The 106,041-nt window shown below is 43.3% G+C and overlaps 1 protein-coding gene across 1 annotated transcript; it reads left to right on the forward strand.

Moving 5' to 3' along the window:
• The first annotated feature begins 39,066 nt into the window (after positions 1–39,066).
• Positions 39,067–98,681, forward strand: LOC110493946 (integrin alpha-5). Its single transcript, XM_021568566.2, has 30 exons — positions 39,067–39,423; positions 64,236–64,366; positions 69,105–69,205; positions 69,580–69,703; positions 69,887–69,948; positions 70,414–70,459; positions 71,099–71,224; positions 73,120–73,164; positions 73,712–73,755; positions 76,501–76,557; positions 79,529–79,581; positions 80,126–80,337; positions 80,600–80,791; positions 80,916–80,961; positions 81,200–81,313; positions 83,045–83,100; positions 83,478–83,638; positions 84,167–84,304; positions 86,421–86,488; positions 90,255–90,405; positions 90,686–90,778; positions 91,058–91,137; positions 91,318–91,398; positions 91,670–91,775; positions 91,945–92,103; positions 92,439–92,549; positions 94,214–94,327; positions 96,627–96,728; positions 96,904–97,026; positions 97,679–98,681. The coding sequence occupies exons 1-30, from the start codon at positions 39,215–39,217 to the stop codon at positions 97,760–97,762; spliced, it is 3,189 nt and encodes a 1,062-aa protein (XP_021424241.2). The 5' UTR covers positions 39,067–39,214; the 3' UTR covers positions 97,763–98,681.
• The last annotated feature ends 7,360 nt before the right edge of the window (positions 98,682–106,041 follow it).

Consider the following 106,041-nt stretch of genomic DNA (forward strand, 5'->3'; position numbering starts at 1 on the left):
AAAAATGCTAAATTTAGCTAGCTAGTTTCTTTACATCCACTGCTTCACAAGACAACTGCCTGGTTTGCTGGTTTTCTCAGGAGTCCCTAAAACAAACACAAATTACAATTTCATACTCATGTAATAACGTTGGCTAATGTTATTAGCAAGCTAACTTGCTAAATAGAGATTTTCGGAAAGTAACTTTATGACAAAAAAATATGCACAGTCTCTACATTAACATATTCGTGTCAATTGTAAAAACATTTGACTTGTTATATAACTTACATTTTCTTCTGTAATGTTTTGTCAGCCATCTTTGCTGAAGAAAGTCACCAACGGCAGATGGCTTGCGTCAAATTCGTCATTGGAATCACTCAATATGATTGGTCATATGAAAACCTTGGGACCCAAATGCATAATGAGTGCTCTAACTCCCCCTTGCGGTGGTCTGGAGCAATGAAGCCGGATACCTCTAAGTCCCGCAGTGTAAGCCCGCAACTTTTAAAGGAGAAACCACTGTACCTTCAAACATGGATAACCCTTTATCATTTTGGACCTGACACAACCTCAATGATGATACACCGTCAATCAGTTGGGATAATTCCCATAAAAGAATCGGGCAAAATAGTTCCTCTAAAAACATAACTAAATTTCTTGGAAATTCTGTAACAAAAGGGCAAAATAAGGACAATCGGCTGCTGAGTGGGTGTAGGCCTTCTTTCAAAATGCTTTTGAAAAGCAAAAGTTGAGGCAGAGCCTGGGGCCTTCTCAGTTCCAAATGAGGACAAAAAACACATGGCTCTGTTGAAATCCCTGTTGGTGTCGTAAACCTCATTCTGCATGCTACAGGCCAAAGATATTCACATGAAGTCACCACAATGACACAGTCAGGGACCTTGAGTAATATTTAGGATTGACTTGGAACTGGAATTATATTTTGCCCTGGCTTTCCTGGAAGGAGACTAGGTTGTCTTGATCAATAGCAAAGGAAATCCCCATGTGACAGCTGTTCCAAGATGATGTCGGAATATGTTCAGCAGTGTTTTTGTGATGTAATGACTGACGTGGTAATGACAGTCTATAAATTAGAGGTGATATGTGGTTTGACCTATGGCTTTGACTGCTGGAATGCTTTAGAAGCAGAGAACAGGATTTGGCAACAATCTCTTCCTCAATGGTAAGTACAATTACCATCAATAAATCAGCTATTCCAAACTCCAGGAAGCCATTGGAGGACAGGATGCATGTTGATAACCGCGATAGACACCTTATCAATTTCCTTGCCAATTTTGCCCTGTGATTTAAAGGTGCAATACGCAAAAATCGCTCAGCTATTTCCTGTTTTCCAAAATTCTAAAAGTTAGCCTAATGTCAGTTTATGACCAAACAAGCAAGTTTTATTCATTTATCATTTATGAACCCTTATTTTATGGGGTAATTTGACTCAGAACACGTTCTCATGTACAGCAACAACCTGGGGAATAGTTACAGGGGAGAGGATGTGCAGGACAAAATTGAGGCTATGATTAAGAAGTTGGAGCTCTTCTCTGTCTGAATTAACAAGGACAACACACAGGTCTTTACATTATTTTATGTTTTTTTGTGTGCAAATGAAATCAAGCTTACGGACAATGTCAAATGTGATATAGTGAAGCACCTGAGTGAGTTGGGTGCGCAATTACGCAAGTAATTTCCCGAAATGGATGAGACAAACAACTGGATTCGTTATCCCTTTCATGCCCTGCCTCCAGTCCACTTACTGATATCTGAACAAGAGAGCCTCATCGAAATTGCAACAAGCGGTTCTGTGAAAATGTTATTTAATCAGAAGCCACTGGCAGATTTCTGGATTGGGCTGCGCTCAGAGTATTCTGCCTTGGCAAATCGTGCTGTTAAGACACTGATGCCCTTTGCAACCACTTACCTATGTGAGAGTGGATTCTCGGCCCTCACTAGCATGAAAACTAAATACAGGCACATACCGTGTGTGGAAAATAATTTATGACTGAGACTCTCTCCAATACAACCCAACATTGCAGAGTTATGCCATTTTTTCAAGCACACCCTTTTCATTACCTGTGGTGAGTTATTCACAATTTTCAAGTAACAAATAAGGTTTTAAATGCAAGATGGTTTAATAAAGAGCAAAATGATTGATTATTATTATATTATTATTTGTGTACTGGTCCTAATAATAGCTCTTTGTCACTTCCCATGAGCTGGGCTGTGACGGAAACTTACACTCATTCTTATGTTTAATAAATGTATTGTATACTGTGTGTGTGGCAGGCTTACAATGATGGCAAAAAACAACATTTGAGAGTGCGCTGACCCTGGTGTCACACCCTGGTCGAAGTATTTTGTGTTTATCTTTATTTATTTGGTCAGGCCAGGGTGTGGCATGGGTTTTTGTAGGTGGTATGTATGGGGATTGTAGCTAGTGGGGTGTTCTAGCTAAGTCTATGGCTGTCTGAAGTGGTTCTCAATCAGAGGCAGGTGTTTATCGTTGTCTCTGATTGGGAACCATATTTAGGCAGCCATATTCTTTGAGTTTGTCGTGGGTGATTGTCCTTAGTGTCATTGTTCTGTGTTAGGTTACACAAGTATAGGCTGTTTCGGTTTTCGTTAAGTTTATTGTTTTGGTAGTGTTTGTGTTTAGTGTGTTACTTCATTAAACATGGATTGCAATAGACACGCCGCATTTTGGTCCGACTCTCCTTCTCATACAGAAAACCGTTACAGAATCACCCACCACAAAAGGACCAAGCAGCGTGTCAACAGGCAGGAGCAGCGCGAGGAGATGCGCAATAAGGATTTCTGGACATGGGAGGAAATCCTCGACGGGAGAGGACCCTGGGCTAAACCAGGCGAGTGTAGCCGCCCAAAGGTGCAGCGGGAGAAGAAACAACAGGAGCAGCCCAAAGAGGAGTACAGTATGGAGTATACGACTTGGGAGGAGATCGACAGGTGGGCGGCCGACCCAGGGAGAGTGCCGGAGCCCGCCTGGGATTCGATGGAGCAGTGCGCGGAAGGATATAGGAGAATGGAGTTTGCGAAGCAAGCAAGGCGGCGCGGACGGAGGCCCCATAGTCAGCCCCAAAAATTTCTTGGGGGGAGGCTCAGGGAGAGTGTGGCAGAGTCAGGAGCCAGACCTGAGCCAACTCTCCCTGTTTATCGTGAGGAGCCAAGGAGGAGACCAGAACCAGAGCCGGTGTTGGAGGTGAGTGAAACAGAGACTGTGAAGGAGTTAATGGGGAAATTGGAGGAGAGAGAAATGAGGGAGTTGCTGTGTTGGTGCATTTTGCATAGAATTCGCCTGACGGAACGTGTCAGGGATTTGATGGCACCTGGGTTAGCGCTCCATACTCGTCCTGAGGTCCGTTTTAGTCGGCTGGTGAAGTTGGTTCCAGTCTCACGCATCAGGCCTCCTGTGCCCATCCCTAGCCTTGCACGTCCTGTGCCAGCACTACGCATCAGGCCTACAGTGCGCCTCGCCTGTTCAGCGCAGCCAGAGCCTCTCTCATCTCATGCGCTATCGGAGTCTTCCGCCTGTTCAGCGCAGCTAGAGCCTCTCTTCTCTCCTGCGCTATCGGAGTCTCCTGCCTGTTCAGCGCAGCCAGAGCTTTTCTCCTCTCCTGCGCTGCCGGAGTCTCCCGCCTGTTCAGCGCAGCCAGAGCCTCTCTTCTCTACTGCGCTATCGGAGTCTCCCGACTGTTCAGCGCAGCCAGAGCCTTTCTACTCTCCTGCGCTGCCGGAGTCTCCCGCCTGTTCAGCGCAGCCAGAGCCTTTCTGCTCTCCTGCGCTGTCGGAATCTCCCGCCTGTTCAGCGCAGCCGGAGCCTCTCTCCTCTCCTGCGCTGTCGGAGTCTCCCGCCTGTTCAGCGCAGCCAGAACTGCCAGTCTGCATGAAGCAGCCCGAGCTGCCAGTCTGCAATGAGCTGCCAGTCTGCAAGGAGATGCCAGCCTGCAAGGAGCTGCCAGCCTGCAAGGAGCTGCCAGCCTGCAAGGAGCTGTCAGTCTGCATGGAGCAGCCTGAGCTGTCAGTCTGCATGGAGCAGCCTGAGCTGTCCGTCTGCATGAAGCAGCCCGAGCTGTCAGTTTGCAAGGAGCAGCCAGAACTGTCAGTCTACATGAAGCAGCCAGAGCTGCCAGTCTGCAAGGAGCTGCCAGTCTGCAAGGAGCTGCCAGTCTGCAAGGAGCTGCCAGTCTGCAAAGAGCTGCCAGCCTGCAAGGAGCTGCCAGCCTGCAAGGAGCTGTCAGTCTGCATGGAGCTGCCAGTCTGCAAGGAGCCGCCAGAGCTGCCTGTCTGCAGGATGCCGCTGGAGCTGCCAGTCTGCAAGGAGCTGCCAGCCTGCAAGGAGCTGCCTGCCTGCAAGGAGCGGCCAGCCTGCAAGGAGCTGTCAGTCTGCATGGAGCAGCCTGAGCTGTCAGTCTGCATGGAGCAGCCTGAGCTGTCCGTCTGCATGAAGCAGCCCGAGCTGTCAGTTTGCAAGGAGCAGCCAGAACTGTCAGTCTACATGAAGCAGCCAGAGCTGCCAGTCTGCAAGGAGCTGCCAGTCTGCAAGGAGCTGCCAGTCTGCAAGGAGCTGCCAGTCTGCAAGGAGCTGCCAGTCTGCAAGGAGCTGCCAGTCTGCAAGGAGCTGCCAGCCTGCAAGGAGCTGTCAGTCTGCATGGAGCTGCCAGTCTGCAAGGAGCCGCCAGAGCTGCCTGTCTGCAGGATGCCGCTAAAGCTGCCAGTCTGCAAGGAGCCGCCAGAGCTGCCAGTCTGCAAGGAGCCGCCAGAGCTGCCAGTTAGCATGGAGCAGCCAGGGCCGCCAGTCAGCATGGAGCAGCCAGTCAGCATGGAGCAGCCAGAGCTGCCAGTCGGCATGGAGCTGCCAGTCAGTATGGAGCAGCCAGAGCCGCCAGTCAGCATGGAGCCGCCAGTCAGCATGGAGCAGCCAGAGCTGCCAGTCGGCATGGAGCTGCCAGTCAGCATGGAGCAGCCAGAGCTGCCAGTCGACCAGACTCTCCCAGATCTGCCAGTCGACCAGACTCTCCCAGATCTGCCAGTCGACCAGACTCTCCCAGATCTGCCAGTCGACCAGACTCTCCCAGATCTGCCAGTCGACCAGACTCTCCCAGATCTGCCAGTCGACCAGACTCTCCCAGATCTGCCAGTCGACCAGACTCTCCCAGATCTGCCAGTCGACCAGACTCTCCCAGATCTGCCAGTCGACCAGACTCTCCCAGATCTGCCAGTCGACCAGACTCTCCCAGATCTGCCAGTCGACCAGACTCTTCCAGATCTGCCAGTCGACCAGACTCTTCCAGATCTGCCAGTCGGCCAGGATCTGCCAGCCGGCCAGGATCTGGTAGATTCATCAACCTGCCTGAGCTTCCCCTCAGTCCCGAGCTGCCTCAGTCCCGAGCTGCCCCTCAGTCCCGAGCTGCTCCTCAGTCCAGTGGAGACATTGATTGAGTGGGGTCCACATCCCGCGCCGGAGCCGCCACCATGGACAGACGCCCACCCGGACCCTCCCTATTGTTTTGAGGTGCGTTCGGGAGTCCGCACCTTAGGGGGGGGGTTCTGTCACACCCTGGTCGAAGTATTTTGTGTTTATCTTTATTTATTTGGTCAGGCCAGGGTGTGGCATGGGTTTTTGTAGGTGGTATGTATGGGGATTGTAGCTAGTGGGGTGTTCTAGCTAAGTCTATGGCTGTCTGAAGTGGTTCTCAATCAGAGGCAGGTGTTTATCGTTGTCTCTGATTGGGAACCATATTTAGGCAGCCATATTCTTTGAGTTTGTCGTGGGTGATTGTCCTTAGTGTCATTGTTCTGTGTTAGGTTACACAAGTATAGGCTGTTTCGGTTTTCGTTAAGTTTATTGTTTTGGTAGTGTTTGTGTTTAGTGTGTTACTTCATTAAACATGGATTGCAATAGACACGCCGCATTTTGGTCCGACTCTCCTTCTCATACAGAAAACCGTTACAGAATCACCCACCACAAAAGGACCAAGCAGCGTGTCAACAGGCAGGAGCAGCGCGAGGAGATGCGCAATAAGGATTTCTGGACATGGGAGGAAATCCTCGACGGGAGAGGACCCTGGGCTAAACCAGGCGAGTGTAGCCGCCCAAAGGTGCAGCGGGAGAAGAAACAACAGGAGCAGCCCAAAGAGGAGTACAGTATGGAGTATACGACTTGGGAGGAGATCGACAGGTGGGCGGCCGACCCAGGGAGAGTGCCGGAGCCCGCCTGGGATTCGATGGAGCAGTGCGCGGAAGGATATAGGAGAATGGAGTTTGCGAAGCAAGCAAGGCGGCGCGGACGGAGGCCCCATAGTCAGCCCCAAACATTTCTTGGGGGGAGGCTCAGGGAGAGTGTGGCAGAGTCAGGAGCCAGACCTGAGCCAACTCTCCCTGTTTATCGTGAGGAGCCAAGGAGGAGACCAGAACCAGAGCCGGTGTTGGAGGTGAGTGAAACAGAGACTGTGAAGGAGTTAATGGGGAAATTGGAGGAGAGAGAAATGAGGGAGTTGCTGTGTTGGTGCATTTTGCATAGAATTCGCCTGACGGAACGTGTCAGGGATTTGATGGCACCTGGGTTAGCGCTCCATACTCGTCCTGAGGTCCGTTTTAGTCGGCTGGTGAAGTTGGTTCCAGTCTCACGCATCAGGCCTCCTGTGCCCATCCCTAGCCTTGCACGTCCTGTGCCAGCACTACGCATCAGGCCTACAGTGCGCCTCGCCTGTTCAGCGCAGCCAGAGCCTCTCTCATCTCATGCGCTATCGGAGTCTTCCGCCTGTTCAGCGCAGCTAGAGCCTCTCTTCTCTCCTGCGCTATCGGAGTCTCCTGCCTGTTCAGCGCAGCCAGAGCTTTTCTCCTCTCCTGCGCTGCCGGAGTCTCCCGCCTGTTCAGCGCAGCCAGAGCCTCTCTTCTCTACTGCGCTATCGGAGTCTCCCGACTGTTCAGCGCAGCCAGAGCCTTTCTACTCTCCTGCGCTGCCGGAGTCTCCCGCCTGTTCAGCGCAGCCAGAGCCTTTCTGCTCTCCTGCGCTGCCGGAATCTCCCGCCTGTTCAGCGCAGCCGGAGCCTCTCTCCTCTCCTGCGCTGTCGGAGTCTCCCGCCTGTTCAGCGCAGCCAGAACTGCCAGTCTGCATGAAGCAGCCCGAGCTGCCAGTCTGCAATGAGCTGCCAGTCTGCAAGGAGATGCCAGCCTGCAAGGAGCTGCCAGCCTGCAAGGAGCTGCCAGCCTGCAAGGAGCTGTCAGTCTGCATGGAGCAGCCTGAGCTGTCAGTCTGCATGGAGCAGCCTGAGCTGTCCGTCTGCATGAAGCAGCCCGAGCTGTCAGTTTGCAAGGAGCAGCCAGAACTGTCAGTCTACATGAAGCAGCCAGAGCTGCCAGTCTGCAAGGAGCTGCCAGTCTGCAAGGAGCTGCCAGTCTGCAAGGAGCTGCCAGTCTGCAAAGAGCTGCCAGCCTGCAAGGAGCTGCCAGCCTGCAAGGAGCTGTCAGTCTGCATGGAGCTGCCAGTCTGCAAGGAGCCGCCAGAGCTGCCTGTCTGCAGGATGCCGCTGGAGCTGCCAGTCTGCAAGGAGCTGCCAGCCTGCAAGGAGCTGCCTGCCTGCAAGGAGCTGCCAGCCTGCAAGGAGCTGTCAGTCTGCATGGAGCAGCCTGAGCTGTCAGTCTGCATGGAGCAGCCTGAGCTGTCCGTCTGCATGAAGCAGCCCGAGCTGTCAGTTTGCAAGGAGCAGCCAGAACTGTCAGTCTACATGAAGCAGCCAGAGCTGCCAGTCTGCAAGGAGCTGCCAGTCTGCAAGGAGCTGCCAGTCTGCAAGGAGCTGCCAGTCTGCAAGGAGCTGCCAGTCTGCAAGGAGCTGCCAGCCTGCAAGGAGCTGTCAGTCTGCATGGAGCTGCCAGTCTGCAAGGAGCCGCCAGAGCTGCCTGTCTGCAGGATGCCGCTAAAGCTGCCAGTCTGCAAGGAGCCGCCAGAGCTGCCAGTCTGCAAGGAGCCGCCAGAGCTGCCAGTTAGCATGGAGCAGCCAGGGCCGCCAGTCAGCATGGAGCAGCCAGTCAGCATGGAGCAGCCAGAGCTGCCAGTCGGCATGGAGCTGCCAGTCAGTATGGAGCAGCCAGAGCCGCCAGTCAGCATGGAGCCGCCAGTCAGCATGGAGCAGCCAGAGCTGCCAGTCGGCATGGAGCTGCCAGTCAGCATGGAGCAGCCAGAGCTGCCAGTCGACCAGACTCTCCCAGATCTGCCAGTCGACCAGACTCTCCCAGATCTGCCAGTCGACCAGACTCTCCCAGATCTGCCAGTCGACCAGACTCTCCCAGATCTGCCAGTCGACCAGACTCTCCCAGATCTGCCAGTCGACCAGACTCTCCCAGATCTGCCAGTCGACCAGACTCTCCCAGATCTGCCAGTCGACCAGACTCTCCCAGATCTGCCAGTCGACCAGACTCTCCCAGATCTGCCAGTCGACCAGACTCTCCCAGATCTGCCAGTCGACCAGACTCTTCCAGATCTGCCAGTCGACCAGACTCTTCCAGATCTGCCAGTCGGCCAGGATCTGCCAGCCGGCCAGGATCTGGTAGATTCATCAACCTGCCTGAGCTTCCCCTCAGTCCCGAGCTGCCTCAGTCCCGAGCTGCCCCTCAGTCCCGAGCTGCTCCTCAGTCCAGTGGAGACATTGATTGAGTGGGGTCCACATCCCGCGCCGGAGCCGCCACCATGGACAGACGCCCACCCGGACCCTCCCTATTGTTTTGAGGTGCGTTCGGGAGTCCGCACCTTAGGGGGGGGGTTCTGTCACACCCTGGTCGAAGTATTTTGTGTTTATCTTTATTTATTTGGTCAGGCCAGGGTGTGGCATGGGTTTTTGTAGGTGGTATGTATGGGGATTGTAGCTAGTGGGGTGTTCTAGCTAAGTCTATGGCTGTCTGAAGTGGTTCTCAATCAGAGGCAGGTGTTTATCGTTGTCTCTGATTGGGAACCATATTTAGGCAGCCATATTCTTTGAGTTTGTCGTGGGTGATTGTCCTTAGTGTCATTGTTCTGTGTTAGGTTACACAAGTATAGGCTGTTTCGGTTTTCGTTAAGTTTATTGTTTTGGTAGTGTTTGTGTTTAGTGTGTTACTTCATTAAACATGGATTGCAATAGACACGCCGCATTTTGGTCCGACTCTCCTTCTCACCAAGAAAACCGTTACACCTGGTGCTAGAGGGGGTACATAGCTGGAGGTTGAATGTTTGAAGGGATACGGGACTATAAAAAGTTTGAGAACCACTGCCTTGGGGAATTTAGCCCAGAGGAAAGGGTGCATCCTACTGGCCCTCCAACACCAGTTGGTCTCCCATCCTGGGACAACCCTGCTTAGCATCAGAAACAAGCCAGCAGTGGGTGGTATGCTGCTGTCAAGTATAGTGTAGAGAATCATTGTACCATCTAAACCGGTGTGAAATAGAATTTCTATAACAAAAAATATTGTATTTTCATCTGTTTAAGTTGTTGTTCACAACTGAAAGTAAAACACGGCAAAAATGAAACATGGGAGCAGGAAGCATAGAAATAGTGCACATAGAACAGATCTACCGCTTCTTAGACTTGCTTTCAATGAGTGACAGATCTATAACACACATTTTTATGTGAACTTGGTCAGGTCGCCCAAAAAGTTACATTTTGCTGCTTTAAGTGCAGTTCCTCAAGTTAATAAGCAACAAGGTAATCTAGTGTCACAAAATCAAACAAGCATTTTGTTCAACTACAATCTGCTCCATTCACTGTTTCCCTGTTGCGCAGGTTGTCCAATGGCTGACAATCTTGTTTCCTCTTTTTTTCATACAGTATGTTAAAGGAATAGGTCAGGATTTTGGCAATGAGACCCTGTATCTACTTCCCTGGAATCAGATGAACTCGTGGACACCATGTTTATGTCTCTGTATCCCTTTAAACTGGAAATATGGAATCATGAGTATGACTTCTTTGGGTTGTTATTAGTGCAGGGGAGGGTAAAACCATGTAGTAGGGGAGAGCTTTTCTTTTCGATGCTGTGTTAATTTGTTAGAGGGAGCAGAGTGCAACAGGGAGTATTTGAAGCAATGCCATCAACAACAACACTTCCTTTGTGTGTCTCTTCCAACTGCATTACGGACTGCTTTATTTTTCTCTTGGCTATGCAGGTCACATATGGACGCACAGAATGAAGTTCATGAATATTAGTCCTCTCCCCTGGCCCTTATAGCGCCAGATTTTCGACAGGGCTATTTCTCAGTTGGCCATTGGGAATACACACACACAAACATGCATACTCCATTCTAACAACAGGTGCCAAAAGGGGGTCACACACTATAACAACCCCCTCAGAAGAATAGACTGAAAGCCTGTTATTAATAGTACTCTCGCAAAGGTCTGAGAGGTTAAGAGGCAAAGGTGATATTCTCCTGAAAGGATCGACATTCCGTTCCTTGTCTTTTCTCAATGAGGGGTCTTACTTTCCCCACTTACTCATACTTGGTTTTGCTTGCTTGTTTTGTGAGTTTTTCTTCCCAATCCTCTTGGGAAAGGGTGTATGGAGGTTGCGCAAGCAGAACTGTGTTTTATTAGTGTTTGGTCCCATTAAGAAATGTCACTTTGTCGACAAGGCATATGATAGATGGTCAGAAGTTTTTATACAGTCCCCTAGAGACCTCTGGAGTTTGAACCGATGCTGACATTGCATGCATGCCCAAGGTATTCGAGATGGGATATTAAACTAAGGACTGGATTCAATCTAACCTACATGGCTGTAGCCGTGTCTATGCAGTTGTTTATACAACTACTCCCCTCACAGACAATTGTCTCCTTTGGAAAAATTGAGGTCTTTATAAAAATTGGAAGCATCTTCCTGTGAACATTGTCTCCCGAAAGGTGGTGTCATTCATACATGATGTTAGTGGTGGCGAACAGTTCATTTAGCCTTTAGGGTGCATTCCAAATACACATTTTACGTGCAGGTCTGCTCAGATTATAGGATTGTTCATTGTAAAAATATGATGACCTGCACAGAAAATGTGCAAAAGTTTGTTGAGGGAACCTACCTAATGTCTCCTCAACTGGAAAATCAGTCAAGATGTGTGATTGAAAAAGTAAAACATGAGGTAAACATTAAACATGGATTCTCACTCTAGAGAAGTGAGGGCTGAGATGTTGTACCCTTGAGCTACAGTATATTTCCATGTGTGGGGTCGGATATTGTTATGCAAGGGTGTCAAACTCAATCACTGCAGGGGTCATATTTTTTAAAAATGGATTTGCGGGCCAGACATGGCATATATATATTTTGGGGTTGTTTAAAAACATGTATTCTGCTACGACATAAAATGTAACTTATTTAATTTGTTTAAAATGCCTCTTGTGTTTCAAAACTTCAAATAACAACATGTAGGTAGGTTGTAATATTCAAACATAAAACAATCATAAATTATAGATACAAATAATTGTCCAACCTATGTAAGGGTCCCCCAGGAGGTTTGTAGGCCTATTGAAGCTACCTATTTACTACTGCTTGAGTAAGACACCTGGATTATTTTATTTGATGCAAGTTTATCAATCTTTGGGTTGGCTGCTGCAACTCTCAGAATGGAGCGGTGTTAATCAGTGAGATGTGATCTGTGAGATTTTTTGTTTATCTTCATCACGGAGAACAGCTGCTCACAAAGGTGTGCTACCAAACATGCACAGCATACGGGCGGCCTGTAGGCGGAGCCGTGGCATCGTTTCTGGGATGGAAGTGGGAAAGTGGTCTGCCCCGTCTGAATCCTACTAAACCTTCAGTGTGCTGTTACATTGCAGTTCTATCAGCTCCATTTGAATGTCCATTGGTGTGCTGTCCACGTCAACTGCAAACTATTACCAAGCTCAAAATTAAATTTCTGAGCCTCAGAAGTCTGCAAATCTTATTTTTGACAGTGCATGTCAGAGCAAAAACCAAGCCATGAGGAATTCTCCATAGAGATCCGAGAAACGTTTGTGTTGAGGCACAGATCTGGGGAAGTGTACCAAAAAAGGTCTGCAGCATTGAAGTTCCCCAAGAACACAGTGGCCTCCATCATTTTAAATGGGAGAAGTTTGGAACCATCAAGACTCTTCCTAGAGCTGGCCACCTGGCCAAACTGAGCAATTGGGGGAGAAGGGCCTTGGTCGGGGAGGTGACAAAGCTCTGATAGAACTCCAGAGTTCCTCTGAGATGGGAGAACTTTCCAGAAGGACAACCATCTCTGCAGCATTCCACCAATCAGGCCTTTATGGAAGCCACTCCTCAGTAAAATGCACGACAGCCCACGTGGAGTTTGCCAAAATGCACCTAAAGGAATCTCAGACCATTACAAATAAGATGCTCTGGTCTGATGAAACCAAGATTGAACTCTTTGGCCTGAATGCCAAGTGTAAAGTCTGGAGGAAACCTGGCATCATCCCGACGGTGAAGCATGGTGGTGCCAGCATCATGCTGTGGGGATGTTTTTCAGAGGCAGGGACTCTGAGACTAGTCAGGATCGAGGGAAAGATGAACGGAGCAAAGTACAGAGAGATCCTTAATGAAAACCTGCTCCAGAGCGCTCAGGACCTCAGACTTAAGGTTAATCTTCCAACAGGACAATGACCCTAAGCACACAGCAAAGACAACGCAGGAGTGGCTTGGGACAAGTTTTAGAATGTCCTTGAGAGGCCCAGCCAAAGCCCAGACTTAAACCCGATTGAACATCTCTGGAGAGACCTGAAAATAGCTGTGCAGCGATGCTCCCCATCCAACCTGACAGAGCTTGAGAGGATCTGCAGAGCAGAATGGGAGAAACTCCCCAAATACATGGGTGCCAAGCTTGTTGCGTCATACCCAAGAAGACTCAATGCTGTAATTTCTGCCAAAGGGTCTGAATACTTACTGTATGTAAATGTTATATTTCAGTTGTTTTTTAAATTTGCCAAAATGTCAAAACCTAGCTTTGTCATTATGGGGTATTGTTTGTAGATTTAAAATAATCCATTATAGAATAAGGCTGTAACGTAACAAAATGTGGAAAAAGTGAAAGGGTCTGAATACTTTCAGAATTCACTGTAAGTGTTCATTTTGTCCAGGTTGGAAATGGCAGTGTGGAGTGCAATAGAGATTGCGTCATCTGTGGATCTGTTGGGGCAGTCTGCGAAATGGAGTGGATCTAGAGTTTCTGAGATGATAATGTTGATGTGAGCCATGACCAGGCTTTCAAAGCACTTCATGTTTACAGATGCGAGTGCTACGGGTCGGTAGTCATTTATGTACGTACGGTCACTGTGGAGACGATGTCATTGATGCACTTATTGATGAAGCCAGTTACTGATCTGGTATACTCTTCAATGCCATCGGATGAATCTCGGAACATATTCCAATCTGTGCTAGCAGGATTTTAGATGTGCAGATAGACCAAAGCCCAGTCTATTTTACCATTACCACAGTCAGGTCTGTGGGTTCTGGTATTTTAATATAGATGTTAGCATTTTAGTAATCAAATTAGCTAGCTAGTAAAATGGGCGGACTGGAAACCCACTGACCACACTTGTGTCTGCAGCTGCCATTTTCTGGTTGGAAAGAGAAATTACCCTGTATGTACAAGAAAAGGTAGCTCATCCACCATGGCAGAAGAGGAAGATCAAGACTGTTGATTGGGAAACAAGAACAAACAATGAGGCATGAGGATTGTTTGTTGAGGGACCACTTGTCACATTGTCCAAGGTGGGTTGTCTGTCTTATTCTGTCGTACCTCGTCCTCCTCTTCTGAGGAGGAGAAGCGAGAAGGATCGGAGGACCAAAACGCAGCGTGGTAAGTGTCCATAATGTTTATTTTAAAACATAAACTGAACACCACGAAATACAAAACAATAAACGTGAAATGACCGAAACAGTCCCGTGTGGCAAAAAACACTGACACGGAAGACAAACACCCACAACCCAAAAACTGAAACCCAGGCTACCTAACATCATTGAAAAACACATCCCAGCATTTCCACAGCAATTGACGTTTCACATGATCAAGAAAGAGACCTTGCATTACTCTAGAGACGGCTTCACTACAAATGTATTCCTTACAATATGTTATTATTCCCCAATGCCCCTCTTCTGATATCTTCCCCTTGCTTATTGTAAAAATATATAAACTTGTAGACAAATACATAAAAAATATAGACAAACAATAAACATATTAAATTATAAAATGGTTCTCGACATTAGGGAGAGGAGAGAAGAGAAGAGAAAAGAGCGAGAGTGAGAGAAGAGAGCGATATCAGGTGTGTGTATAAGTCTGTATGTGTAAGCGAGCATGTAATTGAGTACGTGTCTGTTCATATCCACTTCATAGTGTTCAGATATTTTTACAGTTCCCATACTTTCTTTTTTTTATAACCTGAAGTCCCTGTAGAATTTAGTACAGCCATGGTGTTATGGAGCTGTCTCGGAAAAGCTGTCCATCTATAAAGAGTTTGTCTACAATGAGAAAGGCACGCTTACCCTTCTCCCTTTGTTGCCTTTGTACCCGGATACAGTCTCTTACGACGTTTGTTTATCTCCCTTGGAAATTGGTCATTGAGCCCGAATTTGGTCCCCTTAAGCTCCCTTCCCCTGATTTTGATCAGCTCCTTTTGTTGGTAGTGTTCAAATTTTGCGATGATCAGTCGGGAGACCCTTGGTCTTGCCGCTCCAAGTCTGTGTACTCGGTGGAAAGCCACCTTGTTAACAGTCTCTATAGGAAGTTTCAAGGCGGATTGCATGAATTCTCTGATTCTCTGGATTAGTGGATGCATCCTCAGGAATCCCAGAAAAAAAAAACATTTTCACGCATGCTACGACTTTGTATGTCTAGTAGTGACTCCTTCATCACCCTGTTTTCCCTGAGTAGACAATCCATGTTGGAATCGTGGATTTTTACCTTGGCTGTGAGTGCCTTGTTTTCTCCTTGGAGTGTGAGAATTTCTCTCTGGCTAAACTCAAAACTCTCCCTCAGCCCTACTACCTCCTCACACAACTCTTCCAGTGTTACAGCCAGAGCACTAGCCTCTACTTCAACAGTAAGTAAATTGTCTGTGTCTGTAGATTAATCTGTTTTTCTATTTTTTTTGTCGGGTTAGTTCTTTTGTGAGGTAGTGGGATCTTTCCATGATAGAGTATGTTGTTCCTCCATAGCATAAAGCTGTTGGTACTCGTCAATTTCCCTCAGGATCTCTTTAGTATCCAGGTATCCAGGTTGGCTCTTTACTGCAACACGAGAAATAAGAATAGGAAAGACACAATAAAGTAAGTAAGTAAGCATACTATATACAGGAAATGTTTTTATAAAGTAATTTCCAATACCATGTTACTGTCACGCCCTGACCATATAGAGCCCGCTGGGTTCTCTATGGTGTTGTAGGTCACGGTGTGACTAGGGGGTGTTCTTTTTTTTGTTTCAAATATTTTTTATTAAACACACACAAGAATGGTGTATAGGTATACAAGACAGGTATACAATTATTATCTAAACATAAAAGAGTATACAGGAACAACAAGACCCAGAGTTCTGGGTGCAAAACAAATAATACAAAACACAACATACAAAACAAGGACACGTAGAAAGAAAGAGGGAAGATGTCCCCCCTACCCCCCCCCCCCCCCAACTGCTCGGGTGGCATGCTGCCCAAAGGTAGATTAAAATATTACAATTGAGAGTGCGTTAATAAGTACAAATTCACAGCTCCGACTCGTCCAAGTAGGAGAGGAAAGGCTGCCAGATTTGATCAAATGTTGATAATTTATTGTTCAGAATATATCTAATTCTTTCTAAGTGTACAGTGTTTGCCAATTCACTGAGCCATAATTTGGTAGAGGGCGCTTCCCTCCTTTTCCAAAACAACAAGATTAGTTTTTTTTGCCGAGATGAGACCGTACGAGATTAGTTGTTTTGGGGGGTTGGTTAATCCGTTTAGGGACTCAGATACTCCTAGGATTATCAGAAGCGGGTCTGGATCTATTGAAGTCTCCAAAACTTCAGAGAGGATCCCAAAAATTCCACACCAATAACCATGCAAGCTAGAACATAGGGAAAAGCAGTGGAGTAGTGTACCCTGCGCAGCCTGACATTTATCACATGTAGGGGATGTATCAGGAAATATCCTATGCAGTTTAGTTTTGGAATAGTGTAATCTGTGTAATACCTTGAATCGTATGAGACGATGTCTGGAATTAATGGAGCATGTGTGGATATACTCTAAGCTCTCTTCCCAGTCTGCCACCGAGATGTCAGTCCCTAGTTCTTCTTCCCATTTAGCCTTGATGGCATCTGTAGAAGGTGTGCTAACAGATTGAAAAGCATCATATAGACGCAATATCGGTTTATCTGAGGTGGGGCATATTTTTATGCATCCGTCAAACATGGAAGGTTTAGCATTCCCAAATGTTGGGAGGTGTTTTCTAACGTAGTCTCTAATTTGTAGGTATCTGAGTTTGTATCTGTGTTTCCCTCAGCAACTCAAAGGAAGCAAAGGTCCCTTCTATGTATAAATCCCCTATGGTACATATCCCCAACTCTCCCCATCGCTCAAAGGTGTTATCAAGGTTAGAAGGGGCAAAGGATGGATTCCTGGCGACAGGGAGCATGAATGACATTGGTCTAAGCTCAAAGTGGACTTTAATTTGCTTCCAGATTCGGACTGTGCTATGTATAATAGGATTGTTACAATAAAGTGACATCTCCAGATTGACAGGCAACAAAATCACAGCGCCAATAGAGAAGGGGTGACACTCCTCACGCTCCATACTAAGCCAGCTGGGTTAGCGGCCTAGTAGTAAAATATAAAATTTGGGAGAGACAATCCTCCTTCCATCTTGGATTTACAGAGGTGTTTTTTACCTATCCTGTGTGTTTTATAATCCCAGATGAAAGGATTGATAATTGAGTCCAGTTGTTTATGAAAGGATTTAGGTATGAATACTGGGATGTTCTGATATAGGTAGAGCAGTTGTGGGAGGAAGACCATTTTAATGGCATTAATTCTTCCGAGCAGAGAAATTGGGAGAGTTCTCCAAAATAGTATGTTTGCTTTGAGTTTTTGTATCAGAGAGGGGAAATTCTCTTTAAATAGTAAGGAGTATTGTTTGGTAACTACAATTCCTAGGTAGGTAAATTTTTCTGAAGATAACTTAAATGGGAGATGTTCTAGCCAGGAGGTGTTTTGCGACCGTATGGGCATTAATTCAGTCTTGTTCCAATTTATTCTGTATCCCGAGAAGGTACCAAACAAATTGATCACATCAAGAATAGCTGGGATACTAGCCTGGGGTTCTGTTACATAGAGGAGGATGTCATCTGCGTATAGGGAGATCGTATTTAGAGTATCTTTAGTATTATAGCCGTGTATTGCTGCATGAGATCTAATCGTCTGAGCGAGCGGTTCGATAATTAGGGCGAAGAGCATAGGCGACAGCGCACAACACTGCCTTGTCCCCCTGTTAAGGTTAAATCGGGGCGACAATGATTGGTTAGTGAGTATTCTGGCACAGGGGTTCCTATATAAAATCTGGATCCAATTTATGAACCCATCTCCAATATTACATTTCTGTAGGACCTTGAATAGACAGGGCCACTCAACTTGGTCAAAGGCCTTTTCGGCGTCAAGAGATATGACGGCAAGGTCCACGTTGGGTAACCTCTGAGAATACATAATATTGAAGAGGCGCCTGAGATTGAAGAATGAGTTTCTGTTAGGGATAAAGCCGGTCTGATCCGAATGGACCAATTTGCCAATTAAAGTGCTAAGCCTGTTAGCCAGAGTTTTTGCTAAAATCTTTTGGTCTGTATTAAGGAGAGATATTGGTCTGTATGACCCTACCTCTTCTGGATCTTTACCCTTCTTATGTATAACTGTAATGAACGCTTCGTCCAAAGTAGAAGGGAGAGCTCCATCCTCATTGGCCTGAACCAACATTTTGTGCAAGTAGGGAGAGAGCATGTTGCTGAATGTTTTATAGAATTCACCAGGGTATCCATCTGGGCCCGGGGTCTTGCCACTCTTTAGAGATTTAATTGTTTCTCGAATTTCATCAAGAGATATTTCCTTATTCAGGAAGTCAAAATCAAATCAAATCAAATCAAATTTTATTCGTCACATACACATGGTTAGCAGATGTTAATGCGAGTGTAGCGAAATGCTTGTGCTTCTAGTTCCGACAATGCAGTAATAACCAACAAGTAATCTAACTAACAATTCCAAAACTACTGTCTTATACACAGTGTAAGGGGATAAAGAATATGTACATAAGGATATGTGAATGAGTGATGGTACAGAGCAGCATAGGCAGGATACAGTAGGTGGTATCGAGTACAGTATATACATGAGGTGAGTATGTAAACAAAGTGGCATAGTTAAAGTGGCTAGTGATACATGTATTACATAAGGATGCAGTCGATGATATAGAGTACAGTATATACGTATGCATATGAGATGAATAATGTAGGGTAAGTAACATTATATAAGGTAGCATTGTTTAAAGTGGCTAGTGATATATTTACATAATTTCCCATCAATTCCCATTATTAAAGTGGCTGGAGTTGAGTCAGTGTCAGTGTCAGTGTGTTGGCAGCAGCCACTCAATGTTAGTGGTGGCTGTTTAACAGTCTGATGGCCTTGAGATAGAAGCTGTTTTTCAGTCTCTCGGTCCCAGCTTTGATGCACCTGTACTGACCTCGCCTTCTGGATGATAGCGGGGTGAACAGGCAGTGGCTCGGGTGGTTGATGTCCTTGATGATCTTTATGGCCTTCCTGTAACATCGGGTGGTGTAGGTGTCCTGGAGGGCAGGTAGTTTGCCCCCGGTGATGCGTTGTGCAGACCTCACTACCCTCTGGAGAGCCTTACGGTTGTGGGCGGTGTCATCCACAATCATCTCCTTAGTTTTGTTGACGTTGAGTGTGAGGTTATTTTCCTGACACCACACTCCGAGGGCCCTCACCTCCTCCCTGTAGGCCGTCTCGTCGTTGTTGGTAATCAAGCCTACCACTGTTGTGTCGTCCGCAAACTTGATGATTGAGTTGGAGGCGTGCGTGGCCACGCAGTCGTGGGTGAACAGGGAGTACAGGAGAGGGCTCAGAACGCACCCTTGTGGGGCCCCAGTGTTGAGGATCAGCGGGGTGGAGATGTTGTTGCCTACCCTCACCACCTGGGGGCGGCCCGTCAGGAAGTCAAGTACCCAGTTGCACAGGGCGGGGTCGAGACCCAGGGTCTCGAGCTTGATGACGAGCTTGGAGGGTACTATGGTGTTGAATGCCGAGCTGTAGTCGATGAACAGCATTCTCACATAGGTGCACATAGGTGCAGCAAATTGGAGTGGGTCTAGGGTGTCGGGTAGGGTGGAGGTGATATGGTCCTTGACTAGTCTCTCAAAGCACTTCATGATGACGGAAGTGAGTGCTACGGGGCGGTAGTCGTTTAGCTCAGTTACCTTAGCTTTCTTGGGAACAGGAACAATGGTGGCCCTCTTGAAGCATGTGGGAACAGCAGACTGGTATAGGGATTGATTGAATATGTCCGTAAACACACCGGCCAGCTGGTCTGCGCATGCTCTGAGGGCGCGGCTGGGGATGCCGTCTGGGCCTGCAGCCTTGCGAGGGTTAACACGTTTAAATGTCTTACTCACCTCGGCTGCAGTGAAGGAGAGTCCGCATGTTTTCGTTGCAGGCCGTGTCAGTGGCACTGTATTGTCCTCAAAGCGGGCAAAAAAGTTATTTAGTCTGCCTGGGAGCAGGACATCCTGGTCCGTGCCTGGGCTGGATTTCTTCTTGTAGTCCGTGATTGACTGTAGACCCTGCCACATGCCTCTTGTGTCTGAGCCGTTGAATTGAGATTCTACTTTGTCTCTGTACTGACGCTTAGCTTGTTTGATAGCCTTGCGGAGGGAATAGCTGCACTGTTTGTATTCGGTCATGTTACCAGTCACCTTGCCCTGATTAAAAGCAGTGGTTCGCGCTTTCAGTTTCACGCGAATGCTGCCATCAATCCACGGTTTCTGGTTAGGGAATGTTTTAATCGTTGCTATGGGAACGACATCTTCAACGCACGTTCTAATGAACTCGCACACCGAATCAGCGTATTCGTCAATATTGTTATCTGACGCAATACGAAACATGTCCCAGTCCACGTGATGGAAGCAGTCTTGGAGTGTGGAGTCAGCTTGGTCGGACCAGCGTTGGACAGACCTCAGCGTTTGAGCCTCTTGTTTTAGTTTCTGTCTGTAGGCAGGGATCAACAAAATGGAGTCGTGGTCAGCTTTTCCGAAAGGAGGGCGGGGCAGGGCCTTATATGCGTCGCGGAAGTTAGAGTAACAATGATCCAAGTTAGAATCTTCCTGGTTCAGGGCAGGAAGATTACAGTCCTCCAAAAATGTTTGCATAATTAAGGGGTTAGGATCCGCTTTAGATGTATATAGAGTCTCATAAAACTGCCGGAATCTGTCATTGATGTCTTGGGGGAAGAGAGTAATTCCTCAGATGCAGATTTAACCCTGTGAATCATTCGGTCACTCACATTTTTTCGAAGTTGTCTGGCGAGAAATTTGTGTGGTTTGTCACCAAACTCAAAATATTTTTGCTTGGCATAGAGAAAAGATTTAGCAATTTTAGCTGAGAGAATCTGATTATATTCTAATTTTAAAGAGGTAATTTTTTTATGTTTCTCCATAGATGGGTGGCTAGCATTCTCCCTATCCAGTAAGTGAATTTGTCCCTCCAGTTCTTCCAGTTTTCCTCTGTTTTGCCTGTTTTGCCTACTCCTGGCAGCCTGAAAGGAGATGATACAGCCTCTCAGATAAGCCTTCAGTGTTTCCCACAATAATGCTGGGGAGGTCTCTGTGTTGTCGTTGGTATCAAAGAAAAATGTAATTTGGTCTTTAAGATATTCACAGAATGTTGGTTCTGTGAGGAGCTGAGGATTCAACCTCCAGACCCTCTCGTTTGGTACCATGTCACCCAATCTCAGGGAGAAGGTGAGTGGACTGTGGTCCGAGATTATAATATCACGATACCTCACATTACAGATATAGGGGAGTAGTCTAGCATCCAACAAAAAGTAGTCAATTTGAGTTTAAACCTTGTGAACATGAGAGTAAAAGGAGTATTCCCTACCCGTAGGGTTAGCGATCCTCCATATATCAAATAAGTTTGAATTTTTTATGTAGGTATTCAAGAATTCGCTTGAATAGGAGGTAGGGGTTCGCCGGGTAGAGGATCTGTCTAGCACACAGTTAAGGTCCCCTCCAATGACCAGGTTAGTATGGGAGATATCTGGAATCGGGGCAAGGACTCTTTTGAAAAAAGAGGGGTTATCAATGTTTGGCCCATAGATATTTAGTAGAGTTACTGAGGTAGAGTGGATTTCTCCTATTGTGATCACATACCGACCCTCTTTATCCGCAATAGTGGTTTTATGTAGAAAGGGAATTCCTTTCCGTACCAGAATCGCTGTGCCTCTTGTTTTGGCAGAGAAGTTAGAGTGATACACTTGCCCCACCCACCTACACTTAAGTCTGCTATGAGAGTTATTCTTCAGATGGGTTTCTTGCAAACATATAATATCAGACGAGAGTGCTTTCAAGTGGGCTAGGACCTTGCCCCTCTTAATTGGTTTGTTTAAACCCTTGACATTCCAGGAAGTGAATGTAAGCCCCGCCCTCCTCTCATTTGTAGTTCCTATGGTGGCCTGCATACCATGTAACTTGATAAAAAGGTAAGAAAGCGCACCAAACCATCACGATCAGCATATGTAGCACCTACACCCGAGCAGTATCCAACCCACCCCTCCCCCCCTGCAAGCACCTTTACTTCCCACCCTGTTCCCCTAATTTCCCCAACACTTACCCCCCCCCCCCCCCCCATCAACCCACATTTAACAGGCATGCACAAACAGGAGAGAAAAAAAAGGAAAAATAAAAATAATAAACACGTTGTCTGGCCGATGCCAAAAAAGCATGGCGCGACCTCGAACAAGAGGTAAAACAAAAATAAAATCCCAACTATACGTTCACCTCTCACTATCCTAGAACTTCTACTAACATATGAACTGAGGAGGCTCCCGCGAATTAAGTGTTCAGTTAGCATCTAATAAACCTAAATAGAATAAGTTGCAACTTAAACATATTGCGCATTTAAGCGTCATCCTGGGTCAATCCCAGAGATAAGCAAGATATAGCCTCAAGATTATATTACTAAGCACTGCCGGTCAAAAAATAAACCATCCGCAACCGACATAGTCAGCCGTACCATTACATACTGTGGGTCAGGAGATCGGAACAAGGATTTGTTAAATTAAACGTTCCCCCCATTATTTTTTTTTAAAATAAAAAATAAATACAAATACATACATATATATATATATATATATATACATACACATATATACACACATACCTATATACATACTACATACATATATACATACATACACACATACATACACACACATACACATACATACACACATATACATACACATACCTATATATACATATATATACATACACATATGCATACACACATACACACACACATACACATACATATATACATACATATGCATGTATACATACCCACACAAAAAAATCATATATAAAAATATATATTTAAAGAATATGTATATACATCCATCTGCACATATACACATACAAACATTCATACCCCAGAATAACAATCTACACTGATTTAAATTATACACATACATAATACTAAAATGCTAAGAGAAAATAGTAATAAAGTACAAATAGTAATTATATGTACGCACACCTACACAGACATAAGCACTACAGAGGGCTGGTGGGACTCTAGTCGGGAGAGAGGCCCACGGCTAGACAAAGGCAGAACAGCACAAAACATCAACTTGCCAACCAGGTGTCTGCCCCCTCCCAACCATCACCCCCAGTCCCCTGCAAGCAATAAATAAATGGTATGGTAGTAAGAATAATGTAAGGATTGTAACATAAATAACGAAACAAAACAAAAGTGGGGGAATATAAATATATCCGTCCGAAGGTGTCAGTGATCAAACCTGGAAGTAAAAAATATGCATCGCTCTGAGCACAGCCGGGATGAAAGTGAATTTAACGTTAAATGAGAGCTCTGACCGCCATCCATTGGTCTGCTCAGCGTCTTATATGTTCGGTAGCCCTTGTTGAGCCCGTTTAATAAGTTTTCACCCAATATGGTATAGTATGGATTCGAGTCCATGAGCAGACCCTAACACGCAATAACAAGGCACTCTAACCTGTACGGGGATTGGTGTATATCCCCAGATAAACTTCTCTGCGTCCAAAACCGAGGAGAGACAAATCTTCTCACCGGAAGGCGGGGTAATTCTTAGTCTTGCAGGGAAGAGTAAGGCTGGGCAAAGATGGAGTTTGTAGAGTTTGGTCATGACATCTCTGTAGTCGGCGCGATGCTTTGCCACATCGGGCGCATAATCCTCATATACACGGAATGGATGCCCTTTATGTGACAGGTTGCCCCTCATTCGAGCTTCACGCAGGATAAGATCCTTGGTCTTTAAACTGTGACAACAGATGATTACTGGGCGAGGACGTTGGCCCGGTCCAGGCACTGGGACAAGGGAACGATGTGCGCGGTCCAGCTGGGGATCCGAATCCAAAACATCCGATCCCATTGCATCCTTCAATAGCTTGGCGAAGAAGTCGGTGGGGTGAGAGCCCGCCTCTACCCCCTCTGCCAGACCAACAACGAGAAGGTTATTACGTCTGGATCGGCCCTCCAGGTCCACCACTTTCACAGAAAGCCTCTGCACACTATCCTGCAATGACGTGCATAGCTTCTCTAACTCGTCAATCCTACCAGCGTTGAATTCAGAAGCTTTCTCAAGGTCCACAATACTCTGGCCATGCGAAGCGACCGTTCGAATGATGCTCTCGATTTTGGTGTTCAGTTCAGCAATAGTGGCCTTAAGATCCTCAGCTATAGCAACACGTAGCTCCCCCAAAGCCCGGGTAAGTTCTGTAAGTGTCACGTTGTTGCATGTGCCTCCCGCCATGTCTGTCTCGTTGTTTAGTGGGGAGTAGGCCTCCGCTGTGGATTTATTGTCCTTATGACTCGGCATTTTCATATAAAAAGTTACAATCTTGTATTAGAAAGAAACGTTTGTTGTAAAAAGTGCCATAAAGTAGGTTAAATTAGATTATCTCGCAAAAAAGTTGCAGGAGCCTCTCACGCACAGCCGTTCACTCCAACATGATTATTTCTATGTTTGGGTTTGAGTATAGTTCCCAATTAGAGGCAGCAGATTATCGTTGTCTCTAATTGGGGATCATACTTAAGGTGTCCCCCCTGTACCCACCTGCATTTGTGGGACATTGTTTTGTGTATGTGCATGTAGCACCACGTAGGTCACGTTTTGTTGATTGTTTATTGTTTTGTTGGAAGTTTCACTGTAAATAAAGATGTGGAACTCTAATCACGCTGCGCCTTGGTCCGTCCATTCTAACAACCGTGACAATTACTATGTGCAGGGATACTGGAGTGATAGAGGGAGATATGTGTAGGGTTAAGGGGGGAAATAATATAAGATAAATAGAGTAGCAGCAGCTTGTACTGTATGTGAGCGGGTGTGTAAAGTCAGTATAAATGTATGTGCTTATCATGTGTGAGTTAGCAAATTATGGAGTAAAAGGTCAATAAAGATAGTCTGTGTGGCTATTTTGTTAGCTATTTATCAGTTGCATTGCTTGGGGATAGAAGCTGTTCAAGAGCCTGTTGGGGTCAGACTTGATGCACTGGTTCCTCTTTCCGTGTAGCAGCAGATAAAATTGTTTATGGCTTGGGTGGTTGAAGTCAGTGATAAACTGGGCTGTCCGCACAACCCTCTGTAGCGCCATGTGATTGAGGGTGGTGCTGTTGCCATACCAAGCAGTGATGCAGCCAGTCAATATGCTCTCAATGGTACACCTTTAGAACCTTTTGAGGATTTGAGGGCCCATGCCAAACTTTTTCAACCTCCTGTGGGGGAAGAGGCACTGTTGCGCCTTCTTCACGACTGCGTGTGTGTTTGGAAAATTTTAAGTCTTTAGTGATTTGGACACCGATGTACTTGAACCTGTCTACCTGCTCCACTGTCTCCCCATTGATGTGGATGGGGGAATGCTCTCCCCCCTGTTTCCTGTAGTCCACATTCAGCTCCTTGGTCAGTGACTGGCAGATCACTGACCTCCCTGTAGGCTGACTCATCATCACCGGTGATCAGGCCTTACACCGTTCTGTTGTCAGCGAACTTGATGATGGCGTTGGAGTCCTGGGTGAACAGGGAGTACAGAAGGGGGCTAAGCACACACCCCTGTGGGTTCCCGTGGGTCGGCCCGTCAAGAAGTCCAGGATTCAGTTGCAGAGGGAGTCTTGAGTCCTGAGCTTGGTGACGAGCATGGAGGGGACAATGGTGTTGAACGCTGCGCTGTAGTCAATAAGCAGCATTCTCACATAGGTATTCCTCTTATCTAGGTAGATGAGGACATTGTGGAGAGCAATTGAGATTGCGTTGTCTAATGATCGGCATGCAAATTGGAGTAGGTAAAGGGTGACTGGGATGGTGGAGTTAATGTGTGCCATAACCAGCCTCTCAAAGCACTTCATGATTACAAAAGTGAGTGCTACAGGGTGGTAGTCATTGTGGCATGAAGCCTTAAGAGTTCTTACTCTAAGACTGGTTGTACAGATCTTATTCAGTCAATTTATTTATTTTTGTTATGTTTTATCACTTCTAAACTCAGCAAAAAAAGAAACGTCCCTTTTTCGATTAGGAGGTGGAGGGTCCATCATGCTCTGGGGCGGTGTGTCACAGCATCATCGGACTGAGCTTGTTGTCATTGCAGGCAATCTCAATGCTGTGCGTTACAGGGAAGACATCCTCCTCCCTCATCTGGTACCCTTTCTGCAGGCTCATCCTGACATGACCATCCAGCATGACAATGCCATCAGCCATTCTGCTCGTTCTGTGTGCGATTTCCTGCAAGACAGGGATGTCAGTGTTCTGCCATGGCCAGCGAAGAGCCCGGATCTCAATCCCATTGACCACGTCTGGGACCTGTTGGATCGGAGGGTGAGGGCTAGGGCCATTCCCCCCAGTAATGTCCTGGAAATTGCAGGTGCTTTGGTGGAAGAGTGAGGTAACATCTAACAGCAAGAACTGGCAAATCTGGTGCAGTCCATGAGGAGGAGATGCACTGGAGTACTTAATGCAGCTGGTGGCCACACCAGATACTGACTGTTACTTTTGATTAAGACCCAGCCTTTGTTCAGTGACACATTATTCAATTTATGTTAGTCACATGTCTGTGGAACTTGTTCAGTTTAAGTCTCTGGAATCTGGTTAGGTTCATACAAATACAAGTTTGCTGAAAATAAACGCAGTTGACAGTGAGAGGACTTTTATTTTTTTGCTGAGTTTATTTAGCCTGATGAATATGAGCATCTCAGAAGAGACCATAGAATTAACTTAATAGTGTGTGAGTGTAAGATTTTTCTTAGTATTTGTGATGTGCTAGTGTGCTTATTTTTGTTGTTTGTATTTACAATGTACCATTATATTATTATGTCTTATTTGTGATAGCATCGATGGGATGATGAAGTTGGTGCTGATGAGAGTGGTGCTGATGAGACCTAGAGTCCCTCAAAGGAATCCTAGGTGAATGAAGATTATGATGAAGTCATAATGATGAAGGATGATGATGAAGGAGTCTGACGAGATTTAAGATTTTAGGGACAGCAACTCAAATTGTCCTCCTTTTCAAATTCATGAACAATGGGATTGTTTCCAGTAGCACTTCTTTCAATATTCAGAACTCGTACTGTGTGGACTCAGTAAAATTGTTGGAGAAAAGGGATGTGATCATTGACCGTCTGCGAACCAAAGACATTGTTGTAGTCCTAGGTAGGACTTAATTACTTAATTGTTTGTGTGCTTACAGTACACCACAATTATTTAACACGGACACAATGGTTTTTTATTGATTACTTCAATGTCTCTTACAATTTCAGCTGATGGCCGCATGGACTCGCCAGGATACTCTGCACAGTATTGCACCTACACTATATTGGAGAATGATTCCAGAGAAATCGTCTCCGTAGTGAACATTGACAAGAGGGAGACCCAGAGAAACTGTCACCATGGATTAGGACCATGGATCAACTGATTACAGAGATCCCGCTAAAATAGATCTGCACAGATGCACATTCTCAGATTCCTACTTTAAGGAGTAAGTTTGGTTATGACCATTATTTTGCAAGATTGAATCGTTTAGAAATATATACATCTCATATTTTCTCAGCCCCTGCAAAAAGAAAATATAAACACAGCGGAATAAAGCACTCTCTCGATATGTGGCATGGTGTGAAGATGTTGCTCCAGTGTTAGAATTGTTATCATATCTAAACAGCACAGGTTAAAGACCACGCAGAACTCATCATGTGGTTGAAGGAGGTTGTCAACCACTTTTGGTTGTTCTGTAAAAGGGCAGACACATATTAGGAGTTTATTGTAAGTCATATTTATCTTGTCTTAATTATTTCTCTCATTTATGTATTATGGTTGAGTGATATTGTACTTACTGTATTGTCCTTTCTGTGAGCAAGTACTTGTCCCTGAGTTTGTGAAATCATATCTGCAATACGTGAAATGGGGAATAGCACTGATTATTGTTGAAAAAATGCATGCATTGCAATTGTATGTTTCAGGACCTGTGGAGAGGTATTATTCACCATGTGGTGAATAAACACACATGGACACTGGGACATTTCGAAAATGACTGCCTAGGGGACAACTTCACGAAGGAATGGATAAAAAAGGGTTAGGGTTAGGCTCATCAGGTATATTGGTCACAGAGGAGAGGGTTGGGAATCCTGGTATTAGGGTTATGTTTGACATGTACACATCCAAAGGATGATTACACATTTGTTGATTTCATGATGCATTCATTATGACTTGTCTGTGTTCAATTATTATTTAAACTTTTTTTACAGATCAACAGCTGATTCGACCTGCTCGATTCGGTCTTATGTAGCAACATTTTGAAATTGTGATTTTTACATTAGATAAATGTAGAGACTCAGAGCTAGAAAATGGTATATCATACACTACAGTTGAGAAACAATGGGAAAGTGATTCTGCTTTGAAAGTTGATAAACTTGTAACCCCACTTTTAAAAAAATGGCGCTTGAATGTTTTGGTACACCTACTGGTGAGCTATTCTTTGTCTACACCCGTTCAGCATCATTCACACCCTCTTAAGCCTTATCCCCACCCATCTCTTTAAGGATTCACATGCATGACATCAGCAGCCTGGTGGTCCAAAATAGCATAACTGGTGTATTTTAACACCAATAATCACATCTGTTTAAAAATGAATTTAGTATATCGAAATCTAGCAAACCAGGCTACTAAAAGCTACTTTCTAAACAATGTTTTGGTTCGTTTCTAGCTTGTTAAGTTAGCTGGCTAGCCAGTTCAAATAAGGACCATATCATATAGCTGACAATGTCTTTAGCTCATTTGTATTCATTATTACAGGAAAGGGCATTTCTTCCCCCAAAAATTAAAATGCCTCTCCTGTGACTTCACAGGCAGAAATGCCTTGTGGAACGTGTTTCCTGAAACGAGTCACATATGGAGTCTTACCAGAACCGTATTCTGATGTAGGCAAGCAAGCATTTTTCCTTTTCACCACCAGTCTATGAAGCCAAATAATTGCTGCACTAGATTACAACTTCCACAAGGACAGACCAGCCAGGCAGAACGTACATGGCACCAAGTCCCCACTCTATTAAGTCGATAGGTTAGAGAAGGAAGTTTTGAACAACAGAACTTTTCAAGTCTGCCCACACACCTGTTCTCACTCACAAAATGGCTAGCTAGATATGCCTATGTAAACAAATCCACACGTTTTAAAACGAAAGAGAGTGTGCAAAGGGGGACTTTTGGCTTGTTGAGAAAGGGGGCGGAGGAGGGGCAGGGCAGGGGCGGTGGAAAGTTGTTTGAAAATAGCCTAACTGTTATTGTAATTCACCAAGCTTCCACAATGTGGAATCAGAGAGGTGCGGAGGGCTGCCTTAATCGACATCCACATCTTAAGGTGTTTACATGAGTAAAGCTATACTTGGCCATCTGACATAATCAAATGAATATTGAATTATTAGTGTGCATGTAAACATACTCATTGTAGACAACCTTTAAAGTCCTATTTCTGTGCAATGTCTGAAACAATGATTTGTTGCATATTATGCATGTTTATGGCAGAGAAACAAGGGAATTGTAAGTGGTGGTGTTTGCAAGTACATCTGACAGGCGCCAATAAAATCCTCTAGGTACTTTAAGAGGTTCTCAGTCATGCTTTGCACAAAGTCAGCCAGAGTAAAATAAAACCCCATATACTTAATGAGCACTTACGTTAGAAAATAATGACAGAGTAATTGCAGGGAAAGCTGCAATAGGTGTTCTAAATGTTTTCCCTCAGACTGTTTGAATTACCCAGTACACTGTGTCCTGAAATGTGCTCTTTTTCCACAGAAAGGAGCCAAAACTTAAAAAAGGTCAGTCATTATTCTCTCCTGTTTTTCCGGTCATCACTAGTTACCAGAGCCACAAAGTCAGAAGCCCGTCTACTTGACTAATCAGATGAGGGAGTGTGATTATGTGTATTCTGGTTTCTGGAGAAACGCCTCATTTTCTAAATGGCAAATTTGAAGTAAAATAACTAAATACATTCGGGATCAATAATGTCACTAGAATTCATGACATTGAGAAAGGACAAAAATATGAATTATCTTTTCTTTTTTGGGATTCCATGCGGGATTCCGAACATTGTTAGTTTCTCTACAAGCCTCAGTAATATAGAATATTATTGAACTTAAAAAAAAAGAACGCAGTTGGGAGAGTAAAAAGTCTCCCATTCAGGGGTGTTCTGTTTCAAGTTGTGGGCACAAAGATGTATGAATGCCACCGGGGGAAAGACAAACAAAAGTCAAAGAGAAATATGCTGCTGAAATGAACAAAGCCATAAGTTAAAAGACAGATCCTTGTAATTCATACCATACACTTTTACAATATTTATTTCATTTTGATCATGTTGAAGTACTAACTAACAATGGAATGTTCCTCAATGAAATTGAAGATGGGACTTTAAACGGGTGACCCAACTCTGTGGTCACTAAAGATCCCGTGGGGGCGGGGGGGGGACGTATATTTGTCCTGTTTTCACTGCATGTGTATATCAAACTGTATTCCTATCATGTAATAATGTTTATAAAAGTACCATGTATGTAAAATGTATGAATAATCTACATGTAACAAAATCTGTAAAAAAGTAAAACAAAGTTACTTTTGTCCTCTGAAGAGGAGGGTGGATGGGGCAGTGAAATAAATACAAATAAGGAGTATGTAAGTGGGGTTAGAAAAAAAAGTGATGTAATCAACAGCCAATGTTTACTTTTTTAATTGGGACTATAACAGTCTATTACAAATCAATCTGAGTACTTTTGTCAGTGTTTCAAGCTGAAGGAAGCATGGTTTGAAGATATTGGTATCATCATTGATAATGTTCTGTCTCCCCCAGTCTGATTTGGTCTTGTCTACTCTGTTCTAAGGAGGCTTGTGGCCATTGTAGAGGGAAACAAAAGATATGCGTGTTCCTGAGAGTCTTATCTTTCAGCGATGGAATCATAATATTTTGTAACTTAAACTGTTCTAAAGATAGAGCTACTGGAGGTTACTGAAGTAACCTCGGTTCTATGAACCAAGTGTGAGTTTAGCTTTTTTTTTTTCAGAGTTTCTCCTGACCTTTTTTTCACCCCATGCGGGGTCGCCACCCATAGTTTCGGAAATGCTGCCTCACAATGAGGTCTTGAAAAGACAAGAAAAATGTTGTGGGAGGTTTTTCTGCCTTGTTCAACCAATCCAGTAAATGTGGAGGAGTTAAGATGTAGTATTGCCTTGTTAACTTCCAAAAGTGTAAGTTGTGTCACAGGCTCTCTTTCCATTTCCCCTGAAAACCAAAACATTCGATTGTTGGGGACTCAGCAGAGGCTACTAGTAATGGGTTCTGGTCTTTGGTGAGATTAGCCCCTTATTGGGTGGAGGGTTCCATGTGAAGTTGTTGAGATGACGAACATCCTACTTGAGGGAGAGTTTCAATGCTAAGACAAGAGGGCTGCTAGCACACGTGGTGTTGTGGTGCTATAACATATCACAGAAGACCAAACAAGTAAGATGATAGAAAGACCCAGCAAGATGATACCAATCGATACATTTCTCAATCTGAAAGCTGCAATATGTCATTTTCTATGTTCAAAAGCACCAATAAGTCGCTAGTGGTCATCCAATGTGATATAACATTAACAATATTACACCTCTATCATGCCTGAGAACCACTGCATTCATTAGCTTTCATTTTCCCTGTCGGGTCCGATTTCCCCATCAGATTTTGTGCAACACGTAAAGAGTGATGTGTTTTCTCGACGGTGAGTTGGGCGGTGCCACTGTTCAAGGATATTCTAATGGGTAGTGGTAAGATATCTAGCTAGTTGAGCCCATGTCCACACTTGGCTTGCGGATATCTAGCTAGCTGAGCCCATGTCCACACTTGGCTAGCGGAGACCTAGCTTACAGACATGGCAGATGCGAGGGGCAAATGACCTGACCTAGCAGTAGCTACTGTACTCCTCCATCTAAGCCAAAGAAACAGAGACATTTGGAGAGCAGACAAGCGAAAAGGGAAAGTGATAGAGCCCTTGCTAAGGCACGAGTAAACCTTGGATTTGCGTTTACACATTGGAGAGAACTGAAAGAGTTGAAGGGATTCAAAATTGACCCAGAGTTTCATTTTTTTCTGCTGTAAAGGTAAGACATTGCTAGCTAGATAATATATCACCAGAAGATAAATGGGATGAACTGAAAGCACATATATCCTACCAACGGGACATTAAAAACTATAATATCTTATGGTTCACCGAGTCGTGGCTGAACGACAACATTAAGAACATACAGCTGGCGGGTTATAAACTCTATCGTCAAGACAGAACAGCAGTGTCTGGTAAGACATGGGTCGGGGGCCTATGCATTTATGTAAACAACAGCTGGTGCATGATATCTCAGGAAGTCTCAAGGTTTTGCTCGCCTGAGGTAGAGTATCTCATGATAAGCTGTAGACCACACTATCTACCAAGAGAGTTTTCATCTGCATTTTTTTGTAGCTGTCTACATTCCACCACAGAGCGAGGTTGGCACTAAAACTGCACTAAAACGCTCATCCAGAGGCAGCGCTCCTAGAGGCCGGGGACTTTAATGCAGGGAAACTTAAATCAGTTTTAACAAATTTCTATCAGAATGTTAATTGTGCAACCAGCGGGAAAACAATTCTAGACCACCTTTACTACACACACAGAGACGCGTACAAAGCTTTCCCTCGCCGTCCATTTGGCAAATCTGACCATAACTCTATCCTCCTGATTCCTGCTTACAAGCAAAACTTAAAGCAGGAAGCACCAGTGACTCGGTCTATAAAAAAGTGGTCAGATAAAGCAGATGCTAAACTACAGGACTGTTTTGCTAGCACAGACTGAAATATGTTCCAGAATTCTTCCGATGGCATTGAGGAGTACACCACATCAGTCACTGGCTTTATCAATAAGTGCATCGAGGACGTTGTCCCCACAGTGACTGTACGTACATACCCCAACTAGAAGCCATGGATTACAGGCAACATTCGCACTGAGCTAAAGGGTAGAGCTGCCGCTTTCAAGGAGTTGGACTCTAATCCGGAAGTTCATAAGAAATCCCGCTATGCCCTCTGATGAACCATCAAACAGGCAAAGCTTCAATACAGGACTAAGATCAAATCGTACTACACCGTACTACATGCATGAGAGCATCAGCTGTTCCGGATGACTGTGTCATCACGCTCCCCGCAGCCGATGTGAGTAAGACCTTTAAACAGGTCAACATTCACAAAGCCGCTGGGTCAGACGGATTACCAGGAGCATGCGCTGACCAACTGGCAAGTGTCTTCACTGACATTTTCAACCTCTCCCTGTCTGAGTCTGTAATACCAACATGTTTCAAGCAGACCACCATAGTCCCTGTACCGAAGAACACTAAGGTAACCTGCCTAAATGACTAACGACCCGTAGCACTCATGTCTGCAGCCATGAAGTGCTTTGAAAGGCTGGTCAGGGCTCACATCAACACCATTATCCCAGAAACCCTAGACCCACTCCAATTTGCATACCGCACCAACAGATCCACAGATGATGCAATCTCTATTGCACTCCACACTGCCCTTTCCCACCTGGACAAAAGAACCACCTATGTGAGAATGCTATTCATTGACTACAGCTCAGCATTCAACACCATAGTGCCCCCATTGCTCATCACTAAGCTAAGGACCATGGGACTAAACACCTCCCTCTGCAACTGAATCCTGGACTTCCTGACGGGCCAACCCCAGGTGGTAAGGGTAGGTAACAACACATCCACCATGCTGAATCTCAACACGGGGGCCCCTCAGGGGTGCATGCTCAGTCTCCTCCTGTACTCCCTGTTCACTCATGACTGCATGGCCAGGCACAACTCCAACACCATCATTAAGTTTGCTGATGACCCAACAGTGGTAGGCCTGATCACCGGCAACAATGAGACAGCCTATAGGAAGGAGGTCAGAGACCTAACTATGTGGTGCAAGGACAGCAACCTCTATTTATGCTGCAGTAGTTTATGTGTCGGGGAGCTAGGGTCAGTCTGTTATATCTGTAGTATTTCTCCGGTCTTATCCGGTGTCCTGTGTGAATTTAAGTATGTTCTCTCTAATTCTCTCTTTCTCTCTTTCTTTCTCTCTCTCGGAGGACCTGAGCCCTAGGACCATGCCTCAGGACTACCTGCCATGGTGACTCCTTGTTGTCCCCAGTCCACCTCGCCGTGCTGCTGCTCCAGTTTCAACTGTTCTGCCTGTGGCTATGGAACCCTGACCTGTTCACTGTGATTACTATTATTTGACCATGCTGGTCATTTATAAACAATTGAACATCTTGGCCATGTTATGTTATAATCTCCACCTGGCACAGCCAGAAGAGGACTGGCCACTCCTCATAGCCTGGTTCCTCTCTAGGTTTCTTCCTAGGTTTGGCCTTTCTAGGGAGTTTTTCCTAGCCACCGTGCTTCTACACCTGCATTGCTTGCTGTTTGGGGTTTTAGGCTGGGTTTCTGTACAGCACTTTGATATATCAGCTGATGTAAGAAGGGCTACATAAATTCATTTGATTTGATTTGTGGTCAGAAAGCCACGCTGATATTGGCTAGCTAGCTAGCTACTTCACATACTACCCTACTGGCACGGAATATCCCTGATCATAAAGCCCAGTTCAGATACATAAGATGAGACACGATGCAATGGTTAGTTTGGTCTGTCATTGGCTGGAGTTTCCAAGAAGATTCAACATGTCTACAATAGCTAAACTCTTTGGCCAAAGTCTTGCAATGAGACGGATCGATTTAGCTTATCATATTAACAGTGCGCTAACGTTCTGTGTTCAGCCAAGCAGAGAGCTAGCTAGTCAAGCAGAGAGCTAGCTAGCTATTTTGCTGTACATAGCTAGCCAAGCTATGCTGATATTTATCTAAGAGGTCAGAAAGTGTACCCTATTTCTGGTGCATGTACTGTATACCATGCATATCCCATACATACGACTACTAAAACTTGAAACTAACGGTATGTTCGGAATCTGCTCGCTACATTCTGCCTAATAACCTTGTTTATCCAATGATGAAAACAATACTAACTCCCTTTATCCTAAACTGAATGTATTTACCCTGGAAATCTAAGAATGATGGTCATGGAAGAAAATTCTGTCATAATTGTGAAATGGTAAAATCATATTCCAAATTAGGATTGGGATTGATGGAGCATGTTTGATTTGTTGTCTATCTAGGTCAGGGATGGTCAACTCCAGTCCTCGGGGGCCCCAGCCCCAGCTGACTCCAATAATCAACTCATCATGGTCTTCAGTTTAGAATGCAATTAGTTTAATGGCAGTTAGACACTGGGGAAAAGAGTGACACCAATCAGGTCCCCGAGGACGGGAGTTGACCTTCCCTGATCTAGGTCTTAGCTGGAGTCCTTCCATAATCACATACTTATGTACGTGGTTTGCTTTTCCTCCACCAGTCTACGAGGCTGGACCCTTACAGGCAGCACTTGACTCGACCTTTGTGACCTTCGTCCAGCCACTTGGAGATCTTGTTAGCGTAACGAGTGCGCTGAGAGTCTGGAAGCAAGTTCAGAGAGGGAATGTTTTAATAAATAAAAGAAGCAAAGAACACGAAACACAAACAACACATCCACATGAAAGCAGAGTCAATAACACCTGAGGAAAGAACCAAGGGGAGTGACAGATATAGGGAAGATAATCAAGAAGGTGATGGAGTCCAAGTGAGTGTCATATGATGATAGTGACAGGTGTGCGGGATAATCAGCAGCCTGATTACCTATAGACCGGAGAGGGAGTATACGTGACAGTACCCCCTCTCCGATGCGATGCCGTGTTTTCATTTATTTATTAAATGATTCACTCCCTGAATTTGCTTCCCGTCTCTCAGCGCACATTGTTACAGTTAGTTCTTTTTTGTGAAAAAGATTTGCATGATGTAATACCAAAAATGATCATTTATTAGGACTCATTACAATATATTATATGTTATCGCTATGATATTTTATCGCTATGATATTTTCAACAGATGTCAACACTACAGTTCTGCACTGATAGTAATTAAATTATATAGACAAAAAACTCACCAAATATTATCATTTCTCAGCTAAAGGACTCCACAATAATGAGTCTCGAAGGTGGAGTGCCTACGCCAATGATGTATACAGGTATACACCCTGGGTTGTTGATAGTATATTTATTGGCCATTAAAAACCTCTTGGAACTACCCATCCTGGATCCGGGAGAATTGTCAGCAACTACACTAATTAGCATAGCGCAACGGTCAAATAATCTTACAAGAAAATATTCATATTCATGAAATCACAAATGAAATATAGCAAAACACAGCTTAGCCTTTTGTTAATCACCCTGTCGTCTCAGATTTTGAAATGATGCTTTACAGCGATAGCAAGACAAGCATTTGTGTAAGTTCATCGATAGCCTAGCATAGCATTATGTCCAGCTAGCAGCAGGAAGCTTGGTCACGAAAATCAGAAAAGCAATCAAATTAACCGTTTACCTTTGATGATCTTCGGATGTTTTCACTGATGAGACTCCCAGTTAGACAGCAAATGTTCCTTTTTTTCCATAAAGATTATTTTTATACCCAAAATACCTCCGTTTGTTTGTCACATTATGTTCAGAAATCCACCGGAAATACGCAGAATTTTTTTTCAAAATGATATCCATAATATCGACAGAAACATGGCAAATGTTTTTTATAATCAATCCTCAAGGTGTTTTTCAAATGTCTATTCGGTAATATATCAACCGGGACAGTTGGCTTTTCAGTAGGACCGGGAGGAAAAATGGCTACCTCTCTCTTTTACACAAGAATCACTCTGAGAGCCATCAGCTGGCCACTTACGCAATGTGTTCGTTTACGCTCATTCTTCAACATAAAGGCGTGAAGCTACGTCTAAAGGCTGTAGACACCTTAGGGAAGACGTAGAAAAAGGAATCTGGTTGATATCCCTTTCAATGGGCAATAGGGATGCATAGAAAGACAGGGGTTTCAAAATAAGGGTCACTTCCTGATTGGATTTTTCTCAGGATTTCGCCTGGAATATCAGTTCTGTTATACTCACAGACAATATTTTTTACAGTTTTGGAAACTTTAGAGTGTTTTCTATCCTAAGCTGTCAATTATATGTATATTCTAGCATCTGGTCCTGAGAAATAGGCAGTTTATTTTGGGAACGTTATTTTTCCAAAAATAAAAATAGTGTCAAAACTATGAAATAACACATGGAATCATGTAGTAACCAAAAAAGTGTTAAACAAATCAATATACAGTATATTTTACATTTGAGATTCTTCAAAGTAGCCACCCTTTGCCTTGATGACAGCTTTGCACACTCTTGGCATTCTCTCAACCAGCTTCACCTGGAATGCTTTTCCAACAGTCTTGAAGGAGTTACCACATATGCTTAGCACTTGTTGGCTGCTTTACCTTCACTCTACGGTCCAACTCATCCCAAACCATCTCAATTGGGTTGAGGTTGGGTGATTGTGGAGGCCAGGTCATCTGATGCAGCACTCCATCACCCTCCTTCTTGGTCAAATAGCCCTTGCACAGCCTGGAGGTGTGTTGGGTCATTGTCTTGTTGAAAAACAAATTATAGTCCCACCAAGCGCAAACCAGATGGGATGGTGTATTTTTGCAGAATGCTGTGGTAGACATGCTGATTAAGTGTGCCTTGAATTCTAAATAAATTGTTTATCTTTGCTTATTCTCTTTGCATATTTGAGCTGTTCTTGCCATAATATGGACTTGGTCTTTTAACAAATAGGGCTATCTACCTTGTCACAACACAACTAATTGGCTCAAACGCATTAAGGAAAGAAATTCCACAAATGAATTTTTAACAAGGCTACTTTGTCGTCTGCCACGACAAAATGCTTTTCACCAGTGTATTTAATACATATCCCGCTCAGTGCATGATGCAATTGTCTATCGGAACTCAGAACTGCACCAGATGATTACCGCCAACCCGCTCTCTATGGTGACCAATGACACCCACACCCTGGGGGATCCAGATTACCCTCTACAACCATGGCTGCTGGCTCCCTTAAAAGATAACAGCCATCTATCATGAGTTCAAAAAAGCTTCAACAACTCACTCTGCAGCACAAAGTGCACAATGGAGAGGTCCTTCGCCCCCCACCTGAAGGGAACGTTCAGGCGTCCAGTGAGCGTCCAGTGTGAACGAACAGACAATCTGACAACACTCTGAATTTATGAACGAGTGCTCTCTGGAACTCGAGAGTGAATTTACGAACGCACTAATAGAAATAGAATGAATAGAACGGGTTTGGAAGCTCTAACCCTGGCAATTTGACTTGTAAACTCATGGCCCTCGGTACCCTCGTAATGGCTGCCTGGTATAGTGATGCAATCATTTCCATGGTAATTTGAAATGTTCTATCAATTGATGCTGGATTGACATGGTAATAGAATGTTCATTCAAATTATGCTAACTGGTGTGGCTCATGCAATGGAATGTATTTTTTGTAATGTCAGTTGAGTTGATTTAACAAATCACAGCATAGATTGAAGGGTACACTTCCCGCATTTAGGGCGCACACTTGACGCTCTGGCTGAGGAGTATGGTTGATCTGAGAGCGTTCTGACCTCACAATGGCAGTCAAGCACCTAAGCTAACTGGCTAACGTTCGCTAGATAGCTACTTCCAGACAAAAATGAGAGAACCTCACTGTGACCATTTTACATGCCCAAGAAGAGCTGGTAAGGCTATTTTCATGTTATCCAGAGAGTTGGTGACTGTAACTGTGATGCTGGCAACAATTTAACTACGTTTATTTGCTGACATTTACTGGCACCGGCCGTATTCAATGGGTGTTGAGCGTTTATAAATTCATCAGTTATTCTGCGCTCTGGCACACTCAGATGACATGTTCTGAAATCAGATTAGATAGCCAGAATGAATTTATGAATGCACCCCTAGGGATGGGTACAGTCGAAATGGCTGCCAGTCTACTCATTATGCCACCATTGACTTGAATGGGGACACAGGTTCTATTAATTATATTTCTGTGTTCATCTCTGCTGCCCCACCATTCCCCACCCCTTATCTTTAAATGAAGTGCACTGTTGAAAATGCTACATTTTAACAATCTATGCTTGGCTTTTTTTCATCCACTTTGATGGGCCTACACCTCGTAGAATACACACACACACACACACACACACACACACCAAAACAGGTAATGTGTGCTCCCACATCCCATGTTTAATATCCAAAGCTCCACCCCGAAATGTATCTCCCTCCCCGAGTCTAAATCAAGTAGCCTATGAGAGCGAGAAGCAGAGTGTAACTGGGTCCTATTCAATTCACAATGAATTAATGGTCTCTGCTGGAATATGCATTAACAAACATATTACGCAGGCGAATGATGAGTTTCACACCTCGCAACATATTAAACAGTATCTAGCGATTCGATGAAAGAAAAGACGCACAAAAGAAATGGGCACTGGACGGCAATTTGCAACAATTTCAGTAAACTCAACCCCGCGAAATCCAGGTTATTGCGCCCCGTTCGTTGTACTTACATTGGTTTTTATCCAGCAGTGCGCAACGTTTAACTTGGAAACGGAAAACCGCGTCGTCTACACTGGACCTAAGGACAGTTTTTTCGGTTATTCGGTGGATGTTTTCTACAATAATTCGTCTAGGTGAGTGCTTATTTATTTTACCCCTCGGTTAGCTTTGCTTTCTTTATATTGTTATAGGCAACTGTTTGGCACAAGAATACACAATTTCATTCACTTAAAAAGTTATGATTTTAATGATTCCATATAGGCTATTTTGATATGGTTGTTATTCACAGTCTAATATCACAGTTTAGGCCTAAACTACATTACCATGTTATATAGCTGCCTAACAAGCATACACATACGATTTGAATAACGGTTTGTATGCTACATAGAGGCAAAGGGAACACGTTTTTGACAAGCCCACCGCCACAGCTCCTGCCCCCTTCTTCCCTACAATACCACACCGCTTTTGGGTGGAATTATTCCCAATTTCCACTCTTGGTGTAATATTATCTAAAGTTTTAGCTCAGGGGTATTAAATCAGGGGTCCACTAAAATATATATATAAAAGGGGGAAATATATATGTTTAAATCAAATGTTGTATGAATACAGATAGCAACAAACAGTATAGACGGATTGTGAATTACATACCTACAGTATAAAAGAGGAGAATATCTTCTTTCAAATGATGTCAACTTTATTTATCAGCTAAATATATTGAGCAAATTACACTCACTGGAGTATCTGACATAGGCTTTGTAAAAGCACCCGCAAATAGGCTACCTACCAGTCAGGCAAGTGCCGCTGGCTGCAGGGAAGCTATCTTGACTCGGACACCAACATATAGCTAACACATAACACATTTTTGGCAACACATAGCGAAGGTTTTTTAACCAGCTTGATGCCTCGAAAACACCTACAGTGTGTTGCGCAAAATGGTACGCAGCATCATCTGGACATGGGTGGAACAAAAGTTCAACATTCACCATCTGTCAAGCCTTCTACTTATATAATTTGATGCATATGTTCGATTTATCCACACAGAAAGCTGCAAGGCAAACGCAACGTTCCATTGAAAATGAATGTGCTTGGTTGTTTTTATAAACTAGAGTTCCAGTGAGCATTTCTTGTAGTGGACAACTGTTTCGAGCTGTTACAAAGTCATTCATAATACTAATTTTAAAAAATAATGTGAATACATTAAGATATAAAGGGGGAACATGGACACATTCAATATAATTCACGAGGTGAATCAAACCTATGTTTAAACCCTTTCTCATGCCTTGGCAAAAATCGTTTTACATAAAACACTCACCTTTCTTTCCTTACATTTATGATAATGTTGTTTGTTATATCATATACTATTTAACAATTTAATCAGACATTGACCTTGATCTTGTGAAATTCTTGGATATTGCCGTTGGACTCTTTTTGTGTGTGTGGCGATCACGGAAGTGTACTGTAACCTAATAGCTTTACATGTCTCCCTATGTTAAGGTGTAAAAACCGTTTTCATGGGCACACATCCAAAATAATGTATGTGTTTGCAAAATCCAGTACTTCAAGCAGAAAGAGTAACTTTAATATTATTAATGAAACAAAAATCGATACTGTCATTAACAGGATTATTCAATAATTACGCATAATAGCTGTTTGATGTCTAGCTGTTTAGTTACATGGAGACATTATCGCACAACAGCTGATTCAGGAAATTATTTTCTGAATGACAGTCAAGTGATGAAGACCTTGTGTGATACTGCACACGATTTAACAACAGCCAAAGTGTGGGAATTCATGTTGACTTCGAGGATTAACAGATTGTTTTCCAAGTTAAAACGGAGCAATCGGGAACGTGGAACGCCTGGTCAAGTACACATCCAACACTTCCTCTCCTTTCAAAGTAGTTCACTCTTCAAACGTCATTCTATGAATCTATAATCTATTAACTCATTGATTAATAGTTGCTCATATTGTGCCACAGTGCCAACATAAAGTAAGATTTCTCAATTTCTGCATTATATTTAGTGTGTATTAGACTTATTAATGAACTGCTGTTACTGTAAATGGTTAGCTGACTGATATTAGGGTTGGGCAGTATCATATCATCATACTGTCCTTCTCTACCCCGTGATTTACAGTATTACCGGTTTAGTACACAAGGTGGCGCCAAAAAAAGGCTATTGGGCATCTATAATCCAGAATGCTTTCAAATTAGTAAAAGTAATAGCGAGTTTCCATGGAGGCTGCTAGCTAAATATGCTAACAAGCTTAAATGAACATAAACTAATTGCAGACAGGTAATCCAGCTCATAAAGATATATATACAGTGGGGCAAAAAAGTATTTAGTCAGCCACCAATTGTGCAAGTTCTCCCACTTAAAAAGATGAGAGAGGCCTGTAATTTTCATCATAGGTACACTTCAACTATGACAGACAAAATGAGGAAAAGAAATCCAGAAAATCACATTGTAGGATTTTTTATGATTTTTTTTGCAAATTATGGTGTAAAATAAGTATTTGGTCACCTACAAACAAGCAATATTTCTGGCTCTCACAGACCTGTAACTTCTTCTTTAAGAGGCTCCTCTGTCCTCCACTCGTTACCTGTATTAATGGCACCTGTTTGAACTTGTTATCAGTTTAAAAGACACCAGTCCACAACCTCAAACAGTCACACTCCAAACTCCACTATGGCCAAGACCAAAGAGCTGTCAAAGGACACCAGAAACAAAATTGTAGACCTGCACCAGGCTGGGAAGACTGAATCTGAAATAGGTAAGCAGCTTGGTTTGAAGAAATCAACTGTGGGAGCAATTATTAGGAAATGTAAGACATACAAGACCACTGATAATCTCCCTCGATCTGGGGCTCCACGCAAGATCTCACCCCGTGGGGTCAAAATGATCACAAGAACGGTGAGCAAAAATCCCAGAACCACACGGGGGGACCTAGTGAATGACCTGCAGAGAGCTGGGACCAAAGTAACAAAGCCTACCATCAGCAAGGGCATTGAAGATTAAACATGGCTGGGTCTTTCAGCATGACAGTGATCCCAAACACACCGCCCGGGCAACGAAGGAGTGGCTTCGTAAGAAGCATTTCAAGGTCCTGGAGTGGCCTAGCCAGTCTCCAGATCTCAACCCCATAGAAAATCTTTGGAGGGAGTTGAAAGTCTGTGTTGCCCAGCAACAGCCCCAAAACATCACTGCTCAAGAGGAGATCTGCATGGAGGAATGGGACAAAATAAAAGCAACAGTGTGTGAAAACCTTGTGAAGACTTACAGAAAACATTTGACTTCTGTCATTGCCAACAAAGGGTATATAACAAAGTATTGAGATAAACTTTTGTTATTGACCAAATACTTATTTTCCACCATAATTTGCAAATAAATTAATTACAAATCCTACAATATGATTTTCTGGATTTTTTTTCTTCTAATTTTGCATTTTATTACATGACATAAGTATTTGATCACCTACCAACAAGTAAGAATTCCTGCTCTCACAGACCTGTTCGTTTTTCTTTAAGAAGCCCCCCTGTTCTCCACTCATTACCTGTATTAACTGCACCTGTTTGAACTCGTTACCTGTATAAAAGACACCTGTCCACACACTCAATCAAACAGACTCCAACCTCTCCACAATGGCCAAGACCAGAGAGCTGTTTATGGCCATCAGGGATAAAATTGTAGACCTGCACAAGGCTGGGATTGGCTACAGGACAATAGGCAAGCAGCTTGGTGAGAAGGCAACAACTGTTGGCGCAAATATTAGAAAATGGAAGAAGTTCAAGATGACGGTCAATCACCCTCGGTCTGGGGCTCCATGCAAGATCTCACCTCGTGGGGCATCAATGATCATGAGGAAGGTGAGGGATCAGCCCAGAACTACACGGCAGGACCTGGTCAATGACCTGAAGAGAGCTGGGACCACAGTCTCAAAGAAAACCATTAGTAACACTACGCCGTCATGGATTAAAATCCTGCAGCGCACGCAAGGTCCCCCTGCTCAAGCCAGCGCATGTCCAGGCCCGTCTGAAGTCTGCCAATGACCATCTGGATGATCCAGAGGAGGAATGGGAGAAGGTCATGTGGTCTGATGAGACAAAAATAGAGCTTTTTGGTCTCAACTCCACTCGCCGTGTTTGGAGAAAGAAGAAGGATGAGTACAACCCCAAGAACACCATCCCTACCGTGAAGCATGTAGGTGGAAACATCATTCTTTGGGGATGCTTTCTGCAAAGGGGACAGGACGACTGCACCGTATTGAGGGGAGGATGGATGGGGCCATGTATCGTGAGATCTTGGCCAACAACCTCCTTCCCTCAGTAAGAGCATTGAAGATGGGTCGTGGCTGGGTCTTCCAGCATGAAAATGACCCAAAACACACAGCCAGGGCAACTAAGGAGTGGCTCCGTAAGAAGCATCTCAAGGTCCTGGAGTGGCCTAGCCAGTCTCCAGACCTGAACCCAATAGAAAATCTTTGGAGGGAGCTGAAAGTCCGTATTGCCCAGCGACAGCCCTGAAACCTGAAGGGTCTGTATGGAGGAGTGGGCCAAAATCCCTGCTGCAGTGTGTGCAAACCTGGTCAAGAGCTACAGGAAACGTATGATCACTGTAATTGCAAACAAAGGTTTCTGTACCAAATATTAAGTTCTGCTTTTCTGATGTATCAAATACTTATGTCATGCAATAAAATGCAAATTAATTACTTAAAAATCATACAATGTGATTTTATGGATTTTTGTTTTAGATTCTGTCTCTCACAGTTGAAGTGTGCCAATGATAAAAATTACAGACCTCTACATGCTTTGTAAGTTGGAAAACCTGCAAAATCAACAGTGTATCAAATACTTGTTCTCCCCACCGTGTATATATATATATATATATATATACATATATATATATATATATATATATATATATATATATATATATATATATATATATATATATATATATATATATTTACAGTGCCTTGCGAAAGTATTCGGCCCCCTTGAACTTTGCGACCTTTTGCCACATTTCAGACTTCAAACATAAAGATATAAAACTGTATTTTTTTGTGAAGAATCAACAACAAGTGGGACACAATCATGAAGTGGAACGACATTTATTGGATATTTCAAACTTTTTTAACAAATCAAAAACTGAAAAATTGGGCGTGCAAAATTATTCAGCCCCTTTACTTTCAGTGCAGCAAACTCTCTCCAGAAGTTCAGTGAGGATCTCTGAATGATCCAATGTTGACCTAAATGACTAATGACGATAAATACAATCCACCTGTGTGTAATCAAGTCTCCGAATAAATGCACCTGCACTGTGGTAGTCTCAGAGGTCCGTTAAAAGCGCAGAGAGCATCATGAAGAACAAGGAACACACCAGGCAGGTCCGAGATACTGTTGTGAAGAAGTTTAAAGCCGGATTTGGATACAAAAAGATTTCCCAAGCTTTAAACATCCCAAGGAGCACTGTGCAAGCGATAATATTGAAATGGAAGGAGTATCAGACCACTGCAAATCTACCAAGACCTGGCCGTCCCTCTAAACTTTCAGCTCATACAAGGAGAAGACTGATCAGAGATGCAGCCAAGAGGCCCATGATCACTCTGGATGAACTTCAGAGATCTACAGCTGAGGTGGGAGACTCTGTCCATAGGACAACAATCAGTCGTATATTGCACAAATCTGGCCTTTATGGAAGAGTGGCAAGAAGAAAGACATTTCTTAAAGATATCCATAAAAAGTGTCCTTTAAAGTTTGCCACAAGCCACCTGGGAGACACACCAAACATGTGGAAGAAGGTGCTCTGGTCAGATGAAACCAAAATTGAACTTTTTGGCAACAATGCAAACGTTATGTTTGGCGTAAAAGCAACACAGCTGAACACACCATCCCCACTGTCAAACATGGTGGTGGCAGCATCATGGTTTGGGCCTGCTTTTCTTCAGCAGGGACAGGGAAGATGGTTAAAATTGATGGGAAGATGGATGGAGCCAAATACAGGACCATTCTGGAAGAAAACCTGATGGAGTCTGCAAAAGACCTGAGACTGGGACGGAGATTTGTCTTCCAACAAGACAATGATCCAAAACATAAAGCAAAATCTACAATGGAATGGTTCAAAAATAAACATATCCAGGTGTTAGAATGGCCAAGTCAAAGTCCTGACCTGAATCCAATCGAGAATCTGTGGAAAGAACTGAAAACTGCTGTTCACAAATGCTCTCCATCCAACCTCACTGAGCTCGAGCTGTTTTGCAAGGAGGAATGGGAAAAAATTTCAGTCTCTCGATGTGCAAAACTGATAGAGACATACCCCAAGCGACTTACAGCTGTAATCGCAGCAAAAGGTGGCGCTACAAAGTATTAACTTAAGGGGGCTGAATAATTTTGCACGCCCAATTTTTCAGTTTTTGATTTGTTAAAAAAGTTTGAAATATCCAATAAATGTTGTTCCACTTCATGATTGTGTCCCACTTGTTGTTGATTCTTCACAAAAAAATACAGTTTTATATCTTTATGTTTGAAGCCTGAAATGTGGCAAAAGGTGGAAAGTTCAAGGGGGCCGAATACTTTCGCAAGGCACTGTATATATATATATATATATATATATATATATATATATATATATATATATATATATATATATATATATGACTCCACACAGACACAGGTCTGTGTGGAGTCTGGAGTCGCTACAGCAATGGGCCTGCCTGCTCTGATTGGAGAACAGGGGGGAGGAGCTAATGAGCAGAGAACGGAGAAAATGTATTACTAATTTATTTAACTTATTAATTTAGTATAACTAGAATTCAGCGTTTTTCACTCAGGAAAAAAATATGAAACACTTAAGAAATATCTTGCTGCGTTTTGTAAACGCAGATCTAAAATTATTCTTATTGTAATTTCTGCTCGGCATCAGACTTATTCCGTGCTTCAGTTGTACTTCTAAACTCCGATGAGAATTCACAAACGGGCATTCTATCAGCAGACGATCTGACTGATGTGTAGCTACTTTTCTCTGTTACTTTTAGCCATCCTTTTTCTCCTGTAAAATGCATGATTACATTTAAGCAAAACATTTGGAAATGTAGGTGGTAACACTTTTTCTATGATAGGCCTAAACATTCGAAATAAGAAGGCCATCCATAAGTTTTGCAAAAAAATAACTTGCTTTTTCATTGTAAACTCATCTACTTGTGTGGCTGCCAGTTGCACTGATGAAAATTAAGCTAATGTATTTTCTGTGAAGGAAAGCTATAGTTGCACGTCCCTGATCACTCTATTGAAGCAAAAAAACACTTCAGACTTTCAATATATCAGCTGGACACAGCTGGACCGTTTTCTCCCATTGTGCTATTTACAAACAAACACATGACTGGCTCAACTGTTCTGGGTAACTACACAAGTTTCATAATGTAAAATAATGTGACAGGTGAAATAAGAACGCAATCTGCTTTATCTCCTAACGCATTGCATAATTTGACAGCAGGTATTTCCTTAAAAAAATAGCTACACATTTTTAAATGTAAAGGTAAACTTCAAAGATATAGTTTCAACGGTATTGACTTATTGAAAAATACCCAGGTATACGGTATATAATATATACCGCCCAAGCCTAACTGATATATCCTACATTCCTAGCTAACCATTGGTCACCTTATTAAATTACGCTATTCAGCCAACACAACAGTATCTATTGCTAGACTAGAGATATGCCCTAGCTGAAGTTAGCAGTTGCACATCTAACTGTTTGGATTGAAACAAGGATGTGTGGTTTCAATGGTTTACCGATTATAATATTTCATTATTGGTTATTATTATCAATGATTTTATTGACAGAACCCAGATATATTATATTATTGTATTAAATTCTTATATCTATTTTTTTTTAAATATAGAAATCCTGTTGTTTATCTTTTATATGTTTAACATGATTGACAAGTTGACTAAAGCACAGACAGACTTGGCTACTAGGCATGACAAAGAAAGATGCTGTGTCCATGTTTCATGTGACAATTTGAATGTAGATGTTTTGTTTTGCTTGGAGTTATGGTCTCATTGTGCCTATCTGGACTTTTATTCCTGTAACTACACATTTGAAACGTAAAGAAAATAACATTTAAATGTATATCAAACCATTTACAAATGTTGACCCTGATGTCACACATTGCAATGACGCTGTAGGTGTGATCGAGGCGTAACAGCTGTTCTTAGTGAAAATGTGTTTGGAGTTTCCTTTCTAGCTAATAGGCTATGTTATGACGTAGAGAGGTCGAAATAATGTAAAACTCTCGACCAAAACGATTAATTTTAAAATGTTGTTTACTTCTCCTTACCATTCTCATCCACCTGATGATACTTTTTTTTATTCTGCCAATGGTGGTTTCTGGGTCACCAGTTTGCCTGGGAAGGGGTTCCTAGGCAAGAAAATGTTGAAGAAACTTGTTTTTGCTTGTAATATCCCTTTCATACACAGACCAAAATCCCACAAATTGACCATGCCTGCTTCTTTTTGCCTGTTTTTTGGTGTATCTGAAAGGGGAAAGGGGTAAAACACATTGCAAATTAAAATCCACCAAAGACCTAATCATGATTCCTGTAAATTCAATAACACTTCCACTGTTTAACACCTGCCTAATTTAAAATGCAAACAGCCCCCATGGTTTAAAAAAAAAAATGATATGTATAAAAGAGTATACCTGCAAGAAAGTGGTATTTAAATTTTTCTTTATTTAACTAGGCAATTAAGAACAAATTGTTATTTACAATGACGGCCTACACTGGCCAAACCCTAACACGGACGACGCTTGGCCAATTTTGCGCCGCTCTATGGGACTCCCAATCAAGGCCAGTTGTGATACAGCCTGGAATCGAACTAGGGTCTGTAGTGACGCCTCTAGCACTGAGATGCAGTGCCTTAGACCGCTGCACCACTCGGTAAATAAGGGGCTGTTTGAATCAGGGTCATATAAACATTGCCATACATTTTTTACAGGTAATATATCACATTTTCTGTCCGAAATTGTTATAACTCAGCTAAGAAGGCCATTTGCCAAATGTTCACTTTCTTCAGCAAAGCCTCTGATCAGTAACTAGGCGTGTACCAGATTGAGCATTTGTCATTATTCAGCTATTCTTTTGTGATATATTACACACTTACATATTCAGCATTTTGTGGGAGTTGGATCATATACTGTATATTAAGGGGAAATTCAAATCCTTGGGTGAATAGGGATGTCATTGACTTTGACAAATACAAGAAGGACCCCCTCCCTGCTGTTTTACTAATTGGTGAGTGAGATTAAATAAGATTCAAACATGTAGCTAGGCCTACTTAGCCGACGCCCACAGCAGGTAACACCACTTTTCACCTTTCACTAAAAGAAAAATCTTAGCATTCACAGCTGAAATTAAGTAACACAATTAGGCCTGTTCTACCAACTGAAATGCGTTTTTGTCTTGAGTACCATCAAATTAGGTACTCAAGAGTTGCATTATTTTTGTCCAACCAATGTTATAGGAATGTAGTGGTACCACAACCTTCATGGATCAAATCAACAACTGAACTTGTGTAATGTGCTCGCACTTCATACAGTACATCACACGTACACAAATGACGCAGTGCATTGTAGGCCTGCTATTGTTATAATCACTTTGACAAGTGCGCATCGCTGCTGTGCCACCCCTACCCCATCCCGATCCTTTTAGGAAAAATGCATTAAACTTCAAGTTCACTTGTTTATAATCGATTCTCTCATATTTACGGATTCATTGATATAAAATGATATAGCCTACAGTAGAAGGAAAAATGTCATGAAACTTTAACACCATTCCCCTAAAACCTCAAATTTTTCCAGGCCTATGCTGATAAAAAAATATTATTTGAATGAATAGGCTTTTCGGCAATTGTGGCAAAGGCTTATCCTACATTTTAGGACGGATACACACACAGCCTATTTAGAACGACTATCGTCATCAACAGCATCATGGCAGCTGAAGACAAAAGGGCATGGGCCATAAAGGCATCTGTTATAGTGAACTTCAACTCCTTTTTCTTTTAAATGACCAATAGGAGACCATCAACTCAACTGAACTGAAGTATCATCTTGCCCTATTACTCAGGAAGTAAGCACAGCCCTTGTACATGTACTGTAGGTTCATCTCATGGTAGCAATTGAGCCTGGGGACAACTACAGTGTCAAATAGTGAGAGATGACGCTCCCTAGACCTAGGTTTTGAACAACTACAGTGTCATACTATGGTTGAACTAATCCTGAGAAAAGGGCATCAAGTTAGTCATGTAGGCCTGGTTCACAATGGGAACACTAGAGATTTAGCTGTGATATTATCATTAGGCCTATCATGTAAGTCAGGGATTTGGTCACTTGTTGTAAATGCTCATTTCACTAATTGTCAAGGACAACCCATTTACTCAAATCTGAGGGTCACCATATGGGCAGAGCCAATATTGGCATAGGGGCTGAGCTGAGTGATGTTTAAACAAATAGAGGCCTATATCAACTCCGGCTGCCACAGCACCCTTTCTACCATCCTCTGAGGCAGAACTGGATTTATGCCATTGACTTAAATGTACACGTTGTCTGACACCAGCAGGAAGGAAATTGCTTAAGTCTCCCTCTGTTTGCTTAGTTAAGCATTGGGGGGGGGGGGGGGGGGGGGCAAAATGTGTGTTGTGGAGCCATTATGAAAATGTTGATTCAGTCGCCTTGTTGGCTCTACCCCCCCCCCCCCCCCCCCCCCATGATGCATTTTTAAAAATCTGGTTGTAACGGAGACACTGAGAGTTGAGAAGCAGGTGAAACGTTTAATAAAACATGGAACGAGACAACAGTAGCATCTACACATAAACAATACTGACTGGGGAAAGAACTTAAGGGTGTGCCAGATATAGGGGAGGTAATGGAGTCCAGGTGTGTCTCATGATGACATGCAGGTGTGTGTAATGATTAATGCCAGGTGTGTGTAATGATGAATCCTGGTCTGGGAGGGGAAGGTGGAAATCAAGGATGATGTTGGGATCCAGAATGTCCTCCACCGGAACCCAACCCGCTCCTCTGGGTTCATACCCTTCCCAGTCCACTAGGTACTGGAACCGACCCCCATGACGAACCGACCCCCAGTCCAGTAGAGATCTGACGGAATAGGCTATACCCCATCGATGTCCGGAGGGGGGGGGGGCAGCATCAGCTAGGGGACCAGGAACCACCAGCCTGAGAAGGGAGACATGAAAAGGTGAGACACAGTGGTCACAGTGGTCACTGTGGTCACTGTGTAGCTCTAACCTATACGTCACCTGGGTCTCAAGTGAGCATCACTCCACACTTCTGCGCACCAGAACCACTCATCAACTGCAGGGGCTTAGGTCTGGCCCGGGGTCCCTGGAGCCAGGACCGGCTGAAAACCCAGAACACACTGGAATGGGATTAACCCAGTGGAGGAGTGACGTAGTGAGTTCTGGGCGTACTCCTCCCATGGAAGGAATCGAGCCCACTCTCCCTACTGGTCCTGACAGTGACTCCTCAGGAACCTCCCCAGCTCCTAGTTCATCCTCTCCATCTGCCCGTTGGACTAAGGCCTATACCCAGGAGTGAGGCTGACCGTGACCCCAAGCTTCTCCATATAGGCTCTCCATACCCGTCTGGCGAATGTCCACATTATAGGTGCATTTTTGACACAACCCTCTCCCGAATCGTAGAAAGGACAGGGCATCGGCCTTGGTGTTTATTTAACCTGGGCAATAGGTCAGCGAAGTGAAGTCAAACCTTGGGAAGAAAAGGGTCCACCTTTTTTGGTGCAGATTCAGCCTCTTTCTGTCCGTGTGTACTCCAGGTTCCAATGGTCAGTGAAGATGATGAATGGTTCCTTGGCTCCCTCCAGCCAGTCTCTCCAATCCACTAATGCCAACTTCACCGCCAGGAGCTCTCGATCACCAACGTCATAATTCCTCTCTGTGGGGGACAGTTTCTTAGAGTAATATGCACACGGATACAATTTCTGTCGATTACCCTGTCGTTGAGACAGAACTGCCCCCACGCCCACCTCTGAAGCATCCACCTCCACCACAAATTATATCATGGGATCTGGGTGTTTGAGCAATGGGGCGATAGCCTCGTTGGCTGCTGGGCTCCACACCAACCTACAGGGGCCACCCTTGAGGAGAGAGGTGAGGCGACAGAGCTGAAGTTCCTGATGAAACGGCATTAGAAGTTGGCAAACCCCAAAACCGTTGTAACCCCTCTATGGTGTTTGGGACTGGCCATGACCTGACCGCATCTACCTTGTCATCCTTCCTCAGTCCCTGCGGGCTAATTTGGTAGCCTAAAATTGGCACTTCTCAGTCTTGACAAACAGTTGGTTAGCCAGGAGGCGTTCCAGGACTGCTCGAACGTGAGTGATGTGATCCTCCAGGGTAGCCTAGTAGACCAGGATGATGTCAATATACACGACCACCTGGCATCCCAGCATTTCCCTGAACACCTCGTTAACGAATGCCTGGAACACTGACGGAGAATTGGCTAAGCCAAATGGCATCACCAAGTACTCGTAGTGGCCAGTCCTCTGTTATCAATACATGGACGTAACCATCCATTCTTCTTGGCTACGAAGAAGAAACCAATCGACATAGGAGATGTGGACATGCGGATGAAACCTTGTTGGAGCGCCTCTTGGATGTAATGCTCCATGGCCAGAGTCTCAGCCACCGACAGAGGGTAGATGCGTCTGCACAGAGGCACAGACCCTGCCAGCAGGTCGATGGCACAGTCCGCGGGTCTTGGACCGGGAACGGAGAGCTGGTATGATGATGTTAAGAGAGGCTTCAAGCGTCTGGTCAATAAAGTTCCCCGCGGCACCAGAATCCACTAACGCTGTAGACACAGTACACGAGGGACAGTCAACTAGTGTGATGGATACCAAAAAGAGAAAGTGATAAAGATGGAATACTCAGTCCTTCCCTAGGAGGTGGAAAATCACGTGACCGTCCCTCTGCTCTTGTGGATCCCGGATTAGGAAGTGCCTGACACCATTGGAGCCCTCCTTGACCCAATACAGACAGAGCCCCGGCTGTCTCCGTCACTCCGCGGGGAGGCGTGTGTTCAGGCTCTGATCCAGAGTGTTCACTGAGGGAGGGAGAGAAGCGATGAGAGTACCGGTGCTTCCGAAGTAGGTTATCCAGATGGATGGCCATCACAATGAGTGCGTCCAAGGAGAGGTTGTCGTCACGACAGGCCAGTTCCGTCTGGACCTCCTTGTGCAGACCGCTTCTGAATAGCATAGAAAGTGCCGGTTCGTTCCATCCCCTGAATGCTGCTACTGTCCGGAAGGTGAGCGCATACTCAGCAGTCGTCTGGTCCCCCTGCCGTAATTGGAGTAGGCACTCACCCCCCTCTCTACCCTCCGGGGGATGATCAAAGATGCATTTGAACAGAGCCATGAACCCCTCATATGAGTCTAGCTCTTCCTCTCTCCCATTCCAACACCCACCCAGTCAGCAGAGAAATAACCGTGGCAATCTTGGACCTCTCGGTGGTGGGGGCTCCCATTTGGTGCGTAAAGTAGAGGGAGCACTGAAGAAGGAAGCCACAGCATTTACATGGGGTGCTGTCATATTTATTCGGGAGGGACAAACAGGTATCATTGACCTGAGCTGGTTGCTGAATGTGCTGTTGTGCTGGCTCGACTGGTTGTAGAATATCCTCCGCTAGTTGACGACAACTCCTCCCGGTATGTTCGAGACGTTGCACACTGCGAAGAACCTCTTCCATAATCGTCCCCAGTTGTGCCAGCTGGTCATGGTGTTGACGTAGAAGGTATCCCTGCTTGTCAACCGTCTGGGAGATATTCTGTTTTCCTGCTGCTTCCATTGTAACAGAGATGCTGAGAATCGAGAAGCAGGTGAAACGTTTAGTAAAACAACAAACATGGACCGAGACAACATAACAGTAGTGTCAACACATAAACAAAGGAACAATACTAACTGGGGAAAGAACCTAAGGGAGTGCCAGATATAGGGGAGGTAATAAGTGAGGTAATGAAGTCCAGGTGTGCCTCATGATGACGTGCAGGTGCGCGTAATGATTGATGCCCGGTGTGCGTAATGATGGATCAAGGACCGGTGGTTAGTATACCGGCGACGTCGAACACAGGAGGAGATGAGCGGGAGTAGACGTGACACTGGTCAGGACTGGACAATGTTAGTCTTTATGTTGAAATAAACAAAATAATTGAATACCTAGCAATTGTTGCTGTTTTGATTTCCCAAATGTTATCATATGCCTGTTGCAATTGTGTCTGTCTTGTTTGGGGTCAAATAAGTCAAGTTGGGATTAGGTGGAGCAGTTGCGGTCGTAGAGAGACAAATAGAGTGACACACTCGCCCGAAAATGTTCTGCTCAATTTCATGCATGCCACATATTAGATTGTTTTGCCATACAGGCGATATCCAGAGTTTGCTGTTTTTCAGCATACCACTGTTGTTTGTGTCTCGGCAACATCCACAGTGTAAGTCAATAAGCCTACTTAAGATAGAAGGCCATTGTTTTGGTAAAGAGGGTGTCTGGCAATAATATGTAACGAGTAAATGTAATGGCTCAAATATACTTATGTATTGAAAGTAAAATTGTAAGTATAAATAATTAAAAATTCCCTATATTAAGAAGTTTTTATTTTATTTACGGTAGCCAGGGGCACACTCCTACACTCAGTCATGATTTATAAACAATGAATATATGTTTAGTGAGTCCACCAGATCTGAGGCAAAAGGGATGACGATGAATGTTTTCTTGATAAGTGCATGTATTTGACCATTTTCCTGTACTGCTAGCCATTCAAAATGTACTTTTGGGTGTCAGAGAAAATGTATGGAGTAAAAAGTACATAATTTTATGTAAAACTAAAAGTTGTCAAAAAATATAAATAGTAAAGTAAAGTACAGATACCCCCCAAAAACTACTTAGTAGTATTTTTAATTCAGTACTTTACACCACTGGATTTGGCTTGCCTGGCGTCATGGAACCAATGGAATAGACTCAAAGGTGCAAGCCCTACCCATATAGCAATCCAGGCAAGCTCAATCAAAGTACTCAAAGTAACTCAAAGTACTTGAAAGAAAACAAATATTATTTGAATCGAGGTGGATAACATTACTGTGTTGCTATATGTTTGGCCAGTAGATTCAAGTTGGCTCATTCATGTGTCATTACTCTGATATTGTTACTCTAGCTATGGTATGGTTTCCCTTTGCTTTATGTTTTCATATTCTTTTTAGTTGTATATCATTGACTTAAAGGGCACTTAGCAACTCAACACTTTGAGAAATCACAGGGGAGCTCGAGTGTGTATCTGAAAGAGAACGGTTCCCAAAAACTTAGTCCTCAAAAGAGTGAGAGACTGCATAGTGAATGGTTTATAGGAAAGTTAATCCTGCCGTGTAAATATTCCTCTTATGCTCGCCAGACATTTGGGGGCCCCTTGACTCGGAGGCTCTCTGATCTCTGTTAATGTCATCATTCATTGACATCTAAAGCTTTGCAATTCCCCTGTGCTCGGCTGTTTGTGTGGCTGCCTTGAAAGGGTAGACGGATTGTCTCTCTCGCTCTATCTTTCTCTCTTTCTGTCTCTGTCCCCCCTCCCCACACACTGTTTTAGCTCAGTTAATTCTCAGTCCCACTTTTTCCCATTTAACATTTTACATTCTCATTCTTACGAAACTACAAGGCTCCACAATGCCTAATATTCACTGTATGTCTATGATTACCATCTTGCAAAGTCAGAAAAACCTGCTAACTCCCAAACAGACATGCTTCCCACTGGACACAGACGTCAGTTCAAAGACTGATTTTGATTCACATTTGGTTAGGTTGTCAACTAATCTGAAACGTGAAATCAACAAAAAATGTCACCATTTCATTGGATTTATGTTAAAAGTTGAGACGAAACACCCTTACGTTGATTACTTTTTGCATATCCAACCAGTTTTCCGTGTTGATTCAACGTCATCACATAGATTTTTGGGGGGTTGAAATGACGTGGAAACATCTTTGATTCAAGCAGTTTTTGCCCAGTGAATTCTGTCTAGGTACACTTGATAGTCCTGTCAGGCAGAATCAAATCTTGATTCAGTAGCTTATTACTCAGGCATGGGTGGATGGATCCAGAGATCCTAGATATCATCCTTTCATACCCTAGGAAACAAAATACTTTTTAACCACAAATCTTAAACCCTCCACCCCAGCCACTCTTAAGCTTAATACCTCAATGGAATATGTGCCGTGTTTAGCTTCTTCGGTGGAATACTATCTGAACAACTACATGTTTCATATGTAGTCTTTTTGATTGTGGAAAGATGTTTGAGCCCACTGGAAGTAGACTGGACTAGAATGGGTTTCCTGTTACTTCAGTCTCACCACATGTTCAAAAATGGCCTTTTCACTGTATTCAGATTAGAACCTCTCACTTTAGGTTATTTGAAAATGAAATGATCTCCAAAATATTGACATTTTTGAAACAAGCCATATAAAGTTGGTTGCAATTTCAGTTTAATCCACCAGAAAAGACAGAACAAACGATACAAAAATATTGTGGTTAAACTCAAATGTACTAATTGATTAAAAACACATAATTTTTCAATAACATCAGAAAATGTATAATCTTTGTAAATTATATCATAAATAAGACTGGTGGAGTTATGTCACACATGCAGCTAACAAAAATTTCTGGAAATGTCTGCTCTACCCCAAATTACAACAACTAATTGCAGCATTACCACAAAAATGGAAGAGACAAGTGGAAGGGGGGAAAAGTAAGGAACTTGTCTGTCGGCCCTGCATTAAAGACCAAAAATGGTTAAAGAAAATTGTAATAAATAGAAAGTATACCAGTTTCCTCTACGACAGTGGTTCCCAAACTTTTTATAGTCCCGCAACCTCCAGTTGCGTACCCCCTCTACCACCAGGGTCAGCGCACTCTCAAATGTTGTTCTTTGCCATCATTGTAAGCCTGCCACACACACACTTTACGATACATTTATTAAAAATAAGAATGAGTGTGAGTTTTTGTCATAACTCGGCTCGTGGTAAGTGACTAAGAGCTCTTATAGGACCAGAGCACAAATAATAATATAATAATAATCAATAATTTTGCTCTTTATTTATCCATCTTACATATGAAACCTTATTTGTTAATCGAAAATTGTGAATAACTCACCACAGGTTAATGAGAAGGGTGTGCTTGAAAGGATGTACATAACTCTGCAATGTTGGGTTGTATTGGAGAGAGTTTCAAGTCTTAAATAATTTTCGACACACTGTCTGTGACTGTATTGAGTTGTCATGCTAGTGAGGGCCGAGAATCCACTCACATGATACTCTGATCGCAGCCAAATCCAGAAATCTGGCAATGGCTTCTGATTATATTCAAATTTCACAGAATCGCTTGTTGCAAAGGCTCTCTTGTTCAGATATCAGTAAGTGGACTGGAGGCAGGGCATGAAACAGATAACGAATCCAGTTGTTTGTGTCATCCGTTTTGGGAAAGTACCTGCGTAATTGCGCACCCAACTCACTCAGGTGCTTCTCTACATCACATTTGACATTGTCCGTAAGCTTGAGTTCATTTGAACACATAAAAAAATCATACAATGATGGAAAGACCTGTGTGTTGTTCTTGTTAATGCAAAAAGAGAAGAGCTCCAACTTCTTAATCATAGCCTCAATTTTGTCCCCCACATTGTATACAGTTGCAGAGAGTCCCTGTAATCCTAGATTCAGGTCATTCAGGCGAGAAAAAACATCACCCAGATAGGCCAGTTGTGTGAGAAACGCGTCATCATGCAAGTGGTCAGTAAAGAAAACTTTAAGCTCGTCTCTCAATTAAGAAAAACATGTAAATACTTTGTCCCTTGATAACCAGCGCACTTCTGTATGTTGTAAAAGCGTTACACGGTCGCTGCCCATATCATTGCAAAGTGCAGAAAATACACGAGAGTTCAGGGGCCTTGCTTTAACAAAGTTAACCATTTTCACTGTAGTATCCAACACGTCTTTCAAGCTGTCAGGTATTCCCTTGGCAGCAAGAGCCTCTCGGTGGATGCTGCAGTGTACCCAAGTGGCGTCGGGAGCAACTGTTTGCACGCGCGTTACCCCTCCACTATGTCTCCCTGTCATGGCTTTTGCGCCATCAGGGGCAGAGCACAGCTACGTGCTCTAGCACAGCTACGTGCTCTCTCTAATGTGTTTGAGCCAATCAGTTGTGTTGTGACATGGTATATTTTTATTTTTTTTATTTCACCTTTATTTAACCAGGTAGGCTAGTTGAGAACAAGTTCTCATTTGCAACTGTGACCTGGCCAAGATAAAGCGTAGCAATTCGACACATACAACAACACAGAGTTACACATGGAATAAACAAAACATACAGTCAATAATACAGTAGAACAAAAGAAAACAAAAAGTCTATATACAGTGAGTGCAAATGAGGTAAGTTAAGGAAATAAATAGGCCATGGTGGCGAAGTAATTACAATATAGCATTTAAACACTGAAATGGTAGATCGGCAGAAGATGAATGTGCAGGTAGAGATACTGGGGTGCAAAGGAGCAAAATAAATAAATAAGTACCAGTATGGGGATGAGGTAGGTGGATAGATGGGCTGTTTACAGATAGGCTAAGTACAGGTGCAGTGATCTGTAAACTGCTCTGACAGCTGGTGCTTAAAGCTAGTGAGGGAGATGTGAGTCTCCAGCTTCAGAGATTTTTGCAATTCGTTCCAGGTAGGTAGGGTTGCTATGCAGAAGATATCCCTATTTGGTAAAAGACAAAGTCCATATTATGGCAAGAACAGCTCAAATAAGCAAAGAGAAATGACAGTCCATCATTTCAAGAACTTTGAAAGTTTCTTCAAGTGCAGTCGCAAAAACCATCAAGCGCTATGAAGAAACTAGCTCTCATGAGGACACATCCACAAGAAAGGAAGACCCAGAGTTACCTCTGCTGCAAAGGATACGTTCATTAGAGTTTCCAGACTCAGAAAACAGCAATTAACTGCACCTCAGATTGCAGCCCAAATAAATGTTTCACAGAGTTCAAGTAACAGACATATCTTAACATCAACTGTTCAGAGGAGACCAAATTAGCCCTTCATGGTCGAATTGCTGCAAAGAAACCACTACTAAAGGACAGCAATAAGAAAACGAGACTTGCTTGGGCAAAATAACAGGAGCAAGGGACATTAGACCTGTGTAAATCTGTCCTTCGGTCTGATGAGTCTAAATTTTAGATTTTTGGTTCCAACCGCCTTGTCTTTATGAGACGCAGAGTAGGTGAACGGATGATCTCCGCATGTGTGGTTCCCACCGTGAAGCATGGAGGTGGAGGTGTGACAGTGCTTTGCTGGTAACACTGTCTGTGATTTATTTACAATTCAAGGTACACTTGACCAGCATGGCTACCACAGCATTCTGCAGTGATACACCATCCCATCTGATTTGCGCTTGGTGGAACTATCATTTGATTTTCAAAAGGACAATGACACAAAACCTACCTCCAGACTGTATAAGGGCTATTTGACCAAGAAGGAGAGTGATGAAGTGCTGCATCAGATGACCTGTCCTCCACAATCAAAAAAACTGGTACTGTATATATTTACACAAAAATATATGGGGGATTGGAAATGATGCAGACAATTACATTGATGGTGTAATGACGTTAGTCTGTAGAAGGAGAAGCGGACCAAAAAGCAGCGTGGTGGTTACTCATGTTTCTTTAATGGAAAATGAACGATACATGAAATAACTTAACTCTACAAAACAACAAACGGAACGTGAAAAACCTATACAGCCTATCCTGTGACAACAAACACAGGGACAGGAACAATCACCCACAAACACACAGTGACACCCAGGCTACCTAAGTATGATTCTCAATCAGAGAAAACTAATGACACCTGCCTCTGATTGAGAACCATACTAGGCCGAAACATAGAAATACCCAAACCATAGAAAAACAACCATAGACTGCCCACCCAACTCACGCCCTGACCATACTAAATAATGACAAAACAAAGGAAATAAAGGTCAGAACGTGACAGTACCCCCCCCCCCCCCCCCAAAGGTGCGGACTCCGGCCGCAAAAACTTAACCTATAGGGGAGGGTGTGGGTGGGCGTCTGTCCGCGGTGGCGGCTCTGGCGCGGGACGCGGACCCCACTTCACCATTGTCTTAGTCCGCCTTATTGTCCGCCTCCGTGGCTTTCTAACCATGGCCACCCCTCTCAATGACCCCACTGGACAGAAGGGCAGCTCGGGACAGAGGGGCAGAAGCTCGTGACAGAGGGGCAGAAGCTCGGGACAGAGGGGCAGCTGCTCGGGACAGAGGGGCAGCTGCTCGGGACAGAGGGGCAGCTGCTCGGGACAGAGGGGCAGCTGCTCGGGACAGAGGGGAGGCAGCTGCTCGGGACAGAGGGGAGGCAGCTGCTCGGGACAGAGGGGAGGCAGCTGCTCGGGACAGAGGGGAGGCAGCTGCTCGGGACAGAGGGGAGGCAGCTGCTCGGGACAGAGGGGCGGCAGCTGCTCGGGACAGAGGGGCAGCTGCTCGGGCGGCCCCTGGCTTACTGGCGGCCCCTGGCTGACTGGCGGCCCCTGGCTGACTGGCGGCACTGGCGGCCCCTGGCTGACTGGCGGCCCCTGGTTGACTGGCGGCACTGGCGGCCCCTGGCAGACGGGCGGCACTGGCGGCCCCTGGCAGACTGGCGGCACTGGCGGCCCCTGGCAGACGGGCGGCACTGGCGGCTCCGGGCAGACGGGCGGCACTGGCGGCGCTGGGCAGACGGGCGGCACTGGCGGCGCTGGGCAGACGGGCGGCACTGGCGGCGCTGGGCAGACGGGCGGCACTGGGCAGACGGGCGGCACTGGCGGCGCTGGGCAGATGGGCGGCACTGGCGGCGCTGGAGAGGAGGAAGGCTCTGGAAGCGCCGGACTGAGTAGCTCTCGTAGCGCCGAACAGGCGGGAGACTCCGGCAGCGCTGGACAGGAGGAAGGCTCTGGTAGCGCCGGAGAGGCGGGAGACTCCGGCAGCGCTGGAGTGCAGGAAGGCTCTGGTAGTGCCGGAGAGGTGGGAGACTCCGGCAGCGCTGGAGAGGAGGGAGCCCCTGTAAGGATGGGCCGGAGAGACAGCCTGATACGGGGGTGTCAGAACGTGACACTGTGAATAGTGTCTTAATAATAAAGGAGTCTTTTTGCACCAGGTATGGTTGTTAAACATTTGCCAGATGCCCTCCGGCTGCCACCGGAGGGCTGGTGCGTGGAGGTGGTGACGGATAGACTGGGCCGTGCAGGCTCGCTGGAGCTCTTGAGCACCGAGCCTGCCCAACCTTACCCGGTTGAATGGTCCCGGTCGCCCTGCCAGTGCGGCGAGGTGGAATAGCCCGCACTGGGCTATGCAGGCGAACCGGGGACACCGTGCGCAAGGCTGGTGCCATGTAAGCCGGCCCAAGGAGACGCACTGGAGACCAGATGCGTAGAGCCTTCATGGCACTTGGCTCGATGCCCACTCTAGCCCGGCCGATACGCGGAGCTGGAATGTACCGCACCGGGCTGTGCACCCGCACTGGGGACACCGTGCGCTCCAAAGCATAACAAGGTGCCTGCCCGCTCTCTCTAGCCCCCCGGTAACCACAGGGAGTTTGCACAGGTCTCCTACCTGGCATAGCCACACTCCCTGTTAGCCCCCCCCAATACATTTTTGGGGCTGACTCTCAGGCTTCCATCCGCTCTGCCGTGCTAGTTCCTCATAATGCCGCCTCTCTGCTTTTGCTGCCTCCAGCTCGGCCTTGGGGCGGCAATATTCTCCTGGCTCTGCCCAGGGTCCTTTCCCGTCTAGAATCTCCTCCCAAGTCCATCTCTCCAAGTAGTGCAGCCTCTCCCACTGCTGCTTTTGCTGCTGCTGCTGTTGCTCCTCCTGCTGCTGCTTTTGCTGCTGCTGCTGTTGCTCCTGCTGCACCAGTCGCTTCTCCTGCTGCTGCTGTTGCTGCTGCCTCTGTTTACCACGCCGCTTGGTCCTTGGTTGGTGGGTGATTCTGTAACGACGTTCGTCTGTAGAAGGAGAAGCGGACCAAAAAGCAGCGTGGTGGTTACTCATGTTTCTTTAATGGAAAATGAACGATACATGAAATAACTTAACTCTCCAAAACAACAAACGGAACGTGAAAAACCTATACAGCCTATCCTGTGACAACAAACACAGGGACAGGAACAATCACCCACAAACACACAGTGACACCCAGGCTACCTAAGTATGATTCTCAATCAGAGACAACTAATGACACCTGCCTCTGATTGAGAACCATACTAGGCCGAAACATAGAAATACCCAAATCATAGAAAAACAACCATAGACTGCCCACCCAACTCACGCCCTGACCATACTAAATAATGACAAAACAAAGGAAATAAAGGTCACAACGTGACAGATGGAATCTACAATCTATCTGCAATATTAAAGCTATATTAAAGCTGATCTACCCCCCCCCCCTCCCCGCCCCCCAAAAATGTGTTTCCTGTTTCTCCCACCTTCGCTCTCTCTTCTACCCCCTCACCCTTTTCCTCCCTCTATCAGTCCAGTAGAGTTGATGGAGATAAGAACTAGCCTTTGCTATGATCTGCCCTTTGTCCTTTATCTTTTCCCCAGATTCAGTACTGTCATCATCTGCTCTTTCAACAACTTCCCAAATGATAACCTTAGTTACGCAAGTCTATTTCCTGAAACGGATCTAATGGGGAAGGTTAAGACAGATTGGTGATGATGATGATAATGATAGGGCACCTCTAAAATGAGAGTTGAGGGACCTCTAAAATGAGGGTGATGCTCACACTGCATAGAGAGGATCCTTGTATTCACAAATGGCCTCAGAGTAGAAGTGCTGATCAAAAAATCAGTTTTGCCTTTCAGATCATAATGCAAAATATAGGCGAGAACCAGATCCTAGATCAGCAATACCTCTTCAAAATGCTTTGTGAAAGGCTTACAACTGTATTTTGGGTGGGATTGGATCTCTGACCTATCTGAAGGTATTCAGACCCTTTCACTTTTTCCACATTTTGTTACGTTAACACCTTATTCTAAAATTGATTAAATCGTTTTTCCCCCCTCATCAATCTACACACATTACCACATAATGACAGAGCAAAACAGTTTTTTAGAAATGTTTGCCCATAAGGAAAATAAAAATAATGGACCTTTTACTCAGTACTTTTTTGAAGCACCTTTGGCAGTGACTACCTCATTGAGTCTTCTTGGGTATGACGCTAGAAGCTTGGCACACCTGTATTTGTGGAGTTTCTCCCATTCTTCTCTGCAGATTCTCTCAAGCTCCGTCAGCTTGGATGGGGAGCGTCGCTGCACAGCTATTTTCAGGTCTCTCCATAGATGTTCAATCAGGTTCAAGTCCGGGCTCTGGCTGGGCCACTCAAGGACATTCAGAGACTTGTCCCGAAGCCACTCTTGCGTTGTCTTGGCGGTGTGCTTAGGGTCGTTGTTGGAATGTGAACCTTCGCCTTAGTCTGAGGTCCTGAGAAATCTGAAGCAGGTTTTCATCAAGAATCTCTCTACTCTAATCTCTCTACTCTGTTTATCTTTCCCTCAAACCTGATTAGTCTCCCAGTCCCTGCCATTGAAAAACATCCCCATGATGCTGCCACCACCATGCTTCACCGTAAGGATGGTATTGGCCAGATAATGAGCGGTGCCTGGTTTCCTCCAGACGTGACACTTGGCATTCAGGCCAAAGAGTTCAATCTTGGTTTCATCAGGACCAGAGAATCTTTTTTGTCATGGTCTGAGAGTCGTTTAGGTGCCTTTTGGCAAACTCCCGAGTAGGCTGTCATGTGCCTTTTACTGAGGAGTGGCTTCCGTTTGGCCACTCTACCATAAAGGCCAGATTGGTGGAGTGCTGCAGAGATGGTTGTCCTTCTGGAAAGTTCTCCCATCTCCACAGAGGAACTCTGGAGCTCTGTCAGAGTGACCATCATATTCTTGGTCACATCCCTGACCAAGGCCCTTCTCCCCCGAGTGATCAGTTTGGCCGGGTGGCCAGCTCTAAGAAGTTCCAAACTGGGTTCTTGCGACCTTCAATGCTTCAGAAATCTTTTGGTACCCTTTCCCAGATCTGTGCTTCGACATAATCCTGTCTCGGAGCTCCACGGACAATTCCTTGAACTCATGGCATGGTTTTTGGTTCGACATGCACTGTCATCTGTGGGACCTTATACAGACAGGTGTGTGCCTTTCCCAAATCATATCCAATCAAATGAATTACCACAGGTGGACTCCAAGTTGTGGAAACAACTCAAGGATGATCAATGGAAACAGGATGCACCTGAGCTCAATTTTGAGTCTCACAGCAAAGGTCTGAATACTTAATGTAAATAAGGTAATTCTGTTTTATTGTTTTAATAAATTTGCACACTTCAAAAAAACCTGTTTTCGCTTTGTCATTTGGGGTATAGTTTGTTGATTGATGACAAAAAAAGTAATTGTATCAATTTTAGAATAAGGCTGTAACGTAACAAAATGTGAAAAAAAGTGAAGGGGTCTGAATACCATCTGAATGCACTGATCCATGAAGGGTATGTAGCCAAATCATAAAAAAATAATTACTTGGGGCGGCAGGTAGCCTAGCGGTTAAGAGTGTTTGGCCAGTAACCAAAAGCTCGTTGGTTTGAAACCCCAAGCCAATTTGGTGAACAATCTGCTGATGTGCCCTTGAGCAAGGCACATAACCTTAATTGCTCCTGTAAGTTGCTCTGGATAATAGTGTCTGCTATATGACTCAACTGTTTATGCTTCCTGTTCTCCCACTTGTTATTTTTGGATGCTGTATTTTTGCCCAGCTGTGCACTAATGTTGTGTTTTTGTGTTCTATTTTAACTTTATAGTGTCAGCATTCTGATTGGTGCTCCCAAAGCTAACACCAGCCAACCGAATGTCAACGAAGGTGGATCTGTGTACTTATGTCCCTGGAGCCAGGGCCAATCGAATTGCAGTGTCGTCCACTTTGACAATGAAGGTAAAATACCTGACTGAATAACCTGATGGAATTAGTAGTGAATGAGTAGCCCTACCGTAGTGCTAACGTGTCAACTATCCACTGTGTGTATCTCTCAGCTATTCCATCTCAGATCAAAGCCATTTGAGTAAATTCATTTGTTGATTATTTAACCTGTTTGAGGGGATGAGGAGAATTACTTTACCATTCATTAGAAAACTGGTTGTTTGGATCCTGGATGCTGATTGGACGAGCAGCATTCTGACACATCTATGCCTGCTAACAGTTCCATCTGAAAATTATCACTGCACCTCCATACGAATATCATGTTCATGTTGCTGTCCAAATCATTGATTGTATTTATTTCAACTCGCACAATATTTACCCTTGCTTCCAGCCTAGCATTTAGTTTTGTACAGCGGGGGTTAATATAAGCCTCACTGTTTGCAAGTCTGACTTCAGGGAACAATGTTTCACTTTTGAAATATCGGATCTCTGAGACAAAACAACTTTTTCTACGCCAGTCGAAATCACTCATCAACGACATTATCATGGATATATCCAAGTAAATACCAATAGAAAAAAAGCTCAAACAAAGAAAAATCCAGCTTGTGTACTGTCATTCCAGGTTCAATGTTCGACGTGACTGAGTTAGCTGAAGTTGGCTAGCTAACTAGCTAGCAAGTGACAAGAACGTTATCCAGCCTGCATAGCAACCATTTTGTTTAGTACTGACGACCAGTCCTTTCACGTCTGTAGCGATATGGCCAAAATAACTAACAACCAGATTTTTGTCCCGACTATATTTTGGTGAAATAATTAAATGGTATCAATTGACTTATCAAAATAAAGTTCTAATGAAAATATGTAATTCATTGTTATTTTAATATGTTGGTAACAGTTTTATAAAAGTGATAAGGTGCGCAAGGCTCTGCTATCATTTCGGGCAGAACAACGGCATTTACATGTGACTGTATTCATGATACAGCACTGCAACATTTATTTATTTTACCTTTATTTAACTAGGCAAGTCAGTTAAGAACAAATTCTTATTTTTAATGACGGCCTAGGAACAGTGGGTTAACTGCCTTGTTCAGGGGCAGAATGACAGACTTTTTTACCTTGTCAGCTTAGGGATTCGATCTTGCAACCTTTCGGTTACTAGTCCAAAGCTCTAAGCACTAGGCTACCTGCCACCCCAGCATTGTATTTCCTTGTACAAACGTCTAATACAAACGTCTAAGGAATTACCCGATTAACAATGTTAACGTCAGGTGTCACAAAGGTTTCATACGTACATTTTTACAAAGAATGTATATCGCAAAGCTTTCATAGCATACCTCCAGTTAGTTGGATTGTATATACAGAAAAATGTGTCTTCAGCCATTAAAGAATAAGGCTTCTATTAGTGAGCTCACTGGCTATGATGACCCTGAGGTTATAAGTGGCAAACCTCTCTGCCAGGCTTCGAGATTCTTCACCAACGGTGCTCTGTTTTTATTTAAACCATTCTTTGAAGTTTCTCCTCCTGTGCTTAGTAGTGAGTGAGCCCTGTCTCATCTTCCCCCTTTCCAAAGCCCCTAGTTTGAGGTAAAGTTTAGTTAAAGCTCTGTATCCACTACATCCAGTGTCTCCACAGGACTTTGGTTGATTTCCTGCCTGCCTGGATTGAAGCCCAGTATTGTAACTTTAATTAGGTCAAAGCAATGGGCCAGGGTTCCGGTCTAGAAACACTGTCACGACTGCTCTTAGAGTTTTGCTTTGGTACTGCAGTTTACTTCCAGCCCAGGAAGACAATTTCCATTCACGACCACATAGAGAAATCAGATTTGAAAATGTCATGGTGCACGAAACATCCATTGAATTATTCAAATAATTGTTGCTTGAGGCTAATTTTTTTCCCATCGCTCACAGCCCGAAGATATTAAAATGTTTTATTCATCCAATGTCTGCCGTGCTTTTGGATGACGTGATTACGCCGCTGCTGCTCTTGCTACGCCCTGTCGGTTCGTATAAACCGGACGCAACCGGATATAAACGGTCCATGAATCAGCGAATGCAAACATGAGTAGATATCTTTGAGAACAACGAGCGGACATCTTGGACTCGGTCTCCAGTTGTTATTATACCTCATTGGGCCAAAGTCATTATGGGGACAAGGCTGGGCTGCCTGCCCTAGCTCTCCCTGCCAGTGAAGCAGTCACAGCCACATCAGATATAAGCAGGAAGTGATAAGGTCCACAGTTTGAGGATCAGAGAGTGCGTTATCGCATATGCTCACATACTACACATTACATATACACATACACACATACTCTGACACACACACACAAACAAACGCATGTGCACACACATACATACATACTGTACATTACATAGACACATACAGACACTGGATACACATATTCAGACACACAAACATGCATACACAAAAACTGGATGCACGCATTCTCGTGTACCTAAACTGTTTATAAGTACACAAATATAGACACATGCACTGCTTACAAACACAAACTATGTACACAAACATGTACACATCCACAGGCTTACATATGCAGTCATGCCCACACACACCCCCTAATATGTACACTCTCCAAATTGAAGGCACAGCTGATGTGATATGTGAATTCAGGAAATTAGCTGACAGCCGTTTTGCACAGACAGTACAGGTACAGTAGACACACACACACACACACACACACTGCCCCAGGCACTTCCTTTCCCAATTTTGTGCAGTGCAGCTTTTCCCATGCAGGTCTCTGGGTTCAAAAGGCATAGTGTGTACAGACTCCAGCAGCCAGACAGACAGGGCATTGCAGTGGTTAGGGAAGGTTAATGTCACCTGTCAAATCCATGAGTCAGACAAATAAATCAAACCACACACCCAAGTCTACTGCATTAAAGGAATGGTTCATCCACATTTCTACATTTGTTCAGATTTTTCTTACCTTCTAAGTAGTCTATTGGCCAGGATTGTTTCACACCCTGATCTGTTTCACGTGTCTTGTGCTTGTCTCCATCCCCCACCAGGTGTCTCCCATTTGTTCCCATTATCCCCTGTGTATTTATACCGGTGGTTTCTGTTTGTTTGTTGCCAGTTTGTCTTGTCTTGTCAAGCCTACCAGCGTAGTTTTCCGTACTCCTGATTGCCTAGTCCTGGTTTTCTAGTCCTCCCGGTTCCAACCTTTTCTGGCTGCCCTGAGCCCGCCTGCCTTACGATTCTGCCTGCCCGAACCTCGAGCCTGCCTGTCGTCCTGTACCCATCTGACTCTGACCTGGTTTACGAACTTTTGCCTGCCTCAGAGACTCGAACCATCTGCCTCCTGTGTCTGCATTTGGCTCTTGTCCTGTGTCGTTATAGATTGACTCTCTGCAGTTGAGGACACATGTTTTTCTAATGAATTTGCGTGAACTATCCCTTTAAGGAACATTTAAGGGTGTTCGTAGCCAGGCTTGTCCTCATTCGTGTTCATTCTCTCTCAACATTACTAATATATGCTGTAAGTTTGACCTAATGTTACCACCCAGATATTTTGGGGTGTACTTTCTCAAAGCCAGCTGCTCAATGTTTTTGTCTGTCACAGGAGACTGTTTTACCCCCCCCCCCCCCCCCCCCCCACGCCTTCATAAAACCGGGACCAGACTACGAAGGACAACTGTTTAGATTATAGTAAAAACGCGTTCCAAGTCCTGCTGAACAGTTTGACGTTTGCCAATAGCATGGTAGATGGATTAAGAGTTGAGGCTCGGAGACGGAGGTTATAAAAACAGCAACGCTTAAAAACCCAAGGACACACATGGAACCATCTAACATGTGACAGGAACATCAAACAGGGATGACATGGGGGATCATGTTGAGACATAGTTACAGTAGAAATCACTATGGTTGTTTGGAAGTTTTACTCTCAAATAAGGAGTCACGCTATGATATAGTGCGTGGTCCTTCCACTATGACTCGATAAACCATGCAGTTTATTAGGATACAGATGAAATAAGTTATGAACTTCGCAGGGTGATGAAAGTGCACAGTGATGAGCTTGATGCCGCTTTCCAAGAAATATTGAGGGTCCTATTCTGGTGACACGATGATCGATGCTTGACTGCCATTTGACGAATAAAACTATTCTCGCTCTTATCCATAATAATCTCAACATGTAGACTAGACAACACAAACTGTCCACCCGCACTGTATCTGCGAGCAATTGGCTAGAGCACAGGTGCCAAGACCAGAATAGGGACATTTGCTATTTTAACGTAATTGTTTTTGTGACAAAACTCTCGGTAAAGTTGAAAATGCGATGGAAACAATTTAAACTTTATATTTTTATTGGTACATTTTGTGTGCGCTAAGTTATCATGCACTGCTTTCTGTCTGCAGCTAGTCCTTTTGGTGGAAACATACCATTAGTGGGAAAATGCACATATTTTAAACTGCAATATTGTCTCTACGCCCTATGGTAAAATGTGTAGAATTGTGGGAAATTAACTCTAAAATGTACATTTCTCTCCTCTGTCAAGAAGGGAGCTGCTAAAATGCTTTGCTCGCAAGGTTCCCCCCCCAACAAAATTTCACTTAGGGCCCCCAAAAGGCCAGCTATGACTGCATGTACGAGTATGCAGACCCGCAAGCCCCTCATGATGAGTTACATTTTTTTGTTGCCCCCAACCCATCAAAGTCGCCCATCCCTACTTTAGGCTATTAAATTCATAGAAGTATTGTATTATAAATGTAAATGTGCATTTCTTTGGCATCTTCCAGGAGATCGCCGTTTCCATGTCAATGACGTCGACGTCCAAGTGGAGTTCAAGTCCCATCAGTGGTTTGGGGCGACAGTGCGTTCCCATGGCAACACTGTCCTGGTAAGATACTAGGTTCTGTGGGATAGAGAGAATTAGGTCATAATCTAGCTGTCCAGTTAGAATTGATCATCAGAAAGCCAATACGGACTTGATTGATTTGATGATTTTATGTGTATTTTGATATTGTTTATTATTTGACTACTGTCACAAGTCGACCATAGCCCCACAGTCATGAAAAGCTTTTCATAGTGTGTCAGTGATGCCTATGAACATCTGACGGCATTGTCTTCCATCAGATAGCACAACAGTGGTTTTAGAAGGATGCCATCTGACAGAAGACAATGCATCTGACAGACGATATTAGAGTTTCTTGTGTGTTGTTTTGAATTTCAACCCTGCCTGACCCCTATACCCTTCTCTTGAATGTGTCCAAGGCTTGTGCCCCGAGGTACTACTGGAGAACGGAACACGCCGCCCCCTTCTCTGACGTCACAGGAACTTGCTACCTCTCCGTGGACAACCTCAAGACATTTGTGGAGTACGCCCCCTGTCGCACAGGTACAGTACTACAAATGACACCCTGATCCAAAATACTGTACCTGAAAGTCAATTGAATGAAGTAGTGCCAAGGCATGCAGCCACGACTTTGAGTTGTGTGAGGGCTGAGTCCTGACTCCAACTTGAACTTCCTTGTAAATTGACCACTGATGTCAAGTTCTGCTTCTCTTCCGTTTATCTCAGAGAGACATGGTCCTGCCGGACAGGGCTACTGTCAGGGCGGGTTCAGTGCTGACTTCACCAAGGTATGTTCAAGAGGAAAAGGAACAGTTCAATTACAATTCAAAATCGATTATCCTGGGAACTTTTTATATGGGGGCTTATGTCTTGGAGGCTGTTCCAGAAATCAGGATCAATGAGTTAGCCAGCTAACTGTCCCAGAAATTCTGATATAACTTCATCCTTTTGAGAAATATATACTTGAAATTAGCATGGAGTAAATTGACTCGACAGCCAAGAACCTATATTCAAGTTTAGCTTTCTAAATTAATCAGTAAATCATGAGATATATTTGACTGCTTATCAAAATTAGCTGGCTAACTGAAGGATCCTGCTTTTCTGGAACACCACACTGTATGAATTCTGTACGTTTAGCGACATAAGACTTCAAATGGAGTTATATCTGAAAGCCCCTTATACATATTCTTGATAAAAGGTTGCTTTATACCTGAGGTTCTCATCAGAGTGGTGGTTTTTCCTGTTTGTTTCAGGATGGGAAGATTGTTCTTGGAGGACCAGGAAGCTTTTACTGGCAAGGTAAGTGCACTATTAGATTTATGATAGGATCCTATTGGGACCATGTGTGGATTTATATGAATTGGTTCAACTACAGGACGTAGAGATAGCATACAGTTTAGCCTAGAAAACCATACATCAACTCGTTTTCCCCCCTTTTCTTTAAAGGCTGGGAATTCCCAATCTTTCAAACGTTTCCTTTTTATAAGACAGATACAGTGTAGAGAGACACGAGAGAGATATTATTTACGTCAGCATAACGACGGAGCGGGATTGAAACCTGCGCAGACGCGTACATATGGTTTCCAAGCGGCGAAGTTACCCCCTAGACCAGTGGTTCTCAAACCTCTCCTCGGGGACCCCCAGCCGTTCCATGTATTTCATCCATTCCAGAGCTAGCACACCTGATTCCACTTGTCAACTAATCATCAAGCCCTTGACTAGGTAAAGCAGGAGCGCTAGTTCAGGGCTACAACAAAAGTGTGAAATGTCTGGGGGTCACCAAGGAGAGGTTTGAGAAGCATTGCCCTTGACCATCCTCAGAGCCAAACTTCAACAGTCATTTTACTGCAGCTAAAACCCCATAAGGCAAAGTTCAAAAGTCACAGCTCGTCTTTACCCCTGACCTCTGACCCTTATCCCCATCCGTCCTTCCCACAGGTCAGCTGATCTTAGCCAGCACAAAGGAAATAGTCAAGGCCTACTACCCTTCCTACTTCCTGCTCTCTGTTACCGGACAGATCCAGACCCATCAGGTGCAGGGGAGCTATGATGACAGTTACCTGGGTGAGCATGGTCCACTTCTTCATACAGTGCCTTGCGAAAGTATTCGGCCCCCTTGAACTTTGCGACCATTTGCCACATTTCAGGCTTCAAACATAAAGATATAAAACTGTATTTTTTTGTGAGAAATCAACAACAAGTGGGACACAATCATGAAGTGGAACGACATTTATTGGATATTTCAAACTTTTTTAACAAATCAAAAACTGAAAAATTGGGCGTGCAAAATTATTCAGCCCCTTTACTTTCAGTGCAGCAAACTCTCTCCAGAAGTTCAGTGAGGATCTCTGAATGATCCAATGTTGACCTAAATGACTAATGATGATAAATACAATCCACCTGTGTGTAATCAAGTCTCCGTATAAATGCACCTGCACTGTGATAGTCTCAGAGGTCCGTTAAAAGCGCAGAGAGCATCATGAAGAACAAGGAACACACCAGGCAGGTCCGAGATACTGTTGTGAAGAAGTTTAAAGCCGGATTTGGATACAAAAAGATTTCCCAAGCTTTAAACATCCCAAGGAGCACTGTGCAAGTGATAATATTGAAATGGAAGGAGTATCAGACCACTGCAAATCTACCAAGACCTGGCCGTCCCTCTAAACTTTCAGCTCATACAAGGAGAAGACTGATCAGAGATGCAGCCAAGAGGCCCATGATCACTCTGGATGAACTGCAGAGATCTACAGCTGAGGTGGGAGACTCTGTCCATAGGACAACAATCAGTCGTATATTGCACAAATCTGGCCTTTATGGAAGAGTGGCAAGAAGAAAGCCATTTCTTAAAGATATTCATAAAAAGTGTCGTTTAAAGTTTGCCACAAGCCACCTGGGAGACACACCAAACATGTGGAAGAAGGTGCTCTGGTCAGATGAAACCAAAATTGAACTTTTTGGCAACAATGCAAACGTTATGTTTGGCGTAAAAGCAACACAGCTGAACACACCATCCCCACTGTCAAACATGGTGGTGGCAGCATCATGGTTTGGGCCTGCTTTTCTTCAGCAGGGACAGGGAAGATGGTTAAAATTGATGGGAAGATGGATGGAGCCAAATACAGGACCATTCTGGAAGAAAACCTGATGGAGTCTGCAAAAGACCTGAGACTGGGACGGAGATTTGTCTTCCAACAAGACAATGATCCAAAACATAAAGCAAAATCAACAATGGAATGGTTAAAAAATAAACATATCCAGGTGTTAGAATGGCCAAGTCAAAGTCCAGACCTGAATCCAATCGAGAATCTGTGGAAAGAACTGAAAACTGCTGTTCACAAATGCTCTCCATCCAACCTCACTGAGCTCGAGCTGTTTTGCAAGGAGGAATGGGAAAAAATTCAGTCTCTCGATGTGCAAAACTGATAGAGACATACCCCAAGCGACTTACAGCTGTAATCGCAGCAAAAGGTGGCGCTACAAAGTATTAACTTAAGGGGGCTGAATAATTTTGCACGCCCAATTTTTCAGTTTTTGATTTGTTAAAAAAGTTTGAAATATCCAATAAATGTTGTTCCACTTCATGATTGTTCCCCACTTGTTGTTGATTCTTCACAAAAAAATACAGTTTTATATCTTTATGTTTGAAGCCTGAAATGTGGCAAAAGGTCGCAAAGTTCAAGGGGGCCGAATACTTTCGCAAGGCACTGTAGGTGTTAGACAGAAGCTGCGTCTGAAATGACACCCTATTCAGTTCACAGTGCACTGCTTTTGACCAGAGCACTATGTAGTTGCCTTACCCGATTTCACATTGCACTACTCCCTCTTATTGACCCATCATTTTTCTCCCATTCTCTCTCTCTCTCCCCCTCTCTCTCTCTCTCTCTCTCGCTCTCTGTTCCTCCTCTCTCTGCCTGTTTCTCTGTCTCTGTATGTCTGTATCTCTTTCTCTCTCTCTCCAGGTTACTCTGTGGCCGGCGGGGAGTTCAGTGGAGATAATATTGAAGGTGAGGGTCATATTTACGGCGCCAACTGACTGGCTTGCGCATGATTGGGCTTAGGGTTTGCTTACCCCATAATTCTGTCTAATAGTTGTTAACTGTCGGAAGCCCATCTAAAGTCCCCTGTGCACTAATATACTTGTGTGCTCTAATCATTAGAGCTTTAGTCATTAGAGCACACAAGTATATCCGAAGAATATCAGAGCACAATGTAATAACCTACTAATCACATGACATTGGAGTCTACTGTACTTAAGTAGCTCACTCAAGGCTACGACATGAAGATGTTCTGCTTATTTGAAAATAAATGAGAAACTTGCACGGTGTGCTTGGCCGTATCACCTCAGTTCATTGAGCTTTTAAGATTGAATGGAATTATTGGCATAGACCTGCAACAAGCAAACCTCAGCTTTTCATATTTGAAACACTGCTTATGATCAGCCATGTTTTAACCCCTTGGTTGTTCATATTTGGAAGTGGCTGGAGTCCTAGCCCTAGCTTGACCTCAACCCTTGAACTTCCTTTCTCTCTTTCTCATTTTCTGTCTTTGCAGATTTCGTCACGGGAGTCCCCAAGGGACTCATGTTGTATGGTTTAGTAAGGAGTCCTCACATATTTTATACATATTTCATCATTCATTCTAGATGAAAGGTAATGAGGGGTGACATAGGGAAGACCTAAGGATGACATAGAGGAATGTTACTGTGAAGAAGAAGAGGGGGTGAGAGAACGGCAGTATATAAAACGGGAAAGGTTTCATGTTTCAATGTCACATGCACAAGTACAGTGAAATTCCTTTCTTGCAAGCTCTAACCGCAGCAATGCTGTCATCAATAACATTGTAATACTTCTGGAAGTGAATTAAGAGAGGGATTTAAAGAAAGATGTTCTTATACAAGAATGATGTGCATACATATTCATAAATGCATGTGTTGCGGTGTCCGTATTACCGCCACACTAGCCGTCACGAGTCAAGAAGGCAGTCAAAATCCATGTTACCGTTGAGTCACGGTATTTAGGCTTCTCCAAGCTCTGATGAGGCTGATGGTCATTAGTAGCCTACCAAACTTGCTAAGTGCCTGGTACTCCACACTCTATTGTCCCTCTAATCACTCTGACATCAAAGCAAATGTAATCGAAAATCGAATCAAACACTTCATGAGAGCCCATGAGCTTATATTGCGCAACATTTCTATAGGCTATGCAATTAAGTAAGAAAACAGAGTGATGGCCTCTATTAAAAAGAGGAGGATCCCATCAGCGTTCCATAGGCAAGGCCTACTATATTTATTTCTCAACCTACCTAATATTAAGCACATTGCTTCTCTTTAAAACAGTAGTGTAGCCTACCTGGCTGGCATGAAAATAAACCACGGAGAAAAGCGTCCTCCATTCGCTATTTAAGTGCATAGATGACATGTCTTTTTTCCCCTGCCCCTGTTTCGAGATAGGTGCATGATAATGGTCCGTTCTAAATCAAAACAAATTTCACACTTATATTATTTAGAATATGTAAAGACGCGGTTAAATCAAGAATAGTGTGATGGGTGACAATATTAGCCTATCTCTTGTGAATGATATATTATCACTTGTGAATGATGCCCAGCATAAAGGAAACAGCGCATGCTTTTTTCCCGACTTTTTCAAATCCTAGTCCCACACCTCATGTAGCCTAGCCCATAGCCCTATATGTTTTGATAAGGTTTGTATCACAACTAAAGTGGCCAAATAACTTCTTAAAATGAAGCACATTAATCCGCTTTACAATGGTTGTAGAGTCGTACTGGCATAGATACGCAGCATGTGAGTTTCAAGTTTGGGGAAGATAATTTTTACCATCAAAATGCACCTTTATAATAAAATCAAATTTGTAGTCACTTTTGAGAATGGTATTTTTCTGCTAATGGAACATTCGCACTTATAGCCAGCCTACTGCCGTGTGCGCATTGCTGCGCTTATAATGTGAAGAAATAGCCTAAAAGTTTATCAACATTTTAAGCTAAACGTTTTAACCTGTTGCATCAGGCGCATTGCTTAAAACAGTTTTTTTATGCTAGTCATTGTATTAATTTGGGATCTATCTCATCCCACAACTGTCCTGGACTATGCTTGGAATATTTATTTCTCGCACAAAATAGAATAGGTAAACTTTTGTACTATGTACATAGGCTAGTGCTTTTGCTCTTCGTTAGGCCTACTCGTCTTGTTGGCTGACAAAAAGTAAATGTGGACAGTTCTTCCAATATCTTCAATATGTGCCTCGGAATTGGAGAAGGACGCGCGCAGTTGCATCCCAGATGTGTCTGTCTTCACTTGTAGCCTGTGAGAAAGACCCGATCACTTGATTGAGAGCCTTGTGAGTGAGAGGTGCTTTGGCACGCAGTGGGGAGAAGGGAATTATAATTATAATATTCAGCCCAAGGGCATAACGGCCACTGACCTCAAAAGGCATATATTTTTTTAGGGGGATAATGGCCACACAAAGGGGATGCAGCCGGGAAATTCGAAGCATTATCAAGTGCATTATCAAGTGTGTACAGCCTGTGCAAAAAAACAAAGCAGAGCTCATGCCTTTCATGCAACTTTTTTCAAATCATCATTTGAGTCCCATCATGCAGCCTTAGAATGTATTAAAATCTTAACATAGAGCCCAATATTGGTATCACAACTAAAGTTACATTAATAACTCTGAATTAGCATATAGGAGTACGTGTTTCTTTGTTAACCGCTCAACACAGAATAGCCGCATGTGAGCACTCCCTTAAATCATTTCTAGAAAAGATCCTTTCTATTTTATTCAGCTATGTTCAATTGTATTCTTCATACTATTAAATAATTCCACGGAATTCTAAGCAAATCTTGTCTACTAAATTAACTAGTGTAGCCCACAGCCATATGGTATAGTCAGATCAGCGCCTAAAATATGGACAATGCAGAGTATGCTATTCTGTTCTTATGAAATATACTACATTTTTTTCATATCATGTTTCTTTAGACCTGTCTCAAATAAATAATGGATTTATTGTGATGGTGTAGGCTATATTATATTGATTTATTAGACTTTTTCAAATGTAGATGTTCCAAAGGTCTGCATCAGTGGCTTGTAGGCTATGCATGGCATGCAGGAGATGCTAAATGTGTTTGTTAATTAAAGGTAAATTACAGTGAGATCGGCAGTTATTTGCTTACAATCACCGGCTGCCAAAATTGAATGACCGCCACAGCCCTAGTTACAACCCACAGTATTATTGCATGTCATTTTCATTCATTTTCATGTCATTTTCATTTCTCCTACAATCATGGTTGATAACTGAAGGTTTTTTCTAAACTCTCTCAATGCAGGTGTCCATACTCAATGGAACAGACCTGAAATCCATGCTGAACCTCACCGGAGAACAGGTTGGTGCAAATCTGCTTAACAGCAAGGGGGCTAGGCTGTACTGGACTTTTGGCGCCTCTATTTTCATATGTGGGTATACAGTGCCTTGCGAAAGTATTCGGCCCCCTTGAACTTTGCGACCTTTTGCCACATTTCAGGCTTCAAACATAAAGATATAAAACTGTATTTTTTTGTGAAGAATCAACAACAAGTGGGACACAATCATGAAGTGGAACGACATTTATTGGATATTTCAAACTCTTTTAACAAATCAAAAACTGAAAAATTGGGCGTGCAAAATTATTCAGCCCCCTTAAGTTAATACTTTGTAGCGCCACCTTTTGCTGCGATTACAGCTGTAAGTCGCTTGGGGTATGTCTCTATCAGTTTTGCACATCGAGAGACTGAATTTTTTTCCCATTCCTCCTTGCAAAACAGCTCGAGCTCAGTGAGGTTGGATGGAGAGCATTTGTGAACAGCAGTTTTCAGTTCTTTCCACAGATTCTCGATTGGATTCAGGTCTGGACTTTGACTTGGCCATTCTAACACCTGGATATGTTTATTTTTGAACCATTCCATTGTAGATTTTGCTTTATGTTTTGGATCATTGTCTTGTTGGAAGACAAATCTCCGTCCCAGTCTCAGGTCTTTTGCAGACTCCATCAGGTTTTCTTCCAGAATGGTCCTGTATTTGGCTCCATCCATCTTCCCATCAATTTTAACCATCTTCCCTGTCCCTGCTGAATAAAAGCAGGCCCAAACCATGATGCTGCCACCACCATGTTTGACAGTGGGGATGGTGTGTTCAGCTGTGTTGCTTTTACGCCAAACATAACGTCTTGCATTGTTGCCAAAAAGTTCAATTTTGGTTTCATCTGACCAGAGCACCTGCTTCCACATGTTTGGTGTGTCTCCCAGGTGGCTTGTGGCAAACTTTAAACGACACTTTTTATGGATATCTTTAAGAAATGGCTTTCTTCTTGCCACTCTTCCATAAAGGTCAGATTTGTGCAATATACAACTGATTGTTGTCCTATGGACAGAGTCTCCCACCTCAGCTGTAGATCTCTGCAGTTCATCCAGAGTGATCATGGGCCTCTTGGCTGCATCTCTGATCAGTCTTCTCCTTGTATGAGCTGAAAGTTTAGAGGGACGGCCAGGTCTTGGTAGATTTGCAGTAGTCTGATACTCCTTCCATTTCAATATTATGCTCCTCGGGATGTTTAAAGCTTGGGAAATCTTTTTGTATCCAAATCCGGCTTTAAACTTCTTCACAACAATATCTCGGACCTGCCTGGTGTGTTCCTTGTTCTTCGTGATGCTCTCTGCGCTTTTAACGGACCTCTGAGACTATCACAGTGCAGGTGCATTTATACGGAGACTTGATTACACACAGGTGGATTGTATTTATCATCATTAGTCATTTAGGTCAACATTGGATCATTCAGAGATCCTCACTGAACTTCTGGAGAGAGTTTGCTGCACTGAAAGTAAAGGGGCTGAATAATTTTGCACGCCCAATTTTTCAGTTTTTGATTTGTTAAAAAAGTTTGAAATATCCAATAAATGTCGTTCCACTTCATGATTGTGTCCCACTTGTTGTTGATTCTTCACAAAAAAATACAGTTTTATATCTTTATGTTTGAAGCCTGAAATGTGGCAAAAGGTCGCAAAGTTCAAGGGGGCCGAATACTTTCGCAAGGCACTGTATATAGGGGGGCTGAAGGAATTTGCCCCCAGGAGATAATGCTTTATCCCTGGGTCAGAGGTGAGCCCACAAAGCCCTATGTGTTCCATACCTTGTGAATCACGCAATCACATACACACGTAGACACACATACACCCAAGTACACACACACACATGTACATCTTGTACTAACCTTGTGGAGACACAAAATTCAGTCCCATTCAATATCCGATTTTGTGTTTCAAAATAAGGGGGTGGGGAGCTTGTTTATGCCAACCCACCATTGTACCAAAGTGTTCGGATTCCTCATTGGCTAAATTGCTGGATTGTTTTGAATATGTGACATGTGTTATTGCATGTTACTCCTGTAGTCTTCTAAATTCTCCATGGCTGATGAACAAGACAGCTACTATTGTACATGCATATGTGTGCTTTGTATGTATACGTTCTGTGTAAGCTGCTAACGGACTGCTAACTGCTTATTGCATAGTGAGAACGATCTGAAATAAACTCCTGGCTGGATTTGATTTGACGGTCTCTTTAGGTTGACTAGTCTCCACATGAGTGCTTTGGACTGCACTGTCGGACTCAGCTGTGTAAACAAAGCTGTGTAAACAATGTCTCCGTGCCATACATTTACATGTCTCTATACAAGTAGCCATACCATGAAATTGATCTTGCTGGTTCGAGTATACTGCTGCGAATTCGGGGGGTAGCTCAGACCGGGACTCCAACCCAGGTCCAGGGACTGTCAACCCAACACCTTAGCCGATTACGCCAAGAGATCCAAAACTTTGGACGAGGTCGCTATGTGTTGGGTTATGGTAGCTACACTACAGTAGCTCTAACATCACTACCTCTCAGATTTACAGAAGGACCACCATACTGTGCATTGTCGATTAGTCTGGTGAAGTCATTCACCAGGGGGTAATAGCTGTGCTATAAAACTCTTGACAATAGTTCATCATTTATGGCATAATATAGAATCGTCAAAGATAACGACACTGAGTGACCGATCCTCCCTCTCTCTCTGAGATGCCTATAGCAGCTTGAGTCCCCCACCTCCTCCGAATGCCTACCTCCTTCTACCTCTCATGTAAACGTACAGAAGCTCTGGCACTGAGCTTAGAGAAAACAGAGAGAAAAGAGGGGGATGGATTTGGGGGGCCTGATTGAAGAGGAAGGCTTCTAGGGCGAGGGGATATAAGAGAGAGAAGTAGAGAGAGAGAGAAGAGAGAGAGAGAGTGATACTATGCCCCCCGGTGTGATTACACGCTAACTCTGTCTGCTTTAATGTCTTCCAGATGGGGTCCTATTTCGGCTACGCAGTGGCAGCCACGGACATCAACAACGACGGGTGAGTGAGCTAGCGTGGAGAGAAGGAGGGAGCGATGGAAAGAGGGATAAAGAGATTAAGGCAAGATTTGGACAGACAGACTTGGACAGACAGACTTGGACAGACAATGTATGCAAACAAGGGAGAAAGGAGAGAGAGAGAGAGATGGAGAGCAAGGAGGTGAAATACAGTATTTCAGAAGATCCAATGGTCATGAACTTCCCTCTGTCGTGTGTCATGAAAATTCCTTGTCATACAGTAGCTACTCCTACACTTCCTTTCTCCTGCTTTCAAGGTTCTCTATTGGCCAATTCCGCTTCCCCTATCCTATTAGACTCATAGTCAGGAAACTCAGGACATCACACTTACTACACTAATGCATGCTAGCTCAACTTTAGAGGCCTTGATTTGACCTAAAGTACTAGTCCATTGTAAATCAGGAGAAGTAAAGTTCAACTATCTGGAGTTATTTATCTCTCCTCTCTAGGGCTGTCACAATTACCATATAACCGTGTTGACTGAATGAGCACACATTATCTCTTCCTCTCTCCTCTCTCTTCCCCAGGATGGAAGACCTTGTGGTGGGAGCTCCCATGTTCATGCAGAGGGGTTCCAACGGACTGCGTTGGGAGGAGGTGGGCCGTGTCTATGTGTACCTGCAGCGGCGACCCTTGCTGTTTGAACCCAGGCTGCCCCACCTGGGGGGGACCCAGGCCTTCGGGAGGTTTGGCAGCTCGCTGGCCCCACTGGGAGACCTCAACCAGGATGGCTTCAACGGTGAGAACTCTGGAAAAGCTTGGGTCATGTTCATTAATGAACACTGTAGCAAAACATTTTGCAATGGAAAAACTAAAATTAGGATTTGATATTGGACAAGTTCAGGTAGTACCTTTCCTTAGTTTTCTCCATTTGATGCCTAAAGGCCGCACAAAAGAATATGTGATACATTTCAATCGTTCAGAACATAACTAAAATCAGGGCGGAGGGAGTGGGGATAAACCATTATCCTGAAGTGTCATAACTCTGTTGATTAACTTAGATATTGCCATCGGCTGTCCCTTTGGAGGAGACGACCAACAGGGATTGGTCCTCATCTATAATGGACATGCCAGTGGACTGATGGACATGCCCACTCAGACTCTAGCTGGCCAATGGGCCTCTGGCACCTTCCCCGCCAGTTTTGGCTACGCCCTCCGCGGAAATAAAGATCTGGATCATAATGGCTACCCAGGTAAAAGAGAAAGTGGTTTAGTCCAATTTCCCAATTTTGTTTTAAATTATTTAGCCTTTTCCTATTTCATAAGGCATCACATTGTTCTTGAATTAGTGTTAATCTTGGGGTCATCTTTGTACAGATCTCATCGTAGGTGCTTTTGGGGTTGACAAGGCTGTTCTGTACAGGTATATCCTCACACCAGAACATTATTGGCTCATTGTACATGCAAATTAGCTAGCTGACCAATTACACCCCATTTTTGTATTTGTATTTTAATTAAGCATGTACCTTCATCTCAAATAATTGTTTTATATGTGACCTTTGTGTAATTTTGAATTACACAATTATTTTTGTATTGGAATCAAAGCTTTTGTTTAAGGTAATCATATCACGTCTTCCAATTGGTTGCTATTCTTCTATCAGGGCGCGGCCTATTGTCAATGCCAGTGCCTCTCTTATGCTGCAACCTACCATGATCAATCCAGAGGAGAAGAGTTGTACGGTGTCCAATGGGAATGAGACAATCTCTGTGTCCTGGTATGTTGATACAGATGTGCAGTCTTAATTTGACCCTGCTTCTCACAGCAGGAAAATAATTCTGCAGCAATGGGAAATGTAAATTATTATGTGGATTATGGACATTTTTGTAGGGTTTGATACATTTTTAAATAGGGCAAATAAAGTATGACATGTTGAAGTGTAAATTACACCCTTTAGAAGCCTTTTAAAACCTTGAATACACTACAATTTGTATTTCCTGAGGCGCAGGAAGATTCTGTGTGACAACAGATTGATCAAATTAAGATAACACATTTGTACATACTTTTTCCTTTTCAAATAGATATGATTGGTTGAAACACTGCTGATATTCCATGGGTTAAGATCTTTGTGAAGTTAAGCTTAGCCGGTAACACTTCATTTTGAGAGTGCCCTTGTACAGCAACAAAAAAAAATCAACCTATCAGTAACATGTCAATTGTACTTCCCGGACACCACCACTATTATTGACTAGGATATTACTATAGCCTCATACAGACCAACCTTGATAGGAGGGAAACTATCTTCCGCAACGATATAAATTCAAGCGCTAGACATATTATGTAGTACATTTTCCACTCTTAAACCATGTCAATGGACAAAACGTCCGGTATTCACCACTTGAGAATGTCAAATGACACCATGTTTGACAAGCTTTTCCAGTCTCCGGTCCAGTGTGAGGGTTTAATGGCGAAGTCTATATTCTGAGCCCAAGCCAAGGGAACAGTTTCCTACTTTTAGTCTCACAAAAATTCCTTCCGTAAATTAAAGTAAAACATGAATTATTTTTTAGACTCTTCAGAGAAAGTTATGACTCGTGGCTGGCATCTTGGTATCTGCCTTTAGTACAGAACAAGTCGCTTTTGTTTGTGTCTTGATTACCGTTTATGTTGCTTGGAGACTTGGGGAGGCAGCTGCAGAGGGAGGAGTAGAGGTGGGGTGCTGTGGACAGAGGAAAGGGTGGAGAGGGTTGGCATTCACTTTGAATGACATATTATTTGGCACACCAGCCTAGGACACAGAATGCATGAGGTGACACACCCACACACGCACATTCACACGTGCGCAGGCAGATGACCGTTGGCCACACACACTCAAACGCACACGCACAGATTTACAGTGGAGCATATTGATGTAGTATGTGCATGCACACCTCTCATAATGAAACACACACTCTCTGCCTCTGCTTGTAGAGTTTGGGTAATTTGTATTAAAGGGGAGAGGTTGAATTGGGCTTCAATTCTGTGCGAAGATTGAATGCATTTAAATTAAATGTACCAATAAGATGAAAATTCTCAGCGATGTCTTACTATCAAATCAAATAGATTTTTAAAGCCATTTTTACATCAGCAGATGTCACAAAGTACTTATACAGAAACCCAGCCTAAAACCCCAAACAGCAAGCAATGCAGATGTAGAAGCACGGTGGCTAGGAAAAACTCCCTAGAAAGGCAGGAACCTAGGAAGAAACCTAGAGAAGCACCAGGCTCTGAGGGGTGGCCAGTCCTATTACTTGATCATATGTTCAAACTTGAATACAAGATTAATAGATTTCCATTACAGGGTATCTGTTCAAAGGTAGCATTTTTTTTTATACATGGAATGCATCATTCAAAATGCAGTAAGTAGTATTGTATATTATCACCGTATGTATCTATATGGATCTATTGGATATACCGTATACTGAAATACTCCCACTCACTATTTTTTCTCTGTCTTCACCCTCTCCAGTGTCAACCTCAGTTTCTGCCTCTCGGCCAATGGGAAGCACCTCCCTGCTGATCTAGGTGAGCCCAGTGTTTTCATTTTGAAAGACCCCGACACAGCTGTTCCCCATTACCTTCCCTTGTGTGGCCACAAATATGCCTGAACTCAGTGTGGTCAATTTAGCAGTTAAGATTAAGATAAAAGGACAATCGAGTAAGTACAGGGGAAACTTTGCAAGTTTTGTGAGTGTGTGTTTATGTTTGAGTATGTGGGAGTTGGGAATGGGTATTTGTAATTGTGTGTATTGTGTTAGTGTATCCACAATAGCTGACTATGTAATTACATTAAATGCATGTGTGTTTCAATGGGTTTGTTTTTGTGAGTATAGTTCTGTGTTCTATCGTGTGTGTGTGTGTGTGTGCACGTGTATGTAACCCACCCTGTGTGTGTGGTGCAGGTTTTGTGGTGGAGGTACAGTTGGACCATCTGAAGCAGACCCAGAAGGAGTCGTCAGTGAGGAGAACTCTGTTCCTGGATAGCCAACAGCCCAGCCTACGGAAGACCATCACCATGGCCAATGGAGGACGAACGTGTCACGACACCCGCATCTACCTGCGAGTTAGTCACTTCAAACACTCAAAGAAATGTTGGGAGACATATGAAAATACTTGCTATAAGGCATTTTAAAGACTTGGACGTGCTTAAACCAAGTTATAAAGCATTAAACCTGCAGGCTTTAGGTAAAGTGTTATAGGAATGTTCAAAGACGCGTTGGAAAAATTGACCATTTATAAATACGACAATGATCCAATGAACTCCTCTCAAGATGGACTTAAAGTTTGTGGGGAAATGTTGGCTAGTTATTTCGAATCCAGCCTTCAAAGACCAGTACATTGAAACATTTCATTTTAGATTTTACAGTTAATCTTTTTTTGATTATAGTTTCAATATGACTGAAAGTGAACATTTTCCCTTACGCTGTACATTTAACGAGGCACACGGTGTCTTATCTCGACCAGTTGGTTGACAATAAGTCAAGGAACAGTTAAACACATCATGAAGTGTGTTTAACTGTGTGACACCAATTCACTTCCTCTTGAGTGTGATGCTGATGCCGTTGCCCTTCTTCCCCCATGTGTGTTGCAGAGTGAAGGGGAGTTTAGGGATAAACTTTCCCCCATTTACGTCACACTCAACTTTAGCCTGGACCCTCTCGCTTCGCTGGATCTCCATGGCCTGAGACCCATTCTAAAATACCAGACAACACACCTTATAGAGCAGAAGGTAACTACGCTATTCAATTAGAAAACATTTCGGACTTGGAATTTCTGTTTATTTCCTGAATTGACTGAATTGAACTGGAATATTTACCCCAACCTTGCCAGACATCACACCTTATAGAGCAGAGAGCGTGTACTTCCAGAATATCATCATATTTACCAGACCCCATATCTTACAGTTCATAGCTGGTATGTACATGACACTACTACTGAAACGCCAGTCCACACAACGTCTCCAGTCCACTCAACGTATAGAGGGTATGAACATAGGTGCACTATGGACAATGTAGTCCAAAACTATCAGATTTCACCACGAACACACATGTGCACCATATCTAAATCCCCCAATATCTACATCTACATTTTGCACCATAAAGACTTGTTGAAGTAGAAAGGCATAAGTGGCCAGTTGAAATATGGATGACCCTTCAGTAGTGCTGGTCCCCATATGTCTAAAGGTTGGGGGTTAGTCCTGATACACAAAGCACGGAATTACAATATGTGGCAGCCATAGAGTTGGATAGATGGCACACTTGCTACAAAGCCTTTTATTGCTTTACTTAAGATGAAAGCCTTTAATGGCACTACCCATGCTGTCACATATGCGATAATGGCAAAGAACATGGTGGGCCCTCTTTCCAATTCTATGGTGGTTGCCTTTCCGAATTGAGAATAGAATCTTCAGGGGTAGGGGTGGTGGGTTGAGTCACGGCTATGCGAAAAAACAGAGGGAGAACTGACAGCTCTTTCTGGGTGGGGCACTGAGGTTAGCCATCTGGTTGTGGTTTGTTTATGTATGTAGCCTTTGGTCTCTGCCATGTTGCGAGCCAGACGAGCCAGGCTTGGAGCATGTGCATGCGTTTATATATGTGCGTGTGAGTATAAGTGTGTGCACATGCGTGTGTGTGTGTGTGTGTCTGTGTAAAAGTATGTGTGTGCTCAGAGCCTCTCACTTATTGGCAGAGAAACCAATACAACTTAGCAAGAACAGCGTTTGGGAATAGCTCAGACTTTCCACGCTTACGTTATTACACAGAAATATGTTTGCACTCTCTACCTCTTTCTCTTGCACTTCTCAACAGTAACGTTTGTACCGCCCTTTTTGTCCCACGGAGATGGAGGGCTGAAAGAACATGACAGTGAGTAAGTGGGGGGGGGGAAGATAAGCAGAGAAGGGCAACCCTTGGTGTTTCTGTGTGAACATTACTAGTCCCCGTGCACTCCTCCGTCTTGTGATCTTGTGCTGACTGACCGATTACCACAAGGACTTTAGTGAACGATAACACGGAGGACTTTAAATGAGCCATCGCCATGGATACGGAGTGAGTGACCGCCATGCCGACTCTTGTAGAATTCTTTTTTGGGTCTAATGTTTTCCACGTGCTGCTGCCGGGATGGGGTAGTATCGTCACAATGGGTTCACAGTACACAGAGCAAGAGCAATGTTGGAGAAGGAGAGAGGCGGAAGAGAGTGAAGGGGAATGCGGTCTAATCGAATCATATTCAATTTATATTTTGTCTTTACACTTCAGTGACAAATTGCCTCACTAAGCAGCCCGTTTTACTTTTTTTTTTCTCCCAATCCCTCCTTCCTTCACATTGGGGTCTGTCTACCTTTCTCAAACATCATTGCTCTCCTCATTCCACCACAACGAAACACTGTTTCCGTTCATTCCTTCACCCCTTACTTACTTTCTCTTTTTCCGCCCTCCCCTTATTCCCTTACTTCTCACTCCGCGACCTTTCCCCCCCATTCTCTCATTTAAGGCTCTAGTCTTCATAAGCCTTTATTGCCGTGGTACATTTACCAGCGGTTGTTCCAAAACCAATGTCAATTGTCATAGAACTGCATGCTGTTTTTGCAGTCTTAAGAAAATATACTGGTAGTACGTAATATGCTGAAAATCTTAGTGAGTTGTATTTATGTCTTTCCCGGTATTACATAACTCTCTTGCTCTCTCTAAATATCTCTCTCGCTTTCAGTAGAAGTGCATTTTTTTTTTGCATTCTAAGATGAGGAGCTAACTGAATTGGGAACGATAAAGTTTTTCTCAAAATCAAAATATCTCCTTCCCTCTCCCATTAACATCTCTCTCTCTCTCCACACTTCTGTTCTGCAGGCCCAGATTCAGCTGGACTGTGGTGAGGACAACATCTGTGTCCCTGACCTCAAACTGGCTGTTTATGGGTGAGCTGAAGTCCCCTCTCCATTACCTTAAACCAAGGCATTACTCCGGAATAGTCTACCTTGGTATTCTCCCTCTTGACCTATCGATAGGTGAAAGGCCTCAGTAGGTCTTCAGCCTATTGCTTTCACCAGTCATGTCCTCTCAAAGCAGTGGCAACCAAGAAAGAAGAGTAGGAAAGAAACAATTGGATACAGACTGTCGAGAGGTCTGTAGTTGGGCTTTTGTGTTAAAAGGTTGCTTTTTAATTTTTTTTACTGGTGATGGCCTCCTTCTGATGGTCAGTCTGAGGGGACGGAGGGAGCAGCGTTGAGGCTGCCTCTTACATGTCTCACCGTCCCTCCTCTCTCCCTCCCTCCGCTGAGAAAAGGGGACACAGTCTTCCAGCTGATGGCGAAACTTACGTCGTCCTGCATTATTTCTGCCTCATGCAACAATTAATGTTGTTTCTCCCATGACCAGAGAAAGTGAAATATTCCTCGATATTAAAAAAGCCACAAATAATAGCTTATCGAAACACTTTGATTTACTCATTCATTGCTGCTGCAGCGGTGGTTGTAGCGTGAGTGGAAGTAGGGAAAATATGCATTTTGTGACTTATAAAACCGTTGAACAAAGTATTGACAGTGCTGAATAACTTAAACATGAACAAACTCATAAAAACAGCAATTCTTTGCGGGATTCGTTGGGTCTCTCTCTAGTCACGGTTTTAAAAGTTTTTAAATCTCACATTATCAACTTTGCTGTGCATTCGAGGCTTCTTTTTACAGTCTATGGTGCGAGGAATCTGAGCAGACAGTGATCTGAGCCATCTGATTGGCCAGCAACAGGCCTGTAGGTGCGCTTGATTTGCTCTCTGGGACTGCCGGGTAGGCGGAGTTCTACCTTCAAACACATGAAATGGTTCATAATGGGAACACTTTGCCTTCCCGGCGCTGGAGTAGCTGAATCAAGTGCACCTAACGCCAACAGCAAAAAAAAAAAATATATATATAATAATAGGAATGCAAGTGTTTATCGTTGGGGGATTTACAGAAATGTTTGGTGATAGACTAGGAATGGCTTGGAGATAGACCAGTCGTGATCGTGATCGACTCTTTGGTGGCCACTGATATACATGTATGTTTATTTGTCCTTGATTTAAGAAATTCACTTTTATTCCAAGGAGAGTAACTCATATCCTCACGACTCTTTACTTGCTCATGGTTATTAATGGTTAATCATTGTTGTTTGAGTGTGGACAACAGCAGAGTATGTTGCACTATAGGCTGAATGGAACAACTGGGGCCATTCACAAACTAGTAGCTCTAGCTCTTTTCTTGCACTGTCTTGAGTAGTGTATTGCAGGACTTTGCCATGTGATTTCTATTAGCGGCAGAGTACAATCAAGTTAAGAGTTTCCCATGGAAAATTGGGGAATGTGTGTTTTCTGTTTCCACGAGACCAAGTCAGTCAAAAAAGCTGATGATTCAGTACTTTCTCTATGCCGCTTCGACGACCTATCACCAGTGGAATGTAATACACAGCTTGTTTTTTAGGACTTCCCGAGAATTCTCATGCGTGAGGTTGTTTTGTGTTCACAACCTTGAGGCCTATCTTAGAGATAAATGCCCTTTATTATCTGGGTTGAATTAAACAGTAGATTTGGAAAGTATTCAGACCCCTTGACTTTTTCCAAATTGTGTTACGTTACAGCCTTATTCTAAAATTCATGAAATTGTTTTCCCCCCTGACCAATCTACACACAATACCCCATAATGACAAAGCAAAAACAGTTTTTGTTTTTTTGCAAATGTATAAAATATAACAAAACTGAAATATCACATTTACATAAGTATTCAGACCCTTTACTCAGTACTTTGTTGAAGCACCTTTGACAGCGATTACAGCCTTGAGTCTTCTTGGGTATGACGCTACAAGCTTGGCACACCTGTATTTGGAGAGTTTCTCCCTTTCTTTTCTGCAGATCTACTCAAGCTCTGTTAGTTTGGATAGGGACAGCTATTTTCAGGTCTCTCCAGAGATGTTCAAGTCCGGGCTCTGGCTGAGCCACTCAAGACATTCAGAGACTTGTCCTGAAGCCACTCCTGTGTTGTCTTGGCTGTGTGCTCAGGGTTGTTGTCCTGTTGGAAGTTGAACCTTCACCCCGCTCCGGAGCAGGTTTTCATCAAGGATCTTTCTTGTCATTGCTCCATTCATCTTTCCCTCGATCCTGACTAGTCTCCCAGTCCCTGCCGCTGAAAAACATCCCCACATCAGGATGCTGCCACCACCATGATTCACCGTAGGGATGGTGCCAGGTTTCTCCCAGACATCACGCTTAGCATTCAGGCCAAATCTAGTTCAATCTTAGTTTCATCAGACCAGAGAATATTTTTTATCATGATCTGAGAGTCCTTTAGGTGCCTTCAGGCACACTCCAAGCTGGCTGTCAAGTGCCTTTCACTGAGGAATGGCTTCCGTCTGGCCACTCTACCGTAAATGCCTGATTGGTGGAGTGCTGCAGAGATCGTTGTCCTTATGGAAGGTTCTTCCATCTCCACAGATGAACTCTGGAGCTCTGTCAGAGTGACCATCGTGTTCTAGGAAGTATTTTTTATCAATTATATTTGTATTTTTGAGTTTAACCATAATATTTGTTGTAATATTTGTTCTGTCTTATCTAGTGGATTAAACTGAAATTGCAACCAACTTTCTATGGTTTTAAAAATAGCAATATTTTGGAGATAATTTCATTTTCAAATAACCAAAAGTGAGAGGTTGTAATCTGAATAAAGGGGAAAGGCCATTCTTGAACATGGGGTGAGACATTCTTACTAATCTGCTTGAGAACCAGTTCGGATTTAAGTTTGACTTTTGTAAGGCTGAAGCCTTTAGGGAGGCTTTAATAGTTCATAATTTCTGCCCTCCGAATTCATATTCATTATATAAATAGGCCTGTTTAATTTTGTCTGGCTTGCCATTCCAAATGAAATTGAATACTTTTTGCTCGTATATTATTTGCTCGTATAAAAAACAATTATAAATTGATTATATTTCATGTAAATGTTTGTCTGTATCTGAAGATATCTTAAAAGCTTTGAATCAAATACAATTTGTCTTACAGTACAACTCCCTCTCCCCCCACCACCTTAAACCTTTCCTCCTCTCTCATAGTCTGCAGTGATAGAGTAGCGATGTTATCACCTCCTCTGCTTTTCGTTCAACTTTTTTTTTACATAGATCCCTGTCCTCACAAGGAACAAATTTGCCTCAGGGACCCCATAAGGTCTGCCATTATGGATTTTCCGCCAATTAGAATTTTATGAAAAACAGTGCAAGAACATTCATATCGACCTTACGGTAGTGCTATAACTGGCATGTGTTTTTATCTATTGATTTGTTTGGCTCAGAGTGATGAAATTTGGCACACACGCTCAGGGAAATGAGTCTAGCTAACCCACACGATATCTCAGACACCACTCAGACACCACATTTTAGTGAAACTTAGGCGAATGATGCGTATTTCCATAAATATCTGGCATTTAAAAAATGACACGGATTGACCTAAGGGGGGCGCTATAGTACTCATTTGTCACATGCAATATCACAGACACCACTGGCCCAATTTTGACGAAACTTCGGTGAATGATGCGTCTTGTCATAAAGATTTGTAATTTACATGAATTGCACTGATTGGCCCAAGGGCGGCACTGCATCATTCGTGGGGGATGACATGTTTATTGTGGCTTTGTTTTACGTTGTTGTATTTTCTTTTGATTTCCTTAGCGATAGGACGGAGGTGTATCTTGGTGACGATAACTCCCTGACCCTGACTTTCAATGCCAGGAACGAGGGAGAGGGCGGGGCCTACGAGGCAGAGCTTTACATGGTGCTTCCCCCTGACGCTGACTACAGTGGTATAGCCCGCAACAATGCGGTGAGGGAGCAACCATCTGTCTTGTCCCTCTTAGGGGAAATGCTAACTCAAAACGATGCTACGGCTAATATTTCTAATAAAAATGACAATGCTAAGATAATAAATGTCCACATGACAATGACCATAATTCAAGTAATATCAATGCAGTAATGTTGATTCTAACGATGGCCTGATGACTAAAACGATGGAAATGACTTAAATGGTTAGAAAGAATTTGCAAATACTGTGAAGTCAAGTCTATGTCTCTTTCTCCATGTTTGTGCTTGGATGTCATAAGCAGAGTCTGACTCAGCTAACCTGTAGCTACGAGGCAGAGAATCAGACCCGCTCTCTGGTCTGTGACCTGGGCAACCCTATGAAGTCTGGCACAAGTGTAAGTGGACAATCATGAACTAACTTTTTCTTAAATTCAAAGTCAAATGGAGCTTTATTGTTTTGAAGGGAACTTCCAATGTTGCTGAAGCAATATGGTACTTCTGTCCTTCTGATTGTGGGTTTCTGTATGTCTGTACAATTATCTGTCTTTCCGAATTATGTTGTGTGACCCAGTGTGTGTGTGTTTATGACGGACTGTCTTTCTGACAGATCTGAGGTCAGTGTATCTCTAGTGTCTTTGTGGTTGATTGTGTGTCTTTTGTGTGGATCTTCACAGTTGTGGGCAGGCCTCCGCTTCACTGTGCCCCGACTGAAGGACACTTATAATACGGTGCAGTTTGAGCTCCAGATACGCAGGTAAGTCACATTTGTACCTTCAGCACAGAAATACTTCCACACTTACTCCCGTGTCCTGACTTGAGCTAAGCTTAGGGTTAGTGCATAGTTAGTTCAAATGTTGTCGACAGTTAAGTGAATGTCCAATGAACAATCTTTTTGGCACAATCTAAATGAATTCTCTGTTCTCTCTCCACTCAGTAAAAATGAGAATAGCTCCCAGAGCGATGTTGAGCTCTATAATCTTGAGGTGGCTGTGGTAGCTGATGTTGTCCTACAGGGGTGAGTCAGCATGGATGGATGGATGGACGGATGGATGGATGGACGAACAAACAAATGAATTAGTGGTCTCCATCACTATACTAATAACACATTCCCTGTTTAGCTACACTCAAAGTGACTGGGTACCAATATATTGGACGTCAACAGCCCCAATTCCATTGGAAATAATGTTTCATTACCATGTTCTGTTGGGTATGTCTACTGCATCTTTCTACTATTTTGTCCTTTGTCCTACGATGTTACTCTCTCTCTCTCCTTTTCTCGATTGAAGCGTTTCTCGTCCGGACAAGCTCCTCTTCCCTCCCCCAAACTGGAGGATGAGCCACAGCCTCCAAGAGGGGCAGGACATTGGGTCTGAGATCCAGCATGTCTACGAGGTACTCAACGTGTGCCGCTAGAGTCCATTTTGTTTTATTTTGTTAAGTGGGGTCAAGTGGAGTTGTAGGGTTAGGTGGTTGAACAAATGCTTATCTCAGCTTCCTGGTACAGTATGCTGACATGGGTTCTCTCTCTTTCTCTCTCTCTCTCGCGCTCTCTCTCTGTTAGTTGGTGAACAACGGGCCCAGTATGATCAGTCAGTCGGTGCTGGAGCTGCGATGCCCTCTGAGAGCTCAAGGTCACGAACTTCTGTACCCTGTGGAGATCATCACTCAGGGACCACTCAACTGCAGCTCCAACCACACCCTCAATGCACTGAAACTCAAGGTGAGGAACAAACTTGCACGCACACATGTACACATGCATAGATGCATGCAGGCAGGCACACACACGCACACACTTGCTCATAATGGATGCACACGCTTGCTCATAATATACATCCACAGACACTCATCCCAGATACTGTATACATTCACACCCAACCCGAATACATTGTCATTTATTTTGTGTGGCGTCACATAACGATTTGCAGTATTTACACCAAGGATATGCAATAGTCCAATATTACCCAAGTGTATGAGTCACAATGACCATATGAGAGTTTTGTGTTATGTGTCTATGAGTGGAACGGTACATGTGTAGTATTCTGTGTGTGTTGCCAGCTCCAGCCTCCTTCAACAGAACAGCCTCCCTCCTCACAGACGGTCAGCCCTGAACACCACATCCAGAGGAGAGAGGTCTACAGGGATCCTCTGGCCAAACAAAGCAACTTGGTGAGACAGCCGTGTGTGTGTGTGTGTGTGTGTGTGTGTGTGTGTGTGTGTGTGTGTTTGTTTGTGTGTGTTGTGTGTGTGTGTGTGTGTCGTGACCCGTTAGTGGTACTTTTAATAGGTAAAAAGGGTTCGCAGGTCAACTTGGTTTCTACAGTCACCTCTCATGTTTGGAGTAGCTTTTAGAGGGAGAAGCTTCACCTCATGTTTGGAGTAGCTTTTAGAGGGGGAAGGGAGGCTAAGTGGAGTTAGTGGGATGTTGTTGGCTTGTACTGTGAGAGTGAATACATGTATGGCTGAAAGGAAACCACCAGCCCAAACCCATAAATTACCAAACTCATTGTAGCTACAAATTCTTCAAATGGAAACATGACCATGCACGCACTCACACAGTCATCCACTGACAGTACTGACCACACTCTCAGTCCCTACAGCATTTTAAAAACTCCAGCCAGTAGTGCCTCTCGAGAGCTGTTCATCTGATCCCCATATGAAGATTCCTGGAGATGTTTTCTCTCCTTCAACAGCCCCAATCTTCTCTCTTTTTACCTTTTCTTTTCTCTCATTTCTTCATTATTTATTTAACTATCATATGTCCTTATTTTCTCTCCCTTTTCTTCTCTCCCCATCCCCTCACTCATCTTGTTTAGGGACTCGACATGCTTAACCCCATGTGGAGTCAACAGTGACACACGGCCGCTGAGGTCTGTTGACTCTAAAAACAGTAAAACAGCAGATACCGGCTGTTAAATGAAGTCACTTGGCACATAGTCCGGGAGCACAGAGATTAGAGAGTTAAGGGGTAATAATGAGTATCTTATGTGAGGCCTGTAGTTCACTAGCTTGTTAAATAGACTGGCCTCGAACGCTGCTGGTGCAGCAGTCATGTGTATTGGCCTGCCGAACCTCTTCTCTCTTGAAGTCATTGTCTGTTCTTTTTACTTTGTTTGTTGTTTTTCATTGTAATTGAGTCTCTTTTTGAGTCTAGGCTTTCGTTTCATGTCCTAACGATAGCCTTATGAGCTGAATTACCACAGACAAAGCACTAAGAACCATCAGTGGCTTCGCTAATACCACAAAAGACAAACTGAAAGAAATGTATTCTCTCTTAAAAGGGATATGAGGATATCTATCATAATAAGATCTGCTCGTAATTATGAGTTATATAGCGTCGTTGTATGTGAAATAAACTTCTCAAAACAAAACCTCTCAAAACAGCTGTCAAATCAAAACGGCTCTCTTTTGTTTTTTTCCCTTTATGCTCTAAGACCCAATTATTATTCAGTTATGCAAACATTATTCATTCCCTCTCTCCCTGTCATTCAGTATTCTTTCACCTCAAAAAAAATGAATGACCACAAAATGTTTTACAGCAAAATTAACATGGCTCCCCACTTTTCACAAAGGGCACAAAACTACAACCTAGTATCATTCCCTTTCATTAAAAGCAAAGGGATTAGCTCTTTATGGAGAACTTGAAGATACGCTAAGTGTAGTTGCTCATTGTTTACATAAAATGTTGGCTTGAATGATGCCCCAAAGGCAAAAGTTCACAATAGCCTCTTACTGCTCATAGTCACAGATTGTTAGCTATAACTGTGTGTGAGACTGATTGGAATGTCATGCATTGGTGGTCTGTGTTGATGACTGTTTTCCTTCCTCCATAGTCATGCTCTACGGTGGAGTGCTGGAGGCTGCACTGCCATGTGGGGTTACTGGAGAGAGGAAACAGTGTCATTCTGACCGTCCGCTCACGAATCTGGGCTGAGACCTTCATCGAGGTGAGAGAGCGTGACTGTAGTTTGTACTACTGTCATATACCATGCAGTACTGTTTATATGAAATAATCATTTGGATAGCACATGTATATTGTGTTATGTACAGTCGTGGCCAAAAGTTTTGAGAATTACACAAATATTAATTTCCACAATGTTTGCTGCTTTAGTGTCTTTAGATATTTTTGTCAGATGTTACTATGGAATACTGAAGTATAATTACAAGGATTTCATAAGTGTCAAAGGCTTTTATTGACAATTACATGAAGTTGATGCAAAGGGTCAATATTTGCAGTGTTGACCCTTCTTTTTGAAGACATCTGCAATCCGCCCTGGCATGCTGTCAATTAACTTCTTGGCCACATCCTGACTGATGACAGCCCATTCTTGCATAATCAATGCATGGAGTTTGTCAGAATTTGAGGATTGACCACAAATTCTCAATGGGATTAAGGCCTGGGGAGGTTCCTGGCCATGGACTCAAAATATATGTTTTGTTCCCCGAGCCACTTAGTTATGACTTTTGCCTTATGGCAAGGTGCTACATCATGCTGGAAAAGGCATTGTTCTTCACCAAACTGCTCCTGGATGGTTGGGAGAAGTTGCTCTCGGAGGATGTGTTGGTACCATTCCTAATTCATTGTGAGTGAGCCCACTCCCTTGACTGAGAAGCAACCCCACACATGAATGGTCTCAGGATGCTTTACTGTCGGCATGACACAGGACTGATGGTAGTGCTCACCTTGTCTTCTCTGGACAAGCTTTTTTCCAGATGCCCCAAACAATCGGAAATAGGATTCATCAGAGAAAATGACTTTACCCCAGTCCTCAGCAGTCCAATCCCTGTACCTTTTGCAGAATATCAGTCTGTCCCTAATGTTTTTCCTGGAGAGAAGTGGCTTCTTTGCTGCCCTTCTTGACACCAGGCCATCTTCCAAAAGTCTTCGCCTCACTGTGCGTGCAGATGCACTCACACTTGCCTGCTGCCATTCCTGAGCAAGCTCTGTACTGGTGGTGCCCCGATCCCGCAGCTGAATCAACTTTAGGAGATGGTCCTGGCACTTGCTGGACTTTCTTGGGCACCCTGAAGCCTTCTTCACAACAATTGAACCGCTCTCCTTGAAGTTCTTGATGATCCGATAAATGGTTGATTTAGGTGCAATCTTACTGGCAGCAATACCCTTGCCTGTGAAGCCCTTTTTGTGCATAGCAATGATGACGGCACGTGTTTCCTTGCAGGTAACCATGGCTGACAGAGGAAGAACAATAATTCTAATCACCACCCTCCTTTTGAAGCTTCCAGTCTGTTATTTGAACTCAGTCAGCATGACAGAGTGATCTTCAGCCTTGTCTTCGTCAACACTCACACCTGTGTTAACGAGAGAATCACTGACATGATGTCAGCTGGTCCTTTTGTGGCAGGGCTGAAATGCAGTGGAAATGTTTTTGGGGGATTCAGTTCATTTGCATGGCAAAGAGGGACATTGCAATTCATCTGATCACTCTTCATAACATTCTGGAGTGTATGCAAATTGCCATCATACAAACTGAGGCAGCAGAAAAATTTATATTTGTGTCATTCTCAAAACTTTTGGCCACGACTGTAGATCAAATGTAATTTAACTTGGTACAAACAATCCTAATGTAGTATTAGTACTATAATACTACTGCTATTATTGGTAGTTCAAATGAAGAATGAAACTTCTTCAGAAAGTATTCATACTTTCAGGGCAGCAGGGTAGGCTAGTGGTTAGAGCATTGGACTAGTAACTGTAAAGGTTGCAAGTTCAAATCCCCGAGCTGACAAGGTACAAATCTGTCATTCTGCCCCTGAACAGGCAGTTAACCCACTGTTCCTAGGCTGTCATTGAAAATAAGAATTTGTTCTTAACTGACTTGCCTAGTTAAATGGAAAAAAATACTCCTTGACTTATTCCAAATTTTTCTTGTGTTAACAGCCTGAATTCAAAATGGATTAAATCGTTTAAAACATGTTTTTTTATCTCACCCATCTACACGCAGTACCCCATGATGATTTTTTGGTTGTTAAAAATCTATTCAAAATTAAATACAGAACTATTTCATTTACATAAGTGAAGGCAAGGCACTGTAGGTTCTGCTAGTCGGTGGTACAATGTTGCCCTCTCCTTGTAGTACATTTGTAAAGCATATAAAATTTTTTTAGAGTGTCCGTTTTTACAGTGAAAGGTGTTGGTTTTTTTTGTACACACTTTGGCAATATTTGGCTAAGTAGTTCAGATGATCTATTGTCTCATGATTTATTTTCTTTGAACAAATGCTACAGAGGGCATACAAGCAGTATGTGCTGGAGTGTTCTGCCCAGTACAGAGTCAAGAACATGCCCTATGCCATCGGTCCCAAACTCAAACCCAGTGGATCCACAAAGGCAAGTGCAATTTATTTATTAAACTGTTCATTTTTAGGTTTTTGATGGTTTAGGTCAGTCCTGTCTGTATGATTTGGGATATCGTTTGAAGAAGTGCACACAAAACATTTTTTTTTTTAAACGTTCCAAGTGACCTCTGACTCCACCACGGTAACAACATATCATTGCGTTGCAGGTCCTGACTCCAGTGATGTGGAACAAGCCGGAGAGCCAGTACATTGTACCCTTGTGGATTATCATTCTGGCCATACTGGCTGGACTGCTGCTGCTCGCCCTGCTCATATATGTACTATACAAGGTAAGTGTAGCGTAAAGGAAACCCAACGGGCAAAATCACATGCATGTTACATCATAGGGTTGGCAGGGTAGCCTAGTGGTTAGAGCGTTGGACTAGTAACTGGAAGGTTGCAAGTTCAAACTGACAAGGTACAAATCTGTCATTCTGCCCCTGAACAGGCAGTTAACCCACTGTTCCTAGGCCGTCATTGAAAATAAGAATTTGTTCTTAACTGACTTGCCTAGTTAAATTAAGGTGTAATGTTCTGTTTTTATGGTTGGGAATACATTATATAACCAGATAAAGATGTTGTCATAGGATAGATGTCATACTATTTCAATCTGTTTCTGGTTGCTAAAAATACATATAGAAAATCCTTTTGCACCAGTATACAACCTGACCATGAAGTCCCATAAGAGGTCATCATGATATCATTGCAACCGGTTTTGCCAGCTAGGGAGAAGCATATCATTCTTAAAAAATATCTCAAAACTATCAAATAAGATCAAGATTAGAAGTGTTCAAAATGTACAGTCTTGAAAGCCTATGCTGTTAGCACATAACGATGAGATGCAAACTAACTGAACTGGTACTGTGACATCTATGAGGGCTATTCATGTAATTAGTGCCTTTGAAATTGTAATTAGTCTCCTTTCTCTTTCCATCCTTCCAGATGGGCTTCTTCAAAAGATCCAATCCCTATGGTACAGCCATGGAGAAAGCTCAACTCAAACCCCAGGCTTCTTCTGAGGCCTAAATGGTGGACCATCCCATCCCAGACGTCAGTTCGAAAACTGGAACTTGTACCTCCAAATGAACTACAGAATACTCATGCATGAAGGGCAGTCTTCAACTAATATCAGTAGGATGAGTACTACTTGGACCTCACTGGTATTCAGCCTGGTACTACACACTGAAATGCTCAAGCAGGCAAACACATGAGATGTCTGGCTCAAACTACAACAGAGCTATCCTGGCACGGTTGAATGGACAATAATGTCTTTAAAATCCTGCTTTTTGCTTTGGGAAAATCTCACAACAAAGTAACAACACTGGATGGGGCAATGGAGCATTCATTCAATTGTTTTATTTACCAAATACATCTTTACCTAAATCAAATCAAAGTTTATTGGTCATGTACACAGTTTGGCAGATGTTATAGTGGGTGCAGCGAAATGCTTGTGTGACTAGCTCCTAACAGTGCAGCAAAAATTTCAAACAAGTACAATTAGTTTTCTTTTATTAACTTGAAACATGAAATCACAAATGGCAGAATGAATCCAGTTGATAATCCAAATAACACTATGGATCAGTAATCCAAATGGAATCTATGCGTATACACACAAATATATACTTAAGAACAATGGAGGAAAAATAACACAATTGTCATACTTGAGTAAAAGTAAAGGTACTGTACCAAAACAGAAAATGACTCTAGTAAAAGTGAAAGTCACCCAATTAAACACTATTTGAGTAAACGTCTAAAATATTTGGTTTCACACTCCTAAGCAAACCAGACGCCACGATTTTCTAGTTTATTTTATTTAAGGATAGGCAGGGGCACACTCCAACACTTAGACAATAATTTACAAACAAAGCATTTTTTTTGTTGTGAGTCGGCCAGATCAGAGGCAGTATGGATGACCAGGGATTTTCTCTTGATAAGTGTGTGAATTGGACCATTTTCCTGTCCTGCTAAGCATTTGAAATGTAACAAGTACTATTGGGTGTCAGGAAAAATGTATGGCCTAAAAATACATTATTTTCTTTCGGAATGTAGTGGAGTAAAGGTAAAAGTAGTCAAAAATGTAAATAGTAAAGTAAAGTACAGATACCCCAAAAAACGACTTAAGCAATCATTTAAAGTATTTTTTACTTAAGTACTTTACTTTTTGATGTTGTTGAGAAAATGAAAATGGCCTTGTTGCTGATATATATATATATATATATATTACATTTGTCATGCACTTCCTGATGCATTATGTTACTGTGCAACTTGACCACATTTGTAAATACACTGCTAGAGCGTTTTTAGATACTTATTACAGTTGAATGATAGATATAACCTCACATCCACTAACCACTATTTATAACCCATTTTTTTGTGCATTCAACAAAAGGAACTTGGTCATACTTAAGGAAATGTTTTGTTAGGTTTTTTGGGTGGGGGGGGTGTAAGTTTCAAAGTTGTACACTTATAATTTTATGAAGACTATGTAAAATGCAGTGGAAATATGTTTTTTTGTAAAACTATTCTCTCCCATATTGGGAGTTGTCATATATTTTTCATAAGTTGACTCAAAATAAATGTACCATTTCATATAACCTTATCCAAGTACTTTTGAGAAGATTAATGCTAATATTTAATGTGCTTCCTTCTGAAAGCAAGAACACTGGTGTTATTGGGGGGGAGGCATGTGTTATTCACCATAATTAGTGTGCCTTTAATTGCATTGAGGGGGAGGCAAGAAGTGCATACTTTGGGTGAAGGGTGGTACCTGTGTTTCTATGGTATCTGTGTTCCGATTCTCTACCGTTCTCCCCGTCAAGGATTTAACAATGTTGGAAACTCCCTCCAGCCAATGCTTACAACAATCCAAGGCTTTTTTAAATAGGGACGCAAGTTAGCTATAGCACTACAACTAGCTATAGTGAGAGAAAAAAAACTTAACTCAGAATATATGGTGTGGCACCTTGCTTCAGCTCTCACGATCAGAGGGAACAAGAGAGGATAACAATTAACCACAGTAAAAGTACAGTGCCTTCTGAAAGTATTCAGACTTATTTCACATTTTGTTGTGTTACAGCCTGAATTCAAAATGCATTCAATCGATTTTTTTTCTCACCCATCTACACACTATACCCCATAATGACAAAGTAAAATGTATTAAATTAAATACAGAAATATGTCATTTACATACGTATTCACACCCCTTTGCTATAACGCTCCAAATTGAGCTCAGGTGCATCCAATTTCCTTTGATCGTCCTTGAGACGTCGCTACAAGTTGATTGGAGTCCACCTGAGGCTAATTCAATAGATTGGACATGATTTAGAAAGAAACACACTGGTCTATTTAAGGTCCCAGTTGACAGTGCATGTCAGAGTAGAAACTATACCATGAAGTCCAAGGAACTGTCCGTAGATCTCCAAGATATGGAAGATATGGAATATGGAAGTACCTTGACTCTGCCTACAGCTGGTCGTCTGACCAAACTGAGCAACAGGGCAAGAAGGACCTTGGTCAGGGAGGTGACCAGAGTTCCTACAATGAGATGGGAGAACCTGCCAGAAGGACAACAGTCTCTATAGCACTTCATCAATCTGGGCTTTATGGGAGTGGCCAGACGGAGGTCAATACTAGAAAAAGGCACTTGATAGACTAAAGGCACATGTCATCACCCGTCTAACACCATCCCTACCGTGAAGCATGGTGGAGGCAGCATTATGCTATGGGGATGTTTTCAGAGGCAGGAACTGTGAGACTGGTAAGGATAGAGGGAACAATGAATGGAACCAAATACAAGCAAATCCTTGATGAGATCCTGCATCAGACTGGGGCGAAGATTTACATTCCAGCAGGACAATTACCACAAGCATACAGCCAAAGCAACACTGGAATCGCTTCAGAACAAGAATGTGAAAGTCCTTGAGTAGCTTTGAATCCCATTGAAAATCTGTGGAAAGATTATTGTTCACCACCGTTCCCCATCTAACTTAACAGAGCGTGGGAAGGTCTGCAAGGTAGAAAATCCCCGAATCCACATGTGCAAAACTGATACACATACCAAAGATGACTCAAAGCTGTAATCGCCGCTAAAGGTGCTTATACAAAGTATTGACTCAGAGGTGTGAACACTCACATAAATGACATATTTCTGTACAAACTACCTTTGTTGGTAAATGTATTTAATCCTGAGGTGCTGTTGCACCCTCTATAACCACTGTGATTATTATTTGACCCTGCTGGTCTATGAACGTTTGAACATCTTGAACAATCTGGCCTTCATGACCATGTACTATAATCTCCACTGGCACCGCCAGAAGAAGACTGGCCACCCCTTCCTTTCTAGGTTTCTTCCTAGGTTCCTGCCTTTCTAGGGAGTTGTTCCTAGCCACCGTTCTTCTACACCTGCGTTGCTTGCTCTCTGGGGATTTAGGCCCGGTTTCCGTATAAGCACTTTGTGACAACTGCTGATGTAAAAAGGGCTTTATAAATTTGATTCAATTGAATCAAAATACCATGTCATGTCTGGTTTTCTGAAAATATTGGTGATCATTTCCAGTTGTACAGTCATTAAGAATCATACTTTTTTTTGTGTAAGTGTCTTTATTTTATTTGAAGGATTTCTTTCTCACTGATGAATGATAAGGGCCATGTGTTTCAAAAGCCGAATCGAAAGCGACGATTATTGCCGTTTCTAAACGTTAAAACACAGAGTCGGGATTGTAGTTCACATGAGCCAGTCACGGTGACGCGAACTGCTGAAAACTGTATGGAGAAGGCAGAATGCAGCCTAGAGTTTGAGACCTATGCAATAACGTGGCATGGTATGCCAAAGCTATATATAAAGCTAGTAGGCAAACAAGCCAGCAGTATAAACTACAGAGCCGGTCTTAATTTGCATAAAAAACAAATACAAGAAAGGCGCAGCAACAACGTGTCAATTAACAACATGTAGCAAAAACAAAACTGATCAATTAATTAAAATTGCTGCTTGACCTGGACTATTAGCATGTAGCGGCAATTATTGTCCGAAATGCTACACAAAACCAATGTTCTTGTTGAGTGAATTCCTTTTCTGTTTACTTATTCAATGTGATAACATGTACTCAAATTTTTATTGACGCATACTTTCTACGATTTCTCCTCACCATTTGGTGTGCGCTCACCTCTCTGAGTTCAAGAAGGACCCGAATTGAGGGAAGCACCCATAAACATGCCTGTTTTTATACTTGTCCATAGAGTTTGCTAGACGGCACACCTGCCACAAATTCGCTATCTCCCCCTCCATGCACCAGACTGGGCAAATCCAGTACACATTTTGCCTTTAATCTAAACATACATCTTCTGATATGGGGGCCCAGGCTTCAGCTCAATGAGATTCACAAGTTCCTCACATGGTACATGGTTGTGTGGTTGAATGGGAACTTTCCAAATAATTTTGCCATCTTACTACCCCAGAAGTCGGGGGTTCATTTCCTGCTTCACCTGTCCCACTTTCACTCCTTCTCTGTTTCTAATCTGTAAAAAAATAAGTGTTGAAAAAATATAGGTGTTTTACATAAGTCCATGTTCTATTGACTTAAGTCCATGTTAAGTCTACTCAACTGTCAAGTCCTGAAGACTGTCTGAATGGACTAAGGCAGTGTCTTGACAAGCAGGAGATCCAAATTCCAGAGATGAAGGCCCTCATGTTACCTCTGATATAATTTACATAGCCAGATCAGATCAGATCAGTCTCAATTACAACCTGAATCAGGTTGGTGAAATTTTACCTGGTCAAAGGTCAAAACAGTATTGTCACTAGTTACCACAACCACAAAGAGGAAGAGACATGCATTTGTTTATCTATTGATCCATCAATGATTTGGTTATTTATTAGATATGGTCAAACCAACCGTTGCAAATGCAACTCAAGTTGAGTTTGAAAAACAATCGGATGTGTTTTTCAAACTCAACTTGCAAAGGTATTATCATTTTGCCCTTACTCATAGTTACTTGTTTTAACCCAACATACGTTTACTGTAATATCTGCATTGGTTTTTAAAATGGCATGTAGACAAACAAATTGACACATCTTGAATTTATATTTTTATTTTCAAAATCCACAAGTAAAACGAAGCTTCAGACATGTTCACAGTTGGCTGATTTAAGATCAAACTTCAACCCAATCACTTTATTTGGCACCTAGGCACTTACTATAGTCATTTATTTAACTTAACTGGTCATTTGTACCCATTTCCATCTCTGTACAACTGCATGGTCTTCAAGCTATGGAAGATGGCAAAACATTTCATGCTGATAATAGATTGGACTTACATGGCGCTTTTCTTGACACCTAAAGCTCTTTCCATTGTAAGGGGAAACACACCACCCTAACTTCACTTACATACTCTTTATTTGTATTTCTTTTAATGCTCCATCCTCCCCCCTCTTCGGAGGAAAAAAGTCTTTTTTTTTTTTATAGATTTAAAAAAAAATAATAATAATTCCAAATTTTGTTACATACTGTATACAGTACATTCTTCATACACTTTACAATTATGGTACTTTTATACACAGTATTACATGATATGACTACTGTTTGATATACACATACAGTGAAAACAGGACAAATATAAGCACCCCACATGGGATCTTTAGTGACCACACAGTTGCGTCACCCGTTTAATCTTCAAATTTGTTGAAGAACATTCCATTGTTAGTTAGAACTTGTAAAAATGTTGTCAAAGTGTATGGTATAAATTACAGTGATCCGTCTTTGAACTTACAGCCTCGTTCATTTCAGCATCGTATTTCTTTGGCTTTTGTTTGTCTGTCTTTCCCCTGCTGCATTCATACGTCTTTGTGCACACAACTTATAAAGGAACACCACTGAATGGGAGACTTTTACTCTCCCAAAAAACCAACAAGTTTTTTTCCTGCCAAAGGCTGTGCATCTGTCTGTTGAAGGGGGAAAAAATTATATATTACCATTAAAATAAAAGCCTTGTAGAGAAACAAACAACGTTGCTCTGTCAAATCAAATAACTTCTCTGTGCTTGCAATGGAATTCCTTATACTAGCTAGCTAGCTCATTTAAGATGAGTAGCATAAGTTAGCTACTAGTAATCTACAAAATTAAAGTCAATCATTTCACAAATAGTTTCATCTTTACTCATTCATTTATACAATAATTAGACGCAAAACTCATAACGGAGGCACCTGTATAAACAGATTTATGGTAATGTGGCTGTATTGTCTTTCATGAGGTCACAAACAAGAAACAAAACCGACTGGGTCGTAGCTGGCTTCTCCACCGACTGTTTACACATTCTTCAAAACATGGATATTGTTCAGTTCTCAAGTTCTGAGATGTAGAATAAGTTCCTTTGTTCTACTGTGAAACTCTCTCCCTCTGTACCGCACGGCCAGGAGGAGAGAGTCTCCTCCAGGAATTTACAACCTGAGATGACAGAACCTGGGTGTAGGAGAGGGCAATAATGAATTGCAAAAAAAATACCACTGCGCCAACCTCTGACCTGCATTTACACAAGCACTCATCACCTGGTATTTACATGTGCTGTTTGTTTAGTAATTGAAGTGTGAAATCTCATGTGTGCAATAATGCATGTCCTAAATTCTCACATGTGCTAAACTTGTTTGTGAATGACATGCTCTAAACCAAAATGAGATGCGACATTCCTGCGTGCCTCTCTTTCTGCTTTGTGAAGAAAATGAACGGGGACTCCCTAAAAGCCCAAAGTGCACAGCCAGTTCGGTGACCTTTTACAGCATGTCACCAAACCGCAAACGTTTTTGGAATGTTTTTGTACCATTGGCTTCCCTATAAACAGGTACTGACAGGAGGCACGATGAGAACCCTGATCCAATGCCTCCCAAAAAACGGATTGTATTTAAAAAAAAAGTATTATATAAATAACTGATTGGAATAAAAAATAAATCTATTAGAATACCTGATAGGTGCATAAAAACATACTGGTTGTACAAAAACCTATTTACAAAACTTTTTTCAAAATGTTCCATGTGTGTGTGTGGGGAACCAGAGCTGGCAGAACTCACACTGCACCCACTTGTCAATGTCGTCCTCATCAAAGGATACTCCTCCTTCTTCCTCTGCAGATCCTCCCTCTTCCTGCGCAGTTCCTCCTGCCTCCTCTGCTTTGCCTCCTCCTTGTCCTACTTCTCCTGGTCCTGCTGGATGAGCATTTCATTGAAGTCGTCAGCAGTGATGACCCGAGCTGGCCGGGGAAGTCTGCGCCTCGCGGTAGGCATCTGGACATTTGCCAGCTTTGCTGAGATAATTCCTGCAGCCACCAGGGTTTTGGTTGTGGTGACCTGTTTGCAGGTGGGACAGCACACAGGGGATGGGTTTGCTGCTGCTGGAACTGTGGTGGTCTCTGCTATGGGGAGTGTGGTGGGGGTCGTGGTATTCACTGCGGTGGAGGCTGCTGTAGGAGCTGCCGGGGTCGCTGCTGTGAGGGCTTCGGTAGTCGTGGGCTATGAGTTAAGTGGTGGGGGCCTTCCTGAACCCACCCTTGATGTTTTCACTGCTCACCGCCTTGGGGTAGGCCTGGTGCAGCATGGCAGGGAAGTGTTTCTTGCAGATGACAACATCCCCTCGCACCGGGCCCAGGTGTGCCGCGTTAGTGGTGAAGATCGACTTCAGGGGGCCGAAGACACTGATGTCCAGTGTGCTGGTGTTCTCCTGAAAGCCATTTCTTAAAGATATCCATAAAAAGTGTCGTTTAAAGTTTGCCACAAGCCACCTGGGAGACACACCAAATATGTGGAAGAAGGTGCTCTGGTCAGATGAAACCAAAATTGAACTTTTTGGCAACAATGCAAGACGTTATGTTTGGCGTAAAAGCAACACAGCTGAACTCACCATCCCCACTGTCAAACATGGTTGTGGCAGCATCATGGTTTGGGCCTGCTTTTCTTCAGCAGGGACAGGGAAGATGGTTAAAATTGATGGGAAGATGGATGGAGCCAAATACAGGACCATTCTAGAAGAAAACCTGATGGAGTCTGCAAAAGACCTGAGACTGGGATGGAGGTTTGTCTTTCAACAGTGATCCAAAACATAAAGCAAAATCTACAATGGAATGGTTCAAAAATAAACATATCCAGGTGTTAGAATGGCCAAGTCAAAGTCCAGACCTGAATCCAATCGAGAATCTGTGGAAAGAACTGAAAACTGCTGTTCACAAATGCTCTCCATCCAACCTCACTGAGCTCAAGCTGTTTTGCAAGGAGGAATGGGAAAAAATGTCAGTCTCTCGATGTGCAAAACTGATAGAGACATACCC

The sequence above is a fragment of the Oncorhynchus mykiss genome, chromosome 17 (genome assembly GCF_013265735.2).
Source record: "Oncorhynchus mykiss isolate Arlee chromosome 17, USDA_OmykA_1.1, whole genome shotgun sequence".
NCBI lineage: Eukaryota > Metazoa > Chordata > Actinopteri > Salmoniformes > Salmonidae > Oncorhynchus > Oncorhynchus mykiss.

Excerpts from the sequence above, each read along its gene's own strand:
- LOC110493946 (XM_021568566.2), top strand. The coding sequence starts at position 39,215 with ATGGGCACTGGACGGCAATTTGCAACAATTTCAGTAAACTCAACCCCG. Across the intron at positions 73,165-73,711 it reads CAGTGGAGATAATATTGAAG|ATTTCGTCACGGGAGTCCCC; the intron begins GTGAGGGTCATA and ends CTGTCTTTGCAG. Across the intron at positions 81,314-83,044 it reads GAGACAATCTCTGTGTCCTG|TGTCAACCTCAGTTTCTGCC; the intron begins GTATGTTGATAC and ends CACCCTCTCCAG.